This window comes from Ischnura elegans, chromosome 3 (assembly GCF_921293095.1).
Source record: "Ischnura elegans chromosome 3, ioIscEleg1.1, whole genome shotgun sequence".
Lineage (NCBI taxonomy): Eukaryota > Metazoa > Arthropoda > Insecta > Odonata > Coenagrionidae > Ischnura > Ischnura elegans.
In genome coordinates, this window is record NC_060248.1 from 24,336,864 (window position 1) to 24,481,042 (window position 144,179).

The 144,179-nt window shown below is 40.6% G+C and overlaps 1 protein-coding gene across 3 annotated transcripts; it reads right to left on the bottom strand.

The window, feature by feature from the left end:
• Positions 1-19,851: 19,851 nt before the first annotated feature.
• LOC124155558 (DE-cadherin) lies at positions 19,852-71,709 on the bottom strand. Of its 3 annotated transcripts, none has more exons than XM_046529487.1 (27): positions 71,651-71,709; positions 47,226-47,422; positions 46,041-46,178; positions 45,695-45,820; positions 45,440-45,589; positions 42,929-42,952; positions 41,213-41,401; positions 40,894-41,096; positions 40,330-40,507; positions 40,046-40,222; positions 39,464-39,782; positions 38,838-38,953; positions 38,591-38,749; positions 38,376-38,501; positions 38,090-38,239; positions 37,591-37,741; positions 36,325-36,527; positions 36,034-36,219; positions 35,140-35,289; positions 34,409-34,645; positions 29,462-29,700; positions 28,248-28,596; positions 27,737-27,838; positions 27,389-27,644; positions 26,665-26,931; positions 26,172-26,324; positions 19,852-22,188 (listed from the first exon to the last, which is right to left on the bottom strand). In XM_046529487.1, the coding sequence occupies exons 1-27, from the start codon at positions 71,685-71,687 to the stop codon at positions 22,052-22,054; spliced, it is 4,719 nt and encodes a 1,572-aa protein (XP_046385443.1). In that variant the 5' UTR covers positions 71,688-71,709; the 3' UTR covers positions 19,852-22,051. The 3 variants fall into 3 exon arrangements, with proteins under 3 accessions (XP_046385443.1, XP_046385442.1, XP_046385444.1); XM_046529486.1 differs by having other exon boundaries at positions 19,852-22,194; XM_046529488.1 differs by lacking the exon at positions 42,929-42,952 and having other exon boundaries at positions 19,852-22,194.
• Positions 71,710-144,179: the final 72,470 nt, after the last annotated feature.

The following is a 144,179-nucleotide window of genomic DNA, read 5'->3' on the forward strand; positions in this document are numbered from 1 at the left end:
ATACATAGTAGCGAGCCGATATTCTCGCGCACCCCCGAGTCACGCTGGCGAGGTCGTTAATTTCTCCCAGCCCGCCGCATCCCAAGAGTGGCTGACGGGAGCAGACAAAATGCCGATCGACCAAACATTAGCACGCTTAATTATCCACATCAAATTAGGCAGTTTGAGCGGTTTTTCTCCTTCGCAGACGAATTCACTAGGGTGAATTTAATCGTCCCCCAAACGAGTATCTACATGGATCGAAGCGGGCTCTCCCCGTTAACGTAAATTTCCGAGTCCAACGTCAAGAGTCCCGGATGACTGGAGGGGGTAGACCAACAGTGAAGGGGCATGGGGATTTTCAAGAATAGCGCAACGCTGATTTCCTGGCGTCCTATTACATTTGGGGCCTTTTCATTCCTTACAATGCGCAATGGTACGGAACACTAACAATTGATGTCCATTACCCTGAATTATAAGCTCATTAATTTCAATTCTAGACGAACTACCATCTTCTATCTATTCTCCTGAATCAAACAGAGGCCATTTAGTCGACCAGAGAAGAATGCAAGGAAGAAGCCGAATAGAAACCGCAATCTATTACAATTATCATCATAAGCTTGGGTGGCCTACAGTGTTAGTTTTATATCGGGTGATTACTGAAGTTTTACCGCAACCTAGAAATACCTACTATTACCGTAGAGTAATGTACCATATTCCATCCTACAGCAAAGCACAGGTAATACTGTCAACGCTTTTACGATCACTAATTCAATTAACCTCTCCAATACATTGGAACTTGCACATCTTCCCTGATAATTGGCTCACTTTAATCTTTCGCTTCGTACTCAACAAAAAATTCTTAACTCGAAGCAATTACCCCGCGCAAACAGAATTTCCGTCACATGGCGAACGCAGTAGTCACTCAATATTCAAAGTAATAATAGCGGACTAATCAACGGCATCTCTTTACGGAGCACACGCTAAGGCACATAACGTTCGCAAATTCCACCTAGGAAAAATTTAACCTAAATGTAACTACTACTTTACTGCCATACTTTCTTTGCCTCGCTTCCGAGCCCGTGCGCTAACTTTCAGATATCTCGCTAAAAAAATAACGAAACAAATTTTAGGTAAAAACAATGGAGTAATCTGAAGGTAGGAACTTCACTGGAAATAAGGATGCTGAAGGAGATGGAGACAGTACTGGGGGCGATCCATTATAGGTTATGGAGGAGGAGAGAGAAGGCTTGAAGAATAGAGAGGAAAAGGAACGAGGAAGTTATAGGCATGGTGGGCGAGTACTGGAAACTTATAGAGGAGACAAGAGGATTTAGATGAACCGAGTAGGTACTGAGAAATCAGTGAGGGAATGTCGACAATGGTGGAAAAAGGAAGGAACTTTGTCCAGCAGAGAAGAAAAGAAGAAAAAAGGGTTTGTTGCTCTAACTAGATTGTAGACAATATATATGACATTTCTGTTGTGTTTCCTTGAAACACACTGTTGGATGTGGGTATGGAGAAGAATGGAGAAGGTGAAGTGGACGGAGAGGAAAAGGAACGACGAAGTGCTGGATATGGTTGGCGAGGAGAGGCAGCTTTTAGATGAGGTAAGGAGGAGACAGAAGGTATGGATGGAGGGAGTACTTAGCGGGTAGGGGATGTTGAAAATGGTGTTAGAGGGTAGAATGTTAGGGAAACGAGGGAGGGGTAGGAAAATAATAGGATTTTTAAATAGATTGAATGGGAGTATATATGACATTTCTGTTGTGTTTCCTTGAAACACACTGTTGGATGTGGGTATGGAGAAGAATGGAGAAGGTGAAGTGGACGGAGAGGAAAAGGAACGACGAAGTGCTGGATATGGTTGGCGAGGAGAGGCAGCTTTTAGATGAGGTAAGGAGGAGACAGAAGGTATGGATGGAGGGAGTACTTAGCGGGTAGGGGATGTTGAAAATGGTGTTAGAGGGTAGAATGTTAGGGAAACGAGGGAGGGGTAGGAAAATAATAGGATTTTTAAATAGATTGAATGGGAGTAGGCCTTACAGTGAATTGAAGAAGGCAGCGCTGGAAGGAAAGGGAGGCTCCCAGATCACTTCTTTCGTACTCCGTGTGAACCTACCTTAATCGGTAGAATACTGTAATAAATAAATCTTTTCTTATATTATCCGCAAATGAATTAACATTCGGCATAGGGCGGCGCAACAATCCCTAATGAAGGAATAAATTTCAAAATAAATTTCAAGATAGTAAAATAACGCATTATGACGAAATAAAGAAAGCAGCTAACTGGAAATGAGATTGGAATGATAAGAATAATGGGTTTCCTCCTCCTTTCAAACCAAGTTGAAACAATGGATAGCCTAGAATATTAATTATGATGCTTGGTGAGCATCCCAGAGGAAATTCCCTGCAGCTGCTAGTGTTCCGAGTTATAGTCACTATAATTCATGCATGGCAAAGGCCACCTCAATTACTTTCGCTTATAGAATCGACTCCTCCGCCGATTAGAAGATGATATCATACCAAAGGTTAGTTAACCAAAGCAATGCTGTTAGAATAGGAGATCAGAGGTAACAGATAACCATATTTCTAAAGGAGGGAATAGATACATAATTGGGACTTTCACCAAATCCTAGAGAAAATACAAACTCGGAACACCAGCAGCTGCAGGAGTTTTCCTTTCATTCCTTTCGTGCTTAAATTATGCTCCACTATTCAAAGGTCCGAATTAGCACGCCTCCAGCCCGGAGACCATCCAACGAGCTCCCACGCCAGCATCTGGCTTTTCCCCGAGGAAGAATTTAAGGTTGAGTACTTGACAAGCCCAAACGGTAATTAAGTAATTCGTTCCGGTTAAAGGCACTAATAAATAGCCAAATTAACTGCGAAAGCAGCAAGTTATCGCCAACTAAAACTTCCATTCGGCACGCATTAACAAGGCCAAATTGCCGTACAGGAAAACGTTTGCAATAGACCAATAGCCCTTCAGCCAAGAGAGATGATCTTCAATTCCGGCAGGGCTTCATCAAGAGGAAACGATGCAGCTAATATACTAATAGTTATTGTATCACATGAGATTTGACATCAAAATTGACAAACAAAAAAACATTCTATACTTTCATATTCTCATTAGCTATGTTATCAATTTAGCATTAACAAAAACTAAAAACTCATGTAATCATTATCAAAAGATGATAAATACAGAGAAAATATTACGATCACTAAGCCATGAAAATTTCGACAACTTTAAAGTCATTAGAAGAATAAATGGCCATGAATCACGAACCGGTTATGTAAAGCATTAGCTTCACCACTTGAAGTCCTATTGACGGCCCGACATCTTTTCTTATTTTAAATTAAGAAAATTTGGAGGAGTTTCCAGTGGACTTCCGGGTGCTATTTAAGTCAGATACTTTTATATCCCATCCCATTAAGAGTAACCACTTACAGCCAATAAATTATGCAAGACCAGAGCAAAAAATAACAATGTTTGAGTATGAAAAAGTTATGACCGCAAATGGAGAATTCATGCACCAATTTCTAATTCCTAACAGAGAGAGACATTAAGACATAAATACAGAAAGGCTGTTTACAGGTTGATGCACCAATTTTCAGTGCTGTGTTGAACTCTAAAAATGGGCATTATTATCCCAGAACATTCTACTCAACAGAGAAACCGATACAATTATGAAGAAAAAATTGGCCCTCCCTTAAGGTGCATATTCATTACGTAACATGTAACATAAACAAATTACATATAATATTTTTTACGAAAAAGTTACAAATCCGAGTAACAAGTTACATGTAACATTGTGTTACAAAACCAAAATTCGTATGGTATAACAAGTTTTTGCTTTCCCGCACGAAATGGGAAAATGTGTAGCATGTTACAGAAAATGTGAGGTGTATCGTGGGGATGGCCAGTTGACGGATGGGCTAGAACTGAATCTGGAATATGTTACTTGTTTACTTGTGCATATTTGGCTCCGCAGGACTCTTGTTATAAAACAAATGCTACAAGTAAATTGTTACATGTAACATGTTTACATAGCATTTTACATATTGTAAACGCACCTTTAGGGAGACACACTACCGAGGCATAGCATGGTCAACACGTACAAAGAAAGATCTATCGAGGCACTTGGTGGAGAAAAGTATTTTAAGGATTTACTCCTGCGTGCACACATAGGTAAAGCCAATTGGTTCGGAGGCAATTCAAGGGGACCAGAAGTGCATTGCGCTCATACGAGGCGAGAGTGCAAAAGAAAAACACCATTCGACGCGAAACAATTAGTTGCTTCGGCGTGGGCACCGTTTTATATAATCCCCTTCATCCTCCCAACACTCCATCGGGAGGGTGGGTTGAAACTGTCGCCTATCAAATAAAAAAATAGCTAGCGATACGTTAGCTGACTTGGGTGAAAAGGTCACGAGTGGTTGACACTGCTCTTCGATGTGCTCGAGCAATAAAAATGCCTTCCCGCACACTTGAACGGTGACGATCCGGCCAACTGCCACCGAAAATTAAATTTTTACGTTTTCACAGAATGCTTTCAGTGCACAACGCAGCAGAAAACGTTACATCCCGCCCAAATGTTTTCTCCAAAGACCGGTTACAATAATGAGTATATTATTTAAGTGCAAATGAGGCACAGCTGTTGCAAATTACCTAAAATTAAACCAAGCAAGAGAGTACGTAAATGAGGCATTTGTTGGAAAGCAAAAAGGTCATAATGACAATGATGAGTGGAGAAAGAGAAGCCATAAAGCAGTCGCAGAGAAGTAACCATTTTTATGGACAACTGCAAAACGACTTCAAAAAAACGATTATTCCGACGACAGAGCCTACCACCAGAATTTTACGTGATTAAAGTTTCAGGAGGCATTCCAATACAAGCAGAAAGGATAACGAAATGGAGTTAGGATACATGAGGATCATAAGCAGAAGTATTTGCTACAAAATGATAAGATTAAAATGTTAGTCAGTGGCGTAGCCAGGGGGCGGACCCACCTCCCCGAAATATATAAACACTTTTATTTTCCTTCATAAAAGAAAGAAAAATAACGAAAAATCGTGAACTTACAAAATATTTCTTTAAAAAATTTAAGTTTTCTCGACAGTTAAATTAGTTTAAAACCCATTACCCTGTTTTTAAAAAAATTCTCCCCTCCCCGAACGAAATTTGTGGCTACGCCACTGATTGTAATATTACTGAATTAATTAGAAATCAAGACTGGGAAAGTCTAACCGATCGAAGAGAAAATTTAGACTAATATTCTCGCGGATATAACAGGCAGAATACTTTTTTGCCTGATGTTCAAGATATTTCCTTCCTTCGTATATCATCAAGAAGCCCTAATTCCTCAACCACCATGTCCACCACTTCGTTGTCCCTCCTCCTCTCCTTACAATATACCCTCTGCACTCGTCTCCTGGCCAACTTCACGAACCCCTCCAGTCTTTTCTCGTCATCCTTCCTATGAGTCTATGTTTCCGCACCATATAGCTCTACTCTTTAGTTCGTCACTAGCATTTTCCTTATATTCTTAAATTGTGACTCAGCTCTTTCCGATTGATGATCGCCTCCTTTGCTGACACATTTCTCTTCTTGATATCTCGACAACTGTACACGATCCCCTCTAATGCGCTGCCCTAATAGGTGGATTATTCTACCAGCTCAAGCTTTTTCCCACCTAATTTTATCATACGTGTCACAATCCTATAAATACAGTACTCCCTCCACTTCCGGCACTTCACTTCTCCAGCCTTGCCGGTAATCCGGCGTTTTTATACAGATATCTAACAAGCGGGTGAAACAGCTTATGTCGTTCAATTGCGTCAGAATTAGTAATTTCCAGTATGCAGCGTTTTCGATAATCCGGCAGTGTTCTGGTCCAATATCTGCCGGATTTTCGAGATATATTTGCACTAGAATAGTAAAATTCACATTGGACAGGATTAGAGCATATCTAATGAGAGGGTATTGAAAAATAAACCGCAACAATAATGTATAAATGGTACGGGAAATGAAAGAGCAGGAGTCGGAATACCTAAATATAAAGCTTCTCATGATCAACAGTATTTTCGAGGGGGTGGGTGGGAGGGGCTCCGTGAGTGTTTACCCTCTTTTTTTCCATGAATCCCTCTACCCTCCGCGTTTACCAACCGATGGGGCTACGTTACTTGCACTTGCAAAACGCATTTTACCTCTCTAAAAAGATAGTATTCACACTGAAGTAACACCTGTAACCTTATATAACCTATAGGATACCCGTTTCTCACGTAAATGTCTTACCTTAAATAATCGCCCAGATGAGATCACGAGCTGGTCCATCTTTTGGCGCCGCACACAGTCTCAAGAAATCCTCCAAATTGTCTCCATTAATGTCAGTCACTCCCTTAAGATCGAAAATTTTGCAGATCATGTTACGAATACCATGTAATAACCACACGTGCAACTGCTTCACTCGAGCACAAGCGGCAAACGAATACTACGAATAAACACTATCTGAAAAGACTTAATACAGTATCCAATCACATGAGCTGACCCTGAACTTTTGTCACCGGGGACAAGTATATTTCAGAACACAAACGAAATATGCACACTTAGAATACAAATGTAAACCAACAAATATCCGAATGTGACAAATGGGCAGATGGAAATGCTGCATTCCCGAACAGAACTGATGGAATCCACACTAACTTGCAGCGAATATAACATTTATCACGCAATACAGACTGCAACCCTGACGATAACCTCTCATGCAAACGATACAAGCTCACACTTTGACGTCTGTACTCCAACAGCATATAGGCACAATTAACGACTTCATTCATCTCGTTCGTCCACCACACGTAGAATCTGGCGCCCTCTTCACTGGTGACTTCGGGACAGACTACTCGCTCTGAGCCGTGTGTTGCCTCAACGTGACAGGCGAAACTCGTTCCACACAAGGTCCTCCGGCGACGAGTAAGGTTAAATGCCATAGCATACATGCGAGCAGACGTGGTGTCTTATTGTTAGCATTAGTGCTGGTTCCAAGCCCCATTAGAATTGGCCTCTGGAACACTGCTGCACGCCCTTTTTTAGGGAAGACCTCAACACACCCAAAAGGATTGGGGTAGATAAGAGACCTCGAGAAGCCCGAGGTGTTGAAAAATGGGCCGAAATCGAAAAAAAAAACAAAATTTTTTGTGCTAGGAAGTTGAAACTTCGCAAACATATTATTAAATTAACTGTGCATAATTTTTATTTATCATTACCAATTTTTTCTTTCCTGTGCTCCCACGTTAAATATAAATATGTGTTGATAAAGTCTTCACGGGAAATCAGCCGGGTAAGGATGGACATTGCTGCCAACGTTTCAATGGCCTTCTCTGCCATCGTCTTCAGGGCGAATGATGGACCTGGTTATTGCCGGGCTTATATACACCGTTGGGGAGGTCAAGTCGTCTGTGATCGGTTAGTTTTTTAGGTTTCTTTCCTCCTCTCAGCTTACTCATTCTTTTTATCATGGGGTTCCACGATTTGCTGAGGTTGAAACCTGCGTCCCAATTCATTTTATTATTTGCGATTCATACTTCGCTGGCCTCTTTTGTTTATGGTCCCAATATCCCTTTGCCATATAGAGGATTTTTGATTTCCCGTGAAGAATTTATCAACAGCATTCGCCGGGAAAGCACCAAATCCTTCTTCAACGACGTGGTCAAAGTTTTAAAAAATTAGCGAAAAATGACGCTCGATTTTTTTCTGAAAATTGCAAATTTATCCTCTTTTGCCATTATCTTCCACACATCCTCGTCTCTACGAGCTGCCGAAGATTCGCAAATAAGTGGTACCCTTCCTCCTCACCGGCAGCTTTATCGCATATCCAACCTACACAATAGCACGCCATCTCACTAACCACATCCAACCATTAGTGACAGTCATTACAGAATGTATGGGCGTTCTCAACAGGGAGCAGCATAAGTACAACATGTAAACAAAATAAAAATATGTTTTTCGATAAAATAATTTCAACAAATAATAAAGCGCTGTTATAATTTTCTTCTCTTTGCATTTTTGGTTTCCACTGCTTTTTAACGTACACGCTGAGGAGATGGGAAGAGAAGCGTGGGACGAGTTGGAAGCTGGAGTGAAAGTGGGAGGAATGATGTTCAAATCAGTGAGATTCGCTCATATAAATGCTTTTTAGAATATGCCACCCAGTAAATCAAATAGGAAGAATGAAGCGCCAAATGTTAGCATCAAAAGGTAAGAGATTAAGGCAGTTCGTGAGCGTGAGATGTTCGTTAAATCTGTCTCTCAATGGCCAACCGGTGAAAATGACGATGATGAGTGAAAGTCAATATGTGCAGTCTTGATTTTCTTTAGTGGTTCATCTTCATTACGAAGGTATATCTCCCAAGGCAATGCTTAAATAAAATGTTTTGGGATATCTTGAAATCAATAACATTCTAGGAAATGTCAGTTTAAATATGTAAAGGATAGTAGGTATGTGGTGACTCGACAAGGAAGAAGGAAGATTTGGAGTAGTGGGATTATTGGTATCTCAAGAAAAGTTCTTCCAGGCATTATGAGATGCTTGCGAAAAGAAGTTTGCGGCAACCTTCGCTCTGGAAGTGTTGAGGCTCTGCGTATTGAGCTTTAAGAAGTCCATTCAAAGAAGTTTCTTTCTGTGGGCATTCCACTCGGAACGAATCGAGCGAACTTCTGAAACAAAAGGAGAAAATCTTAAGGAAAAGGAATGGAATGGATTCTGTGGAAAACTTTACAATGGGAAATAATTGAACAAAAGATCTTTGGATTTCGAAAACACTGGGGATGAATATGAATATAATTCATATTTTAATTACGAGCGTCCATTGTGACGTTCGAAGAAAAATGGGGTGCGAAGAGGTTTGAATCGTACGGTAGCAACTTGGTCGGATATTTTCAGAATCTCAAGCAGTATTGCTTTTCTTTCACTCTTCTACACAGAATTTTTCCCTGTTCCTCGCTGCTACAAAGATCGCAAGGTAAATTTAAAAGATGATGTAGTTAACCTCTCCATTTTCCTTTAGAAATAATTTCCGTTATGTCGACTGAGGGCGTCGCTAAGCCACCGCAGTACCTTATGAGGTTAAAGTGCTACAAGTAGGCGTTTTGAAGGCGTTGAGCCAAGTGAGCAATTGAGCAAATGAGCAATACGGAGGTGAATCGAAATTTTCTGCAAATCAAGTCTGGAAAGAGAAAACTAATGACCATGTCAACTGTTTACATTTTAACACTCCTTAAGTGCTCTCAATCGATTTTTTTATTACGCTATCTTTTAAAAATTAAGATATACTTATGAAATTGATAGTGATTTTGGAGCAATGAAGCGCAGAAGATCGCAAAATTATTCTTAAACATGTTTGTTGCTGTTAAGTTCCACTAAATTACGCAAAACTCCAATTTTACAATCAATCTAATTATATGAATATATTTGCCGGCCTCGGTGGCGGCGGGGTAAAGTCCTCGCCTGCCAAACCGAAGGTCGCGGGTTCGAGTCCCGCCTGGGTAAGTTACCCTTATTCAGGGCATGGATGTTTGTTATTGTTAAATGCTATCAACCCCGATGTAACGGCCGAACAGTGCTGTTTTCGGTGATGTGTGAAAAAAATTGTCAGAGGTGGTAAGTAACGCAAAATTTTTCAAACGACGGAAATCTTTTCGGCCTTGCAGCGAAGCAAAGACTAAATTCGTCAGACTTAATTACTTCAAGCGTTAGAAACCCTTCGTCATTTATTTTCGATGATTGTAATGAAGAGTTTGAATAATTAATAGAATTTTTTTTTAATTACCAGGCATATTTTCATTTTCATTATTAAGTTAAGCATTTCTGATCTATTTTCCAACATTTTCGAGGATATATTGTAAAAGGTAAGAGTATAGTGTATTGTGTCAAAATATTTCCTCTTAACGGTATCTCTTTCTTCACCGAACTCCTCTCCACACTGCCTGGTGACTTGCTATCGAAAAGTTGCATTGATGCTTGCAGCTGTAGCTTAATGGGTTTGCCTAAATGCATTTGGGCGCACCGGTGTCGAGCGAAGTTTGATTATTTGAGTGCAGTGCCAAATGCTTTCCAAAGTGGGGCTCATCGGCGTGCGATGAAGTAATTAATGGAAAAAGCGCCGAGTCAAGCGTAAGCGAAGAAATCAGTAGTGACAGCTCCGAATGAGCGATCTGAATCTATTAGGAAAACAAGCCTGAGTTGTCGGTTAGCGGAGCTATGTGATATAGGAACATTCCAAATGTATCCGACTACAAAGCTGGATGCTCATCTACCATTCTTGGTACTCGGTAGCTGGGTACTCGGGTACCAAGACGGGTACACGAAAACCCATTTTTTTCGCTACGCCATGGTTTGATGGACAATGAGATGCATTATAAAGAGGACAATACGCTACCATTACACAATTTCGATGGCGTCAAGACCAGGTACTTCAAAAATATTGAGATTATTGCAAGGTTATTTTATTTCGCTTACACGGTGCACTGTACCGAAATTTTCTACGAAGTTACGGGCGATGAAAGTGCTGTCACAATAGACCGGGAGAGAACGAGGCATAACGCAAGGAGAAAGGAAGCGGTCAACGGCAGGTAGGGCAGGCGAGTGGAATGGACCGTGAGAACGTGAAGATCACGAATAATACAAGAGAGAGGATCCTCAAGACGGCCTCTAAATGTTTTGTCAACCGCCGCGCATTTAAATGTGTTTACAAAATTCGCCACTCGCGTCGCCGACATACAAAGCGATCCAAGTATCACGGGGAAATATTAGGGGGTGTTAATCTAAATTTGTGTAAATTATGATTTTTTCTATCAAATTCATAACTTTTCAATGCAATGCATCGCAATTACAAATATTTTACTGCAAAATCTTTTGAAAACAGATTTAAATGCGACCGAAGTGGCAACAGAAATCAGCCGTGTATGGAATGGAATTTGGCGTCCTGCACGCAGTCTCCTTGGTGGAGACTATAGCAGAGGGCTCCATGTGACGGGCATGCAGCAATGAGGCTGCGAAAGGGAAGGCGACGCAAAGTCATTTCACACCATTGTCGGGAAATCGGCAGACGAGCACGTACCAATATACCGCGCTTCTGAGCAACCCAATCCGCGGGGATGGGCTCGTGACGTCGATGAAAGATCCATTGAAGAAAGTCTGTACTCAAAATCTGAGGCATTGACCAACCGAATAGACGTTTCAAAGAATTTGTGAAGCTGGTGTTTTGTCCACCCGCATTATCGAATTGAACGGGGAAGCCATATTGATTACACAATAGCTGCGGAGGAACATTTACGATGACTTTGGTCTCAGAAAGGTACCTGAGGGAATGAGATTTGAGGGAAAGATTTGTGTATAGTAATTGACAGGCTGGGGAGGTAGGATGACGTGCGAGTTAACAAAAAGGATACGATTGGAGAGAGAGTAAATGACGGACGACTTTTAGAGGAAGGCGAGCCTTTGTTAGAAGCGCAAAATCATAGAAGAAATTGCGGCGTAAAATACGATTTCTTTCACCGGGCGCGGAAGCGAGGGAGAAGATACACGAATTCAGCAAACCATTTGGTGAATTAGTGTACTGCATATTTTATAATTAGAAGAAAAATTAATAGAAATATATTGATGTGACTGCATAGAAAGAAAAAATCCAGAGCCACGCACATTTTCGCGGTCAAAAATGTGGGGAGGGTGGCGATGGTGAAACCATTCCCTATTTCGTGTCAATAGTGATTTTAATGCTTTCCAGCCTTGAGCACACTTCAATGAATAATTTAAGTTATTTTAACATTTTATTTCATTTGCAATAAACTCAGATAATCCCTTGACTAGAGGACTAGAAACAAATACTAAAGACTTAGGCTATAAGAAGATGAATATAAAAAATCTTGCAAACAACTACATGAAAACATTAGAGTTGAGTATTATACGTAGCAACGAATGATGCTAGTAGAGGCGCATAGTTTAAATGCGATTAAGATAAAATTTATTTCATAAAAAGGAAACTGGAGGTTGAAATTGAAAGAAAACTATATTTAGATAATAAAAGAAATATTCCAATAATAAGCTCAAAAATGAGTTTAGAGAGGGAGAAATCATTAATACTATGAAAGCGTATCGGACACTTACTGAACAGAGACTGCAATTTAGGAGTACCAATACCCATTATCCCCATCTGTGGCGAACCTTTACATTGAGGATTTCAAAGAAAAGGCCTACGCCACAGCCCCTCTTCGTACCAAGCATTTTTGCAGATATGTAGACGACAATTTATTCGTTTGCCCTCAAGGAGGGAGGCGTTCCACTTCTTCCTGCTCCATTTAAGCAAGACAACCACCGACTCCCTTTTTGGGCATCAAAGAGCATTGAAGACTGCACGGCGGACATGGCGAACATTAATTAATTTGTGTGGGATAAAAGGGATGGCCACAATTGAAATGAAAATCTCACGGCTCAATAGCAGCTTCATTCACTGATCGAGCTAGCGAATGCCAATCTTTCTGCGTGGAAGCGAAAATCCTACCTCGTATGCAGATACATACTTACGCCAAGCGAGACGGTAAACTTTTTCGAGGAACATGACGGCTTCAGAAGCTATGCATAACGTTGCTAATTCTAACCCTGAACGCACAGAAAGTTAAAGAAAAATGCGAACATTGAATTGTATTTTCCCACAACGATGAAGTGGGTTAATTTCCTAATCTACTAGGCTGTTTTGCAACATCATAGCTGTATATTAGGACTATCCAACTCTACCACTGTAGCTCACAACCAAACCACCGATATTTTTTTATTTGAATACATTTTTAACTCCATTTCACAGCTAATACCGGTGAGATGGATCAAAGTATTCTATTTAAAAATAGCATTGGGTAATTACACATTACTCAATCTACAATTTATCCAAAGGGTTTCCTATTTTTGTCAATTATTTTGAATAAATGTATAGCTACCTCAAACTATGTGCCGCAAGAACGTTTTGTGATGAAATTGTCCCTGAACAGTCATGAATCACGGTGACCATGATAGGAAAGACTGGAAGTTCCAATTTTCATGGTCCACACGACAGAGGTTTGGATGAAAGAAAGTTCTACGAATCTTTTTCTTAGAGGATAGGAAACTATTAACCAGGATCCCAGGAAAAACAAATTTTGACCTCACTATAACGGCATGTACCAAAAATAGCTCAACATAATAGGCATTGATAGAATGTTATTGTTGTAAGAGGGAGTGGAAAAAAGAAGTACATGGACATTTCCATGGAAATGTTAACTTTTTCTCTCAAATTAAAATTTTGGCTGTAAATATTTTATCTTGATAAATCAACAGCTAAATCATTAAATTCATGAAATCAGTATTTGAAACATTATTCAGAGCCTTATTTATGTTTTTCAAATCATACTTCGATTCACACAGTTCTGAAGAAGTTTGAAATCATTACACTTAGGAGGTTGACGAGGCAGTAATTCCGTCAAATGGTAATTTGGGGCATAATTAGAAGGTATTTCAATAATTAATTTTGTCTCTGTACATGGATATATCCTTTATAAATGTTATTTCATCATTCACAGTTGGAAGTTTTGCATTTTTTTCGTAATTTACAATTTTATCGAAAAATCCTATCGCATAGTTTTCTCTAAAGGTAATTCCGCCACAAACGGAATAGCCCACATATGATTGCAATTCAATAAGCCGAACGCCTGTATTCACGTCTGATTCAGGAATAGAACGTGTGATCACTCAAAAATTTAAAGTTCATTATGGATTGTGTTCAGTAGTTACCAAAGTGTAACGTTTATGCCGGCGTCGGTGGCAGCGGGCAAAAATCCTCGCATGCCAATCAAGAGGTCGCGGGTTCCAGTCCCGCCGGAATAGGTTGCCTCTATCCTAGGAATGGTTATTCGTGCACGTGTAATTGTTGAATTCCCTCCGTTGTAAAAGGCCAATATTAGCTGTTTTCGGTGATGTGGGAATAAATTAAATTAAATAAAATTAAGGCAGTTTCTTAGGTCTCTTAAGTATATGGGCGTATAGTAGTCGAAGATCAGTAAACTTTGCTAGCGTTGTCTATTTCACGCTCTGCTCGGTCTACTATGGAGTTGTTGATGCCAAAAGACTACTCCTTGGTCAAGACGATGCTCAAGACACAGAACAGGAAGATGAGTCGATTCAGTGCGGAAATGCATAGAGAATCACAGGGCCACCGACCATAGATGTGCAGCTGACTTGCCTGCGTTCGCACGTGATAGAGAGGGTTTGGAGGTTGTCAAGACCCCTCAATGGAACCAATCCCCAGACCTATTAGAGGCACCCATTGGACGCATCATTTAATGAAGCCTGCATCGCGTGAGGTTCATAAGTTACCACGCCACATCCAGACGCATCCCCTCAAACAAATCAACGTGAATTACAGCTAGGTTCGCCCGTCACACCCAAACACATATACGCCAAACGCTGCCTCCTAATTCTTCACATGAGCAATTAGTGGGTCAACATGGAATATCTATGTCGCCAGTCAGGCTTCAAGGTGAGCGAGGGCAACAATTATACATCAAAGTTCGAGCGTTGAATATTGCTTATGCTACCTAGTAAGATTCGGCCGTTACTGCAGAATTTAAAATTAACTCTTTTTCCATGCTTTGCAAAGTTTCATTTAATGCAATGATTTCCGTAGATAAAAAAAATGCAGAAGTTGGGTTTGCAGAGTGAAAACAGTTAAACGAAAATATTTGTTAACTGATATTTTTCCCTCTGATAGAGCCGACTGTAGCACCATTTTCATTTTTATAACGGACTTCAGTTACGGTATTCATATGCTAAAATCTCCCAAAAAATCAAACTGATTCGCGTCCACGTTTGCTTTTGGGTGCTATGCGCTATTTTTCATCACACTGACAGGCCCAAAATAATGCCACCATCACGTCAATGATGATTTATGGATATTAAGGAGGAATTTCAAAGGTAAAAAAGGGAATGATTCACTACTCACAGTCACGTAGTGGAGATTCCGATGCCAAGAGGTTGGTAAATTTTCGAAAGCCAGTTCTGCCGTCTGCAATTATAATCACACTGAGACAATCCTCGGATGTGCTTACTGGCACTGTATCTTTTCTTCATATTCCTTCTGTCGAATGGATTCAAGGGATATAGATACTGAAAAGCAGCCAAAGTGATACGATTCACTATTTCCAGCCAGTCTTAAATGTGATCTACAGGAGACCAGATTAAATATTTTTACTCCATTTAACTCCATCACCTAAACCCTTTCATTGGTCCCTCAGATACACGAATTATAAAATTCGCATTTACAAACCGATATTCTGGTATCTGTTTTGAACTTGAATTATTTTAGGGTATTTCGGAAGAAGCACACTTAGTCACTTCCTCACAGTATCACCAAACGGCTCTGGACGGTTGCTCCCAGTGCAGGACTGGCGATCTTCCACGCGTCGTCCTCGTCCGTTACTTCGGTCAGGGAACAATCAGATCCTTCAGTTGAACGGAGTAGTTGAATGGCTTCAAGAACCACGCGGCCATTAACCCCAAGTGCATGGGTGACGTCCTTACGTGGATTTTAAGTGCACAAGTAAGTTGAGATGGTGATGCTGTGGTTACACCCGCACGACCTCTCATTTGAGACTGTGAAGCAGGAATGGGAGTGAATGACGTGCATACTGCTATGCTCACTCACCAGGAAATATTGTCTCACCCAGTCTTCGCATTCGTTCAACGAGCTTTCGGTTCACTACCAGCCAGATGACTGATGACCAAAACCGAAAACAAACGAGCCGACCACATGACGGTGGATTTTCTCTAAGAACCACGACGTCTCCATTCTGCTTTGAACCTCTTCGGTTTAACCGTACCAATACCCAACTCTCACTTCAAAATCACGAGCATCATACCTGCGGTTTAAATGGTATCTATGCACAAACTATCGTGGGATATTTATACAGCACAGTCAAGTGACCAGGTCCAAAAAGGACGGGTAGTGCTTGCAAATTTAACAGTGCCTATCTCAGTGAAAGGTGAAAACACAAAGGAGTTCGGTGAAGTAATTGATAAATTAACTGGTTGTATGTAGATCACATTTATGACTGTCAACAGTGATACGTATAGGCCACTTTTCATCATCTCTTTCACTCTACGTCTTCCATGAGAAGAAATGTAATAGAAGATAAATGCTTTTACCCTTTACTTCAAGGTATTCAGAACGAAAAACCAGCCAAGTATCGATTGCATTCAATCACCTAGAAATGGAATCCATGTCAAAGCAGTTTCATTGACCGACAATTTAAGTAATGCCGAGATGAAAAATGAATATGTGAATGACGGCTCATTATAAAAGCGCAGTCTCGTTGAAGCTAAAAGATCAGGGGCGAGATTTTTAGAAATCACGTTATTACGTGCAGTTGAAAATCCATCGTCAACAAATAAGCGGGTTTTCAGGGGTTGATTAACCATTAGGCAAGTTAGCCATTATCATAGGGGATGAATCAATCTCAGCACGCAAAAAAAACTGAACAGGTGTCATCGGGAACGCTGTGCTCTCATGAAGTGCCGAGTCCAAAGTAATCAATCATTGCTCATTTAATCGGCTAGGTAGAGGTGGGCGCCATAGCACTCCCGACACCGAAAACGAGTCCAAGCCGCAGAGTTCGAATGGTTCGAAATCGAAAAATGCAGGCCAAAATTCATTTGTGCAATGAAGTGTTGACTGGTACAGTCGGAGTACTCAGGGTGAAGCCTATATTTCCTGATAGATTCATCTGCTTAATGTGTTAACCTGTGTAACCCGTCAAACATGGGCATGTTGAGGAATAAACGCCCTACGTGTAGAAATAGTCGATTTTAGGGAATTCAAATTAATGTACGATTATTTTTCATGGGATTCATTTATAAATTTTTACACTACAATTCTACACCGTTTTTGCACAAATATCGGTAACTTTGGACCGTTACAGTAATTTTTATAACGATGTTTCATCATCATCATCACTGGTCAACAATCCTAGGATTGGTTTGACGCAGCTCTCCACTCAGTTCTCCTATCAGCTAATCTTTTCACACCTACGTATTTCTTCTCTTTCACATCTCTCTTTACTTGTTCCATATATTTTGTTCGAGGTCTTCCTTTTCCATTCTTGCCTTCCACTTGTTCTTCGACGAATGTCTTCGAAGGACAGGTGGAAGGCACGAATTTCTTCCTCAACATGCCCATGTTTGACGGGTTACACAGGTTAACACATTAATCAGATGAATCTATCAGGAAATATACGCTACACCCTGAGCACTCCGACTGTACCAGTCAACACTTCATTGCTACAGAAGAATGATGAAAATCAAATGGATCGACCGAGTTAGTAACGAGGAAGTCCTAAGAAGGGTAGGAGAGAAGAGAAGCCTCATGAAAACCTTAATAACGATGTTTAATTATTTAAAATGTTAATTATTTTCGGACTTTTTCTGTAAAATGTATCGATATGGTTTTGTGCTCGTCAAAGATTCCTATGTAGAATGCTATTGACGAGTGTATTCAACAAAATAGAGAAAAAAATCTTCGCTATACTTGCCTATCCGGCGTCAAGAAAGTTTTAAGTACAGCGGTACGTCACCGCACCGACGACTCAATTGAAAGGATATCTCCCAGATCATACCAGCTCGGCATTAGAATAAATACCGAATATTTGATCTTAGTATGTCCCCTTTTTGGTAACAGTACACTTACAATTGTTGACCAGATTGCGCCGTAGAGACATTCGACGCGGACACCGGAGCCCAGCGCAAAAATGCGACCGAAAGCTGCTGCCATTCCATTTCTAATGTCAGTCCCAAGGCCTAGTCCAGGCCAACAAAGAGGCTACAACCCTTCACAATAATTTCATGTGTATATTGATCCTCTATACTTCCATCTCTGAGCAATTTGGGAGCAGTAAAGATGAGTCTGGTTTCGCGATCAACAACCACTCTTTCGAAGTGAACCCAGAAGAACTTCGTAGCTTCGTTGGTAGCCAAGTATACCTAGGAAAACCAAAGGAAGCATAGTTCTTGCAGTTGAGGATATTGGCGCCGCTATTACTCTTCATAAAAGGACCAAAAATAATTCGAAATACATTAAAATGGGTCAGAAAAAATGAATTTACACCAACCTCTGGGGAACATATACAGGGTTCCCACTCAATCTAAATTATAAAAAATTCACCGTTTTTTCCAGGTTTTCACGGTCTAAATGTCTTCAAATTCACGGTTTGTAGATAAACCACTTTAGGCAGAAATATTGATCACGTAACAATCATTGGCTCACGTTAACTAAAAATTTAACGAACGCAACAGACACCGTGAATGCAAACGTAGCAATCAAATTGCTATCTCTTCTGATGTCACATGTCAGCTCCGGCGAAAGGTTGTGAGTGGGAAAACAGAGGGACCAGGGTGCCAGGGAAGTTAAGAAGAGTCTGAATTTTTGCAAAGGTCAATGAACACTTTGGTTACCAGTCTTCCTGGATTTGGTACAGGCTTAAGGTCAATGTGTCATTACGGCACACGGACAAATAATTGTGCTTCGAATATGCGTGTGCAGATAAATCCGTGGCCATGTCTGCACGTGAATGGCCTTGAAATATGGTCGAAATATCCATTTTTCTTTTAATCCGTCAATCGTAGTTCTACGATCATAAAATCGAGATTGAGAGATTTTTAAGTTTTTATGACAAAATTCACGGCTTTTTCCAGGTTTTTCACGGTATACAAAATTCACGGCTTATTCATAATGATACTGGAGCAATAGTAAGGAAGCAAGAGGTCCTCACGTTCGACAATTCAGGGCCTATGGACATACGTCTCTACTCTACTTCTGTCTCTGGTTAATGTGGGAGCCGTAAAGATGAGTTTGGTTTTGTGATCAACAAGTGGCGCAGCGAGGGTGGGTTTTGGAGTTAAAACCCCCTCCAGAGCTCAGATATATATTTAAGTTTAATCCATTTTACTTAATTGGATTGATACTACTAGTAAATAGTGTAAGGATTAATAAAATATCCCTCAGAAACCAGTAAAACTCACTATTTTGAACCGTTTATCTTGAAATTCCGCAATTAAATAATCTCTAACCTACTGCTTATCCTGGTGGGTATTCCATACCCCCTAGCTCCCCAGTATTAGTTGTGCCTAAACCCCCCCTAGCCTCAATTCCTAGCTCCGCCCCTGCTGTGAACAACAACCATTCTTTCGAAGTGTACCCATAAGAACTTCGTAGCTTCGTCGGAAGCTAATTATGTATACCTATGAAAACCAAACGAAGCATAGTTTGATCCTCACTATCTCCCACCTATGTCCCTATGAATGGAGGCGCTGGGAGCACATCAGAGCTCTCCGTATTTTTCAAGTTCCCAGATTACTCTGAAAACAGCGGCGTATCGAGGGGGGGTCCGCGGGGTCCGGATCCCCCCATCCCCACAAAACATAAAAACACAATTTCTTTTCTTCAAAAAAGAAAACAAAATATTGAAAAAATATGAATTTACACAAGATTCCTATGAGAATTCACTCCCCCCCCCTCCCCCCTCCCTAACGAAATTCCTGGCAACCCCACCGTCTCAAATGCTGGGTGACTTACCTAGGGATGTGCAATAATCCAATAGAAATACCTGAAGTCACGAAATATTTGCATTTTAATGTAAAGTAGGATGCTTGAAAAAAGTAAAATTAATTTTTTCCATTGTTTATATTTATATATATTTATATACAAATTAAAAGTAGCACTTCAGTAGAAATGGCATTTCCTCTAAATCTATTTCACATTCTTTAGAAAAATTACTTTCACATAATAAAAGACAACCATGAAATACCAGCATTTATTCGTTTATGGATGAGAAATGAAATGGCAACACAAAACTCATCTTCCAAAATAATCATTATAAAAGGCATTACCATTTCAAAATTAACTTTCACATTAACATATTTCATTCATTCGCAATTATATTTAGCTAACTCCTTTCCGTTTTGTCCTTTGTGCATTATTTACTCTAATCACCAGAAATGAGATCTTCCTTTGACTTCAACAAACTCTTTCTTTGAGTCTTTTTTTCATTCATTTTGTTATTACATATTTTTTTATTTCATTGGACCCTATTCATTATTTTCTTGAAGAATTTGATTTTGCATACACACATCACATCTCATTACGCTTTGAAAATGAATATGTTAAAACAAAAAAGCTATGCACAAAGCTCTGATAGCATCTTTCAATCGTACACTGATCCAAATCCATAAATATGAACCGAAAACAAGATAACTCAATGCATAACATCATTTAAGTATAATCTTTTAAATAATAGTGGCAGTGACAATGATATGTAATGCCATATTTAAACTTAAAATACAACAATTCTCATGACATACAACAGATTATTCATTGCAAAGTTATTCCAAATTATTTTATCATTTACCCACAAAGTGAGTTTACACATACATGCATACAAAAACACACGTGAATCACAAATCCACAAAACCACCTAAGTTCACATTAGAGCAGTATGATTGAAAACAAAAGGCTATGAATAGTATCCTTTTTCAGTCAATCATTTCTTTTAGTGTACAACCATCAAATGAATTCCCAGACGGAAACAGTCGTGGGTTAAAAATCAAAATAAATATCAGAGGTACATTTTTGTGTACATGATTTTCAAACTACATCATTCATATTACTTTAGCAAGTTACTTTTGAAGACCGTTTTGCTGAAATTATCAAACAAATACCGAAATTTTCAAATTAGTAGACCTCTAATGCAGTCTAAGATTTTCCAAGTATTCAAACATTTTCTTAGAAAAATGAAAGATATGGCAGTACTTAACTGAGTCTTGCAGACTCTTGACATAGCAAAATTTTTCACAAATCAGTCGTGTATAATACTGGCATATCAGGAATGTCAAAAACTTTATCAAACAATATTGATTTCATCCTGTCATTGAAAAGCATTAAAAAAAAAACATGACCTAGGAGTCACTGTTATGGTAGTCATTAAAAAAACCTATAAGACAAGAACTAAATTTTCATCACTCGCATCAATGTTTCTTGGAAACTAAGCAAATAATCCAGAATATCTGATTCCTCTAAAAAAATAAGCTATACTTCAAAAAATTCCATATCAAAGCATGAAAAATGCCTTGTAAGATACACAATGCATAGCAACAACTTTTGCTAGACAAATAAAATTGGTTCATCAGCAGTAACAAGCCTTTTTTTAAATTAAACAGTCTCCGATTCCTACCTCAACCAACCACTAAGTCCACTTAAGTTTTACAGCAACATTGAAAAGATAGCACATTGAGAAAATATTCAACTCCAATGTATTCATTTTATAAAAGTGCCCCAACTTTCTTTGGCGTAAAAACCTAGCTGCTGTGAACGAGGAACAGGCTTGGAGAGGAGGTCAGAAAAAGAGGCCGTCTTGAACGAGTGGAAACAATAGAGCAGTTGAGAGTCCCAGCACAAAATACAACTCAAAACTTCACACTTCCAAATTAAGTACAACCTTTTCAAAACTCAGCCCAGCTCTCCACTTCCACTCTTACTCTGTCACAGTCTTGAGAAGAAAGAAGTCTTTTAAGTCATTTTTTTCATAAGTTCGTGTCGTAGCTCCTCACCTTTTCCAATATATATCACAGTATCCATGCCACAGGAGTCAATAATGCTTGGAGGATGGGTACAAACAGAGAATCTGCCCATTCTACTAGAACAGTTAAATCCGTCTCAGTCGGTGTACCCATTTTACTCACGACTCCAAGCAAGAAAACCCTGTTACCTCAAGGTTTGCCTCAAAAACGAGACAATGAGGCTATTCCTTTGGAAGTTAAGCAGCGACAAGTGACTGGAGATGAGACAGGAACATTAAACGCTCCATTGTGCGACATCACTCCAGTGAGCCAATCAACAGCAAACTGCACACATTTACACTTGGCATTTTTTTCTAAAACAGAAGTATTGTCTTTTGATTGCTTCGAATTATTAACCTCAGCTCATGAAGATGGAATGAATACTTTAACACCATGACTCAGAACCCATTTGGTTGTACTGATCCTCTTCCTCGTCACTGGAATGTTCACCATACATGTCTGCTAACTTTCGGAACCGAGGTCCAAAGCTGGATAGGTAGTCAAAGTTCAAGTCTCCCTCATCTGTACCTAGGTAAAGGTTAAATTTAGTTTGTCAGTTTATCTTTGCATGTTAATAGTTTGAAAATCACATTATGCAAGAGCAATGGGTGCAAACTATTATAACTAGATCTATTTTCAAGTTTTCATAAGAAACAGAGACAAAAGAATGTTTACCCACGAATTTAACAAAATTAAAATCCAGACCATCATCACAGGGAAAAATAGCAACAGGTGATTATCATGCAAGTAAAACTAGGAAGAATTTTCTCCTTCCAAATTTTGGAAATACATAAACTTGTCAATACGCAAATTTCATGGCAGGGAGCAACAGCGCATACTTTGTTTTAATTATCTGTCATGGCTCTTAAAGGTTCCCTCAGGATTCTGACTACTTGTTCTTATTTCCTCATTTAGAACTACCTTCGATTTTAATATTTTTCCCAGTGTAAATAACTATCACGTTGAATTCATTAAAGCTTTATTTTGATTTTTGTTGGTTTATTTAGGAATTAACACATTTTTGGAGATCAGAATCATAATCTTTTCATTGGTTTGCAGGTGTGACAACATTTTTAGTGCTGAAAATTATTTTTTTCTTGAGTGTTTGTAAAGGCATTATCGACAAATATGTCAGGTGGATTGTGGTTCCACAGCATATAATGAGTAGATTTGTACACATTCATGCTCATGAGCGCAATAATAAACCAAAGGTGGAAGTCACCATTAAAAAAGTCATTTGGCTCAGCTAAACGGCTGTAAGAAGTCGGGTATAAATAAATCAGGAGAAATATAAGATTAAAGACATCACATTACACAATAATGCTCGAGTATGATGATCATACTTCAATTGTATGACTAAAAGGTCAAGGTACTCACGTCATAATTTAAAATAATGTGATTGCGCCCTAATATACTGAATCCTGCTAGGAATGTCCACTACATTGTAACAAAATCACTACTATTCAATTACCAGTTTGTATTAATGAATTTAACATTTGATTTACAATTTTTCAGTTTGAAAAATAGAGTGAAAATTTAATTCCCAAAATTTTCACCATAATTTTCAATGAAATTTGCGAAAAATGGATAAAGGAGCGACTTTTTAAGAACGTTTTGGAATTAAGAACGTTCAGGAAGTAAGATCGTAATGCGCAAACCAGAAATAACATTGATAGTGTTTAACTTCAATTTCATTACTATTGAAGTACAAAGGCTTAAAAATAAAATTAAATAAAAAAAACGTATATTTCGAGTGAAAATGTAAATTATTATATTTTCCGTACGTAATTTTCTCAAAATTTTATACTAATAGTAGAAGTGAATATATTTTCATAAATGTTCGTTAATCAGACGTAAAAAGGAAAGACGCAACGTTGGAGTGCCGTAAAAAGTCGAAACTATTAACAAGATACATTAGTCTCACCCTCCAACCGAACTCCTTTAGATCATTATACATTTGTTGTTATACAAGGTATTCCAAGCCCTTTCCTCCACGTAATGAGGTAATTATTTGGCGTTTAAACACTCCAACTTGCTGCTTGAAGTTGTCGTAATATATACCCATCTATTAGAAAATACCACCCCATTTATTTTTCAATTTCACGTATATTTAAAATAAATATTTTCAATGTACGCCCTCATTTAAAACAAACCAGCCTAGCATTGATTTTGACCCCCAAACAAAGTTAATCAACATATCCTACTGGTAGTTTCATAGTCTCTTGTGCCAATAGAAGATGTAGAATGTACAAAGCCTTCGTACGAATGTTACTTGTAGAGTGAAGTGGCGTGACACTATTAGAAACTGCTTCCCACAGCAAAATAAGGGAAATTCACATGCCTAATGATTAATCTACGGTGAGCTATAACTAAAGCAACCTCGGGTTGTATCACTCACTGAGTGCGTAAACTTCTGATTGTTGTCGAATAGTTTATACAGGCAACTTTCCTGGACGAAATATTTTCGTGATGCGCCGTTAGCTTAATGCACCAGAATTCAATATCGGCCTAATAACTTCAAGCTGAATAATTTTAAGATACAATAACACATCTAGCCCAAGTTCCATAAATAAGTTTTTAAGGCAACGTCAGTTAAAAGTAGTTCCATAGAAATTGATAGTAAACAATGGGGACTCTCATACAAGCACTGCATATTTCTAAGTAAATTAGTTGCGCTCCCCATTTTTCACTTATCATCATTGAGGGAATTGTTTTTCAGTGAGGCCAACATTCCACAATTAAATGCAATAATTGCATTTGTCGAAAGAGCAACGGTTACTTCTCTAACGACGCCTACTAAATAACGCCCCTCGGTCCTAGTCACCGAGTCACTATTCATCTAACAGTGTTTTGGACTCTCTCGACGATTCCGCCACCCTCGTTTCCATCATCACGTTCCCCCGGCGTCAATCGCCGTCGTCCTCCGCGAACCCACCCGACGCACCCCTCAACCCTGCCGTCGCACGCGGACCTCCAGCGCTATAAGACCACCTAGCAAGAAAACTCTCCCAATTCTTTTTGCGACGAAAAGTTTTTTTCATAAGCAACCTCGCACACTTCATCGATCCCATTACTAGACTATTTAACCCTGCTTTACACGTAGAAATTGACTGCTCAAGCCGGCGACTATTACGCTCAACTCGTGGGTGTTTACAGTACTGCGAAGCACTATCACGGCACAATTCTGTTCTCAGTACTTTGCACTCGCTGTCCACACGCACACGAGGAGCATAATAGTGGACTACTGCAGCAGTCAACTCAGGCTAATATCTATTATACAGCTGTCGCACACTCCAATTAAATGGTAGCTCATCCATTTCGCGCGTTTTATTCCGCGATCTCTCCGAGAGACGTCCGTCCGCCAGCGAGCAACGATCTCAACTGCCTCACCTCCATTTCCCCTCTCCCCGTCGGATGCCCCCCTCTTCTCCCCACCAGCCCCCTCCCTCCCACACTTTCGTCGCCGTTCCTTCCCCGTCCCCCCACACCCTTTCAACTCCCCCTCCTCACGACGGCTCCTCAAGTTGGCTGCCCTGCGCGACTCATAACCCCGTCGCCGATGATCTCCGTATGCTTACGTGTGGTTCAAGGCTTCACAAAGGCAATCATCACATTTGTCGTAATAGCAATTGTTACTTCGCCAAAGACGCTTGCCATAACAACGCCCTTCAGTCCATTTAACCACTTGAGTCGCTCTTTATTGCTGTCATTATTTATTGGGCGCAGTTCCTTAATATGCCTTTTTTTCATAAATATTTTTGACGCTGGAAAACACTATGCAGTTAGCTATTACGGTTAACAATCACAACGGCAAACCGGATATTTCCCAGAGCCCACAATTTATAGAGCATAAAATGTTCCGTAAACTGCCAATAAAAGTACCTATTCCTCAATAAATAAATGCTATATGTACATTTAATTATTCAAAAACCATTTAGGCTATCTATGGATCACTTTCGCAGCACATAATATAATACTACGATAGCAATTCAAGAAACAATTTCAGTGAATTGTTTTGAAAGGTATTAAAAAAAAATATATTCATTGCATCTACTAAAATTATTACACACCGGAACTATGAGAAACCATGCCCTAGTTGGAGAAAACTACTCCTATAGACCATCACACTAATCATGTGAGATAAAGCGAAAAGAACAACACAAAGACGACAGGAATGGAACTTAAATTTAATTAATTTTGATCCGACGCACAAGCACCTCATTCCAACCACAATATATTAAAAATGACTAAAATTTAAACAAATTATTTAAAGATATGAGATCACAACAATAACTAACCAAACAAAAGATAATGAATAACATAAACCATTTTAAGAATATATCTTTTAATGCCACTAAAATATTTCCCACGCATAACGGGGGGATTAAAAATCTAATACAAGGAAATAAATACTAATTACTTCCTCAACTACTTAAGACACATGGAAGGATGAAGTAAGCTAAGTAGCAAAATTTAGGGATAACATTCAGGTGAAAAAGACTTACCAGAAGCCAAAGACGAGAGTGAGCCCGTGGAATTGCCATCCCCTTCGTAGGCATAATGGCGAACATCGTCGAAAGGATTGGTTTCAGGGTCTTTGTCCACTGCTGCCTTTTTGTCCACCAAGAAACCACATATATCAGGAACCTCATCCGGAGCTAAAAAAATGGAAATTTATGTTGAGTTATTACATTTTAAATTTGCATTTGTACAGTCCAAATTTATAAATCGAACGAGAGGTCTTCATCAAGGCTGAAAGCCGGGAAAACTATTACTATATTTCAGATAAAGCACTTCTTTATGAAAAACTCTCTGATCAGACGAGAAGCTCCAAATATTCCAGAACTTCCTTTGTACATTAACGAATATAATCATCAGTATTTTTTTTCTAAGCCATTGGAAAAAAATAACGAAGTGAGAGTTAAGAAATAGGGCCAGAAAAGACAATAAGTCTTCGCAGGAGTAAACTGGATAAGTATAATAAAAGAGAATGCTCACCTCTTCCGAGGGGTCTAGTCTCTTTTCGCGGGTCGTCGTCATCTTCATCGTAGCCTTCGTCGTCATCTCCCAGAGGGCCTCGCTTCCCCTTCATCAGTCCATTCATGCCCTGGTTCGGCAGCCTCAACACGTTCAGGTCGTACCCGGTCATATCGCCTTCGCCGCCGCCCTCATCCTCGTAATTGATGATCGTTTCCCGAATGTCATCGCTGTCCTTCAGCAAATCGTCTCTCTTCTTTCGATTGACAACCACAGCCAAAACCAGGACTGAGAAGAGAGAAAAAAGTTACCAGTTAAACAATTGCCAAAAGCTGTAACGGTAAAATAATTACGCATGAATGAAAAATATTTTAGACGTGTATGATGAGATTCAAAGCAAAATTGTTTGCACCACTCTTAATTAACATAAAAGCTCTTTCTGCACTGTCTTGCACATTGTATTGCTTGTTTTTAGGGCTCTTCCACAAACTGCGGGGTCAAACCCCGCCGAAATGTTGGACTATCATACCTCTATTACATCGTAACTATTCTCCCTCTCCTTCTCAACACAAGTTTCATTCAATGACCTCCGGAGACACAGAGAATTGACTCGAATGCATATTTTTCAAACGATGTTTTAAAGATATGATCTTCAGTGCACCCCCTCTAAAGTAACCTCCCTAAAATATTTTATCATGTTAACTCTCGAGTAGTGTAACGAGTGAAGCTTGGCGATGATACTTACTTAACAATATTGCGATGCACACCAGAATGGCAACCAGGAAGTTGGAATTGATTCCGAAGGAGACTGCTTTCGCTATTCCTCGGCTACAGCCTGGGATAGCATTTTTCGACAAGGAGGGGAATCCTAAATCATACACTCTTCCGTTCATTGTCAGATTTCTCACGCAGCCACTGTAGCTCCTCTTTGCTATTCCCGGGATGTGATTCCAGCCAAGAGTCCTACCCAACGTCACGATGTCAAATGTGACACCTCCAATCTGAAGGAGAGAAAAATGGAAAAAGGTGATTCATATTATCGAATCAAGGTAATTACCAAAAGTAAGATATATTTTTAAGAAACAATAATTACCTGAAGAGGTCCATTAACATTTAGGAACTCATTTGGCCCATTAGGGGTGGTAAGGCTAAGACAGGAACTCATTTGACAGCTATCAACCTTCAGCTCAATGCTCTGAAAAAGCAGAAATTGGATTAGTGAAAAATACTGGTTAACATTTAGCAAATATACCGTATTACATTTATAATTATTATTATACATATTGCTGCAAGTAGGCTACTGCCTGGTGACAGCGTCAAACTATTAATTTCGTAGCCCGATAGGGGCATTGAATATGTTGTATCCCGTTTAACTATTCATGTAAATTTATCCAGCGAGAAATAACATAAAACAGTTTAGTGAGACTAGCACAACGAATGCGTAGAGAGCACACTTTCTCGTGCTAAACCGCCCGCCCGCACCGTGCACCCGCACCTCCCGCTTACCCTGGCGGGTATTAAATAAACCCCAGACCCCCTGGTATTAGTTGCGCCTAAACCCCCCCCCCCTAGCCTTAATTCCTAGCTGCGCGCATGGCACTCACCATATTCGTCCATAGAATGTCGATCCGATGTGGCTTTCCATCCGCCAGCTTAATCTGCCTCTGCTCTACTTTGACAGTTCCCGACCCATAATCCATGAGAACGCGAGGGTAGCCATCGAACAGTTCCAGGGCCATGAAATCTTTCACTCCGAGGGAAGTGGCCGCGCCGGTGGTCGAGACGGGTCCCACGTAGAAGACCAGCCCACTCTCCTGAAGGGTGGACAGCTCGAGGGAGAGATGGGAGTCGGCACACGCCTCCAGGGTCGGGTACAGCGCCCAGCCATCGCCATTGAATCCGACATCAAGGGATTCACAGAAAGGACCCTCGAACCCTTCAGGGCACTCACAGCTGAAACAAACAAGGCCAAAGTGAAATAGGATGCAGGAGTGGGTCAGAGCCGAGAGAGAATTTTCCTCACTCAACAGTTTCGAAAATTCGGACGTAAACCTACCGCTCGACTTGTCTTTAATACGACGGATTGCACATTAAAACTTAAGCAATCACCTCGAGGTTTTCAGGGTACTTACAATTAGAGTATATACAAGGTGGAGAAAAATTGTCTCACAAAATTGAAACCCTGGATAGCTGATTCCAGTAGGAACTAAAATTACTGATGATGTTCAGGTCGAAAACGCACATTTTTTTAAAGCTACACAATCTTTCAGGCAAGGCAACTCATGACTTTGATTGCTTTGCCTGCCGGAGAACGCGTTGTATCCACGGCTTCAGGCAACAGGGCAAACTCGCGGCCAATCGGAGCGCTACGCTCAAAGTTTCTGTAGCTTACTAATGATGCGTTTTCGACCTAAACATCATCGTTCATTTTGGTTGCTACTGACATCAACTGTAACAGGGTTAAAATTCCGAGCCATAGTTTATCTTTACCCTGTATAATATAATCCAACCGAAAATTCAATGAGTTCTCTTGTACAAACTGTTTGAAGAGGAGTCCACCCATACCCCTTCAACCCAAAAACCCATCCCTCTTTCCACTGACCAGCCCATCAAAATCCAATGGACAAGGAAGAACAAGAGATAATCATCTTCTTCAAAAAAGCTTAACCTGAGATTTGAACCTGGGACCCTTCGATAGGCAAATTAGCGCACAACAAACTAGACTTCCGCGCTCTATCAACCTTGATAAAGACACTAATTTGTTGCTATACCGAGGGGTCAGCACTTGTGAGATGGAGAGTTAAGCAAAAGGTCTTACCCATGGCCAACAGGAGTTCCTCCGTTTAAGCATATCACTTCGGGATGAGAAGGCAAGCAGGTACACAACGGATCCACAACAGCATTCACACCAACAAAAGACGTCAAGTTGGTGTACACCGCCCAAGGCTCCGAGCTCTTATTCAGAAAGTTGACGCAACTCGCCTCGCAAGATGCCTTCTCAACAATACACTCGTCAATGTTCACCATTTGAATCTCTACCCCCAAGGCTTTCTCCAGCTGAAAAGAATTTTTTTTCTTATTAGTCCTCACGCAAAGTCACATAACGTTAATGCCTAGCAGCATAAACTAAAGGATAGAAACCTGAGATCAGATTCCATACCTGTTCAAATACATCAACACATCATATCTATATACTAAATAATTTGAGCTTTCAACTAAACTGAAGAGAAAATGTAAACGCAATGTATTAGCTAGTGTACTCTATCACGGGTTTAAAAAAAAATGTAAGCATACATTTAGGTGTCATTCAGAAATAAATCTCAATAATACTTGCAATCAAAATTTTATAAAGATTCGTGAAATTCAATGAATATTGACAATAAATAATGTGCAGTAGCAATTTAAACTAGGGGCATAGGTAGTGGCTAGCTTCCCTTTAATACGTTAGTAGGGCAACATTATTTATTATAGTATTCTACCGATTAAGGTAGGTTTCCATGGAGTATTCGAGAAGCAATCTGGGAGCCTCCCTTTCCTTCCAGCACTGCCTTCTTTAATTCACTGTAAGGCCTACTCTCTTTCAATCTATCTAAAAAACCTATTCTTTTCCTTCCCCTCCCTCGTTTACCCAACATTCTACCCTCCAACACCATTTTCAGCATCCCCTCACCACTAAGCACTAACTCCATCCATACCTTCTGTCTCCTGCGCATCTCATCTAAAAGCTGCCTCTCCTCGCCAACCATATCCAGCACTTCGTCGTTCCTTTTCCTCTCCGTCCATTTCACCCTCTCCATTCTTCTCCATACCCACATCTCAAATGCCTCCAATCTTCTCTCGTCTTCTTTCCTCAGTGTCCACGTTTCCGCACCGTAGAGAGCTACACTCCAAATCAAACTCTTCACCAGCCTTTTCTTTAAACTCTTACACAACGATCCTCTCAGAAGCTCCTTCCTGTTCATGAACGCCTCCTTCGCTAATGCTATTCTCTTCCTGATGTCCTTACTACTGTATCCGTTTTCCTCTAACGTACTGCCTAAATAGTTGAATTGCTCCACCTGCTCAAGTTTTTCACCACCCACCTTTATCTTGAGTCTCACATTCCTTGCTCGTGATGCTTTACAAAACAGCATAACCTTAGTTTTCTTGTGATTAATCCTCATCCCATACTCCTCGCAACGTTCGTATAACGCATCCACTAGAGCCTGAAGCCCCCTCGCTGACTGACTGATCAACGCTTGGTCATCCGCGAATCTCACTGATTTGAACATCATTCCTCCCACTTTTATCCCAGCTTCTAACTCATCCCACGCTTCCCTTACCATCTCTTCAGCGTACACGTTAAAGAGCAGCGGCGATAGAGGACAGCCTTGCCTCACACCTCGGCCAATGCTTGCCCACCCAGATTCTCCGTCCGCTATCCTCACTTGCGCAGTCTGGGCCATATACAGATTACGAATCAGTCGTCTATCCCTCCAATCTACACCCATTCTCTAGAGAATATCCATTAGCTTCACCCAGTTCACCCTATCAAACGCTTTCTCAAAATCCACGAAACACGCATATACGTCCTGGTCATATTCTAGCCTCCTCTCCACGAGGGACCTCATTATTGCTATTGCATCACGAGTTGACTTCCCTTTTCTGAAACCAAACTGATCTTCGCCCAAATATTTGTTTGCCCTCGCCTCCATTCGTCTGTTCAATATCCTCAGTACTACTTTCGCCGCATGCGATATTAGGCTGATAGTCCTATAATCTCCGCATTCCACAGCTTTCTTCTTCTTCGGAAGCGGAATTAAAACCGTCTTCACGAAATCTTCCGGCCAATATCCCTCCTCGTAAATCCTGCGCACTAGTTCGAAAAACCTATTCTTACCTTCCTTCCCTAGATTCTTCAGAAGCTCACACGGGATATTGTCCACGCCTACTGCTTTCCTAGCCTTCATATCACGAAGTGCTCTCTCTATTTCTGAATCTAATATCCCCGGCCCAAGATTGTCCTCCTCCACTGCACTTTCCTCCTCTAGAGTCAATCTCTCTGGTCTGTTCATTCCGTCATACAGGTCCTCCACGTATTCCTTCCACCTACCCTGTACCTCTGCTCGCTCGGTTAGCATCCTCCCATCCTTAGCCTTAATTTTAGACATGGTTTGTCCTCTTTTGCCGCCCGATAGCGACTTAACTTTGGCGTACAACGCGCCTACTTCTCCATCCTTCTGGAACTTTTCCATTTCCTCACATTGTGTTTTCCACCAAGCCTCCCTTGCCCTCTTAGTTTCACGTCGTAATCGATTATTCAATTCCCTATACATTCTTTTGCCCTGTTCTGTGTCCACGTTCTTCCACTTCCTTCTCTCCTCCATTTCTTTTACCATTGCCTCCGTTATCCACGGCTTCTTTATCCTTCTACTGTCCACGTAGCCAATTGACTTCTCCGCCGCTTTGACTATTCCCGTTTTAATATTATCCCATCTTTCCTCGACAGTCTTGGTGCTGTCAATGTCCCGCATACTAATGTCCACTAGTTCCTGATATTCTCTCCTCATGCTCCCTTTCAGGGCTTCTACGTTCCATTTCTTCGTCTTCCTACTCTTATAAGTCTTTTGAATCTTACGTTGCATTTCATGAGCACTAGATTGTGGTCCGAATCCGCATCCGCTGCAGGGAAGCTGCGCGAGTTTTTCACACTGTTCCTAAACCTCTGTCTTACCATAATGTAGTCTATTTGATATCTCCCCGCATCCCCTGGACTTTTCCACGTGTACCTTCGCCCTTTATGATGATTGAACCACGTGTTTGTGATGAATAATTTGTTTCTCCTACAAAATTCTGCTGCTTTCTCTCCCCTGTCGTTCCGTTTTCCTAGACCAAAATCTCCTATTTCGTTTCCATCCCTGCCTTCCCCGACTGAGGCGTTCCAGTCCCCCATTACTACCAGATTTTTCGTACCCGGTGTGTCTCTAATTATTTCCTCGAGCTGTTCATACACCTCATCTACTTCTTCCTCCCTATGATTGCTAGTGGGCATGTAAACTTGGACCACCACAAGGTTGGTGGGCCGCGCCTCAATTTCTACCACCAGAATCCTATCGCTTACCTGGTCTATACCTACCACACGCTTACCCATCTTCCCGTTTAGTACTAAAGCTACCCCCCGCTGGCCTTCTTCTTAGGGCAACATAGAACTTCAATACTAACATTTAATTTATAATTTAAAAAATGTATACCGACCCATTCCTCGCAACTTCACACACTTCATGCACAATACAAGCCACAATTTATAAAAAAAACATAAAAAATGCAATATGCAGACTCAGACAATAACACGCCGCTATCGTCCACAGAGAAAAAATATGGGCTAGTTTTAGACTGTGCCGAAACCAAAATTTACTATCTCAGTACCTTTTCACTCAATTATTATCCTTATTCATCACATCATAATGGCATGAAAAACAACATAGTGCTCCAGCAGGGATCCCGCGAGAATAAAACCCTTAACAAAAGTGATGAGAAGTAACGAAGTAAAAGTAATGAAGTCACTGTTAACGATTACATCTTTGGTAATTTTGACTTGTAATAGATACGTTTTTTAATATTTACTTGTTAACTACCCGAAGGTCGTAAGAGTAATCCTTTTAATAATTTTAGACATCAAAAGTGAAATTTTGAATTCCACGCGCGCTGATCGAAACTTGATCCAGCTACATCATCAAAGGGGTAAATTTTGATAGAACTCATTAATTTATGGCTAAAGTGCATAAATCATACACTTTAATTATTATTTTATGTAGTGGGATAAAATAAATATTTACATTCTGGCTTGCATGTCAGTATTCCCCGTTTGAGAAAATATTGATAACGATTGCATCATGTAAAGTAGCAATATTTCAAGTTATTGCAATCGTAATCCTCCCCACTCCTTTTTCACAGAGTACTTTGAAAGCGCAACTGAGCCCAAATAAATTTTTTCAGCACTTTTGCTACTACCACCTGAAGGCTAGGCGTATTAGACTGGACTACCCTGAGAAGGGAAGGAGGAAAAGAGGCAGGAGTTGCCAACGCGATAATGAGCTCGACGGCGCCTCTAAGGATGGGATAAGAGGGGCAGGATGGAAGAATTTATCGCGCTGTCACTAAGGCGACATGAACTACCACTAGCGACAGCAGAATTGATGTTTCTAACGAAAGGGAACACCAACCTTTGAGAAGTATAATTCAGAGATTTTTCTCTCGATATCCATTTCTCGGTATTATCGGTAGCATAGAGGTCATTATTTCTACCCTACACACATTGAAAACTATTATAATTAAGAGAATTCTAATGGTTGAGGTACGTTTATATGGAGAATTTTGTAAGCTCAGTCTGCCAAAATTGGACCCATCTCGCAATGAATCCCAGTTATTTACACGTATATGTATTATTAAATGCATTTAATATGCACATTTAATTGTTATCATAGTATTCTACCGATTAAGGTAGGCTTCCATGGAGTACTAAAGAAGCGATCTGGGAGCCTCCCTTTCCTTCCAGCACTGCCTTCTTCAATTCACTGTAAGGCCTACTCCCTTTCAATTTAATATGTATCTATAAATTCCATTATCTTCCTTCCCCTTCCTAGCTTACCAAAAATTCTGCCCTTCAACGCGGACTTAAACATCCCCTTCCCGCTCAGTACTCCCTCCATCCAAATCTTCTGTCTCCTCTAATACGATATGTCATTTTTTCCAGAGAAACGCATAAGGAAAGGGACGAATTTCCTACCTCTGGCAAATGGTTGGATGTCATGCTGTTGACCTTCTCGGCATGATAATAAGGCGATCCGTGGGCCGAGAATCGGACGTCGAGGAGCACGGGTGGGTCGCTCGGCGAGTGGAAGTAGTGCGAGGGCGGCAGCGGATGATGCAGCGAGTGCAAAACCGTGAACACGTCCACGTTATTGCGGCTCACGTTGAAAATGGTCGCCAGCTTGCTTTGAAGAATGTCTTTCTTGCTGACACCCTGAAAATGAGACAAAAGGACATATTTACTCCGCACTACGTTCAGGGATGGTATCACAAAATATTGCGTCAGGATCCAATGGGGGTTTTTAACACTTTTGGCCAAAGTGTCCATTAAAATAGACATGGGTTTTAGAGGATTTCAACCTCTCCAAGTGCATACTTGTCCATAATTTTGGACATATAATTTGGACCATAAAATTTACTTCGCAAAAAATAGCCAATCTTTTTGGCGAAGGTGTGCACGACAAAATAATTTAGGTTAAGTAGCAAAATGAATAATTTTGATAAAAAAAATCTGACTGGAAAGGTTAATTGACCTTAACTACATACATATCAATTAAACAACTGTGATGAAATTCTTAATGAAGTGATAAGGTGACATTTGAAATTTAACGCAAATCTTCGCAAAATTTCATGCTTCCTGCAATTATTTGTCTTATGATCGGTAGTGATCAACAATTTTGTACAGAATTTCTCACCCATTATGCTTACATTAATAGGAGCCACGAACTCTTCCTGTGTGATTCCCGATAACCGAATAGATCCTGATCGATCAACGGCTATTTCGGGTATCTCCTTTACCGTAACATTAACATAGGCATTCACAGAATGCGTAGGAAAGTGTGAAGATCGTTCAGTTACCTGTAGAGAAATTACAGAATTATAAATATATGTCATGAGAAAAAAATACAAAGAATTATGATACCAATGGGTAAAAGAAGATTTAAAGACTTCGATCTTCAAAACGAAATACAAAAAAAAGCAAACATTTCTTAGATTCATTTGATATTGCAACAAAGGCTGTTGTTACAAATGTATTCTACCAATTAAGGCATGTTTACGTAAATTAGTTTGAAAAATCTCTGTCTCGATTAACGCTGACTTCTATGTTTGATAGAACCAACGCTCTAAGTGATGAAAAAATCATTTTTTGACTTTCCACATATCGATGGCTAAGTCCTAACAACACGTATCTCAAAAACTGCAACTTGTCAGGAGAGCAAAAAGACGATTTTTTTACTTGTACACTGAAATTAAAACCAAAAGTTCATAGAACTGAAAAAGATGCATTCATTTTCAAACAAAGTTGTTTTTTCGCTTGTATTTTATTTTCTTAATGCTATTACAATATGATTAAGATACCTGTCCCAAACCGGCCGAATTTGAGATACGTGTTGTTAGAACTTAGCCATCGATATATGACCTTGAATTAAAAAGGCCTATGCAATACTTCACCCATTTTCTTGCCATTAAAGACACGGACAAATTTAAGCGCGAGAGATACAAGCTGTTTGGGCCTTCCAAATACATTAGGATTTGGCACTTTACAGAGATTGAATAAAAAATCGAAAGGCGCGGGTCTAATAAACTTATAGTCAAGATTACCAGAAACTCGAGGTAATAGGTGCCATTTGGTGTTCCAGCAAGCATGGTGATAGTGCCGGTGTTGTGATCCAGATTGAAGTTGGGATGGTTGCCCATGCCAGACCACACAAAGGTTTTGTCCGGCAAGTCCCAGTCATCAGGATCTTCCACATAAACACGACCAACATTTGTGTCGGGCGCCTCACCCTGGAAGCGAAGGCAGGAATTGGATTAAAAACGAAGAAAAATACGAAAGAGATTAACATTTTTGCGAAATCTATCTCGCATTAAGCACATGCAATTTAAACCTACCTTATAGTTGTAAACAAACACAGATGAGGATCCTGATTGCATCGCGTTATCATTCTCATCTCCGATGACTAAAGTCAGCGTGCTAGTTCCCGTCATAGGGGGAAGGCCACTGTCCCTTATGGTGATTGGTATGAGGTAATACTTGGTCTCCTCTCGATCAAAACTCACTCTTGATGAAAAAGAAGTAGATCCATTGGCTGATTCTACAGAGAAAAAAGGAAGGTAACATTTGTGATAAAAAAAATTGAAAAGTTGTGCAGTGATCTTATGTAAAGACGGGTGAAAATATTGGTTCTAAATATAAATGATAAGACAGCACTAAAACACAATCAACATACGAGTTTTGGAAAGATGAAGAACGCATTCTACGGGCCGACGAGGGGCGTTTTGAAAGAGAAAGGCCGAAGACCTCTTGACCCAATGTTTTGTTATACCATCCCTGAACGTAGAGTGAAATAAAGATTTAGGCATACCGGGACAAGCCACAGTGATAACTTTAAGGATTTACCCGCAACGCATAAATTATGCAAAAGTTCCTCATAACAAAACCATTCGCCATTACCATGGGGGATCCGGGTTCGAATCCCAATCAAGGCGAATGATTTTTTTTTCCCTCTGGAATTTTCTCACAGTTTGGAATAAATATGTTATTTTGTCTCATATGATTACCAGGCAACATGAAATATTCCCCATGATACCTTCAACTTCGATCCGCGAAGATCCGCGATTTGATGGAGGAAACCCACCGGATGACCGAGGATAATCTGCTCACGCTTAAATTAACAGTAGTTTATATCTCGGTTACCTTACCTTGCTTAATCCAAGCCTTCATCGCAAAATAAATTAAAGTAACAGTTGTTTCCGAGCTACTTTGATTTTTTCCAACCGAACTAGATATTTATTTTCCTTCAAATTATTGCACTCAATGTAAATATTATAACTGATATGAAGATGTAATTAAGGAGACTATCAAGTTAAAAAAATGTTTGTTATTGTGTCACTTTTTGTATGCAATAGGTATCCGTTCTAGTTATACACCACATACACCGACTTCATATCACTACCTCTTCACACAGCCACAGTTTTTTTCTTTATATTCTGTATTCCTATGGTAATTTTTGAGTCGGTGATCTCAAACGGGAGTTTCTTCCCGCACGGCTATCTAATTCCAGGGCATAAATTGCTTATATTCCGAGCGAACCTCATTGAATGAATCTGGGATAAATATTTATTACATAATAACATTATTAGAAAGTAAATTGATACCTATGATGGAGAACTTATTCCGAATGTCCTCATTGGCAGCATCCAGCGAGAAAGTAAATGGGGCACCGTTCTCCTCCGAGTCGTTGTCACGGGCAATCAACTCCGTTATTTTGCCTGGCTCCACATTCTCATTCCACACAACCGGCATGTCCTGCAAGACGAAAACAGATCCAGTCACAGAATTATCCACGGACAAATAAGGATATTATGTGGATGGTGTTTTTGACTCGGCTATAAGTAATAAGCAATTTTTAAATATCATTTATATATCAACTTAATTCGTTAAAAATCAAGGAAATAACCAATACTTTCAAAGAAATTACAGCATGTCAAAAATTAAGGTGTAGAATATCCACTAAAATTCTCTTGACTTTTAACCATGATATTAAAGACACTCACTCTCCCAGCACAAAAATCTAAATTTCATTGGCTTAGCGGAAGATTTTTATTTTTGAAATCGTTAACCGATTCATGTGGAGCTGCAGGTCGGTGGCCTTACCATGCTGAGAAACGGAGCGTTGTCATTGATATCAATCAGGGTGATGACGACTTCTGTACTTTCACCTTGACTCGTAGGTCCACCATCCTCATCCTTGGCAGAGATTAAAACTTGCCAAATCGGATATCCGGGGGGATCTCGATCCAAAGGCTGAAAAGAAACAATGTAATTTTCAATATACGCAAATATCACGAGAAATGCCATTTTAACGCGATTGTAGATAAATTTACTTGACCCGCAGAGAAAGAAATGGGGGACTGACTAAGTTATAATGTAATAACCTTACCTTAATGAGTGACAGGCATCCTTCATTATTAATGGTTAAAAGTTTCTGCTGATCTTCTTTGACAACAAAGTACACTATATGTTGAGGAGCACTTCTGTCCTGAATATCTGGATCATATGCCTTGAGCTGCAGAAAGAAGTAAAAGGATAATTTTGAGAAAAATATCGGTTAGTTAAATAAGAAAACATATAAGAAATTCATAAAATATCACTTACATTCGCTATACAACCATTCACTAATTTCTCTTCCTCAATGGTTACATTTTTCTCGTATGGGAGGAACACTGGTCGGTTGTCATTTACGTTCTCGATACGAATTTCTACTTTTGCTTCATCAGAGAAAAGTCCATCAAATGCCCTCACGGTCAAAATATACTAAAAAAGGAAAGAATTTAATAGTGAGAATCACATCGAGAAAATAAGCTCTAAAAGCGTACGTAATTGCTTTATATAGAATTCTTACACTGGTTGTATTTTCATAATCCAGAGGCTTATTCACTCGGATTTTTCCCGTCATCTTTTCAATTGCAAAGGCATCAAAGGTATTGCCATCAATAATACTGTACATAACAGCAGACGCTGGAAATAAAAATATTTGATATCAGTGGATAGTTTACAATGAATCACAATTCCATAGTTGAAAATACTAACATATAAGGAGAAATAAAATAACAAAGGAGAGAAGTCTTTCACTAATAACAATGAGCTTATAAACTTAAGTAAGTTTAAATTTGTTGCTGGGGCTATAGATTGTGAGATTTTATGAAAAAAGTTAGAGGCAACGACTGATTGACATGACGAAAAAACATGCAAATGCAAAGTAAAATTTAATTAATCAAAAGAATAGAAGTTTGAGCAGTGAGAAATCACCTCTAATTGCTAGAAACAATCATAATAATACAATCGATCATTCTCGGTATCTGACTTAAAACGTTTACCAGCCATTCTCATTACTGCAGCAAAGAAAATGAGAAGTTTAAGAAATCATTGGTGGGAATAACATTTAACAATTAACGGGTTTAGCCATTCAAAGGAAAAGAGTGAAACGAGAACTAAATGTTGAATGAATGTGAAAAATAACTAACTCACCTGTGTCATTGTCATTTGCCTTCACCTCGGTGACAACGGAATTTACATTCGAATCTTCGGGAATGGCTTCAGCAATATAATTTTTATTGGTGAATCGAGGAGGATTGTCGTTCTTATCGGCGATGTCAATTTTAAAAGTTTGCTGTCCTTTATTGGGCTTGCCATTGGCGATCAGTGAGGTTGGAGAATTGTCCAAAGCTATCACTTTCACGTTATAAAAGTCAGTCTTTTCTCTGTCAAACTCGACCAAAGTGGTGATGTTTCCGGTAATGGGATCAATCTCGAACAAATTTTCATGATCACCAAGCTCATATCTAACCTAAATTACAAAGATACACAGGTAATTAGTATCATGAAATGGAAAAGCATCAACCGGAAATCAACCAGCAAAGCTTATTAGGGACTACCAACTAAAATTACATGGAAACTTGAAATTAAGATTTACGGCATTAAAGACTCTTGCAGTCCCCAAAAATTAATTAATAACAAAGGAAGAAAATATATTACACCGAAATAATTATTTACACCACAAATATTTACAACCTATGGAATTCCTTAATGCACATTATAAAAATGTCCTACCTGATTATTGGCCGATGTGCCATCTGCATCAAACGCACGAACTTGCATTACCGGTGTACCTGGTGGCTCATGCTCGAAGACACTGCCAGATATCACTTCAGTGAATGCGGGAATATTGTCATTCACATCTTCTACCTTTATTCTAATTACCTCCTCCGCCGCCAAACTGTACTTATTCTGCAAGACAGTATATACGTTTAGTGAATATGCACAAAACTCCAGATATTGATCAAATAACCAAGAAACTTAACATGCAAAAATGAATAAAACACTCTGAAAATTACCTGAACACGTATGGTGAGTGTATAGTCATTGATGGACTCATAATCAAGGCGACGACCCAGCTTGATGTGTGCCTTCTGAGCCTCAGTTTCCAAAACAAAGGTATTTAGTTTATTCGTCTGTTCTGTCCTCCCAGTGACAAGCTCAAAAATCAATTCAGGGTACTCGGGTATATTTGACCTTAACGAGAAAAATAACATAAAGTAACCCCTGATATAAGGAACATATTCCATCAAGATCAGACAATTCTATATCTACAAAAGAAACTAAAACTACATGATAAAAATAAAATAAACCACTTCGTCGTTATCTAGTGAAATGAAATAATAATATGGTAGAAAAAAAGCACAGACGAAGTACTGTTCCACATATTTTTTTAATGCTGTCGATAAGTCTCTAAGGCTCTACCGAGACAAGCATCTTTTTTATCGATATTGACGCTATAGCCAAAGTTTTTGGACCAGGACTTAGCGTTTGCTCTCGTTCTTCCAAGAGTATATGATACAGTTTTTAGTCAAGACAGAGACATACTCTGAAACATAGATTGAGATATATATAATACGTACTCGGCGTCGAGGGTAACAATTGGAATGGAGAAATCGCTGTAGTTTTCTTTCAAGAAAATGGGGCCGTAAGGTACAGCGGTGAAGGTGGGTGCTTTCTTGTGCGACTCCACCACAATGATTTCCAAATCTATGGAAACCTCGTTGGGCTCCTCGCCTTTGTCCGTGGCCGTTGCTCTCATTCGGAATTTGTAAGACGGCTCTTTCTGTAATTGTAATAAACACATTTAAGTAGGAATTCATCCTCAATGAATCGAAATCTCAAAGCAATATCACTTTGAGATTTTGAGAACAAAGTCACACGGATCAGAACTTCACTTACGTCAATCGTTCTGTTCAATATAATGACTCCGGTATTTGTGTCAATTTTAAAGTACTCCCGGTCTTCAAATGCTTTGGGCTCCAACCCATACACAACCACGCCGTTGTCTCCATCATCAATATCAGTGGCTGATATCCTCATCACTTCTCTTCCAGGAACTAGATCTTGAGGCACCGACTCCAAATAGTTCTACAAGCAGGCAAAAAAATAATATGATAAGATCAAATTCAATTCATAAATACAATTTAAAACATTTATTTAACTCTCAATCTATATCCACTAAAAACTGATCCCTTATATACAAGGGTGACGTCGTTCCAATGAATTATGTTCGCAGAAATAGAATACGCTGTCAGCAAATGAGAAATTAACTAGCCCGGACTAAAATCTTAACAATGACTAATAGACACAGATAATATTATTGGCAACGGAGAAAATATTTCCCTCGTCCAAGGAGTAATTAAAACGCCCTTCCCACTGAGATTCAAACCCGGTTATTAAGGGTCAGGGACGCATCCAGTCATCGGAAATTCATAATGCGGACTCAAATACCGGTCAAATGAAATTGTTATTTACGAAGAGAATTTCATCAATAGAGCTTTATACACTTAGCGATAACATGAATGCATGACTTTACATAAAATCATTTTTTTAAATTCAATTGCTGGGTTGTAACCGCCCAGCCTTCACCTTCACCAACCTTTAAGCTACGAAGTAAAAACCAATATTTTCGTGGGTGATTGCATAGCAAAGTACTATAGTGTAACCCAAATCTAACGACTTCATAAAAATATTATTACTCCGCTCAGCCTTCTATGCCATAATTAGAAAAAAAACGCTTATAATGGGGATATGGCTGAATTCTACACTAATTCTGATCTATTTATGGTGCGCATTGATCTAGTGCACAAACTAAAGTCGCTATCATTTGTGCCAAAAATAGAGTGGTGTATAATGGCATAAATAAACTAATTTATCAATAGGCTGACTCTAGGAAAAAGCTCTTGTAAACTAATGCAGATCAAATGCATTAAAAATAGTACCAACTTATGTAATAAAACCTCAGTAAACAGTATTATGATCAACAACATTGGAACAAAATTTAATTAATAGTAAGTTCATGCCAAAAATAAGACATTTGCTACTTCAAAACAATGTAAATCAAACGTACAGGACAACATTGTCGTAACAAGCACACAAACACAACAAAACACGATTGGCTTAGGCTATAAAAGATAAAAATTCGACATTTAGTCGGAGAACGTAGAGGGAAGAAAAGGCTTAGTGAAGCTTACTATAAGTACTTAGTTGAATATAAGATCACTGTGCCAGCTGTGAGAAATAAAAAGTAATTGAACTGTTTTAGTAAAATAAAAAGTCTGATGCTTCGATCCACACCTTACTGGCCACTCCACTAGATTGAAAGGGATATTGACATCATTTTGGCTGATTTCACAAGAAAAACAAAAAAAAATGAAACCAGTGGTCACAATCAGAGCTACATAACATCCATTCACACACACTAAACTCTTAGCAGAAACAAACTTGAGCTAATGATAAAAATAAAGAAATAGATTATAAAAATTCTCTACTTATAACTGAACTATTTTATAGATTTACGAAAAAAAGCATATTAGGAAAATAAAACAAAATTAGAATGCTGGTGAACAACTAAAACTTTCATGCACCAGTAATTGCTTAAGATGCTTGACAAACCTTCCAGACGTATCCACGGAAGACCTAATCCAGTGAGAGGTGGTGCAGAAAATATTCAATCATTAATAAATTAGAAATTAAAAACCGTTAATAATTCTTATTTTAATAAATAATTCATGGATATATATTTCAAATTATGTATTGCTTAACACATTCAGTGCGGATGACATATATATATGTCATGAGGGCTTTTCCACTCAGGCGGATGACATAAATGTATGTCTTCGGGAGTACGTTTTTCCGCCGGTCACTAGGGTGCTCCGAGCGCGCCTAGCGTTACTTTTTCACCCTCCCGCAGTTCGGGATTGACCTTACACCATTGCGGAAGTGTCCGTTTCTAGTTCTACGTGTTCCTTCATTTTTAGTGTTTTTTTGTTTACTTTACTGCTGTTTTTGGAACAATTTGGCAGGTTGAGATTTTTCTTTTCATTCCCTTCGTCTCTTTTTCATCATTCTTATCGTAAATATCATAATCATGTCTTACATATGGATTATTCTTTTAAATTTGTTTTTTTTACCTTTATTTTTAATTTATTCATATTTTATGTGCTATCACAAAAATTATGATTAGACTAACTTTTTTATTGAAGATATTTATCCCCGTTTCATACTCACTACATTATAAAAAATTATCTTAGTGCGGTGCTTCAGTTAATGATGTTATATTTGAATTTCTTTTGCTAGGAACATTTTTTTATTAATGCAAATTACGTTTATCCTGGGTGATTTGTTTTGGGTCTTTTTCCTACTTTTACTGCATATTTTCTCATTCGTTTCCCTAGGTCAATTACCAATCCTCTATTCATTTCTATTTTATTTCATTTTCTGAGTTATTCATACGTGTTGGGTTAGTTGCAGATTTTCTTCCTTTTCATAAAAAAATAACATATTAATGGCGTATGCAACACTGCATTACATTATCTACAGTATTGGTCTGTATTTTTTTACTTGTTTATTTGTTTCCTTAGCTTTGTAAACGAAATTGCGGAAAAAAATAGACTCAGAGGTATTTTAAGCATTACGGCATTTAACCATTATTTATTCCCTTGAAATAGTATTTTTATCTTATTTTTTAATTTATTCATATCTTATGTACAACCACAAAAATTATTATCAGACTTAGTTTTTGTTAATAACGTGTATTCCCGTCTCAAAACTTACTATTTTATTCAAAAATGTTTCCATGCGGTCCAAAAGGTCGTATTTTATACTTTATTAATAATTTTAAAATAATTATTGCAAATTACGTTTTTTTACATAATTTGGGTTTTTTTCCTAATTTTACGGCATATTTTCTCAGTCATTGCTCTGCATCAATTACTTGTCCTCTGATCATTATGGTGTTTTCATTTTGTAGGTCATTAATACATTCTAGTGTTAGGTACAGATACAGTCTTAATTTTCATAAAAACTAAGGTATTAATCACATATGCAACACTCCATTACACAAATTGTACTATTTTGCTTGATAATTTTTAAGGCTCAAGGTTGGAGTCCCTCCCTACCAGCGGCACTCCCAGAGATTATTTCAACTTGCAAATGATATTTCTTTGAAATAATCCTCTCATAGACGGAGAAAAATGCTGTAAGCATTTTCCTCCAAATTCCTTCAACAAAGGGCCTTCACTAAGGGCATAATGGATTGGAAGCTGTTAGACAGGGAGAACTGGAAACTTGGCTGGGCCTTCTTCTCCACATGGGCGCAATTAGGGTTAACACGATTTTTAACGATTGGAGGTCAGAATTAGTGTAAGTACCGATATTCGGGAGAAAATGTGCCGTGATAGGTTTTTAGGAATGATGCAGGCTCTTCATTTCTCCGCTAACCGTGAAGGCACCCGAAGGACAGTGACTGCAATTTGCCCAGAATGTGAAGGTCAACCAGGGCTATAAGGCCTTGCTTTCAAATATATCATTAACATTTGTGAGAATTTTTATTGAAATGTTTCAATTTTGCAATAACTCTGGGGTAATATAGATTAAAAAAAATGTTTATCCCATAAATTTATATTTTTCTTGCCGTTCATTGTGTGTTCTACGTCTGTGACTTGAAAAAATTAAATCTACGGCCGTTGAAACAAAAAAAGTACACGTAAAGACTAATTCCAAGATATTTCCGCCATTAACCTAAGGAATCAATGGTAGAAGAAGTATTATAAACGGAAATATGAAAAGTTCACTCCTTCATACAAGGAAAATTGCATGTGTGTAATGCGGGTTGCGTGAATTGTCAATTACTGGTGACGGGTGGCATACATGTATGTCATTAGGGTTTTTTACTAATTGCTTGAAATAGAAACGAAAAAAATTGCAAATTCTGTTGTATTACTTCCAAGACCACCGTTATGAAGCAAAATCACCCATCCGTCACTGGAGGTTGAATCATCCGCATTGAATGTGTTAAAGCATTAATTCTAGCAATTTTTTAAATTTTCCTAAAGTAAATATTGTACATACAAGAAAAAATTTACTATCTCAAATTGTTTATTTTAAAATTAATTCGAGACTGACCACTTTGTCAAACACAGGAGAGTTGTCGTTGGTGTCTTGGATTGTTACTTTAATAGTGCACACATCATCTAGTTGTGGACGACCATTATCAGATGCACGCACAGTGACATAAACTACTTTCTCTCGGCTAGGCTCATCCCGATCAAATATCTGGAAAATAAAAAAATAAACGTGAATACAACACAGAAAATATGAGAGAGTCAGGGACATATTCCCCTCGAAAAGAGCAGCTTCCGGGATAGGAGGCATACTCACGTGTTTCGTCGTTATTAGGCCATCCCTTGGGTTGATGCTGAACTTCAGACGCTCCCCAATCGCAGACACGAATGAATAAGTGATGTTTCCTCCAGATTCAAATGGATCGGTATCGATGGCATGCACCTGTAAAAATAAAATTAATAGAGAATAAAAATACAAGGAAAATAACTTAGCGTTGGTTGGCTTTATCGACAGATTTTTCAAGGCTGTCACAGAAAACATTTACATCAATTTAACATTAATTAACTGATTACAGAATACAATAACTTAATCATTGCAGAATGCATCAAATAGAGCATAATATTTGGTTTACATTTTTAGCGAGGTAATTTGAAATCCCTACCTTCATCACTTCCGTTCCAACAGGCTGTTCCTCAAGTACAACTGGAGCATATCGTGAACAATTTGTAAACACAGGTTTGTGATTGTCTTGCACAGTCAGCTTAGGTGATGTGCTATCCATAAGAGACGACGAAACAACCTATAGAGGAGAGAACAAGGAGTAATAAAAATATTCTTAATATATGCAAGTCACAGAAATATACTTAATATGTACAGGCTGCATGGGTACCAGTTGCTACTTTGCGATAACTTTACTGTGAATTAAATGGAAACCGAGTAGAGGCGACGTTAATACGAGCCAATTTTGCGGAGAAAATAACTCAAAATAATAAAAAAATTAGGTCTGTATATGGTTTAGTTTTCGATTTTGCGAGTGACGGAGAACCAAAAAAGGAAACCAAACCAGAGAACGTTCGATAAGTTTTCAAATTTAAAGTAAGAGGTTCTATCATAGCCGCAATATAACATGTCCTCCAGCTACATGATTTTAATCAGTACTTAGGACTGTTCTTACTCCCAATTCCATCTCAGCAACAAATTAAATCAGCGAATGACGGTACAAGGAGGATTCGTTACATCACAGTGGTGGATCCATAGAAGGGCTGAGAGAGGGGCTTAAGGAGGGGGGTAAAGTTAAGTAGCCTCCCCATTGGGTATCCAACTTACATTAGATAAAATGGTAATTTATTTCGGACCCCCTACACTCAGCGGCGGATTCAGGGGTGGGGAAGTCACAAGGGGCATGAGCCCTCCCCAAATATAATAAAATTTAAAATTTTTATTAGTTTAATAGTTTTTGTATCCTTGCGAAGGGGGTTAACAGGGGATTTATTTGCAAATTCATGGCTAAAACTCCCAAACGTGAGAGAAATTTGAGTTGCATTTATCGTAGAGCGTAGCACTCCCTTCAAAATAATTTACACGCGAGATCGATCCTCTCTCCCGGGGAGTATACCATGCTCTTCTAACCCAGGTCATGCCCCCCCCCCCCCCAAATTTGATACTGAATGCACCCCTGCCTCTAGTGCTGGGATGCTACACCCCAATTAGCCTCCCATTGTCCCTATCCTGGATCCGTCACAGCTAAATCACATGCCAGCGATAGTTCATAATCAATGACTCCAATAAACAGTGAACCGGGGCCATCTCAAACAGTGACTGGCAATGAGCGAATGGATGATCTCACCGAATTGTATAATCTGTCAGGCCTGAGGTCTTCCGCCTGCAGCGCTTCGTAGGCGGGAAGGGAGCGGCCGACCGGCATTGTCCCTGGCCTTCCCCCCAGGTGACGCGAGTGACGCATTCTTCCCTGCTTGAAGTGGTGCACTCCCGACTGGACGGCTTTGTAGTTGCCCCTGTGGGCTCCATGGTGGACTCCATGCTCTGGAACAAAAAACAAGGAGAGAACAAGGTTAAAAAAATTTCGCACGAAATCAGTTTCTGCATTGCACAAAGGGAGAGCGTGTGTTTTGACTTCAAAAGCTGCTTTATAAGACTACAATGCCTAAAATGTCTTAAGTTAAAACATAAAAATTAGAAATTTCATTGGAAACATCCAGTGAAAATGTGCCCCAGTCCGCCTTTGTAGACTGAATAATGAAAATGTCTCTTTGACCAGCCATTGTAATACTTATTTACGTAGTTTAATAGTTTTTATCCTCATTTTATCCTAATCCGTTAAAAATTAGAATCGGTACCGCCGCTCTTGATATATTAACGGTGTAACTACAGTGTTCATTGGTTAACATATTTGCCATGAGAAACATTCCCCTGGACCGGGAATTGATACACGGACCTTAGGGAGCGGACCAGAGTATATCTCGTTGGGTAGTGGATCTGACGGTCTCCGTATCAAATCAACACCTTCTCGGAATCATGGTGACGTCAACACCATTAGGCCAATTAGCAATACCTCCGACCCCCTAGGCGTTGTTGATTTTGTTGCGACCCATGGCGACGTTGTGATTAGTGGTAATGCATAGATCCCCAAATAAAATCGAACTTTTGTCGAATAAAATCAAATAAATTTAAGTGAACCAGGTTAACTATGAGAATATTGGAGATTATTAAAGTATTTCACCTTTATTATCGATTTATATTAATCATTAAAGAGTGAAATAGTATTCAATCCACCTAATCAAAATTATTTCACTAAGTGGACGTCATTTGTGAATCTACTTCTACGCGCCAACCCGCTAGGCACCGCAATTAGAGGGTTGAGGGAAGTATTAGGGAACCACCCATAAACCTATGAGAGAACGCTAAAGAATTTTTGGCTCAGATTTGACTTCCAATGTTCGATCTAGCATTTATCAAGTCCTTTGTTATCCGAGGGAAAAACCAAATTCCTATTGCTGTCTTTACGGTAAAATATCTCTCTTATTTTATCCCTTCTTTCGGGGATGGATATTTTGGGTTGTTCTAATATATTGTAATCGGTATGACTCTAAGATTTGTCCGTCTATGATTTCTCCAGCAGTCTAAGGCAGGTCTCCGTAAATGCTAACCAAGGTAAAATCATATAAGCGGTTTTCGCATAGAAAAAGGAAGCATGTAAATGCAAGGCGTCCTATCGAAACCCTGCAGTGACTTAAATCTTCCAGGGTAATACCACGTAATATTTCCATAACCATTACTTACCACTCAAATAATGCATCTCTTTGCGGTGCCATGCAACTAAAACGAAAACTTTCTTTCACCCCTTTCGGATCACACCGAATATTTTCAGCTTCATCGTTCTCGCATTTCTTAAATGCCTTCCGACATATTGTAACAAATCATTTGACTAAGTATTTACGCGGAGGACAAAAAGCACGGAAAAGAGAATAAATATCCCTTTCCGAAGGGATGGATGCAATTTGACAGAATTGAATGGGATTCAGACGAAAAGTCTCGCTTCGAAGTCGTCTCCAGCGAAAAATACCCCGAGTGGCTCAAATGCGCGCAGAGAAAAAAATAAAGGAGTAGGAACAATCGTAGAGCAAAAAGACGAAGTAAAGAGGAGATGGGCGGCGCAGCTGTTGGGCGTTGAGAGACAGGACGACTGAGAAAGGAAAAGGGTTGAAAAGGAAGCTGGGCGGGAGTGGAACCCCCAGATTTGGATATGGTGAAGGCATTTCACTACGACAGTGCAACACATTTCAAAATTTCTTTCTTAAGTCAACTTAATGCAATTATATCAAACACAATACCATTATTATAGTATTCTATTGATTAAGGAAGGTTCCCATGGAGTAATAAAGAAGTAATCTGGGAGCCTCCCTTTCCTTCCAGCACTGCCTTCTTCAATTCACAGTAAGGCCTACTCCCTTTCAATCCATCTAAAAACCCTATTCTCTTCCTTCCCCTCTTTCGTTTCCCTAACATTCTACCCTCTAACACCGTTTTCAACATCCCCTTCCCGCTAAGTACTCCCTCCTTCCAAACTTTGTCTTCTCCTTATCTGATCTAAGAGTTGCCTCACCTTGAACTTCAAACGTCTCGTTAGAGTAAAGCGCTCGATTCCTCGCATTTCTTCATCGAACTTCAATAGAGATCACAATGGTTGCTCATTTGGCAATAGGTTCTTTCACTTTGACGCCCAAAAGATGATCATTTGTTAATCACGCTGGAATCACTCTCAAGGTAGAAAACACTGATAACGTTATCGGTTAAAAACGTCACGGCACCACGTCACGAACTTCGGGTTGCAAAATTTATGCCACGGCACAGTATTTGGTTGTGGGTATTTTAAATCCCTGACTGAGATCCGGGGGACGAATGGGAAAGAATGGAAAGTGGGTGTATGTAAAATTCATTGCGGTGGAAGAGCCAAATCCCTCGTCAATAATACGAGAGAAGGGTGCGTTTCCAAAAAGCAGCACTTTCACTCTTTCCGCCCCTGTTGTTCTATTTCGACTCCCATGATTCCCCGCGCGCCCGTTCCCGCCACTCGCCGCCTCCGTCTTCCCGTCACTCCCCGCACCCGCGCCCTCGCAGGGACCAACAAATCACCCCGCCTCGATTTCCCCCCCGATTCATCTCGACGAAAGGCACACTGTCACTCACTCAGCAGTCCCCGAGACAGACGCCAGCGGAGTGCAACGCGGTCGGAGAAGCGGAAAATACATATAATGTTTCCAAAAAACACTTGTATATACATAGGCAACCGTATTCGTGCGCGCGTATATGCAATCTTATTAAATCCTTAGTCAAAAGAAGGATTTTACATCCAAATTCAAGTGAAAGCCTCTAAATATTCGCAGCGTCTAAAAAATCCTCGCTGGATACTTGGGCGTACCCAGCGAGGGGCAGCTGCCCCCCCCCCCTCTAGAAACAATAATCGCAAAAGTCTTTAAGCAAAATCAGTACTGAATTGAAATGAAAGTATTCAACAAATTTTCTTTAAACCCACGAAAAATGATATGTATTAGTATATGTAACTAAAATAAAACTATTTTTTCAAATGCCATAACTTGGCTTGCCCCTCCCCTCCCCTAGACTATGGCTTCCCCCCCCCCCCCCCAGTTATGATCTTGGGTACGCCCTTGGCTGGATAACTTACAGACCAATAGTTATATGCATAACTATGTGAAATTGCTAATTTTGAAATGACTTCGAGTTACAGAGCAAGATTTTGGTGTTTTGACAATCATCATCATCATTGATTAGCAATCCTAAAGGCACTTCACCCGGTACTTTCTTTTTTGTAGAAACTATTATGCGAACCCTAGAATACGGAAAATTGCACCGTGTAAAGCGTCATAATGTATGAGTGGCTAAGGGCAAATATAGCATGCTATATCATCGTTCAGACGAGTATACAATATCATTTTTCATCGTTTGCACACAATCTTTTAACGTGTTAAACGGTCTTCCGAGTAATTCGACCCAGCTATACACGCGTCACTACTCCCAATGACCTTCTTCTTAATTATGGTTCTCCATTTGCTCCCTCTTTGAAGCACATAATCGATAGCTTGGCCCACGTAGCGATTTCGAGGCCTTCCCTTTCTCTTTTACCGGTATCCTTGTACTTCAATGGTGGTATATCAGATATCATGCCTCATAAATTGCTAAATGTAATTCTTATGGTGTGTTCTGAAAATAACATCCAATCAAATACAAATCATATAAATTTAAATTCGTCATAAGACAACACAGAATTACCTTTAGTATAAATCTACCGGATGAATACAGGTCAGACTGAACGATATACATGTAGAGTTATTGACGAGGGTTGTCTGGAGGTAAACAATCCTTCAAAACTTAGTCCTTACTCCGCATACAGTTCTAACGATCGCTATTCTTCGCAGCAGCATTGCCTAACTCTACGCCAATCTTTCCACAAGATTAATGCAATTCCAAGCAAACGGAGAGGAAATTCTTACTGAGCGACGATTCTTGAAAGTCAATTTAACGCTGCCAAAGATCCTATGCAGCGGTAGGTACAACCGCAAAAAAAAGCGTTCGCTCAGCAGTTCTCCCACGACCCACAGACTGAGAATAAGAAGAGTCTAATCCCACTGTCCTCGCATTCCAGCACAAAGACGGGACGAGGAAATAAAAAGATACGGAATATTTGATTGCGAGCAGACCGAGCGTGATTCAGTCAAACCGTGCGTTCACCAAAATGATAAGCAAGCGCGCAGACGCAACTCACAAAACGATGCCTCAAAATATATGCTCGGCTGTATCCAGTGGGGCCGACCGGTAACGTGAAGCCTTCAAAAGACCATCGAGTACACCATTTTCCCGCAAAAGAAGGAAACAATACCTAAGCTCTCAAAATACCACCATTATATAGCTCTTTGTCGATGCATGGTATGGCATGAAGATGAACTAGAGTTAAATTAAGGGCACGAGGTTCTGTAGAATTGTATTTTGTAGGAATAGCTATGCGCATCTTGAAGATGTACCGCGATTGAAAAAAAGAAATGACAATCACAAGACGAAAAATAGAACACGCGGTGCTTTCATATCGTGTACGTACGCGAAAATATTAAGACGTTTGGAATATATTTGAGGCGTTTGAAGCTGCACTTAGTCTTAAAATGTAAATAGACAAGATAATTCTAATAATTAAATGAAGAAATGATCAAAAACCCAAGAAAATGATCATTTCACAATGTAGGCAAAGGATGCGTACATTTCAAGGAAAAGAAGAAAATTCACATTAATACCACTATTTTACTACCCACCATGGTATCGACACTTATGCCATTATTAAGCTACCAATTTTTTCTCGTCCATTTTTCTTCCACACGATTAAAATTTTACTTATGGTTAAGTGATTGTAAACCCATTAAAATTCTTCCCCAAAGGAAGCGAAAAAATAATTTTCACGATGGAGTTACGTTCAATTACTATGATGCTCACCGAAAGGGGAAAATCAAAAACTATACAGTCTAAAAAACTAAAACTAAACTAAATAAAAATATAGGGAGCACCAAAAGACTCAAAGAGGTCGCTAGCACACGAGCGAGCACGAACCGCAGAATCATTCAGCCTCCTGGTTTTCCAGAAAAAAAACCACCGAAGTTGCAATTGAACCTCGAAATCGCCCCTCATTGCGGTCGGCAGTTGTTTCGGGATTTTTGTGCAGCGGCTCTGGAAGAGGAGAGCGGGATGAAACGGGAGATTCCCACGCGAGCAGCGCACAATTCAGCGATCGGCGCTGTTAGATCGGCGGTAAGGACAAAAGGGATTCGGGCGGACAATGGGGGGCGCGATGAGTCGACAGCCAGGTCGCACGTGTTGCCGGGGGAACGAGTAGGGAGGGCGAGAGCCGATGGCCAACTAATGCGAGCTATTCGATTCCGACGAGGAAACCACGGCAACTGCACCGCATTTGACCAGGGGACAGCGATGAGCCATTTTAAGTACGGACGCCCGCTGTCCAGGAACACTGCGATTGAAAAAAGAAACAACAATGACGCAACGAAAAAGAGAATACTCGGCTTGAGTGAAAGAAAAATACCCGCGGGACGAACAGTGAAAAGGAAAAAAACAAGAGTGAGAAAAAATAAGAAAAATAAAATAAAAACTGAAACGGAATAAAATGAAAAACTCTGAGAAAAAGAAATAAAAAAGGCAGCGAAAGGAACGTACTGAATGCAAGCCAACAATAAACCTTAACTCAACGGGGAGAGGAGTGAGGTACAAGATGAATGTGTGAGTTTTACCGATTTCATTCTTTCAACCTTCACGAAAAAACCGCGGAAAATCTAAGGACAAATGATTTACTTCCCTTCCATCGATGCGTTGGCCAAAAAGGTTTAAATCGTCGCAAAGAAAACGGTTCGTATGAAGGCCTCAAACGCTAGTTGAAAGACTAGGGCCATTTCAAATCACAACCGACAATCTAGCTCGTCATCACACACTATCAAATTTTAATAACCACCAAAAAATCACACAGCAAAGGACTATTACGCAGTCATGCTAGGCGAAAAATTCGAGTGATAGTTCTTGGGGATAGGTCATAAAAAAGGACTCGGACGGTGTATCTGTAAGATTTTATTTCCAAACACGATCATCCAATATAATATTTAATTCCGAAAAAGAAATGCTGCCCCCATCTCCCTTCATTCGACTAAGAAATAAAACTCTCATACTTTCCTCACTTTAACTGAAACAGTTACTGAAAAGAGCAGTAATATTCGAGTTCACAAGAAAAAATAGAAATTTTAGTGATATGCGTGGAGTTGTTCAACTCAAAATTTGAATCTGCAATGAATTTTGGAGTCAATGCGCCGAGGGCAAACTATATACTACTTATGCATTCAAACGAAAGTGAACCGTCTTATTGATGCAGCCACTACTGTCTCTCTCAGATGAATTAAAGAGATGAGTCAATTTGCTGCGCAGCCCGGAAAACCTGCGCCAACCGGGTTCTCCGTTTCTTTCGGCGCAGGTTGAGACTTGAGGGCGACGAAGAGTCCGTCCGTGGTCCGCACGCCGGAAAGTCCGGAAAGGGAAATGGAGGGGCCAGCGTATTAAACGCAACAAGTGCATAAGGAAAAGGGGGCTTAGGGGAAATAGGGAGGGGTGCCCCACCCCATTTTCCCAGCTACAGAATCTCGCCACCCCAGAGACGGTGGGCAAGCATCACATGGGCAAGTACAAGGAGCGGTCACAAGTATCTACTGCCTGCGTGTTCGAATTGAGAGGGGCACAAATCCCAAACGAGTTGCGGACAGAAGGGCTAAGGACAGGGAAGAAGTGAATGGGGAAGGGTAGGCCAACAAATCGCTCGGAATGCCTCGAGAAATGTCATTCCCTTAACTGGGTACTAGTGAGAGATCAGTCAGATATTTTTATTATACTGCTGCAAGAAGACCACTTCACTCTCGAACTACAGAATACGATTAATAGTGTACGGACTTTAAAAAGTCTGTAAACTAGTAATACACTAGTCTGTACCAAATAACAAAAAATATATTTTCTCCGATCAGTTAATTTGGGCCTAATAGGAAGCATTCATGAATAGGAAAGATGTTATGAGAATGGTTATGTTGAAAGCTTAAAGAGAAGGCTAGTGAAGAGTTTGATATGGAGTGTAGCGCTTTACGGTGTGGAGACATGGGAACTAGCTTTGATATATCTTACGTAGTTATGAATTTTGCGTCAGCTAAAGTTCGGGAACAATAATTGCTGTTGCTTGGTTCTTGCATATACCTCTATCACAGTTGGCAGACGCATTTTCCCCGAAGAAGTTCCAATTTGAGTTTATAGTCCTTAATGTCTATTTTATGAGGAAAGTAGAGATACAAATCGGCTAATTTATCGCCAGTTTAATTTCCTTCGAATGAATTGATGAAGAAAAATTTTTGATACTATTTTCCCGTACAAGAATTGACGATGTTCACTCATCGATCTCCGATGATTCCCTTTTTTCCTCAGTTGTCGAGTTTCTTTAGGATTCAATCCAGCAGCCATCATATTTCTTTTCGTCAGCTTGTCTCTCAGACTACTTCTTCATTGGGGGAAACTTATGCTCCTCCTTGCACTTACACGCAAAAATATCGCATAATTTAAAATGTACCTTTAAAATTGTTTGAGTTTTATACTTCAATAAAACCCTACTATTGGCCTATTCTAATTTTCCGTAAGTTATAGTACTTCATGTGGTACCGCTAAAACCATTTAGTCACATTCATAATGGAAGAGAAGCGCGTCACCATAGTTCGTGGCCTTCACCCAAAATCCATTTAGTCACAACTGTCGGACAATACCGGAATAGAAGTGCATATCCTAAGTTCCCACACCTTCATAGCCACTCGAGAGGCGTCTTCATAGACCGCAGGCTCCTTTCCTGCGTTCGCAGATCTAAAAATATTTCATCACTTCTGTAAAAGTTGGTAACATCGATTTGTTTAACGCCTACGAGGCGCCAAATAAGGGACAAGTCGTCTCACTACGCATCGTTTTTTACCTTCTACCATCTTCCGATTCATATTATCAAAGATTAGCCCTCCTAGCAGCACACGCGGGATGAATTTTGCTGCATTCGAGGCGTGGGAGGGGAGAAGCGAACGGGGAGGGGACGGGATCGGCTTGCTGCTCTTGTATCCGCGACGCTGCGTGGGCGTTGGAATATTTTCTTCGCGGGCGCGGACTCAAATTAGGCATTTTATGGCTAAACGGTGGCAGATACGTCAAAATGCACGACATTTTTCTGCCTGATAGGTCAGTAACTCGGTAAAATCTATAGGGAATGACCATAAAATATTATGTTTTTCGAATTTTGACTCTCCCCCCCTAAATTGCATTTGAGCGAGGGTCAGGGGTTCACGTACAGGTCTCAAATTTTTCAGGCCTTATTTTTGATCGATCCCACAACTTTTTTTCACTGGGCCAAATGGATTTGAAAAAAATCGATTTTTGCGATCCGCCCTAGTGTACACCTCCCATTACCGGTAGATTATAGTAACAATAATGCAGTCAGCACAATTAAAGCCATGGCTAAGCTGAAAAGAAATATTTATGGGGGAATTTCAGAACAAACATTGGCCCGCTTAGCAGGATCATCATGCATCAATGACGGATGACTGACCATATACTTTCAATGCAAGTACTTCCCAGCAAGACACTGAATATGATTGAACCGCTAAAGGGAATTCATTGAGGTGAACGTTTGTGATGATATATAAGATGCTACAAATAATCTAGCGATGGGGTTAATTAAATTCTCGGCGCAGTCGATTTCATTTGAGCGCCACATCAATGCTCCGAGAACGATTCAATTTCTCAGGTGACTTGGCACTACTTCACTACCATAAGTACATATTAAAACAAGCAAGGGAAGTTCTAGATGGTAATTGCAGGGAGGCAAAACCTTAGCGCTAGGGAGGCCATCCCATTACTGCCGCCAAAATTAATGCTCCAAATCATTAGGTCCCTCCAAGATGTAGTCTATTGAACTGGTCTTCGTTGTCTCCGTTACAACGGAGTCCATTTTTTATTCCTCTTTTACCGTGTTGAATATTGACCTCCCTCCCTGCGGAGCTATTTCTTGTCCCGACCACTTCTCGCCATTCAGCGACTTAATTTCTTCGAGCGGAACAACGCGCTGGAAGACGAGGACCGTGTCCCTTGTAATTAAGCAAAGGACGCCCTCGGCGAGGAAAATGGGAAGGTTTTAGACATGAACGATGCAAAAGACGCCAAAGGAAAACTTTGTCCCCACGTCGTCTCAATTTTTCGGAGGAGTTCACGCTAAGCAAGGACGAAGATAAGCTGTGTAATGCTTTACATGCGGCAGAGCACCACACAGGCTCCTCATTTTAAAAATATCGCAGGAAAACCTACCTACACGGTGGAGAATGACGCATCAAAAAGGGAAACGGACGACCCATAAAGTATGGAAAACAGTATTTCAATAAATAAAAATGGAGCGAAGGGATTATTTAAATAAGCCAGAAAATATACAATCAATACAATTAATAAATAACTAAGAGGAAGGGTGATAAAATAGAGAAACGAAAGCTGATAGCGAACAAGGAAGACAACTACGTACAAACAGAAATGTATGAAAAAGCAGTACTTAAGAGACAAAAATAACATGAGGGGGAAATAAAAAGTTCTACATCATAGAGAAGATGAAATTTAAAAACTAATAAATAAACATCTTCTATTAAAAAAAACTTAATTACATGAAAATACGCAAAAACCTTTCCCATCGAAAAGGTTTAATCCTATTATTTACTATAGAAACATGTTGCTTCATGGAGGAGAAAATTACCAATTCTCTCGTAATTAACAGTCGAAATTCATACCGGTATATTATTCTGACCGAGTTTTACTTGAAACGGCTTTGGCTGCCGTGAGAACAGATTTCATTATGTTAAACAATAACTTGATTGGAAGATAATATCTAACGGTAAGGTACAAAGAGCCTTGACTGTTAAAAATTCGATAAACGATTTATTTTGAAATGTTTAGAGATATAAGCAAAAAGAAACAACAGCAGCATACAAATCTTTCTTATTTCTTTACTCCCCTGCGACCTCATGATTTTCAAGCACGACTTCCTTACTAGGAAGCAATTGACTTGGCACAGAACATCAGTTCGCTTAGCTTGCGAAGAATTCCTTCTCGAAGTACAGTAGTTTCAGAGCGAAATAGGTCAAACCTTCTACGCACACCAATGAAATTCGTTCCGTTAACCGCGTAGCTACTTTTTTTGAAGATCAATCACTAGTGTGCACAAACGTGTTAAATTCTTTGGGTGAAACGACTCCCACTCTTTAGTGGCCAAGGAAATGGTATGGTTACACAAATGGGTTGAGTATGAAAAGGCAAAGAAGTTATTGGAATATTAAGAACAAATGGTTATGAGGTGCCAAGTTTTCCATCTCGACTTCTTCAATTCATTCCGATGAATAATTTTAAAGCATATACATTAGGAAAAGTGAAAAGAGAAACATGAATGCTTAGCAATAAAACAACGGTAGATGAACTCGTTCCGGTGAATCTTGTGGTAGGATAATCAACATGAAGAAATTAACAATGAGACCCGAGATTAAAATAAATATAATGATTTCACTGCTTACGTTGTGATACTTCAGCGTCAGGATAGCGGCGACAGCATTGGTCAAGCATAACAGGAAGATCAACAGGAAGATCATTATTGGAGCAGAATTTCAATTTTTAGTATCTCCGCTTTAAAAACCAACCACTATACCAGAACGTAGATGATCAGGGAGGAGATTTCGATTATACAGATATTTACCTTATTTAATCCATTTTGAAAATATATAATCGTTTAATAATCGACGATAAGCAGCACTTAAGGTAACTAACATTAGAGCTCTCAACTGGCACTAAGTTAAATTGAAATGCACTTCAGGGATCTTGGAGCACAAAATTGGTAATTCGGCTTAATCTGGAAAATGAGATCGCAATAATGATGGCCCTTGAATAATTCCCTTCAAGTACTCTCCGTGAGAAAAGCTGCACGTAAATAGCTATTCTCTCCACACCGCATATTCTATATAACCGTTGGAGGGATGCGGACATAGAAAGAAGAGAATGATAAACCATGGGGGAAAAACGGGAACATGGGTACATTCTCGCCATCAATCGATTAACTTCCAATTCCGCACAGGGCGGGAAAATTTATTCCTGGCACGGAAAAAACAGAGGAGCGGTATTGGTCGCATGGAAAATTCGTCTGCGCTGCCGCCGTTACTATTTTTTTCGGGTTTCCTCGCGGCATCCCTCACGAGGGGATGAAAAGAGGATGGGAAAGGGGAAACGAAATAGGGCGGTAAGACGAAGGGTTGTTGATCACGGGGGAGGGGAAAAAAACCCCTTGATTTGCTGATCGTGGGTGAGAGTGGCTATTGGACGATGAACGAGTCACGTACGGCGATGGGACGGATGCAGTCCTGTCGGTCGGTGGAAGAGAAGGAATACAGAACACTTGGATAGGGATTGGAATAGTGAAAGAAGGAAAAATTCAACCAAGTTACAGAGTGGAGGGAGGAATTAGGGTGTAAAGAAAAGCAGGAGGAAATCATGGGACGCGAACTGCCTCGAAATATCCGCTACCGACCGAAATCCGCTGGGACAAATCGAATCTGTGACGCAATATTTTTTCCACAAAGGCATTCCATAATATATATTCTCTCAGGGTGTTTCATACTGAAGTTTCACTTCTACATTCCAGGGTAGGAATCCACCGATATTGAACAGCTAGTAGATTATCAAGTGATTTTGAGACAAATAAACAGAATCTGTGCGCTGGAACCAAGAAAAAGGTGATTCATAGAAAATTAAAATAAACAATGCATACCAAAAAACATGGAATATTGAATATGTAATCATGGAGTTAGTCGTATGTTCGCCGTCAGTATGAAATTCGCCGCCAACGACGTAAAGGTGATAAGCCGATCATAAATATACAAGAGGGTTTTGACAAATTTCATTTATTAGCTAACCTCTCCAGGTGCATCCACAACTCCTTCCCATTTCGATCTACCCGCTGTGCTAGCTCAATCAACTCGTGCACGCTTAAGCAAACATGTACTTAAACTTCACATAAAAGAGACATTACAAAAAGTAAAATTCAAGTATAAAAAGGCTATTTTCAATAATACAAAATAATTGCAATGTTGATAGAGCGGAAATGTTAATTGAAAACGGAAGAGCTGGAAATGGCAGGCAACAAACTGGTTACGATTTTGAAATTTAGAGTGGCCATATGCGAGATAGGCTTCTACAATCTAGTAAAAAAAACTTCGACATTCCAATGAGCTACTGACTAAAAGGTACACGCAAGCTTGACGGTTGTTACGAACACGCGTGGAATGATAACCGCAATTACGCACAAAAACACATGCACGCCACTTGGCTCGGTGCTGCGCGGTGCAGGCACAGACATCGGACGCGAGCCATAAAATGGATAACTCGGTCACAAGAGCGCGATGTACACAGGAGGGGAATTAATATGAACTTTTTATTTCGCGGCGTAAAGAGAACTTCATCCATTGCGAAAACAAAAACATACGTGCGCGACTTTCATTTCACGCTTCAGTGCCGAAAAAAAGTAGACAGTGCAGCGGCGATCCTCAGAGCATAAAACTTCTCTCACTGCGTTCTTCCGCCGCATGTGTTATCCTCGACACTTCAATTCGGAATTAACCAAATTCGTGACATAGACTTTCCGCAATCACGGAAAACATTGCGCTATTGCGAGGAGATGAGATAAGCAGGCTCAACGCAGTACGGGAACAAATTATAGAACTTGTGTGAACTGGAAAAAAGAATGAAGATTCTATCTGAGATACGGAGAAAAAGTGTTAGGGAGGAGCGAGAAATGAGCGTGGAGGGGATTTTATAAACAGAGCTATAGGGAAAAATAATACGGAGTCGGCCTTATAATGAACCTAAACGGAAGTCTATGAAGGCAGGGGAGACTGCCAGCATACTACCTTATCAGTAGAATACTTACATAGTAATAATAGTTATCTTAGACTATTCATCAGTCGCGAGCTACCTAATAACATAGGTTTTTATGCAAGCAAACTCCAAGATGAGAGAGGCGTGGGTTTTCGGCATATTGTTCCACGTAAACTTACATGAACAAGTACAATACTTCAATAACAAGAGAGACTTGCCTATATTGTACCGGCTCCTAATTCGTCCCACCTCGGTAAAACGGAAGGGCGTAGAATATTGAGACATTTGTCGTGTGCAGCTTCAACTAGGTCTTACTAGACGCCAAAATACCAGTAGCCAGCTTAGTGCGTTCGAGAACGGTCTGCGTGTGAGAGAGTAAAATATTTTGCAGTTTTAAAGCGATTTTATTCTCCACGTGGCTAAGGGAATAACAATAATAAGCTAAGTGGAAGCAAACTGTATTACTTATTAGCTAGCGGAAAATGCATATATAAACCTCAGTTTTCACGAATATATGATTCTTTAAATCTTATGGTTAGTTTGGAAGGAAGTAACGATGAATAAATGGCGGAGTTGCCCATAATGTACCACTATGAGTTTCCTATATTGTACCTATAGGAAATACTGTACAATATAGGAAACTCATGGTTCTTTTCAATGACGATTTAGCTTTTTTTTAGATACAAAGATATTTTTAGCTTATGTGCTATTGTTAATGTTAACCAGTTTCCCAATTTGTCCCACTTGCAGATATTTATAACATCAGAAAAATTTTGCTTTTCATGATGTGATTTTGATCATTTTACTATCTAGTTCTATGCATTAGATAACACTGAACAAGATAAAATAGAAACAATCACTGCGTAACTTATTATTTAAGCTACATAAAATAAATACAAAAAGTGCTACAATGTAGGCAACTCTCCCCTATATTAGTCAAAAACGACATACGTCTCCCCTCTCGTGGGTGTCTTTCACATCCTCTCCCGTTACCCTATCCACCCATACCCATCATCCTTTTCTGTGATACTAGGCTCTTCCAGACCTTATTTTGCAATTGACGTCACGCACTCCTTATTCACTTGGCCCAACGCTTTCTTTCATCCTTCCGTCTTCGCCCCTTCCCTCCAAGAGCCTCTCACGCGAGCGGATGGAGGGTGTCGCACCGATTCGCAAAATGCCACCCTCTTTCCTCTTCCCTTTCATCCACGCCCGATTCCATCCCCTAGTCGACCCCGTCCTCCACCTCCCTTTGCGCTCTCCACCCTCCATTCTATTATCTTTTCGCTTGCATAAAGGATCCCTCCACGACACGCATCCTAATCCATTAGCCGTGCATTGGGTCACCTAATAATTGGAAAATTTTCACCCATCGGGTAATATTTAACTATTAGTATTAGTAAACGATTTTCATTCATCCTGGTGAATACTATTATTGAATTCTTCTCGGGTTCTCAGCCAGGCTAATTCTTTCGTATAAGCCGATTACGAAAGAAAATACGTACACGAAAGAATTAACCTGACTGATAACCCGAGAAAAATTCATTAATTAGGATTAGTAATTAGTCTTTCGCTGTAATAAGGGATGGCAAGTGAAACAAAACGAATATGTTGCGCTTCGACCCGGAAGGAAACGAAAATACGAGGCCTAGATTAATTTCGACCCAGGACGAAACTTTACTTACAGCAAAGTAACGAAATTAACGAAACTCCGCTGATCATAGTTAAGCTTCGATCCCAGAAGTTGAGTGGAGGGGGATAAGAGGGAATAGTTTCGACCCATTACGTTTGACATACGTGTAGAGAGGTTAAAACATCGAGCTTAAAACCGACTGGCTAGTTTGTGTCATCGTTCTCCTGTTAGTGGTAAAAATGAGTGCCCCATGCGGTAGGGCGAACCTCTACTTCATTCAACCATACTTCGTACTCAGTGTGTGGTTCGAAAGTAAATCGTTCGAAGGTGAAGCACGAGGTACATCCGGCGCAAAACATTATCTACGTTTTGTTACGTCCCAGAGTTTTAGTTCAGTTTCAACCCGAAGGAGTTTTGACTCCGATTTCGTTTTGACCCTTTGAATTTAGCTCCTTGGGTTTAAATCCATTTCGTTTCGTTTCCGAAATTTGCTCCTGAGAAAGTAACTATTAAAATTTTACTGGTTTTGAATTTAGTTTCTATTCCCATCCCTGGCTGCAACCTTTCACCTGGGTCACATACTTGCTTCGCTGAAAATGCCAAAAATCATGTCCCTACAAGAACCTTGGCGAGCCGTGTTCGAATACTAATCATTACAATAGATCACCAAAAGAAAGATATGACAGTGATCATTCGGAGGGAGAAAACCCCGAATTTCTAAACCAAGTATTTAAGGGAATAACTGTGCATTAGCCTGCTAACGGAATCACCAGCAAGTGCACGTAAAACGCCCGAATTCCACAGAGGATAAATCATTTCACTTGGCCGGGATTCGAACCCAAATATCCCGAAATCGCTTCAGGTATTCAATCACTTGAACACTAGGCATTTTTTTCTTCTGAGTTTTTTTGGTCCGATTTTCGATCAACAAAAGGACTTCAATTCACATTCGGGTGACATTGGCTATACGCTGTTATTTTCTAAATTATTTCAATAGTGAAAATCAAATTAACAAACATACAATGTACGACATCCAGCCATAAATGTTCTTCACTGTAGATATGAAATTATGACGTGCTTAGGTGCTATGGGATACATATACTTTTGGCACAGTCATTTCACGGTTTTACACACTTGAATGAACACCTTGTTATTTGTTTCATTTCAACATGAAGGAAACTCAGTTCCACAAGAAAAATGAATTTTTATTTTCCATTAGTGGCGAAAAAATGCACAGGATATATATACATGTGCGTGGCCATTTTGCAAGTGGCAACCGAGTTTTATTTACATAGCAGATGCAGTTGAATCCTAATCCGGCTTTAACTAGGTCTTTAAAAAAAAAATCCGCAGAAGCGGTAAAAATTATAACAGAATTGTTGTGTGTATTAATACACTGATGCATGAATAAATGAAAGCTCTGGTCCGTGGATTAATTAATACAGCAGTCAGGCACGTCGGTACCGTAATAAAAACACGATAATTTATTCAAATTCGATTCAATCACTCATTTTAATTTTTAACCACATGCTGTCAAAAATAATAAAAATTCGGTGTCCAACAGACCGGCCAGATTTTTCTACCACCCCGGGCCCCTATTTTTAATTTCGGGTCAAAGTTATAATGAAACTCCCGATTTGCGACGCCATAGGTAATAAATGTAAAAATTACACTTTCTGCTCCACGAAGCAGAGTAACCAATATACGTATATAAACGCATATAGGTACACGCATGCATTAAAAAATATGAGCACCATAACAGGGCATAGGGTCATACGCTGCACCAAAAGTAATTCTCACGATTAATTAATTTCATGCCTACGCGCGAACATCGATTAAAATGCCAAATGCATTCACAATTTCATTTCATATTCCAATTACTAACGGATTCGCCGGAAGGTAACGGCGTTTGGGAATGTGAAGAACGACATGGAGAGGGCACCCAACATTCCGTCAACTCCGCAAATTGGCAACGGAGCGATGCATTTCTGCAGGCGTTACAACGTAATGAACTATATTCAGTGAGTAGAATGGATTGGTTATGAATTCTCATAGGTTGGAATTCGCGGTAAGCATGGACGGACGGTTCGTAGTAACACGTAACTTAACTTAAGGGTATATTCTACTATGACAGTGACTAGTGTGTCTGGATCACAAGCGTGATTCTAAGATAAGACGAAAATGGATCTATTTTAGATGAAAAAATTAAATTTTGTAATTCCAAATAATATTTTTTTATCAAAAACTTTCAATAAATTACATAAAGCATCGGCAGAAACCACCAACTAAAATAGGTCTATAATTTGAAATATCCCAGGAGACGCTACTTGCTATAGATCCAAACGAGCATGACCCCAATTATTTACAGCAATTTTCGCACTCCCATTTCACTTCACCAGGATAAGAATTTATTAAGTATCACCCAAGTTCAAAAAAGTAAAACGAAGTATTGGACCCCTAAACTCGTAGACTTGAAAAACAATGAATATTAATCCAGGGATGCCGACTCACAAAAAATATTGGGGGGGCCCATACCGTGGATCTTGCCCCAGGAAATTTTATAAGTAGTGAGTTTTAAGTTTTTTAAGCATTTTTAGAAGAGTCATATGATCAACATTAAAACCCTGATAACTCGAATCTCGATATCTGGACACTCCGGGGAAAATTTACAAGCCTGAAACATTTTTTTCTCACACCCATAACGAATTTTTGAGGGGGCTTGGGCCCCCTCAGGCCCCATGAAGTCGGCGCCACAGTATTGAGCCCAACACAAATAAAATGCCGGATACCATGCATAAAAAGTAGGAAATTATTGAAAAATTATACATGTTTCAATATGAACCCAATAGTCTAAAGTTGTTAGGCATAAAATTCTTAGTGAACGATGGTTAGGATATGAAAGCTTTCACTAAACCTTCGTAATCCAGGGACGCGGGGATGGACATAGGGCATCGCAAACGGAGGCAGTTGAACAGGATAGCCCGGGAGTGGAGGAATTCGGCCCGGGATTCCCGGGGAAATCCACAAATTGCGTGATGATCCCTCCAACCCTAACAGCCCCGCCATCCCAAGGGTCCTTCTTTGAGAATAAATTCCCACCCACGCAATGGATCACACTCGAAGCGCCAGGGTCATTTGGGCGGGGAAGAAAGGGATAAAAGGGAAGGCCGACATCCCCTGCTGCAGGGGATCGTTACAACTAAAACGCCTTTCTCTCTCGACAGGCAAAAATTGAGACATATTTTATTGACGATCGAGCATAAATAAATACTATTTCTGGAATTCGAGATATCTTTCTCTCCGACCGAACTGCGAATATTCGCGATCGTTCCGTGTGTGTACAATGCCCTCTGGGAGACAATTTATTTTCGGTTCCAAGTTGTCAAACCGTTACGCCCAACGCTTTAACGAATAGGTATTTGACGAATGCCTCTCTCGAAAATCATTCCGTAAGAGGTTCCACGAATTGAAGGGAGACGTTATACATATAGCCAAGGGCTCGCATTTTCCAGACGATAAATTTGTATTTTTAAGTATTCAACCGATTGAGGTAAACCAGCATGGAATATTTTCGATGTATCCTGGCAGACTCCTCTCCTTTCATATAATCCCCTCTTAAATACACAATAGGGCCTACTACCTTTAATTCTATCTATAAATCCTGTCCTCTTCCTTCCTCTCCCTCGTTTACCTAACATTCTACACTCTAACACTATTTTCAATACCTCCTCCCCAATAACTACTCGCACCATCAAAAACTTCTCCCTCCTTAGTATCTCATCAAGAAGCCCTCTCTCCTCTCCCACTACTTATGTCCGGCTCTCAAACCCCTTCATTCTTCTCCATACCTACATTTCGAACGCCTCCAGTGTTTTCTCGTTTCATAATTGAACACTTCAACCACTCCACTTGAAACCTACCTTAATCGATAGAATACCATAATAATAATAATAATGGTGGTACACGCTCTATCAAACTTTGCGCTGACCTTTGTACACATACAAATTAGTTAACAGCGAATAAACAGCTCCATTTCACAAAATAGTGTGCGGCAGTTTTCTGTTATATTTTGGCAAAAGAATGATACATGGCGATTAGTCTACGCTAATATTAACCATTAACCGTCCAAGCTATGAAGCTAACCATTTAGTAAATCCTTATTTACACTTACTGGTAATTTATTTTTTTAAAGATGGGAGATAACACAGTTTTAAACATGTGAATTCATGTGCGAAAAATCATCCACTGAGAAAAAACCATTCACCTTGACCGGGATTCAAACCCGATTATCCGTCGATTGCTTTGGCCAGTTAAGCTACCGAGGCGACATTCTACCCCCCCAGATATTTGTGGACACTACCGGACAAGGTGGTATGCTGAGCACATGGAGCCACAAGCAGTATAAAAAATCGTGCGCACAGCGGCACAGCCGGAGAGCAAAGCCCGAACTTTGATCACATAGAGGCGGTCGCTCTAGACTAATTTAAGTATACCGGCACTAGCCACGGTGATAACTTTACGCAGTCACCCGCATTGCGAGTGATTCCGTAGAGTTATCACCGTGGCTAGCCCCGGTATATTTTAAATTTTTTTAATGAATTCACGTACTTTTTTTAGAGTCAAGAGTGAAACTGGAAAAAAAACTCTTTTCTTAGCAGAGTGGCGAGACGAAAACGTATGTAAATATTCCCGCACCACCAAGGTCATGTCATAGAGACTAAATGTGACTCCGTGGAGGCGAAATGCACATGCATTATAACTCGGCGGAATGACTCCCAACTCCGTTTTCAAGACCTACCGGCGTCGAGTTGGGCTCTGAAAGAAAATAAAATTGGCGAATGACCTTGCCCACGCGCGCGAACTTCATTCAAGAGCCTTATGCAATCCACTTCAACCTCGTAGTCCCATTTTTAAAATTAAAGATGTCCAAGGGATATCCTGTCACTTCGCGTTGAGTACATTCACGTTTTAACACTCAACGTACATATTGCGACGCGAAGGTTGAGCTCCAAAGATCAAATGACCACCACATCTAATTACGCGAGGGCAACATTAATTACGAACGAATGTGCATCTATATGCGAGAATAAAATAAGTAGCGGGAGCGCATTTACTTGCGTGGTCCTGGAGTGATCAAGTTTGCACGCAGAGTTCATCAAGCGGATTTGATTTCATTTCATTTATTTCTTTTACCTGGCCCAGATGAGGCCATAATCCGGCCCCCTCTTCCTCTGGTCTCTCTTTACAAGGTTATAGATACGGAATTGAAGGAATACAATCATTAGTAAAAAATTAATATGGTGATAGATAATTTATATTATTATGCAGGTAGGCCACATTGTATTTTTTTCCAGCTGTCGGATCACCTTCGTCCTTGACCAGTCGCGTCTCTGGTCATTCGAAATGGCATTAAATAAGCGGGCAAATATGGATGATCCCGCCATACGCGAGGACCTATGGATTGGGGCCAGTCATTTGTTTCCTCTATGTCGCGTGTTCCACGTGTGGATATCGCTGAGCAGAGCCATGCTGTTGAGTTGGGGAGTGCATTTTAAATTTATTTGCGGCGATCTTGCGGACGGTGGGTTCTGCTGAAAACAGAATTTGTGAACCAAACACTAATTATGCATAAATTTAAGCGATTAAATCATTCTTCAATGAATACGCTCTACTCCACTTAATTCCGATAGTGTTTCTCAAATCCTTTTGTAATCTTATCTTCCTCATCCATAAGCTTCCCACTAAAGCTGATTTTATTAGGTAACTTGGCTCTCAACACCACCACAGTCTACTAATCATACTTCCTCATTCCTTCCACTAGCTTCCTCTCCTCACCTGCCAAAGCTAGCACGTTCTCCTTTTTCTCACTGCCTCCATCATATCGTTTGTACTTTTCCATACACAGACTTTGAAACCACAGCCAAAGATAAAATAAGTCCATATATTTTTTTCTGGTTTTGATTGACCCCATCACCCACCGCAGCGACCATGTTCAAGTCCAAATAACGCGATATTCAATACCCACAGGATACATTTACATCAACAACATATGGTGCCGTATGCTGTTGAAGGGTAGAATATTTGGTAAACGAGGGAGAGGAAGAGAAAAGTATTTTTTGATAAAATGAAAGGGAGTAACCTTAATGTGAATTAAAGATGGAAGTACACGAAGGGAGGGGAGGATGCCCGATAACTTCAAAAATACTCCATGGAAACCTAAATTAATCGGTAGAATACTATAATAATAACGTCGACACACAAAATGCCACCCTCCGCAGACAATACGAAAACAAGGACATCAGGAGGCATTATCTCCCCTCCTTTCACTCTCAGGTTATCGATGGTATGCACAACCCATACATATTACCATAACATATCACTAGTTAATAATTTACGTTATTATTTTAAAACTTGAAGGGTGTGTAGAATCGACCTTTGTCAACATTTTCTAAGTGTCTGAACCGCATACATTTTACAAAGGAGTAAATTATCGAGATAAAATGTTCAATTTGGAGACAATGTAAAATGATCACAATGCCAACTAATTTAATTAAGAATTTCATGGTATTGGCCCAAGTTTCAATAATCATCGAAAAAAGACCGGAACCGGGGGAAAAGAATGCGTCCACTCATAGAGAAAGATAGTCGCGGAAAACGTGGCTCAACCTCGTCATACGAGAAGAAAATGAACGGTAAGCGAACTTGCAAATCCACACGCGTCGCCGGCAACACAATATAATCAAAGCGAGGGACCGAGACCCGGCCAAAACGTCTCCGATTATGATGAGCAAGGCATTTACGGCGGTGAGCATCGAATGACCCCTGGGCACGAAGGGAACCGCAGCAAAAGGCATCTGAAAGCACAAAAAGTAGTCCGCTCCACTTTCGGAGAGGAAAGCGGCGGAGCGCTGAAAGGGTCGAATCGGTAACTCTGGACCCGGGAGAAGAAAGTAAAGATGGATGCGAGAAGAGAACTGGAGGGGAGAGGTCGGATTGAATGCAAAGGGGATGGACGAGGAGGCAGATGAGCTCTCATTGTTAAGGGGGGGGGGGGAAAGAATAGCACTGAGGATTGCGAGATAAGGATAGGAGCAACGTCAACGCCCCCTCCCTCCACATGCCCGTTTCCTGGGAAACAACAACAAACCAGACGGGATGGGACGCCGAATGAAAGAGCAGATCGGAAGAAGGGAACGGTTATGCAGGGGAAGGGGAGGGAGGAATAACCCTTTTTCGTACCCTCTCTTCAACCCTTATGCCCTTCCACACTTGTCCTTTGAATTGTATTCTCTCCACGTCCCTCACATCCCGAAATCTTCTTGTGGCGGTGAATGGAGGAAAATTTGGGATTCAAAGAGACATCGAAGGGTTTTGAGGGAAACGACGGGAAAAAGAAACGTCCAGGGTTTCCATCGAGCTTTAGAATGGGGGAGTATAATAGAAGAGTAATCGAGTCGTGTTAAGTTTCCTATCCAATAAGGGACAATACGCACAACATCCAGCAAGTATTTTAACGTGTCACCTTCTTCACATGAGCAAGACGACGCGATTGGGGCCCGTCGAAGGAATATATTTCACGATGCGGAAAACAACTCAAAAAAGACAAAAAAAAACATTATCAGATTGAAGTAAATGCAATTATAATAAGTTTCAGCATGAGCTACAGCGTGAGAGTGAGTAGGGACAGAATGAAAGTTGCAGAACGTATTCTTAGACGACGATTGAAATTGTGTGAAGAGAAACCCACTCCTGAAAGAGAAATTATACTTCGAACAAAATCAACTTTGAACGGTAGAAGAAACATATAATTATTTCTGGCTTATCAGGAGGCAGTCGCTGTAGTATATGAAATGTATATAATCACGCAGCGTTAGTTCAAAAAACATAAAAATTTCTCTCAAACGCGCGCCAGATTAATAAATATATCATTAATTACACTTAAAAAGGATGCTTTGAACGGCTATTAGCATCATTTGGGATTAAGAGCGTGAATAATACAACTGCCTCCATGAATGTTCACTGAGTGGAAAAGCGCAAACAGGAAGAAGTATGCAGTACTTTCATTTGATTTATATTAGTTGGCGATCAAAGGCATTACTAATATTTAAACCTTGTACTCGAATAAGAATAACTCAGCGCTCTATCCAGAATGTCCTCAATCAAGAAAATTATTTCTCCACAGTCATGCCATGTTCATAATCCAGTTTGGAAAGAATCAATCCGCGAATTTAACAAACGGAAGGAAAGCTGTGCACGATTCGTCAAATACTGCCATGGTCGTAAAGAAAGCGTTACACCGATGTTCAACAAATTAGGCCAGGAGCCGTTAGAAAGTCGGAGGCTATGTGCTCGGCTTAGATTTCATGAACAATTAATAATAGGTATTTTTAAGAGCGACACGGAGAACATCATATCAGACATCGTAATTCCACGTCCGACGGAAACAATAAATTAAGAGAAATATTTTGCGGAACGGATAGGTATGGGAATTCGTTATTCTGCCGAACACCAAAGGACTTTACGAAATTCTAGGTGGAAGTTCGCTAGAGCATCTCCTTTTTATTTGCGAACGGCTGGTTTCCAAACACACAGGGAGCCTGTGGGGTAGTCTGTAGATGTAGTTAATGGTCGGATTCGCGAATAATTGGGAGGTTTTAACAACAAAAATTCACATTTGATGTATAGTAATAGGGGAGTAGAGAAGATCAAACTTCTCTCAAAGAATTCGCCCCTTTTCCTTTGATCATAACCCATCCCATTCTTCGGAGGCCATACCCGGAAACAATGGCGAGCCCTACCCTCGTTGGGTCAAGGAAGTGCTCCCCATTCTGCTCAGGGCCTTCGATTCATTTGAACATTGGAGAAGGTGAGGTCATGGGCGTCTGGTGGGGATGAAGGCGCAAGGCTTATTGCTCTCATTAAAACCGCTCTTCGAAAAAGTCAAATTGAATACGGGAGGAAAGGAGTCGGACGGAGACGGGCAGGAGAGGAAATTGGCGAAGGCAAGGGATGTGAACGGCGACGCATTTCTCGTAATGAGCTCGATCCATCGCGAGGAGAGAGATACGACACATCGCGGTGCACTACAATACGACGTTCAATGAACTGAGACGCCACACGATTCAATGCAATGTAAGAAGCAACGCAAATGTGACCATAAACGTTGCTTCCAGGCTATTTGGCATGGTGGGGACGTTCCCTTAGACCTTGAATCGTAATTAATCAAACGAATTATATGGATGGAAAAGATAAGTTACGACAAAAAAATTATCTTCCCCACCAAGCCATTCTCATGAGACTTTAAAATAATGAAACGCGAAACCCCCCCCCACTTTTATGAATTGGTGACGTTATTAGAATTCTGGTTTATTGTAACTAAAAAAAATCGCCAAGCCAGGAAGAGACATCATTTGTAGCCATTTCCAAAAAACATCAGCAAGAGATACCCAAGATGGAGACACAAGCATGAAGACACTTTAAATAAGCAACAGTGGATCAATTAGGTCGGCGAGAGGTAACAATTTTAAGATTCTTCAGAAAATTGTAAGCATAAAACATGTCATAGTGTCTCATATTTCACAGCAGCGTTAGCATACCGTTGACGCCAATGAGGGGGCTGATAGTTGGTTGCATAGCCTCCGATGCGGGACCAGACATACCTACAAAAAGAGAAAAAAATAATAAGAGATTAGTAGGTAGGTACGTTAAATGAAGAATAAATATTTCATATGCATCAAATTAGTGTCGATATCATAATTCAAGAAGGTTTACCTCACAGGCAGAAGTGAGAGTAGAGGCATAATAGTTTAAAGGAATACAAAATGAACAGATACTGAGGAAACGAATCATAATAGGACAAAAGGTTTAGGGGAGGACCATAATGAATTCGTTAAGGCATAATTAAAAAACACAGTCCACGGAAATCGCACGTAATTATTTCACTACTTTCAACACTCCGCACACTTTCACCCAACTCAACGCTCTATCAAAGAAATCTGGATATATTCCAAGCAAAAAATCTACTTCCTCTATTGAAGGGGAGAAAAATTACGAGCAGGCCTATAGGCCATATTTGCATAGATGCAAACGAATAGCTCCTGCCGCCATATCGCACGTGCTTTCACACGCATATTAATCGTTTGATCACTGGTGGAGCAGCTCTCTGCATAATGTTCCCTATTGCTCTCGTTCATCATGGCAAGGGGATCAGAAAATAAAATTGATACTAGAAAGTAAGTGAAAACAGGCAGATGAGTAGTTATGTCGATTTTAATCGGTCAAATGCGCGTTTTCGTCGCACCCTTCCCTCTGAAGACAGATCTGAATAAAACGCGCCGAGGAAACATTGCGATGAAACCATCTGACCTACCCCGCCTTTTCCCCCCTACACCGCCTTTATTTATATGCTCACCATTTTTTTTGCCCGAACATTTAAGCTATGCGCTAAGCTTATTTTAATTTCCATTCGGCGTTTGACCAGATCGCCATTACGAACTCGCAATGGACTGTACTTGGACGAAAAATGCCTTCTCTATCCATTTATTTATTATTCTTTTAGCGATTGTTTTACTTCTGGGCTTATTTTTAAAGCTAAAGATTTAAGTCCCTGAATAAGCTTTTTGGAGCCATAAATTTCAATTAAGTTCACTTTCTTTGCTGTTCGAGCTTTTGACCACGCTACTACACGTGGCCTTGGAATATACCATGAATAAACTCTTTAATACATAGTCCAACACCCTCCCCTACTGGTAAGAACACCTTGGAATGCTCTCCCTGCACGGTGACGTATAAATGGAAAAAGCATTGCAAAGCAAGTACCAAAAAAGTACATAGTGAAATTATTACGAAAATCAAACCTATTCTTTTCACGCACGTCACCACCACGTTCGGGTTGGAAAAAAAGAGAGAAATGTACGCGACAATCAAATTTTTAATGAAATGACAAATAAAATACTACAACGAAAAAAAAATGTGAGAGGTGTCTGTCACGGAGAACTTGTCCCCACCACCATTGCATCTACACCAATTCTACCGGGAGAGGGGGAAAAAACAATATAAAAAAGTTGACATGATTCTCGTTCGCAGCCAATACGGGTGTAAGTCGATTAATTTATACTATCAAAATGGAATACAACTTACAAGTACTTATAAGTAGAAGCAATCGTAACTATGAAGACAAGTTTAAATGGAAGGTACCAGACTAACATTAATACTCACAACTGTACAGTAGGGCGGATCGGAAAAATCGATATTTTTCAAATCCATCCAGCCCAGTAAATAAAAGTAGCGGGACTGATGAAAAAGAAGGTCTAAAACATTTGAGACCTCTAAAAGAACCCCAAACCCTCTCTCAACGGCCATTTATGAGGGGAGGATCACAAATCGAAAAAATTAATACTTTATGGTCATTCTCGATAAATTTTGCCAAGTTGCTTCCCTTCAGACCAAAACTTTCATGCATGTTGACGTATATGCCGCCGTGAAGGTACCCAAGTCCAAATTTGAGTGCGCGTCTGCGAAGAAAATATTCCAACACCCACGCAGCGCGTCGGAGGCTAGGAAAGCGGCAGGCCGCTCGCGTCCCCTCCCCGCTCCTCCCTCCCCATTCCATGCTACGGATACAGCAAAATCATCCTGCATGTGCTCCTTGGAGGGCGCTCATCTTTCATATTATAAAATCGGCAAATGGTAGAAGGTACAGTGCACACCTCTGTATGAAGATTCTATTTCTACCTTCATATACTTGGCAAGAGACCGAATACTCATGGGGATCGGGTTGATGTGGTGGCTAGAGTGTTGGCTTCCCACCCCGTGGGCTGCACTTCAAATCTCGATGGTGGCAGACATTTTTCAGAGACTTCCCAACCCATTCTTGAATGCTGTGTGGAGGACATTTCAAGCGCAACACTCCGTCCGTTGGATGGGACGTAAAGCCCCTACGGGTCCAGGTTTCGTTACTCTAATGCCGACGTCGGGTTTCTCTTCGCCCTTCCTTCCATACCCTTCCTTCATGACGCATATGACCCAGCTGTCGGTCGCCTCCTCCAATTACCACCGAATACTAATCAATTTATCCGTCCGTCCTTCCCATCCCACACCTACACAATATCCTTCACTCAATCATGGTGTTTCGCATTCTATCGCCACTTGAGTAAGCAATCTACCCACACACCATGCGCTTTTATCATTCTAAGTACCCTCTACCCACACATCACGGCCAGAATTTCCTCGTTCGTTTACGTCACCGTCCATCGCAAGTTCTCGTTTCTCCATTTTTTTCACCATCTCAAGCATCATGAGCAGATTCCGATCCCCGTCCACAGAGTTGGCATTTTTGTTCCCTACAAAGCACACTTCAAATACTATCTGTACGCAAATTCCCGACGATATTATACTGCGATCCTCTCATCAACTCTCTCCTTTTAACAAACATTCTTTTCGCCAAAAATAGATTTAAAAAACCGAAGATTTCACATTCAATCAATAGGACAATGGTTGTTAGTTACTTAATATAAATGCACGTATCGTAAAGTTTGATTACTTATAATATGTTTAAAAATAGCTTTTTACCGCGTTTGAACCGAATACAGTTCGCCCATATTGGGACATGTATTCAATCTCAACATCTCTCTAACCAAGGTAGGTACTTACGTCGTCCCTCTACATTTAATTACCCCGGAGCGCAACGTGTTCATACCCCGGAATGGCCTACGCAGAACATTATACTAACAATAAGATTGTTCCTCAATAAGAGGTTTATATGATACAAGATTTGCCATGAGAAAAAATTCCCCTGGACCGGGAATCGAACCACGGACCTTTGGCTTTCCGGGCCACTGCGCAAACCACTACGCTATCGAGGTTCTTTAATTCTCATGGCAATTATACCGAGGCTCATGGTACTAGGTGTTAGCGGTTTATATGAATTACAGGGAAAGGTTCTCACAGAGAATGCTCGATTGATTGTATTATGTAAGAAGTGTCAATTGATGCATATATTTCGCAAATAGATATAAGTGAAAACTTCGTGTTAATCGACGTATGTGTACCATTTGGCTCAATTACATCCAAGACCGCAACGATGACTGCCTCTTGAGCTAGGGTTCTCGCCCCTGCCTGCTCAAATAAGCATTCGTGAGGCCTACATGAAATATTTTTTTAGTCTTGACCGAAGTTATTGTTAACAGTTTAGCACCTCTAAAGAGCCCTTCGGAGTTTTAATAGAGGTTTTAATAAAGACTCATCTACATCTACATACTACCCCGCAAGCCAACTTATAGGCGTGCGGTAGGGGGTGTTAGGACACCAGCCGTTCACACATAAAAAGGAAATGCGAAATTACCTACGATTAGCATTTATTAAAGTCCTTTATGTTCTGGGGGAAAAAAGAGTTCCCATATACGTATATCCATTTGGTTAAATTATTATTATTATAGTATTCTACTGATTAAGGTAGGTTTCCATGGGGTACGCAAGAAGTGATCTGGGAGCCTCCCTTTCCTTCCAGCACTGCCTTCTTCAACTCACAGTAAGACCTACTCTCTATCAATCTATCTTAAAGTCCTATTCTTTTCCTTCCCCTCCCTCGTTTCCCTAACATTCTACCCTCTAACACCATTTTCAACATCCCCTCACCGCTAAGCACTAACTCCATCCATACATTCTGTCTCCTCCGTATCTCATCTAAAAGCTGCCTCTCCTCGCCAGCCATATCCAGCACTTCGTCGTTCCTATCTCTCGTAATTCATCGCTTCTGTTGGACCTGGAAATATAGTGGGGCTCGAATATTATGTTCTCCGTGTCGCTCTTAAAGATATCTATTCTCTTATCTGTCGCTAGATAAAGGTTCGCACGCTTTCTCCGAGAATTATCTCCAGGAAAGCTTCTCGGGATTCCAAACGAGTCGACCGCTCCAACTACACGATTGCCGACCCTTCGGACAGCGAAAAGGCCTCGCGAAACGTGGAGCCTGTCACCAGGATGGAACCCACAGTTTAAATACGTGCTGTCAGGACTCAGTCATCGACGAGCGTCTCGCACACACCACCACAAAACACCAGCACCCCCGCACCATTCCCCATTCAAAACGTGTAGCGCTCATTTTCCGAAGCGTCACCCCTAAAGTAATTACCTACCCCGCAGAACCTCCCCCCCCCCTTCCCGCCGTCCTTTCGCCCCACCACCTCTTGGTGTTATACTGGCGCGTTTTATTCTCGGCGCGCCCAAATTTCGTGGTCGGGCGCCTGCGGGTCGTGGGCCGCTGTCACCCATGGAAATGACCTCCCTCTTCCCTCTCCCTCCCACCTGAAACAGGTCGCCCCATCAGGAGGGCCTCCATTCTGCCCCGTGGGACGTGAAAGGTGTCCGCGGTCGGGATTGGAAACATTGACGAGCGCGCGGCCATTTACAATTAATAAGGTCATTTCCACGAGTGTCAAAATTTGATGAACCCAAGCGTGAGAAGACAGTTTAATTAATATATCACGAAGCGAAAGGGGGGGCGGACAAAGGGCTTCGCGGTGCACTGTAAAATTGGTCACAAAAGTGGGTAGCGTCAAACACGCAGTAGGCCCAGATAACTGGTGACCAGCGCGTGTCCATCAAAGATATTTCATCAACCTCATTCGATAGAGGTTGGAGCCTGGTCGCAGATTTGAGAAAATGTAAAAATACGAAAATGTAAAGGAGAAAATAACATCTCTCATATACATAGCTAAGTCCTAAACTAAAGCAAAATACCCTACAGAGCTTCTTTTTGAGGTGAAAACTAAGCATTTCAGCTTTTAATGCTATCACGAAGTCAATCTGCTTCAGAGGTACTGGTAAGCGGCGCATAATTCCATAGTTACAAATCGCTATAGTTTAAGCAATTGCTGATGCTGCAGAAAATAGTTACGGGGCGATAACTAAATTTATACTAACAAAAATACTATTTAAAGGGGACTCACAGTAGGACCACGTAATGATATTTAATAAGTGGATTAAAGAGGAAATTGTGAAGGTTTTCAGCAAGCAAGAGAAACTTAGAGCACGAGGATAATCGAGAGGCATAGTCATCATCCACGGAAATGAGGAGATTTTCATTTCCCTATTATAGACACCTAGCCATAGGCTAGAATATGAAGGTTACTAATCAACTCAAAATGCACTCTACATTCAAATTAATTCACCAGGATTTCAATTACGCTTTGATCTTCCGACGTAAGGCTAAAATCGAATGCAATTGGCCGAGTGAGACGCAACGGAGGTACTCGAAAGGAAAGGAAAAATTTATTTCATTGGATACGAGGAATATTACATTAATACGAGCGACAGGATTTAAAGGCATTTGTATTTATGTATTTGATTTTGCCATGAACAAATGCCGTATAAAATCTTTCTTCAAGTAACATCTTCGTCAAAAAAATGCTTTCATGGAGCATCAGTTGACTATATACGATAAATTTATTCTACATGAGAGAAAAAACGTGCACAGATACATGAGGAGGTCTAGCATACTTGTGCTACAAAACAACGCGTTAAAGTGCAACTTCTTCTCATTTAACCGAGAACCAAATTGTGTCCAAATGTAGGAAATTTGGCCTTTACACAAACGTAGTAACATAGAAAAAGGAATACAACATATGAACAATACTTAAAATAAAAGGAGAAAATTATATTATCCACCAAAGGCCAACGCTATAAAAAAACATTGATTGCTTTTTCTCAGCTACCAACAAAGTATTTCAGCATTGAATACTATCAAGAATTAAAACATAAGACAGCTCAAATTATGCATCATTCGACCAGAAAATTAAGCATTTTGCAAATATATTGGTGTAAAAACGTTAGTTGGAGAAAGCTTTTGACATATGAGTGGTCTTATTCTGGCTGTCGGTATGAATGATAAATTTTAAAATTTCACATTAATCCTACTAAGGACACGTAATTTAAAAAAATCTCCTTTACAGCTGGAATAGACCGGATAAAACACCTAGTTGTAATGGTGTTCTGATTGAACAAGATCACGGATGAGTCGTGAATCATTCCAAACTCTTTTCACGTGGATATTTTACGAGTAAGTAGATAGATACTCATGACACACGCGCTAAACATACATGCCGGTCTAAAAACCTAATCTTCGGTTGTAAATCCTTATCTTATCGCGGGGAATGAAGCAGTATCACTTCCAAGAAATGGTTGTTTCTCTGAACTACGGATCAAATTAGTTCGGTCAATAACACTACGGAAGAAAATATTAATCACGAATGCATGCATAGATTAATGCTATTCATTTCATATTATCTTCTGTTTCTGTTTGATTGAAATTTCTCCAAGACAAAACTATTCTATACATACAAAACGGAGCAACATTGATGATACGGAATATTGTATATTCAGAAAAATATCTCGAGGAATATAATAGGTGCTCCCTCATGCTACATAAATGATAATTCCACCACTGTTCCCCCTTGATTCCAACCAAATTAATGCATAGCAATTTGATGCTAGGCATTCCAAATAAAGTGTGTCCAACGCAGCGTGCCTTTTCCTACCTGAAAAAGCAATACATTTTCCCATAAAGGTCTCCACTGACGATTACGAGACAAACTATATTTATTCGCGAACGATAAAAAAATCTCCCTTTTCGACGAAACTAAACCGAAAATTATCCCAAACGACGGCACTGGAAACAAAAATGCCGGCCATAATACGAGAATTCACGCCGTGATTTCAGAAAGCAATCGTAAGGCAGGACAGAGAACGCTTAACCTGCATTCGAGAGCAATTTACCCACTAAGCCATCTAAATGCGCGGCTGAATTGCCGGTTCTGGTCAAGAATCCGCGACGGATTCCTGGAAATATGTCGGAATTAATAGGATCAACACAGAGGCATTGGCAATGCGTTCTAGAGGCACAGTCAAACTTAACCCAAGTGGAACATGCAGGAACAAAAAAATAGATGTTTCATCGCAAAGACCAGAAAATATAAAACCAAACCAGTAATGAAGAAACGTGAGTAAGTGGACGCAAATAGCCAACATTTTCTTTTTCGCAGGTGAAGATATACATAGCAACAACGTACTCTTGGAATATTAGCTGCCACCTTAAGGTAATACTTCCTAAGCGCTAAAGGAAGGCGAGGATAAGTCAACTTAAGTCACACTTTTCCAACGATATTTTCCCTTAACTTGGGTTCGCCTTTTTTCGCAGCGATACAAAGAGCCTAACATCAAATAATATAAAGAATAAGAATTATGAAGAAAAGCCAAATCAGAACTATGCCTAAGTTAAGGAGTATGCTACTGAAAGGATAGCAGAAACAGAAGGGTATAGTACTGGAAGGATGGAAAATTTTAAAATCCTAATCAGGACAACGGTAAATATGATTAAATGGCTGAAAAAAGGAGTTCATTAATTACATACGAATTATTCTAGAAAATTTGTCTCTCTCAAAAATATATTCTGAAATTCAAATTGCCAAGCACATAATCATTTTAGTTCTGAAGGAAAAAATTATTTTCACATCAACAATCTGAAGTCGGTAACCTTCGGAGATGGCAATTCACGAAAAATTAATTATTGAAATGTTTACAAACTACGCAAATAATAATACAAGTACATGCAACAATTGAAGGTTTCCAAGCCGAAAACAAGAAAACAAAACTTAGGTGGTTGAATAAAAATGTAAAAAAATGAAAAGGATCACAGAGCGTATGACGTGGTAAATTAATAAGTGCGTAACGGGAAAAATCTACAAAATTTCATCAAATATAATTGAAATGCAAAGCTTTTTGATTTCTTTCCATATTTCCATCCTGAATTAGCCAATACACACTTCCTCCCTGACTTAGGAAGAAATAAGTAGGCAGGAAATCCCAGAGTACGTCCAATTTGTTGCAAAAATATCTACAGTTCCTTCTGGGCATATCTCTCTGATGAAAGAACTTGAGGAAAACGGGAGAAAGACCGATATAATTAAAAAAATCGAAGAGAAGCGAACGGCTTGAGCAGGGCTTAATCCTTTGCAACAGGTCGAATACTCTAAACGCACCACAGTCGCAGCATAACAGACCGCGATTGTGTTTCGCAGAATAATGGACGAGTGAGGATCAACAGGCAGTGGCATAATTGCCCCAGCATTCCATCGCCCCGTCATCCCATATGCGGATCCCGGTACCTACGTCACCTCATAGTGATGCATCGCTCCAATACAATAACAAGTTCTCGTATTACACCGGTTAACCAAGGTTTCTTTCGCCATTACGGCATGGAGGATCGCCAAAGTAGGACGCCGACATTCGCCACGCACTTCCAGGAGGGGCAGTAGACTGGAGTACCCAACGCCATGGAACTCCACACACGCAATTAACGTCACGTTCATTTGCCGATATCGCTGGTAAACAGAACGTGGGAGTGTTGAGGGGGTAAGTGACGGTCATTTGGAAAGATGCGTCTCCTACCTCTACATCTCATTGAGCAAAGGTTTAGAGAAGAGGCATAAATGGATACAGTAGACAGTATAGAAACACTATATATTTCAACAACGCTGACACAGAGAAATAGACACGGATAAGAGCGCTTATTATTTTTTTTAATTCCCGAAAACAGTGGAGGGAAGAATACTACATTTGCAAGGAAAAGGAAGGAAGATAATAGGGTTCATGGAAAGAAAAATGAAAACTAGGTCATTAGCCGACCTAAATGCCTAATTGCTGTGCTACGTTTCTCTTTCGGATAAGGGGAAAGCATACATAAAATGTGTACTACAATCTATCTACACCTGTCTTTTACTTTTTATTTAAACCCCAAAAATAGCCTCAATGTATTCTTCTGTCAGGGGCGACAACAATTAGCAGTAGATCGTTATTAACCACCACGCTATGGATGAGAAAAAATACAAAGAAGGGACTCGAACTTGCAACCTTCGGCCACCACCAACGCTTTAAACATTAGATTACAAGAATTAATATAACATGATATAATATGTAATATTAAACCTATATGAAGTACTGAATAGTAAAGGGACATTAGAGTCGCGGAAGGAAGGAAAATTGTAAGTTAACTGCGGAAGAGCAAAAGACGAACAGGCTTTCTGCTGAGAAATTTTACCATAAAATTAATGGTCCATTAAAGGATATTCCGAAAGTATTTTTTTTTTTTCAGGAAATCATGGGAACATTGCCATTACTAGTTATTACCATGACTCTTTTTAATGAGCAAGTTTCTTAAAAGAAGTGGGCATTTTAAAAATATTGCAACGAGTTACCCCCTAAAACATATCGCTGTCATTGTAGTTCATATTTACGGCCGCCACAGGTTGAAACAGCTTTTGCATTGCCACTCTCTCGTTAAGGTTCTCAATAAACTTAGAGAACAAAAATGAATTTACTCTAGTAGTTCCACTTCAAAATAACCGTCGTCGTCATGGTTACCTTACCGTGACAAAAATGGTACAGACGCCCGGGTAACTTTAGATAATATGAAATTCTCGTCTTTTTGGACAAGCGAACCTACCGAGTGAACTCAAACTACCACTGGACATAAACAACGGACTTTAGTATCCCAATTCCAGTACGTATGCAAATAACTTCGTGCAGGCAGTCGTGAAACGTATCGGAAAATTGTAGATAGTCCACAGCAATAATTGGGAGAAGGACGAAATGGGCATTAGGTTTAAACTGCATATATGGAACAACGGTTATTGTTCGCTCCAATCTATATAGCTGCACACAAAATGAAACAGTGATTTTAAAAACGCAATTATGTCACAAAAAGTTTTCAACATGCTCTAAAATCTACGGTTGTTCTTAAATTGACAGACTAGTAGTTACATCTTGGCATCCACCAATAGGAATGAATTATTTACGATGATTATAAAGATAAACAGTCCCAGAAGTAAAGAGAACTAGAGATGTGAATGAAGTTTGCTTTTCCTAAACCAAATAGAGAGGGACAAATTCGCTCAATAAAGCCAAAATTACTCCCATGAGTTGTCTATTCATGTACACATGCACCCATTCTTCACACGGCAAATAAAAAACAATCACATACATATAAGAATAATTCCATTAAGGGAATTTTTTAGTCCTTAGGTCCCGTAGTAGTTACAGTTATCGAAATAGAGTTATGAAAAAATTACATTTAGGAAAGGATCGGTATTTCCTAAAAATAGGAGGGATGAATAATAACTAGTCGCTGAATTTAGTCACGATGTGAAATGAATATTTCCATTTTTAAGGGGACTGTAAACATGATTTCACCTTCTCGACCGATTTGAGAGGAAGGAGTTAACCCAATTCATATCATGTTAGATCAAAATAAAAAATATCCAGATACGAAAATTCAAGATGCGCAATTCAGATTTCCCAAAACTTTTTCCGAGTGAGAGGGTGAAGGATGAGAAAGCAATACGAGCGTAGACGTAGAATTATACCGGAAGGTAGGTTCTTTTAGTCTTCAAATTTCACTCTCCCACTCTCATGAGAGTCTCCTTTAATTCCGTGAACTACGATCCCAACTCTACTCGGCGAATCAATAAAGTTTCGGAACGATGACTCCTCAAACGGGAGGACGTTAAATTGCATCAGCGTGACAACATTTACGACGACGCTTTCGCAATCTGGCGTGCCTAGGATGAGGAAGAAGGAGCATGGTATGAGTCCACGATACTCGAGCGGGGAATGTTTTAATAAACGAGATTTACATACGAGAGAAACTTCTGACGTTCTAGAGAAGCTGCGACTCTGATGAAATATTTCGCCAGATGGGAGGTCCTCAAGCTTCGGCGCGTCTACATTGGGTGCCGCTTCACCAACACGCGATCTTCTAGGGGCGCAAATGTAGCCCAGAAAGCGCAAACAATCTAGTATAAAATTTAATTCTAAAACCCCAAGATAAGAAATAAGCAAAGGCTATAGCTTTTAAATCGCAGATATTAACCCCTAAATCCCTCAAGAAACTCAATTCATTTCAGAGACTAAATATTTAGAGTTCTGAAAGTCTTGAAACACACGCGATAAAATCTCAAACACAACTATGTTCACAAGATGATTAGTTATAAATGTACCAGGGATGAATTAACCAGCTAATATATGTTAATAAGCTTTAATCATATTCATATATTATAAACTAATTAATTACATATTATTAGCAAGAAAACAGGTTACAAGCATTTCATAAAATTGTGACCACTGACAGGAATGATAAATGTAGTGCAGCTTGACTTTATCTACCTCTTTTGTTCCTATCCAAGAAAAAGGTCAGTTCTTTTTACCAGTTCCTATTGCGAACGATTAATCTTCGATAAATTTCCGTTTCCAAACAGCAGATACACATATGGACAATTTAGCGATTATGAGATTTAGAAATTAATACAAAATATAGTATTAACGCAGATATGTTTAATAAGCATCCCGGAGATTCATTAAAAGGCGAAAACTGGGAATTAATTTTAGTAAAATCAATGATCCACAAAAGCAGATCCACCCACCTATAAGGTGAGAAAATTCCGCTGATATATTATGAAAGAATGAATATGAGCACTTTTCATAAGTACGTTTTTGTCTCCACCATCAACTCAAACCTTTACCTCCCACCACTGATATGCCACGCACAATTTTGTCACCCTTTCTTCCCCTCAAGTACCGTTGATCGGAATACCACCAAATGACAGCCATCGACGCTGTTTATCGCCCGCTGGAGCGGAAAGGCACCACGCGGCACCCCCGGACGTCACTCATAAGCGTGTATGCATATCGTTGCATTCCGACGGGGTGGTGATCACCCGCTATTCGCTTGGCACAGCTCCCGGCTGGCTATCGCCTCTCTACGCGGCGCGCTATCGCCCAAGGGGCGGCGAATGGCATTTACACAGCGACAGCCTCTACGGGAGAAGCGTTTGACGGCGGACACAATGGGCGCAGTCCCCAAGGCATCGCCACCGGCCGCCGACGCTCTAGCCGATCTGCGGACCGCTGGGTTACGAGGCACCATCCCATCTAACCCTCACCCATTCCGAGGAATATGACAAGAGCACGCACAGGCAGCGGCGAAGGCAGAATGACGCCGCGAATACCGCGGGCAACGCGAGGCGACAACGAGGTGTCAAGACTATACGTATAATGCTGTCAAGAAAAGAGTATCCACTTTGATTGTGTTTTTCTTATGAAAACAATGCAATTAAAGAGTTCACGAAACTGGAGAAACGCGTACACGCGCAAGGGTGGATCCAGGATTTTTTCTGGGGGGGGGGGGGGGGGGGGGCGCGGCACAAGGGTCTCAGAGATCTATTCATATTTGAGATAAAAAACAAAATAAAGCAATTACTTTAGAAAATATTCTCTTTATTTTGATAAGAAAGTAATCTATATTAAATTTAATGAGTGAGGTTCCGTAATACACAAAATAAGACGAACGTAATGATATCCGTATTAAAAATCTTGTCTATTTTTTAAGCGTCCTGGGGGGTCATGTGCCTTAGTGCCCTCCCCCCTAAATCCGCTTATGACCACGCCTGGACTCCACAAATAATCTCAAGATGCAATTTCAGTACCCAGATCAAGCATACTCTTGTTAATTCCATTTGTGGAATGTAGGTACCTTCACGGTAAACACATTGCAAAATAAAGAATAAAGGGTATGGGAGTTTTTAATTACAACAAAAATTGCTAACTTTACAGATTAAATGATCAGTGTGTTTTAATTTCTAAATAAATACTTAAAAAGTACGAAACGAGTACCGTATAAATTATATTGGACATAACAACTTTCTATAATTCCATTTCAACCAGTAAAAATGCTATACATCCCAGCGATAAAATTGCAGGAAATGTATACGAGAAATGGAGATATAATCAACATTAATGCCACGAAAAACCATCCTCGCCTTTGCGAAATTACTGGATACATTTAATCCCTCGAAAAATTAAACATCTTATGCGATCTTGATAATTTTCTCATTTTCTTCGAATGTTTGGATCATTATGGATGCTAGTTAGAGACGAATTTCGCGATAACTGGAAACCGCGCAGCGCTAACTACTTTTCCAGGTGACTCCTGAAATCCCTTTAGCGGAGAATGGATTCAAACTGGGAATGTCCTTCGATGAACTCCAGCTGAAATCCGCTCGGAGCGGAAATTAAGGAGCCTGGAGTCGGAGCATCCTCAACATCTCCTCGACAACCCCGTGCAAAGAAAGTACGGCGAGCAGGTCCCCGAATCGAGCTCTCAATATCCTGAACACCAAAACCACGCTATCTTGGAACCCTATATCCCAAGAGCTCCAATGCCTAGTATTGAGGGGCTCTAACGCGAGAGGTAACGCAATTCAGATAATAAACACGCAGTCTACTCAGGATCCTGGCAGAGGCTTCAATAGCCCTAAACTTGCGATAGCATATCATGTGGTTAAAGGTAAAAATATGTCACGATATTTATCATGATTTGTTCGAAATAGAGAAAATAGTAATGAAACTGTTAATGTTTCACTGGAAATGGCTTGGGCCCGGAAACTTTAAGAAGACTTGAATGAAACTGAAAACTATGAACGGAATTGAAAGAATCGTTTTGAAATGGAGCTTGAAAAATACGGTCGCGGATATTACTCTTTATAGTTAAGGGATAGAGGGATTCTATAGCCTCAATATACAAATTGACCATTATGGTGTATAAAATTTTCAACCGAAACCATGAAATTATGCTACGGGATACGTAAACAAATTATTTCATCTCCGACATTATTCTCGCATAATCGAAGAGAATAGATATTTTATCACGGAAATTAATAACTAATGTAAATCCAACGGAAAGAAATGGTTTTTGCTTCAGCTTGTAGAAGGTCACATTGAAAATTTCACTCCGTAAATATCCATTAATTATTCAAAGGAAAACGTTTATATAACCTTTGTTTTTTGAATAAAGAGTCTCGCGTAGGAATTTCGTTTTTCAGCACAACACAGCAAAGTGAAAATGAGTGGAAAGGGGAATTTTAAGTGAAGCCAGAGAAAACCTAATTAAATTGTTCACGCATGACGCAAAGTATCAAAGCTGGTCAGAAATTATAAACTATGGCATAGAAAAGAGAATTCGTTGGTAGAGTATTCGCGGGATTTCCTCCCCAAAATAATTAAAATATAATACTAATATTTGAATTGTTTTAGATATTATACATTTTTGGCAAAGAGAATAGGTTGATTTACTTCTGTAACTACACTCAGTATTTTACTCTAGAAGTTGACGGGATTCGTTGAAATAGGTATCATGTTAGTCAAAAGTAAATTGAAAATATGAGCTAGAAATAAAACTTTCTACTAATACAGGAGTAGAAAGAACTCACACCGAAGAACTCACACGAGATTAGAACACAGAGTCCTTCCGTCAGCAGCCAAGCACTCCAATAACTGTGTTACCACGGTCTCCCTAAATTCATACTTTAATAAATAAATATCCATTACTTATAATTTATTCTGAACTGCAGACCAAAATAAAGTGCCAAATGGCGAATTTAGCCGCGAAATGCATTTGGAAATGAACAATTTATAAATTTCAACAGGTCTATTTTTCTGCCCACTGCTAATGCACTAACTCTTTTTCACATAAGTAAAATCTTGGTAAATATTTTGACAAATTTAAGTAAATAGAATATATTTTTGACAATAGTAAGTATAACTGTGACAGTGCATAAATTTGCAGTGCATACGCAAAGACAGATAAAAACCCATTCTGGTACTTAAAAGTTCAGTGACCATAATACATTGGAACAATGTATGAGAAGTGACTGCATCCGTTTTCTAACAACACTTGAAAATATTCTTTAACATTTTTATACAATCCGGTATAGCCACGGTAAGTTCGCTTTGAAGAAGCAGAAATGAAAAAGAAATAAATTTAAATGACATAATCGGGAAATAAATTCATCAAAATGAATGTGGCAGTGATTCTATTTCAATTCAAACCTCCTTTATTAATAATATTGCCTATAGTAGCAATAATGCACAGCAACGCGGAAAAATGCTATACGTATTCAACCTGAGCTATTAAATACTAAGAAATATCCTCCCGTTTCAAATCTTACACTCTTTTGCATCTACATCCCATTAACAATACATGAATTTCCGCCAGTCATCATTTTTCCATCATCATTTTTATCATCCATCTGTAATATTAAACCATGACTAAGACATTAGCTTGCATTCCCAATATCCCTCACCATAAATCTTTTAGTTAAAGTAACAAAATAAAAGCAATATCTATCTTTCCAATTATGATAGAGTTTCATCCTAACCGAAAGTAAGAGATCAGGGATCGATTAACGGTCTAGTCGGCATACTTTCTCAAAAATAATCGAGTGTAGCATCTACGGAACAATGTAAAATTTCATACTTAATTTACATGATACCTCATTTTTATGGTCACTCACGCTTGTCTCTATTATAAAAACCATCATTACTAATACGAAGGAGAATATAAAATGTAAATTAGGTTTAAGGCAAAATGCTGCCACTACGGAGAACTGGATGGAGTCTGAAGAGACTTCCATGCTCCCAAGCATATTATTTCGCAATTATCGACCTAAGTATTTCACTGTCCCATTTTCATCTAAAGAGTACATGCACAATAGATACCTTCTTCCTCATCGATTCTACCAGAACATTAACTTGTGCTCAAAGTCCTGCAAGGAAAGGAGCATCAAAACGCTAATGTGTTCCTCCTCTTGCTCCCTAACAACAAGGATTTCTCAGAATTCAATTTGAGCCTTCCAGATTGCGGGTGGCAAGGGGTGGTTCAAAGATAAAGAGAAGGAAGAATCTTGCTACTTTCATTAAATTGGCTGAGGGGGAGGAGGATGGAAACTTAGGTTTAATGCGTTCGGATGGATGGAGAGGAGGATTATGGGATACGTGCGAGGCTAGATAGACGCGAGGGATGATGGGTAGGTAAAAGAAAAATGAATAGCGGCGGAATGATGAGAAACGGCTTTAGGTACATTGAATAATTTTAGGGGGCACCACGTGCAGCTGGACTCTTATAAATATCCCAAGGCTGGTCCTGTGCTGCAAAGATGCATAGAATTAACACATCCTAGTTTAACGGGTGATTTCCGAAACATCTTTTCTTTGAGAAGACGGTAAAATATTGACCCTGGAATACAGTAGTACTATTTATGCTTTTCAAACCCAAGCTTCAACTTAAAAAAAGGTGATGGATACCTTTACCAAAATCTACCGGGTTATCTGGTGTCTGTTGTTATCCGTTCCCATCCCCACTGTCTTTCTTAAGTTCAACATAAGGAAAACAGCCTTAACGTCGTGGGCTCATGTCCTGCCTTTGTAGGTATTTCTTATCCAGGGCATGAGCGCGTGTTATCGACCATTTATAAAATATCGACCGTGCTATAAAATTGATGCAAGAGTCCCTCGTTAGGATGTTTTAGTGGTGTGAGCAGAGAGATGTAAAAAAATAATTGAGATAATAATGGTGAGCTTAAACATATTAACTAAGTCTCTGGGTCCTATTACATTATTAGGCTTCATAAGTATGACATTGATTCATACCATTTTTCTTGTGTGAATCATATTTTGCAAGGCTAGGCAATAGGCTACATCATACATTCCACAGCGCAAATGTAACCCTTGAGTGGAGGCTACTTGGTACCGGCCGAGCCAAAGAGGGTACTAGCCGCAGCACCTCAGGCAAGCCCGCGTCGGTGGTCGCGGAAGATCAGCGCGAGGGACCACAATCTACGTGAGAGGGGGAGAAGAAGCGAGAACCACGCTTCCCTTCCGCGCGGAAATAAAACGCAAAACCTGAAAAAAACTAACTTCCCGCCCATCAGTCTGTATCATGAGCGAAACCATGCCAATACACGGCCTCGTAGAGAATAAGAGAAAGCGAAAGGTATCACGCCACGGGACCAATTTCGAGGATGGATCCACCAGGTGGAAAGCTACACGAGAGAGCTTTGGTAGAGAGGAGATCCTCGGATAGTTACGAAAGCCACACAAAGGGGACTTAGCAGCAGAATCCGAAACAATCCGCCAATAGGCACAACATCAAAAAAAATTCCGCACGAAAAACGGCTTGATCTTAAGAGAGTCATCAATGGATGCTTAAATGCCTCCCCCACACCGCCCTGCACATTCCTCCAAAGGAAAGTTTGAAAAGAGCATAATAATCATTGAAACAGCAACATGATCGAATGTTAGATCCATTACATATATTACAAATTTTGGTAAAAGAGAAAAAATAACTACGCCAAAAATTAGGCAAAATTTTCGCTCAATATGGCCCACATTTAGGACAGCTTGCATGAATCATTGCTCAAAAAGAACAGGATTTATAATGGAATTAGAAAGAGTTCCGTCGGTATTGATCTGTTTGGTGATCGCACCTTTTGTGTAACACTTCATGATCGTAGAAACTTTCGCTAACAAAGCTTGGCAACTTGAGAGACAATCCAAGCGTCATGAAGCGGAAGAATGACTCGAATGACCTCAACGAGGCACGGGTTCTTCCAATAGACAGAGGGTAAGATGACGGTCGGTCGAATAAAATTACAGTTCAATGAGTATGAAGAGAAACGCTTAACCATACCTTTAAGCTTCATGCACGATAGTACTCCGCATATATTAGTGGCGGAATCGATTAGATCAACAACGAATGCGTATCTGACTTTCCCAATGCAGTCTCCCAATCAATAGCCTTCGATCGCACAGTAAAGTGCATACCCCTTCCCTTTCTTCGGCGTATTTCAAGTATCTGCGTAGGGAGGGAAACTACTACGGGTACCAATCATTACTCAATGGACAGCCTCATTATTTGCAGGGAACGGGGTTGAAAGGACACAAAGGCTGCAGGCCCAAAGCATAAAAGAGTCGATCACTTGGGCCATCGATTCTTCCCAGCACAGTTCGCCGTATACTTAACCGAATATTCGCAGGCGGCGGCCGGTAGGGGCTTTGTTCAGAGCGGGCATTGACCATCGTAACAGCGGTAGTTGAGCTGAAGTATGCCTTGTGAAATGTTCCTGAGAGGGGAACTATAAAAGGCCAGTGTTTACTGAAGAGAGAGAGAGAGATAGAGCGCGCGCGAATATTCTGAGTCCGCTGATTGGTCACCGGAGGTCATTCCTCTGACAGTGGGGGCGCGGAATGGGGATCGGTAAGGGGCGGTCTCAGAGACGGAATTTTTATCCGCAGACACGGAGAAGTTCCGCGAGAAATTAATGCCGATTGCACTTACTTCGTCAAAGAGACGTGGGATGCGAGGGTGCGGAAGGGAGCAGTCCGTACGAGCGCGGGATGCAGATGCGGAGAAGGTGCTGTGAGAAAGAGGTAGATGACGTGAACTGGAAGGATATAAATAGGAAAGACGAAGTGCTGGACATGGTGGGTGAGGAGAGGCAGCTTCTACATGAGATATGGACGAGACGGAAGCCATGGATGGAGCGAGTTCTCATGGGAGGGGATTTCGAAAACATTGTTAAAGGGAAGAATGTTGGGTAAACGAGGGAGAGGACGGAAAAAAATTGGATTTTTAGATGGAATGAAAGAGAGTAGGTCTAGCGAGGGGATCGGACTAGCAGTTACGTAGTATCGAAAAGTCTAATCATTAAAAAAATTTATTTACTTATATTTGTATTCATTATTGATTTCTTAGTTGTCGGTCTTTATAGCGGCGGGGTAAAGTCCTTGCTTGCCACACAAGAGGTGGCGGGTTATAGTCCCGCCTGAGTAGGTTTCCCCTACCCAAGGAATAGACGTTCTTGAACTGTTTTTGTTAAATTAAAATACCCCGAGTAAGAGGCCAATGGTGCTATTTTTGGTGGTACACGAATAAATAAATAGAATAAAAGTAATATAAATATATATGAAGCATCTATGCACTGTGGCGAAAAATGGAGAAGGTGAAGTGGATGGAGAGGAGGAACGACGAAGTCCTACACATGTTGGGTGAGGAGAGGCTGCTTCTGGATTAGGTACAGAGGATACTGAAGGTATGCATGGAGCGAGTACTTGGCGGGGAGTAGATGTTGAAAACTGTGTAAGATGGTAGAATGTTGAGTAAACGAGGACGAAGGAGAAAGAGAATAAGATTTATAGATGGAATAAAAGGGAGTTGGCGTTATTGTGAATTGAAGCGGGAAGTACATGAAGAAAGGCGAGGCTGACAGAGTACTTTTGAAGTACTCCATGGAGACCCACCTTAGTCGGTAGAATACTTTAGTAAAGAATATCCTAGGGTAGATATCGATATTCCGCTGCATAAGAGATTTTCAAAAATCTTGAAAGCAATGTTTCCTGAAGGCAGTATGGCCATCAATTATCGGCAGAATCGGAGGAAAGTTGGTAGCACAGTTCGGTCGGATGATTACGTTCCCTCGCAATCCGAGGACAAAAAACGAGAGGTTCGCAATCAGGAACGGACCACGCGTTCCTAACCGCCGTAAAAATTCAAAACGGCTTAGCCCAATCAGATTCCTGGGACGCAGGAGCGATTTCGGCGGCTGATGATTGGCCGCGGGATGAGCGCCAGAAGAAGAGAGAGAAACGGAGGACATCAACTCCGAAACTACTGCAGATTGGTGGAGTCTCCCGGAGAATTCGTCGACCGGGCATTGCAATTTAGAGGCGAGATTGCGATGAGTGTGCCAGTGGAAAGAGGACTGTGAATCCAAATAGGCCCACCTGCTATCTCCGCAGGGGAATCGGAACATAACTCTGACCATTCACACACGCTCTAGCACCGGAGGCGATCGGGGTCGTATTTTTCGTCAGAAATCCTTCTTCTATCTCTTTTTATAAGTATTTACTATCCATATCCCTTCCCTTCCATCCTTCATTCCTTTTCATCTGTGATCAAACACTTTCAAACCCCTTTCCAAGCCGATTTTGCCAGCTATAATACCTTTGTTATATAGTGCATAAGTTTCCTCACCCACAGGCCCAGCAATTCCTCTTTTTCTAGCAACTTCGAGCATTATACTTCTATACTCACATTCCAAACCTCCTGAACTATCTGCAGCTAGCAATTGCATTCCCAAAGTGAACGAGCCCCATTCTGAAGAAGAATTTTCGATAGAATTCGTTTCATTTCTATAGGTAAATTCAAATTCATCAATTCCTCTCCAAATATTTTTCCCTTCGATCAGCCTATTAAGTATGCAAATTGTTATAGTAATAGTTCCACCAGACAATCAACTTCCCATAGCTTCAATTAGGATTCTATTCTTAACTAGTAACAATAAAAATTAGTTATTATTTATCCATCACTATATGCAATATTTTTAACAGTTATCTCTAAAGTATAATAGCCATTGATTTCACAGTCTCCATTGTAAACCTAAATCGACTGCTGGATCACTTATTACATATACCTATAAAATATTTCCGTCTATTTCAAATTCCATTATCAAAGTTTTTTTTAGGAATGATTTGAATATGTAAAATAAAATAATGGACGTCAAAAGCCAGTCTGCAAAGAAGTGGAGGGGATTACCGAACCGGACCGAAATAAATTGGGCATTTTAGGTTTACGATAGTCCGCTAATAAATACCAATTTTACGCTTACGATTGGGATATTATTCAGATGACAAAGGACGATTCCATCAGGTTGGGACCAAATATAGCCAGCTTCGAGGCGGAGTATAAAAATAGAATGCGTTTTTGGATTCTCGAGGAATAAAACACGATGAAAAGAAATTGCATTTTTCTCTCCGGTTGCAACTCTGACAAGCAATCGAAACGAGGCATAAAAAAGGAACTTATTTCCTTCACGCGGCAAGATACTCAGATTTACAGAGAAATAAAAAAGTCACAAAATACACGTCAACCTTCCCTATAAGGCCACATACACAGTTTTCCAGCGCAGCTAGTTTATTTGATGGTATCAGCTAAAAGCCATTAAGCCGAAACATGATGAACGTGGAACAAAAAATTACAATAATAGCAAAAGAATTATGAAACCCTCATCCAAAGAAATCTTCTATCACGAAGGTCAACCACCTAGTACTACAACGTTGAATTTTGCCTCCGTACAATCAATAATATCTCATCAGGTATCGATTTCAACCAGAATTTTAAAATGGCGAAGTTTGCACTATTTGGCACCGTTAACAAATACCGAAATACTCTTTCGCAGGCTATACATAGAAAATGATAACACTAAGAGATAGACAATTATAATGTAAAGCAAGAATAAAATCGGGTGAAGAATAGAACAAGAGTCTTGAACAAAAAAGAAGATGCTGACAACAAATCTACCAAATGGCATCCTCTGCTTCGCACACTTAACGTATCTGCAGTGTTCCTCTTACGATGCAAGTCCCTCGACTTTCCAAACTTGCATATTTCGTAAAACTATCAATTTTTAATTTTAAGAAATATATAAATAGCCATAAGGATTAGTTTTTTCCAAACATTGTAAACTATTTAACTACTTCCAATCTAAGGAAAAGGTTAAAAAAAGTCTGGCATTGAAACCGTGAATTTTCGAACTAAAATTTTGTTTAAAACGCTGGGTTACATTCATCATCAAAATGAGGAAATTATTCATTTCAGTACTTCATAAAGATATTTCTCATCTATTTAAGTACAACTGATCAGCTGCCTTGGGAAAATGTGACCTAAAAGCCAATAACTGAGAAAATGTTGCCACTTAGATTATTTAGGAACTAAGGAAAATATTTACCGCAAGAAAGCAGCTTGTTTACTACCAACCACTCTTTTACCACTAAGGAGGCATCGAGGGGCACCAAGGACTTCCAAGGGCTTACCTGCAAAGGGAAAAAAATCAGAATTAATTCTTGAAAATAAATCGGCAAAAATGCCTACATTTTCATCATTAATCACCATTTACAAATAAATGACGCTTATAAAACGGAGGAAGCGCTTTTGATGAGGCATGAAACGGAGAGGGAATGAAATGAAGACCTCCTCGTTGAAAAAAAAAAGAAATACAAAGATGAAATAAAGAGGGTGAGCTGAACACACTGAGGGTCTAAGAGGATTTTGAAGTCAGCATAGGAAGGCAAATGTATGGTTAGGCAGGTAAGAAGAAAACGAATGTATGTGTACTTATCGTAACAGGTCAAATACAGAAATCGCTTCTGCAGCCATCATGAAGAGAAAAGTACAATATGAAGTTGATGCGTAGTTTTTCGCGGCGTTGTCTCGATGATGCCTCCATCCTTCTGGGTTTCACCGCGTGGATTCTCTTTGCGACGACAGTTTCTCCGGTCTTCAACCGGCGAAACTGTCGTCGCAAAGAAAATCCACGCGGTGAAACCCAGGAGCATGGAGACATCAAGTACAATATGGCTTGCATGAAATTCGAAGTTAAGCTTGTATAATAGGCACCAATAGATAGATGTAGATCGACGTATATCTCTAAGCCGAAGTTCATTGTATGTTTGTGAGATACCATTGCCAAATCACCAGGGCGGATTTAGCATCAAACTTGGGGGGGGGTCATGACCACGGTATGTGGAGTATGAAATACCCCCCAGGAAGAGAGGAGGGTTTATACAGAAGGGAGCGCTACTCCTTACGATAACAACTCGAACCTCTCTCACATTTGGGACTTGTATACATGAATTTGCATATACATCCCCGGTACTCCTTTAGAAGGATACGAAAACAATTAAAAAGATTAAAAAAAAATATTTTATAATTTTTGTAAGGGGACATGACCCGTGTGACCCTCCACCCCCTCTAAATCCGCCCCTGCCCACCACCAATAAAATATCCGCTAACTCTGGTGAAAAATATCAAAGAAATAAACCATGTGTTTGTATGCCAGCTCAACATTAAAACGCGCATCTTAAGGATGCTAAATCGGCGACAACCCTTCCTACCAATCCATCTACTGATTGGAGAGCAATTTTATTGGGCGGCAACTCCGCTACCGACCATTCTCAATCGTCCATCCAAAGAGATGTTAGTCCAACTGGGATCCGCTGCTGCTTCGAATAAAAAAAGGCCGTAAATTGAAGCACGTCCCCTTGGGACGTAACCGCTTGGCAGTGAAAACGCTCGTCTCCTAAGGGACGCGGCGGGAAATGAGCGGGACCATCCCATGCCTAGTTTGCGTACGAGCGGCGACATCGGACGAAAAGAATAACAAACAACTGAATGGAAAATAAACGCTTTCCGCTCTCAAATACTCACGAAGGAAGATAAAATTATCAATCCGAAAGATGGTTTCCCATAGCGACGGCGAACTAGAAAAAATAATCGGGAAAACATTAGAGTTTCCGCATTTTGATAATACCTGTATAGCCTGCAAGCGTATAAGACCAAATAACAGGTCCATAAAAGAAACACCCCCATACCATCCTCAAAATATCTCATTTGTTTTTCTGAAGTACTGAAATTAGCTCCCTCAATGAATTAATGATTTGAGTATTTTGATGCTCGTGTTCATCACTCACTACACCAAACATTTAAAAAAAATTTCAACGCCTTTTTAACTTTCCGATCTTATAACATGACGCAGTAAAACTCCCATTACTAAATTTTTCAGTCAAAAACTAATACTCATGAGAATGAGTAAATCAAGAAGCACAAGATTGTCTTGCAATGCCCATGAATGAGACAAACTAAAATATGTTTGTAAGAAATGTTTAAAGGGTTATTTTTTGACTGCCTATCGTTTATTTCTATTTAATATTTTATACACAATGCAGTACGACTAGAAATGCAGTAAATTAGTAGACGGTCTCTTCCACAATGGTTTTAATAAACTGAAGCTTCTTTTACGAAGCTTCATATTTTTGACAATTCCACTTCTTAAACGGTGAAGTACATCATTTATAAAATCCATTTAAGGAAAAATAGCTTACCAATCCACGGAAAAACTGCTCATCATCCATTTGTTGAGATAAGGCGTGACCCAGAAGCTAAAAAAGTTAAACATTTAAAAATGATAAAAAAGGTAACGATGTAGCCTAGATCATCATAAACTGCACGCAAGGGATCGTGATGGGTGTGTGAGTGGATGAACGAGCGGGTGAATGCATGAGAATTCAATTTCCGCAGATGAATGACGACGCCGAGAGACGAATCCAACCTACGCGAGAATAGCTGGCCTCCGATAAAACAGGAACACCGTAAAAATAAGGCGGAAAAGACTCCGCAACCCCACTACGTCCATGGATAAACCTTTCCACTAGAGGTGCAGCAGAGGCACAGAGCAGCCGACAAACTCGTTCAAACCACTTCGCGGGATTGAATTAAGCAAGAAAAGACAAGGAAAACAGGAAAGAGAAAGGAGGTGGTAATAGAGGGTGAGGAAAAAGCTAATGACAAGTTAGATTGGCTAGTGACGTTTAATGACGAGAACGGCATTTGAAGACTAATCACACAAAAAAAATTATTTTTCGATTTCAAACAATGCCTTTCTAAAATTACTGAATACACAACACACAAAATCTCGTCAAAAAAAAACAAAAAACAAAAAAAAATGAGAGGAGCGGTATGAATTTTCAAAAACCTTTAGCATAAATACAAGCGGATTAAATATCAAAGCACAAACTTCTACATAATCTACTTCTTGGTAATAAGCAACGGAAGCATGAAATACCCCGACGCCTCAAACGATCCCATAAACTGGATCGTAAGAACTTATACACTGAGGATTTAAGACTTAAAACTCATTAGGTCGGAGTTCCCTTGAGGGAATTTCAGCGCCATAAATTGTAATTAATTTTATACATTTTAACTTAATACATGCCTCCACTTTCCAGCGAAAGGTCACAGAAAGCGCGTAAGAATATAAAATAAGGAGAGAAAATAATGTGAAATGACTCGTAAAAGGGACCATAATGAAAGTTTACGTCAAAGGCAGCTTGAGAAATGAAAACAATGAAGAGGGATGAAGAAAAGAGGAGAGACACAGAAGCAGCGAGAGAAGAGAAACGACGAACACAGGAGAGAATATACGAGGTTTCAGGAGAATTAGTGAAAAAAGAGAAGGGGGAAAGAGGAGGAAACGGTAAAATTTAACGTGAGATCTGTGAAGTGGAGTGCGAGAGACGGAATGGATGAGAGGGCAAAGGAGATGCCTAAACTGCTTACAGATCAAGAGAGGAGGTTGCGTTTGAGGCGAACACTTGTAAGGGAAAGAAAGAGTGAATAACAGGGTAAGGAAATGCATGAGGGAAACGGAAAGACAACATAGGAGTTACATTAAAGAAAATGCGTATGGAAGGAGAGGGATCAAGAGGCGACGCAAGCGCTGCGGCGCATGAGAGAACTGGGAAGACCACAGAGGACGGGGAGATTAGAGTGGATGAAAAGGATGAGAGAAGTTTAAGATAAGATAAGAACACAAAGGAAGTCCATAGGGAGGCTGAAAAAGACGTACGGACAAGTGAATAAAGGCTAGAAACCGACGAGGAAACGTTTAAAGAAATTACAAGTACATGTTCTCTGTATTGAGAACTCTAGAGTGTTCAATGTTAAGGGGTTTGAAGTAGGCACGTTCAAATGTTACAAATGTTTGGTATTTGATGATGTGATGTCTTCATACATCATACACTGCCTTTTTATCGATTGCCAAGGGAAACAGATTGTCGAAGGATATAGAACGGTAACCATTCTTCCATTATCGTCAGCATTCGATTGTGGATTTTTTTGATACGATTCAATGGACTGCCACAATCACCTAGGATCACGAATTCGATGTAAATGAAACCACTCGACGATAATTGACAACCAAAGTCCTTTGAAAATCTATGGGGACTAACCTATAAATGGAACACTATTGCTTTGGCATCCTATTCTAAGTGTCCAGGCATTGAAATTAATTTTTCAACAGTAGCCATCGAGGGTAGTACACGGAAAATATCTCCCAAGAACAAAGTCACGAGAAAATATAACAAATTAATGCAATATTTCAAGTGCCCAAACCAGAAGCGGAAAACAGTAATAGAGAAAATGGCTACGCTGAAAAAAGTATAGCGTATATAGGTAAAATAATGTAAATGGGGGAAAAGGCAAAGCACCGAGAATTTTTGGCGGCCTTGAGGCCGGATTATTTAACATAAAGATAAGCATTTTTCTATTTCCACGCTTATGTATTTTAATCGACTCAGGTTTCGGCGTATAATGCCATTTTCCATGTGACATAATGCGCCGACACCAGAGTCGGTTGAAATATATGCTTGGAAATAGACTAATACTTTTCATTGTGTTAAATGTCAAAGATTCCCACCGAATTAGGCCGGAAACTGTACATTTTATCTGAGGCCAGATTACTGTAGGGTGCAATCGAGAGTGGGGTTGGGCCGTGAGACGGGGCGGGGGTAAGAAGGAAGGGATGTATAAAAAAAGAGGGCAACAAGATTGCTAGATGGCAAAGGGCTTCCGATTGATGGGAGAGCAGCGAAAGGAAAAAGGGAAGCGAGAGCACAAATCGAATCCAGTTTCCTGACGAAAAAGCAAGGTTACGCGCAACCGAGGATTTGTTTGACGGAAACGACTCGTACTCACTCCTTCCTACCCTTCCACTTAAACGTACGAGTGCGACCGTCAACCAGGGTCCATGGGATGGCAGGGAGCGCGCTCCCAAGCAGAATGGAACTTCGCATCGAACGGGAGAGAAGGATAGCGAGAGGAGGCTAGAATACCCTTTTCAGTGGATGAACGGGGAGGGGGGAGGACGGTATAAAAGAGTTATTGGGATAGGTCGAAGGGATGTGCCATCACATCACAAACTGCCCTTGCAAACGCCTAAAGAATGAGTGGCAGGAGGTGTCAGGGTGAAGTAATTTGAAAAAGGCTACAAAAACGGAATATAAGAAACTTAGAAAGGGTTCTGAATCTTAGGCAGTGGTGTTTCTCCGGGAGACTTCCGCAGCAATGTAGCAAGAATTTGGCCTAGCTCCCCGTGACGTCAACAACTACAGGATGGATTTTGAAGGGAAGAAAATCAACGGGCTAAATGGTTGGAGGTTGAGGGGATTTGAGGCCTGGAGAGCTAACGAAAGATAGTTGCTGGTTGCAAGTGATGGGTTGCAGGCTTAAGAGGATTGAGTGGAGTGTGCGCTCGACTTTAAAAACACTTTCCTCAAACGGTTGATTACTTTGAAGGTATGGATTCTGTTCCTATATGCATACAATGAGTATCTTATTCAAAAGGAATGGCATATATTCTTCATTTTGACATATTGACTACAACTCTACATTTATTTCATGACCTTAAAACCACCCTTAACATTCTAAAGAGAAGTTCAAAAGATGAAAGGCGAAACCAAAGTGGATTATATCCTTATGGTTTGAAACTTATATGTAGAATATTACTAATGCAACCCAGTCCTATTTCCCATTGCCTAGAGCTGTTTCCATATCTATCTTCAGTACACTTTAAAGTGAACTTTGGTAAGGGGGCACCAGATGGAGTGGCACGAACAGAACGACGACGATGAAAGACTGGGAAGGCAATGAAACATTAATCGCACCTTTAAAACAATCCCCACACGGTGAGTTTCACATGCGAAGGGAGAAGCGGGGGTTGCAACGGAAGAATTGAACTGTTTGGAGAGCAAGTGGGGCCAGAAGAGAGGGGGAGAAGAGAAGCAAATAAAAGAACAGCTGACGAAAACAATGCGCCGCGCCGTATTCCACAGCACGAGCAAGAACGAAAACACGACGCCCGGAAAATAAATAAATAAGCACATAAGAAAAACGAAGGGAGGAAATGAAACCAAATCGTAACTACGGGGGACAGGGAATAAAGCATGTATGATGGAAAAGGGAAACTTGGTCCAGGAAAATTTCATAGGAAGAGGAGAATTCCATTTCATTCAAGGGGGAGGACGTTTCATTTTTCAGGAATTCAAAGTAGAACGTTGAGAGAGTGCAGCTAAGGGGTGGCAATGGGGGCAGGCGTGCTTGGGTGTACACTGTTCAACAATGGAAGAGCAGAGTATGTATAAAGCGTAAGACGATACTTCCACTGCACAAACGCTCAACAATCGCTCACCGAAACAAATCCGGTCTAGTAACCCTAGTATTACTAGATGAGCGGATTTGATTCGGTGAGCGATTGTTGAGCGTTTGTTGCTGTGGAGATATCGAAAAGCGCAGGACGCGAGGATGAATAGGCATCACAGTCAGACGCTTGTTATCCCTCACTCCCATGGTGACGGGAATTATGTTTTAATACGTGAGATTAACGGATGATCAGGCGTTTCTTAGCAAGTCAGCAAAGGGGTAGCAGGCTCTAGTGTATGCGTTAGACAAACGTTCGAGGACAATGGCATGAGGACTAATCACAAGAAAACCAAGGTTTTGCGGTTTTATAAAGCATCGCGTGCGAGGAATGTGAGACAAAAGGTAAAATTAGGTGGGGAAAAACTTGAGCAGGTAGAGAAATTCAACTATTTAGGCAGAAAATTAGAGGAAAACAGATACAAAGACGTGTCCGAGCAGGTAGGACCTAATGAGGGAATCATTTGGTAAAAATTTAAAGAAAAGGTTAGTGGAGAGTCTGATCTGAAATGTAGAGCTTCACGGCGCGGAAACGTGGACACTTAGGAAGGAGGACGAGAGAAGACAGGAGGCATTCAAGATGTGGGTGTGGCGAGGAATGGAGATGAAGAGGACGGAGAGGAGGAGGAACGACGAAGTGCTGGACATGGTGGGTGAGGGAGGCAGCTCCAACTTGAGGTACGGAGGTGACAGAAGGTATCGATAAAGCGAGTACTTGGCAGGGAGAGGATGTTGTGAACAGTTTTAGAGAGTAGAATGCTGGGTAAACGAAGGAGGGGAAGGAAGAGCTTAGGATTTTTAGATGGTATGAATGGAAGTAGGCCGTACTGCGAATCGAAGAGGTAAGTATATGTTGGGAGGGAATACTATCAAAATACTTCTTAAGCACTCCAAGTAAACCAACCTAACTCGGTAGAATACTCAAATAATTTCAGCAGGGACTTCGCATGAATGCCTTTGCTGATGGGGGAAACACCTGAACACATAGGTCCACGTCCAGCGCGGGGATTCGTTATCATCACTGAATCGCCAATGCATTCGACGACTGGACCATTTACGTGGCGGTTAGAGTATCGAGTGTCGTAAATATTTCATGTCCATTAATGCCTAAACACGCAAATCCACGCCATTTCGACACGTATGATTGTTTCGAGCCGTCGTGCTACGCGGCAGTTTCCGATTATGACGAGGCACTTCGCTGCATAAGGATGTCCAATGCTTTAGTGAATATTTCGTGCGGAAACAGCAATCGATGCATCCAGGAAGTTGTCCTCATTCCGGTCCAAGCAATCAACAGAGATCGACAAGTAAAGCGGAAGGTCTCAAATAATATATATGCGCAAGGGCATGACGGATCTTACATAGATGAATATAATGGCAAGGAAATGACAAGTGGTCAGGAAAATTGACATGAGAGCTGCCTCCCAAGACGAAGACCTGCTGCAGATAATGATGAAAAATATCACTGTGACCGTTTATAAGGTCATAAATTCCCGCACTTTAACGTAGAACATTAAGATTTACGGCTAATTTTGATTTACACAGGAAAATGGAATCATTAAAAACATTAAAAATTAATAGTTTCCCGACCGCACGTTCTTATACTTTTATTACTTGTTCAAACATCATAAAGATATTATCATTGAAAGCTAATAAATCCATGTCCACTAAATCTAGTCAACATCCACATTTTTAGCAATGGAAAAGGTTTCCCAATTTTTTGGTATTGTTGACTGAACGCTAACGATTCTGCATGCACTAAAATACATAAGGGAAAAAATAACTCTGCGGTAAATTGAACTTCGAGCACATGGATTAATGTGTAGAAATATATGATATACACCTGACTCAATACACTTAACTGTGATAACTATACATAGACAAAAAAGACAAAATGACGATCACATTTTTATTTTTAGACTCATTCATAGGAGACATAGGAGACTTTGGAGACTAATTCATAGATACGGATGTTGGCGAACGTGCGGCTGTTAAAGGAAAGTGTAGTGAAAACCACTACTGAAGCAGAAGAAAAAGTATCCACAGAATATAAATCACAAAGACCACCTGAAGCATATAGCAATCGACCATCATCTTACTCCGAACTAATATAAGTTTCCGAGCAAAAGAATAGCAGCAATACAAATTAGACCCATAGCTTTACTTAGCTTTCCTCTCTCATAACATGTTACTATTGCATGTACTATACCGGTGGAATTAGTCTCACATGAAACATATCACACCAGTTTCACTAATCACCCTTACCTATCCCAATGTCCACACTGAATTTCGATATTTCTTACGACCGAAGATCTTAAATTCAATCTACGAACCTTCACCTCTTACACGCCCAACCGTTACCCACAAAATAACTGCGATTTTGTGCGAAATCAAGCGAAAAGAATACACAGCAAAGACGGAGTGAATGAGAAAATCTCTACAAGTGCCCTTCGCAGAAATCCCCGACAGATTGGACGGGATCGTTTATCGAATGCTCTGGAAGAACGCGCGTCACTCCAGATACGACCTCCGAAAGAGGCGCTGTTCGGTGGGAACGGAAAAAAGAGAGAATTGTACCCTCAATCTCGAGGACGTGAAATGAGAGAAGAAAGGAAATAAAATGGAAAAAATATAAAAAAAACAAACGAGAGAGAGAGAGAGAAGGATACAGTAAAACCCCAAGCTTATGACCCGTCTCTTCCTCCTCCTCACTCATCATCAGAAGCCTCGGCACAACACAAAACACCCGACCACCGCCTCCCTCACGCAATCAGTCTTGACACTTGGATGGCTGGGGGGGGGGGGGATTGGGGTGGGAAGCCATAACCTCTCTCTTGTCTCCCTCCCACCCACCCATCTCCCGCAAAGGACGATGGGATCGGAAGTGGAGGATGAAAAACAAGAGAGGTATAAAATGCGGGACTCCTTTAATGGATTAGTCGAGTCGGGCGGGCGGTGCGTAATGGGAAGGGGGTGAGATGGTTAAGACGGTCAACGGAAGGAGGTGGACGGTTAACATGGGAAAAGAAGGGAGGAAGGGGTTGTATCCTTCGTTATTTCGGCGGAGGAAAACTGAGGTCATTAGGAAATTGACGACTCCCAAACAAAAGTTTACTGCGTAAAGGTTATTTCCAATAGTTTCCCGAAGGATGCGTTCGAATTTTTTATTGCCATACCACCGAAAATCATTGCTATTTGTATCAGCATTTAACAATGAAACGTAAACGAACTTCCATGCCTGGGATAGGGGCAACCTACCCACGCGAGACTCGAACCCTCGATATTCGCGGTTAGGCCGGCGAGGAATTTACTCCGCCGCCACCGCGGCCACAAAGCAGTTTTGCAGAAACTCAGTGGAAGACCTATGTACCTTAAAAATTAGGGTATATTTAAAAAAAAAGTATTATTATTATAGTATTCTACCGATTAAGGTAGGTTTCCGTGGAGTACTAAAGGAGCCTCCCTTTCCTTCCAGCGCTGCCTTCTTCAATTCACTGTAAGGCCTACTCCTTTTCAATCTATCGAAAACATCCTATTCTTTTCCTTCCCCTCCCTCGTTTCCCTAACATTCTACCCTCTAACACCATTTTCAACACCCCCTCCCCTCTAAGTATTCGCTCCATCCGTAAATAGAATGTTGAAAACTAAAGGGACGGTTTGCAGGTTTGCTGGGAAGGCTTGGAAGAGGATTTTACTTACTTATTGATAGAAAGAAGAGTAATTGACTGTTAGGCCATACGCGAAAATATCGATCAATTAGGCTTAAACTTAATGAGCTGCATTTAAATTATTTAAAATTATTTCTAATTTTCCCTTGGTGTAGCGCTTATGAATTGGGGCGTTGTTCCTCGAAAGCCGGTAACCACACGTAGTTTTCTAATGTCACACCACTTCCTCCTGTGAATGAGTTACGGGGGCAGCATTGATGTTTGTGATGGTCCCCATGTCCCCGCTATGTATTCGCTCCATCCATACATTGTCTCCTCCATACCTCATCTAAAAGCTGCCTCTCCTCGCCAACCATATCCCACCATACCTTAGTAGCTACTATTTTTTTATTCCATCAAGCAGTGGCGGCTACCTTGCCTCTGTTATTAAAAATTCCCATGAAACAGGATTATTATTCTTATCATTAAAGTAATCTACTGATTAAAGTAGGTTCGCATGGAGTGAGTTTACGCGGCAAAAAAGTTCTCTAAAAATGGCGAGATGCAAACCCGGGACTTAAACTTCTAAGCCAAGAGGAGCTGGCAACTCCTTCAATTGGGAAAAGGCACGGGTCTATTGATCAAGAGGGTGGTGGTTGAGGAGGGCGGAGGCAAAGGGAACGGATGGGGAAAAAGCGATAAAAGGGAGAAGAATGAGGGAAGGGCAGGAGAGGAGAGGAAGGAGGAGATGGCTGGGCGACAAACGTGACGAGAAAGAACAGGGAAGACAGGTCAAGCGAGAAGAAGTGGTGAGGGAGAGAGAGAGAGAGGACAATGAAGAGGAAAACGTCTGCGAGAGGAGAACCGGAGAGAAAGAAAAAAGAAAGAGCGAAAGAAGTGGAGAAGAATGTAAGACAGGCAGTGTGAAACGGAGCAGGAAGAAGACGAGGAAAAGGGGTTGGGCTGGAGAGAAAGAGAGAAGGAGACGCTAGGAGGAAAGGGCAGGCAGGCAGGCGGCGAAGAAGGACTCGCAGAGAAAGGGGTTCGTTAAGGGACATTCAGAACATGCACGGGGGCGACAGGATATCTCAAGTAAAAGTTCTCAAATTTTCCTTAGGGCAATATTTTCCACAATTCTTCCGGGACTTACATGACAAAATTAAAACTTTATCACCGAAGTTTCGAAACGAATTACTGCTCGCAGCACATATGATGATAAAAAATCTGCTTGTTCATATGGCTATAACCAAACAGCTAACCATGTCTTAATGGATTATACTTTAACTATAAATACCGCTGAGTGAAGCTTTGCTCCTATTCCATTTTGTCCTCCGCTTCACGCATCCATGTTCGGCCACTGTGGCATTAGCTCATATCTTTTTTCCTCCGAAGTCACAAAAATATTTCATATGATTTCATTCTCCTTATTTCTTTCCCGGGAGGTTGAGGAAATCAGTAAAAAGAATAACAAAAATTAAATCAAATATATAAGTCACTTACGAGGTAAAGCATATAAGATAATGGCGGGCTAGCCAAACAAGGATGCGCGACTCGTAGCACAAGATGAAATACCAGCGAAGATTCACTCAAATATATTCTGCGTTTTAGTCTAGTTATTGCGAACAATAGTTAATTTACCTTTATCTCTCTACGCATTCTGAAAGCAGAGACAATCATTAATTTATAATTTGCCATCGATTTTCACAAATCATTATCATTATTATACTCTTAAATACGGAAACATAGGATTTGAAGTTACAGGTTCGAACTAAGTTACCATTTCTTTGGGGTTTTTGTGTTTCCACGGAGATCTATGCTACCACATCCGTGGCGCTATCATTAGGGAAATGAAAAGAAATAATAGAAAAGAAATGGAAGAAAAAGATATAAAGGAAGACTTTTTTGGGAGGTGACACAAAAAGATCTGCAAAAACAAAGTTCGAGAAAAATGACCATGCAGGAAATGGAGAAAGTAGAAAATAAATCGAGGGAAAAAAAAGAGCGCGTGGGTGGAGTGGCGACGGAAAATAGGGAAAGAGTGAGAAGGGCTAGGGTACGGATTGTGATGGCCGTGATGTGAGATAACGCATCTCCGAAGTTACGCGGTGGGGGTTCACGAGAGGAAGGGAATCAGAGAAAGGAATAAAAAGAAGCTAACGTGAGGATCGGAAGAGACAAAATACGAAGAGAGAGAGAGACAGACAATGGAGGGGTGTGAGTGACGGTACAGCTAGGAAGTGAATAACGGGGGTTAGGGCATCCGGGAGAAGTTTCTTCTTTTATGGACGGAATAAAACGAGCTAAGAAAAAGGAGAGGATGGGGAGGGGGGACGAGCGGGTGACGTGGAGAAGAGGAGGAAACGGGGGAAGTGATACGGCGGGTAGACTTCCAATGTCGCATTGTTTAGGGGCACATCAACAGTTAAGAGACAGCGTCTGCGAATTGAGGAGTAGACACTGGGAAGGCGGAGCGGCTGGGGATAGGGAGTTGGGGGACGAACAAACACCGGGGGAAAAAGGAAGAAGGGAGGAGTTCCATTTCGAAGGGTTGGTGAGCGGATGGCCCCAAAGGAAGCCGGAGAGCGGTAAAAATAAACGCGAATTTTAATTTCGATTTTCGCTGCGTGATAATTGCTGTCAAAAAATCAAAATGAAATACTGAATAGCTTAAATTTCAAAGAGAAAGTGCTCAATGCATCGCTGAAATGGGATAGAGAAAATAATACTTTTTTCTGAGTTGATTTTCAGGTTTCCATACCATAGATATGGGAAAACAGAAAGCAAAAATTTTTATAGAAATTTTTTTTATTGAATTTGGATAAAATGTGAGTCAACTTTAAGTCACCTTCAGACTTATTTGGTCCTTCTTGAATACAGTTATATAGTGTATTTTGAGAGATAGAAAGTATTTTTTCCGTATATAACAGCGAGAGAAAAGAAGTTATCGGCTCATGAAGAAATTGTATTACATCGGTTGTATAACATCGCGTCTCCCTTCCCACCTTCAACGATTGTCACTGTCTGTGAGCTTATCCCTTCAAGTGACGAGACTAAGGGAGGATCTGATCACTCCTCCCTTTGAGATAGCCACCAATGATTGCTCACACATCCTCAATCCTTCCTTCGGGTAAACAAACAGATTTTTCTTTACTTCCAGAATTTAGATCCTTACAAAAAGCGGCGATTAATTATGCAGCAGCGATAATTCACCCAAGGGCCATTTGAAACTTGGCAGGAAAATTAAATCGCTGGGACTAAGCCCTCATGCAGCAACAGAAACTAATAATTAATGGGAAATCATAAAATGAACAAGTGAAAAAAATTGGAGCTAGAACTAGAGAAAACAAGGGCTTTTTATGAGAAAATACCACAAATCATGCATAATTTCAGTTGAGAAAAGTGATACTACCAGTGCGTTCAATCACAGCGTTTTTATACTTATAAAAGTATTACATAATTTATTTCTTAATATATTCATTACATTTTCCCTTAAAAGGAGTTATGAATAGCACTCAAATTAAATATTTATTTCCAACTTCTGAATAAATTCTGGAAACATACATTGTCACAAGCGCCAGAATTTCCAAGCAAGTATTTTCAGCAGAACATACACATTGTACTCGAACCGATGATTCTTTTGCAAGCATTAGTAATTCCATTTAAATAAATAAAATTATTATGAAATTCGCTTTAAGAATTATGCATTTGTGGTATGCCGGAACAATGATTGGGAGGCCCAGACTTACATTCTGTCCAAGATAAATCATTTTTTTAATACATAATTCATTGCATTGTCGTACATACGTATAATTTGTAAAATTTTCGACAATCGAAGGCATTATTCATTCGATAACTTTCAAATTGTCGGGAACATATCACGCAGGTAGCCCGTGACCTTTCGCGTGCAAAAGGTCACGGTTAGTTAAATTTCAAGGGCACGCTGTTATTACAACAGGATTGAACAGCCAAATTTCCATTTGCCATTAGTATATTTTCTGAAAAGGACACAGTTGACAGGTTGTACTAATGTCACAGGGAAGTATACTCTAGACATTTGAAATCTACGCATACTAAAATAATGGAAAACACCACTTCGAAAGAAAATTCGTTAAATATTCATTCAAAAAAAAAGCAAAATGAGACAACATACATACAAAGAACAATAAACAGAAAAGAACGAAGTGAAAGGAAACGAATATCCGCCGCTTTAAAAGGAAATTAACGAGTTGGAATAGAGCTCAACAAGAAAGGGGATACTTTCCTTCTCGGTATTTTGCGTCATAATGATGCACGCTGAGAAATAGATAGTTCACGCATCGCACAAAACAAAAGGCGGTCGTATAAAACACCGTGGTAAAAGATGCGACTTTTTCCACCGACACGTTAGGAAAAAGGAAGAGGGAACATGGGCCACGAAGTGTAGAGGGTTGGGACGCTTCTAAGATATTTGATTTGATCTAGTAAAGTTTGATCAATGAGGCAGATATCATATCACCCGTAAATCGCAGTTGAAAGTTACATATACCAGGCAATTGAAAGCGAGAGATTCCTGAAAACTTTTCTCGCCTACTGATAGCTACGTGCTAATAATAACGCGACGAAATGCATCAACTCCGAAGTTCCTTTCACGTTTTCCACCACCGAAGGGTGGATTTCATTGAATAGAGCGCCTCGCGCGATTGCCCTGCGGCATTCCACAAGGGCACCACTTCCGATTCGTCGATTGACCGAGCGGGAAAACTGACTGATTCGACCATTGCTCCTTCCGTCCCAGAGTGACCATAGATCAAACCCCACGAGGGGTTGGAGGAGAGGGGATCGAAGCGGGTGCGCGGCGATGCGTCTCATCATGGACTCCCTTCGAGAGGGGGTCTTCCTATGGGATAAGAAGGTGAAAATTTGAAAGGGGAAATGAATGGAGTTCAGATACTTTTAGGAAGGGCGAAGAAGGCAGACGTCATTATTATCGTTATCAGTTACAATTTGGCAACTGGCCAAGTGGTAGCATGTACATCCAAAAAAGAAAACACAAAATATCCAAAAAGTCACGAATAGAATAGACAGTGTGCCAATTTTAAAAATTCAATTAAAATTTCTAAAAAAAATAAGTCAATTTTTCAGCCTTTTCTTAAATATTTTTACATTACCAGTAAAGGGCTCAAATAACTCTGCAGACATTTGTTCCAATCTACAATAGGGTGGTTTCCTATTATTTTTTTATTGCCTAAATCGAAAGATTATTACTCCTGGAGTACGTATTTCACGCTTTTAGATTTTTAATTGACGATATCTATTTTTCGCGATTAAATGAAAAGTGAAAATTTTCAAGCGCGCGAAAACGCGACGCTTAAGTATGAATGTCGGGAAGTCTCTCCGCGTGACGTATTTCTGGTTCCCCCTCCCGCCCTGCGAGGTGACCTTGAGGCGAGGCTTAGCTCTGATACGACGCAGGCTGCTAGCGGCTAGCCTAGTACCCTGCTGGCTGGTAGCGCTTGGCTTAAATAAGGATTATTAATAACTTATCAAACGAGGAAAACTTTCCGACCTTAGCCAGTTTTAATAAGTGATTGTTAAGACATGTTTCCCTGAGCTCTGTGCATCATGCATGCAATGGTAACCTCAGACGATGTATAACTCCTATCTTCTCGTATAGAAACTAGGTCCCAGTGACGTCACGTGGAGTGGCATCGCATGGGCGCCAATCTGGCCCTTTACAAATGAGGATAAAAATGGACCATTGCCATTCGTCTAACCCGGTATTTCTAAAACAAAATAATTTGTATATTATGAATACACTAATGGTGGGTAACGAATCGCAATCAATGCCTTTCGTTTTCTTTGATGAAGGAAACCACCCTATTGTTTTATTTATCATTACAGTATTCTACCGATTAAGGTAGGTTTACATGGAGTACTAAAGAAGTGATTCGGGAGCCTCCCTTTCCTTCCAGCACTGCCTTCTTTCATTCACTGTTTTATTGAGGTAGAAATTTTTTTTACATTAGTCCTCTGCGCCCGGCATTTAGTTTTGAACTGATGATCGTTTCTACCAATGAAATTAGGTTTTTCCACTTTATTGCTTAGTTCTCTCCATGCTTTATCCCTTTTGTATATTTTATACATGCCGGTCATCCGTGAGAAGATATTGAATTCGCTTCTAAATGTGGCATAATGAGTTATAATGTTTGGGGTTAAGTACATTAATAATAAAATAATAATATCTGCTACGGGGTTTCATCACTATTTAGCCCTGGATATCTCATACCCTGAAGGGAATGAGCTTTCCGTAGAAGGTTAACGTAGCCTAAGCCACTATTAACCACCTCACCCAGCTGACAGACAAATAATTCTTCATACAGTTAATTTGCGGAGAAACTGTAATATGTTTGTAACTGATAACTTTAGGTTTTACTTTGTGAAACCTCTCCCTATTGGAAATAAAGAAATAAAACTTTGTAAGGTTCACTATTATTTTAATATGGGCACGATCCGGGTTTCGTAACGTGGTTACATCGTCAGGTCACCTGACGTACCATACAAAGTTTTATTTCTTTAATTACAATTTAATATGTTTCTAGAAGAGTACAAATTAATGTTCATTGAATTACATTTTGTTATTCCGTGGATAAACTATTTCACTCTTATATATAAATAAAAATGGGAAAAAGGGTTCGGTAAACAAAATATCTGTATGTTTTAATAATTCTGTCGACGAGCGTGACTCATGGGAGGATACACATTCGAAAAATGGATTTGAAAGATAAAACGAACTTGTATCATTGCAGGGTGACTGTAACTCTTCCAGCTCTGGACACCAATGATACACTAGGGGACCATTTCCCTCGTGGAATGGGAAGCCGGAGAGTGGAGGGCGAGGAGCGGCAAGCGATTGGAGGAGGCGTGAGGAGGAACAATTGATTGATTGGGGACCTTATTGGAGAGAGGGAGAGGGCATTCACTCTCATCCCAATGACACCGCGGCGGCGTGAAAGGGCACTCTGGGAGGAAGGAAGAGGGGCGCCAAATTAAATCCGAATCCAGGAATCACGATAAAGGAGAAAAGCAGAGATGTGACGGACGGATCAAAGGAAGCAAGGGGAAAACTGATCTTCGAACTTCCCCAAGCGTAAGTGTCGGGGGAGAGCAGTTCCTCTCGATCGACACCCTAACGGTCCAAACATATAGCACGGAATAAATAGTGAGATGGAGGTTTGGACATTGAAGTTATTGAAGAATTATTATTATAGTATTCTACCGATTAAGGTAGGTTTCCATGGAGTATGACTACGAGTATATAGGGCATGCAAACGAAAAATAAATCACATGAATCGTCACAAGGAAAAATTAATTTACCACGGGTCGCACCAGGTGCTTAAGAAACACTGCGTCACCAGGGTTATAGGTCGCCATGAAACTTTTCCGGCAGTGAAACCAACTTGTGATATTTCGATTTTCACAGCCCATTCATCTATTCCTATTAAGGATATGAGTATAACCGCAAAGCGCTCAACGAAAAGGTTTCAAGGTATAAAGGACAACAGAGAAGGTTATATGGACGGAACATAAAATGAAGATAAGTAGCGGGTATGGGGAGAACAGAAAACTAATAGAGATATTAAGCAAGTCAGTGCATGCGCATTGCACACTGGGTAAGAATGGCAAAAGCATTTAGAACGGCAACTTGCCCACGCAAATCACCCCAAAAATATGGAATGTAACGAGAATAAACTCTCCGTAGAGGGCCCAAACTCCTTGGAAGATAATCCAGACCCTATCCTTCCGTAATGAATCCGTCAATCTCTAGCGAGCACGAAGCTCTCCACGCGATGATCCCTCCCCACGGAGACATTTCGGAGGCGGAGAGGAAAAGGAAGAATAAAAAGGATTGTGACGGGCGAAAGGTTGGTTAGCTGTTGCTCTCAGGAGGAGAGCTCTGACGGAGGAGAACCTCACGAACGAGGGAGGAGGTATATATTGGGAGGAAAATGTCAAGCGAATAAAAATAAATAAAAAGGCAAAAATCAAGGCGGAGGGTGGGAGGGGCAGGAGGATAAAAAGGCACGCGATGGGAAAAGGAAATTTGAGTCAGCGCAACACACACGCTCTAGTAATGGCACGAGGCGATGCATATTTTATGGGAATACATATCCGTGGAGGTGGCCACAGGGGGATCGAGCCCAGGACATCACGCACGCGAAACATCCTCCCCTGGGACTAAGACATCCCTCTTAACCTATGGGAACGACAAGAAAGAGGAAAGGAAAAGACAGAGTAGGAGCGGTAGTGATAGCGGGAGGGTAGGCACGAAGGAAATGAATTCCCAAAGTAGGCCAAACAGGCACTATGTGAATTAAACACTGAAATCAGCCATTCCGTCCTAAATGCTTGAAAAATACCGCTTTCGATGTCGACAAACCTCAGTTATTGTTGGGCTGATTCAGATCTAACACATGCAGATTGGATGGATAGGTATATACTTCCAAGTAGACTTCCGCGGAAATTATGACGGTGGGCATGCCTAACGGATAGATATATTATCCGAGCGTGCATTGGGGGAAGAAAATAGGAAGGATGAACAAGAGAAAGAGAGGTTGAAAAACAAATGAGGATAGGAGCTGCGAAAAAAGCCAGGGAAAGAAACAATGGTTGAAGGAAGACGGAGAGAGAAAGCCAGGGAAGCGTAAAAAAAGAAGATGAATGAATAAAAGGTGAAATAATATGAAGTGAGAGAGAGAAAAGGAAAAAAAATACGAGGACGAGGATGGCAGGGAATGGAATAGGAGGGGTGTGGGCGAGAGGGTGGAATGGGGTGGTGAAAGGGGGAGGAAAATGAGGGTAGAGGGGTTTGAGACGCTGGGAAGAGGGTGGGCGGGGATGGGGAGAAGTGAAGACGTCTTTATTGGATGAGAGTGAGGCATTATCGATTCTCAAATCAAAACAAGACAGAGGGCGCGGAGGGAAAAATGGAGAGACAATGTAAGCCCAACCCCCGAAGGAGAGAAAAGAAATCCACTGAGTCAACAATGCGGCCTCACTTCCCTTCTCCCAGATTTGCTCTCTTCGTATTTTCAAGAAAAAAAGTCAACGCGCCAACTATTCCTGTATGAACACACGCGAGCGCGAGTAATCAAACAAACAAGTGCTCGTCATTTAGATTGTTACAAAATTGGACTTCTTGCGCGTGAATATTTAAATGTTCTGCGAATATCACAAAAAGCAATCCCCATGGACGAAAGTATACAAGTGAATGTAGTTAGCATTTCCAGAAATTCAAAAACCGCGATTAAGATTCTCAGGATTTTATGCTGATATGGAGGTCAGCTCTACTCCCGCAGGAGAACAATAAAACATTTTCTTACTTAGAACATAGCCTTGTTGCTTTGTACAAGATTATCTACATAATTCCTCAATAGCAATATGCCCGCATTAATTTCAATCATGCGTTCATAAATACAATGTAAACTCTATGCATGCGTTAAATAAAAAATAAATGACTCTCGAATAAAGGGTAGAGTTCTTTTAAAAATTATTATTTCACAGAAAAATGAACCGAAAGAGTTGGTGCACAGGACAACCCCGTACACACAGGACAGCGAGGGGAAATAACAACATTTAATATCCAAACTACTTTATTTCAGTGCAACCAATAAGTCCACTGTGGAGTCATTCCGATTTGAGCGAAATATACAGCAAATAAAATTTTGTTTCTTACTTACATACTCATTGTAATAGTGTTTTCACGACAATTTTGAATTACTATGCAGTTGCGTGCATTTATAAAGAAAATAAGCCAATTCATTAATTGTTTAGAAGATAAGTTCATGCAATAATTAATACGTAAGGAGCGTTAAAATAAATTCAGTTTTACCTTGCCACATGAAAATAACAATATTTTACGATTACAGCAACTCAAACAATATATTTAGTAAAAAAATGCTGTTCATAGCAATAAAAACTAAACAGTCAAAATACAAATTACTTCATGTATTATTACAATTACTATACTTATTACATTTTTTTAATTTAAAAACCACCTAAACCGAATATGACGTAATCGATCCAAGATAAAATGTAAACCAAAGAGTATTTCCGCGAGATGACGAAGAAGATAAGTTATACAATACGTGAATACTCATCTGAGTTAAAATCTACACTTCCAAACTACCCCGTAAGCGCGTTTGTTGGGGGGGTGAGAAATAGTTTTCTCGGCGGTATCCACTGGTCATAATTCAATATTTATAAGTGCTCTCAGCATACTCTACTGGCCACGAAAGGATTCCGATGACAAAGCTTCCATTATCACAGTATATCTCCTGATCGAGAAGAGAGAGGGAAGTGTATGGAACTTTGCCAAGTATTGAATAGCTATCAATAGATGGCTCAGCAGTTCACTCAGTCATACTGGGGAGAATCAATTATATCAAACCCACTTGCGTCATCGGTCAGAGAAATATGATTGCGTTCTATAGGAGACTTCGAGGTAATGTATTAGCCCAATCAGAGCACAAAGTATTAAAGAGTAAGTATCGGCTTAAACTAAACGTTACTTCCTGCCGCTGCAATCATTTCAGACTAGGACAATTGCATGATTTCCGTAATTGTTTGACATTCTCTTCATCCACTTTTTACTAATTTGGTTTAGCTAGGCGACCATGCAACGGCTTGCTAGAATTTGCCCCTGATGTATTGTGGATACGAGGAATGCAGTAACTTTTTGGTTCCTTTTTCTGTGAATTACGAATAAAAAAACTATATCCTTCACTAAAGAGCCATTTATTTTTAATTTAAGGTTAGATTGAAATTGAAAAATATTTTGAATTTAACGCATTGCTAGTTGATATTTTACTCGGATGAATAGCGTAGCGAATCTTGACTGAAGTAACAAGGAAATTTTTTAAATTAGTAAAAGTTTTATTGACCTCCAGCGAGATTAGAGCAGACCTCCATTGTAGCACACAATGGGAATGATATCGACATTCACTTGTGCACTCCCACTTGTAGTTATTCATTTCCGCACCGCATCCGAGATTCGAGCGTTGAATAAATGGGCAAAGCAAAGAACCTACGTACGTAAGGAGAGGTAGGAACCAGTAGGGAATGAAGAAGGATGTACGGGACGTGAGAGGGAATTAAAAAAAGGGGAGGACGGAGTGGGCGGGTGGCCAGGGGGAGCGGTTAAGGCGACGGATTGCAAATATGCATATGAGTGCGGGAGAGGGTGTCCTCTTCCTCTCACACGACCAAGAATGCAAATCCAAATGGCCCAAGGGGGAAATCACACTCGCGGACACAACGAAAGAGACAAGGGCCCATCTACATCTGAATACCACATGCAGTGTTGCGAGGGCGTCGAGCGGAGGGCGTTGGGACACGGGCCGTGTCAAGAGGACGTGTATTATAATCTGATGTGATGCACTGCGGTCAAGGTGGACTACAATGGAACCAGGGACATCTGCATTAAGGTTTCATGGCCGCTGGGTTCTCCAATGGCCCACGATTTCTTTCTTCTCTTCGGGATGAGTCCTCGCACAACTTCTATCCGTCACTTGTCTGTGCTAATCTGACTTCCGCCCCATGTTCCTAATACCAGCATCCACAATATATTTCCAGTAAGCATTTAATTTGCCTCTTCATTCAGTCCTCCATACATTTCCTCTCCCAAACTACCACACAGAAAAGCTCCTGGTTCATGCATCCTTTCATCTACATTCCCATGTCCACTTAAATCTCTAATTCCTGATACCTTATAGTATCTTAAATCTACGTATCATACGCTCATTAATACCACGCTGCATTATTTATTTACCGCGCCGATAATTTTCCTAACCTTTCTCACTGATATTAATTTGCATTTCCTTAAAACTTCTACTTTCTATTGCAAAGCACATAATTACATGAATTATTTTCGGGAATATCTCAAACGAATGTACAACAATGGCAGCCACGAAGGAAAGAGGGTTGCACGTTGAGCTAGATAGAAATAATCATATTGGCGATTAAATTACAATTATCGCTTTCAATACCCGGTTCGTCGTCGTAAAACAGTAAATGTTTACTTTTTACACTAAGGAGAAGAAAAAGTAACAACTAATATTCAGGGCACGAGGACAGTTGCAAGAAAGTTGTTCGTTAAAAAAAGTAAAACACAAATTAAGAGTCAAGCCTTGATTCATTCCAAACCTCCTTCAAAATCAGATGAAAATGAAAGACAATGTTTGTTCCTGCACTGACATATATTCAAGTACACCAAAAACAGCAAGGTGCCAGACTTAGCGAACGCGCTCACCACATGTAACCGTGATAAATATACAAGCATGTAATCGCTTTAAAGAGGGCGAACTGAGCGCGTAGCTGCCAGAGAGGGGGTAGAGCATATTCTGGTGCTCTCATGCAGCCGGAAGGATGCGAAAGAGGGCCTCGGGAGAAATAAGTCGAGGCCGATTTCCATAATCTCCTAATTCAAGGAGGGATGCTGAAATATAAGGCGGCCAGGGGGCTCAACCCGAGTCTTCTCGTTTGCGCTCGAGAGATTTCAGAAGTAGGGCACGAGCAACACGTAGCTCTCCCCTTGGGATTAAGAAGACATTTGACAAGGACCCAGGATCAAAAATCATGCATAAGTCATGATGAGTAATTCTAATTATAGGTATTTTGTGACACATCGTCACATGACCCACTTCATGCTTTTCTATCGTGTGAGGCTCTTTTTTAATATAAAGTATATTAGAAAGAGTACAATAAAGGTGACAGTGATGATTAGGTGATTTGATGCCTAGGAGAACACTATGTATAAAAAAGGGAATAGATACTTCGGGGTTGTCATAGCAGAACAGCTTTATGCCCGTCATCTGAAAATTACATTGACCTTGGTAAATTAATTGACAAGTCAACTATAACCCATAATTCGGTGTTTTCTCCCACCTATTTGATTTAAAATGCAGGAAATATTAATATGCTAACCTAAAGTGACTATGGAACCATGGAAGTGTATTCAAAATGCCCAAAGCTTAATTCGTTTACCTAGAGGACGATATGCACATTGAACACCCTCTGCCTCACATTATCATATCTTGCAATATTATCCCTTCACCTACCCTATCTAGAAATTCCTTGTCCATTTCTCTATTCTACCTCACGCGTTGCACCTTCTTCATAGCTATTCACCCTCACATCGCTAATTTATGTCAATTCTTCTTCCATTCATCTGAGGACTACGTCATCGCGCCGTGCAGCTCTACATTTCATATCCGAACCCAGACCACATAATTCCTCAACCTCCCCAACGATGTCACCAACTCTTTTTTACTGACAACAGATTACTTTGCCAAAGCTATAAGCTCTTATTACGGTCCAGTAACCTAAGAGTAGTTAAGAACTTAGGAAAAATTCATTAGACGCGAACAGCGCCCAGTGGGAAAAAATCGAATCCTCCCCCTTCCACTTATTGCCCTCATCAGACATCTTTATCTCGTCACAGCCCCGGGGCCAAGAGGTTGGGGACTTATTTCGTCCCAGATGAATCTTTCCGGGGAAGAGCAATATCCTCTCCTCAAGTTTCTCACCGCACAAGTTCTCCAGATAAAAAAAATCGAGCGAAACAAAAAATGAAGCTTCCCCCCCCTAACCCTCCCCAAAGTGAATCCGAAGCAACATCTGGGTCAAGACTCCAGATATCCGAAATGGGGAGAGGGGAAACTTCTGTCTTATTGAATGCCTTATTCCGTACCCCCAACCCTTCTTTCTCTCTTCTCCCTTCCTTCCTCCATTGCAAGAACTGAATACCTTATTGTGCCCATTTTTTCTCTACGTTGCACAAAAATCTTTTTCCCATCGATGCCATTACGATGCTCGCAAAAGGAGCAAAAAAATACCCTCACCCTTCGTCACAGTTTCGAAAAAAAGGGGGCTTCAAAGAATAAAAAAATGACCAACTTTGCGTCGACAACAGGACATTAGATAAAAATGAAATCCAAAGTTTACCAGGCCAATTCAACTTGGAACGCAGTCGGATCAAATCGACAGATGCATACAGATGTCTTACTGCCGACGAGCACATTTATGGCCCAAGGAGATATAAGAGTCATCCGTCACGTCAAAAACACATTTGAACACGAAAAGGTGACGTTCGAAGCATTCCGTGTTCGAGGAATACATTTTTCTTTGGATTTATAACTCCTTCAAACAATAAAAATGGTTATAAAATAAACAAAGTTTAGCCCATGCCACATTCTTTGCTATTGAAGAGCATATTTGTTTCAAAATGAGAGCCTTCATATCTATATATCTTTCCAGAGATCAAATACTAATAAGGTTAAATATTAGAATTTGACGTATTTAAAGTCAAAGCTAATCGTCACAGATTGAAAATATTAGTTAATGAACGTTTTATAGTTTACGTACAAGCACTTTCATTGAAAATAATTAATAGGTACCTACTTATCCAATGCATTAAACGTTTTGGAAGTAATCATTTACGGCAAATTTGTAAATGAAATTCAAAATTTGCCCTCGATTCATCTTTGAAACGAAACGAATGTCATCAGTTAGTAGGATTTGGTTTACGAAAAGCGATCTGCTCTTGTAGGTTCATTCTCATTCTAAGCGTATATTGCATAACGCCTGAGTTTCTTCAAATGGGGTGGCAAATGAAAATAGCCAATCCCAGTGCATAACAATACCACGAAGGCGATTTTGGGCTAGAGGGATACCCCCAAAGGTATTGAACCAGCTGCTTGTCCTCGGTGGAGACGACGCGATAGACCTGTGAAAGGTGAAAGAATACAAAAGATGGTTAAGGGGGAGAGAGAGAAACTCAATGATAGTGACGGAGGTAGATGGTGGTGCACTTTATCCCGAAAGCTTAACTGATTGCCACCGATTTGTATTTTTTATTCTATGAGTTATGAGCGACCAGCTTAATGGCCGCGTTCATTAATGCCTACATTATTAGGCTCCCGGAATCATCGAGATAAGGGTCTTCAAGCCACAGATAAAATAAAAATGTATATGGGTGTCTATTAATAGGGTATCTACTATATCTCTTTAATTGCCATCACCTTTCGCTGAATACCCACGAGGATCTAGAGGCCAAGATTGCAATCGCCAATCCCTCTTTTATTTCTTTATTACAATAAAGTGGACTCCCTCCGGGTTATGGCCATTCCCTCACTTAGAAGAGCAAGATTTGGCGACCGCCCGATGACTGGGAAGTGTATACGATATTTACGACCTTCCAAATAAACGGGTGGGTCCCCGACTGGGCGGCGACACCCTTGCTTTAGAAGCACAGACGGTTGACATCTAGAGTCGAGAGCGGTTGTGGTACATACAAAAAACAAGAACAGCATTACCAAATAGGGTTCAGCGACGCAAAAAATACCGAACATGCCACTTCTGAGAAACTCCGGTAACATTGCAGATTGATCCCATGAGATTGTCTCTCGTTTAGATTTTTCCTACAGATCATTGGAATTCTAAAAATATTTTACCTACCACGTTTCTGAGGCCAAGTCCACCCCAAAGTCATGCAGTGAATTAACAGAGAAGAAGCTATAAAAGGCGAAGTAAAATCAAGTGCTATAGGATAGAAGAACAAGAGTGTAACACAATATAATAAAAAGTAGCTACTTCAATAAAGGATTTTATATTTTTTGCGTCGATGCTTGTCGTAAAATATTGGGAGTTTCCAACAAAGGTTCAGACGAAGAATTGAGCAATGAAAATAAAAAGTTTTGAAATCTTTTACTCTATCACATAGATCTTCGGTTCTCACAGTATTTCCGAAATACGCACTGTTTACAGACCAAAACAGAGGCTTTACGCTCAAAAAAGAAAATATTTCCCAAAAAACATTCATTTCAAGCTTTCAAAGTAAGTATTGATTTTATCCCCCCACCCCAAAGAATACAAAATTACGAGAAGATGGGTGCGTATGCAAGCTCCGAGGTCTTAAAACTCTGTACGGGTGATCGCAAACACACAGGCACGAACCAATAACATTTTTAGGAGCAGAGAGTAGTCGGTAGGCGGCGCAGGTAGACTCTAAACAAAGAAATTACATCCGCTAGCACACGAATTACGGCCGGGATGGTAATTCGCTTCCCGGAAACAATTTTATTTCCCAGGTGTCAACATTGTAACAACGACAGTGACAGGTTTCTGGAAGCAGACCATTATAAATGAATTAATCATTTCATTGTACTGACAATGAGCTCCCGCCTCCTATTTATGAAGTCGTTCGCCATCTAGACCGGTCAACTCCTTAAAATATGCAATGAAAGTTGGCCGAGTTCGATGATACCCCACAACTAAACCAGCAGCATCGATCATAAAGATGAGTTACAACTACACTTCCACTTCCCTTTGAACGCCCCATCAAGAAACTTCCAGAGGCCTAGGGTAAATTAAACTACGTAACAAAAGTAACGCGCGCTCTCAATAATGCCCCAATTCTCTTCCGAACCATCTAGTTTTCTCGCCATGAACAATTCCCTCGCACGCCATTTCGCGATGTAGAGCCTCGCAATGAGCGGCCGCAGCGTTAAACATGATATAACGTCGAATAAGGACGTATAAACATAAACGGGAGGCGCCATTAAGTGTTATGGGTACCATTTGATGAAGGGGCAATGAAAGAAGAAGATCCACACGAATATAACTGATAATTTAAACGACGGAGCATGGATACTAGAATAAAAGACAACATTGACCAGTTGTACTTTGACTCGCGGGCAGGGAAAAATCCGCGCCTGAGGTGCACTCATTAATGCTGTTTCTTCTTCTTATTACTAGTATGTGGGAGATTATTATCATCATTTGGTATTATGTGGAAGAACGCATAAAAATACACGAATCGTTGTACACAACTGGTGACAAATGACAGGGAGTAAAATAAACCTAAATTAGGAGAGAAATTAAATGGATAGAAATAATCCCTCCATGACCATGGATCGTACATGCGACAACTAAAAATTAAACAACAAAGCCGAGTTTTTTTCCTTTCTCTGACATCAAATCTCAAAGCACTCACCCTTACATTCCGAATAGATGATCAAGCCTCGTAGAATAACGAGATAAAAGACGGGTGAGGTATTAGGAGGAGGTAAGGAGCAGAGGCATCAAAAGAACATGCGAAACTGGGCCTACCTTTGGCCCGACTCAAATAAGCCCTTCCCATCTGCCGGGGATCCTCCCAGCCGAGAGCATCAACTGCGAGGGAGAGGGATCACTTCCTCCGCTGCCTTGCACGAGATTTCAGTCCGAGCAGCGACGGAGGCGCGGAGTCCGTGGGAAAGAGACTCTGGAGCATCCCTTTCGGCTCACCTCACTCGGAGCCCTTGTCACCTCCAACTTTTGTCACCGCCGGAGGAGCAAAGATCCTCCAACACACACCTGCTTGCTAATGAGATCAAACTCGGCGGCGACAGTCTCCCGGGCGGCAGCTAAGAGGCTCATGGGAAGGCTGCTTGAGAAGGTGGGTGGTTGCGACTGGGTGCCTTCAACGGGAGCCGGAACGGATTCTCTGCGCCTCTCCTCGTTTGCATCTACATAAAGCCTTCGCCAGACGCCTACTGGAGCGTGCGCCGAGAGAGGTGGGATCTGAATGTATGCATGTACCACCGGCGAAAGAAGTGAATCCTAATCATTCATCCGTAGGTCTTTCTATGTACGCCTTAAAAAAAGGCGCTTGATTTAAAATGTCTCGCTCACATTCATGGGTCGAATTTACATCCGTGTGCATTATATAATAAAGTTTGACACTCGCCCACCTTAATGTAGCGTGCACATAGTGGGTTTTTTCCACGCGAAAGCAAATAATAGTATTTCTTCCTTAAATATTTCACTTATTTATAACTCACATTTTAATAATAAAGCAAAGGGGAGACAAACGTGGATGGAGTTGTTACAGGCGGGAGAAAACCGAAAAAACTGCTGAAAACCGGAATAGAGGGAAGAATTTTTTGCATAAGTGGCAAGGAAGGTAGAGAAAAGAGTTCATGGACAGAATGAAGAGAGATAAGTTTAAAATCGAAATATATCAGAAAACTCAATATAAGAATGAAGGAAAGCGGAGAATATTAGTAACTTTGATGTTCCTAATTTATTGTAATCATGGATTAGCCAGGGGATTAATAGAAATACTTTACCTAGAAAACTATAAACCATTACATATTCACACTTGTCTGAGGAAGATTTCGGAAAATAAAAGAAGAGTTTATATGGTTTCAGGACGTGCAGAAGGACCGCAATAAGATGGGTGTCGGGTTATCTGGATATGGGAAACGGAAGATGATTTTAATACAGCTTCGATGGACAGCGGACTAGAGGAAAGAAATGGAACCACAGCAAACGAGTATTTTGTAGCATTCAATAGCAGCAGAAATGATAAAACAAATTATATGAACGATTATTGCGGCCATTTGATTGTACTTCGATACGCACAAATCGATACTTTACAAACGATCTGAGCAGCTCAGTTATTTCAATTGCATGCTTACGTAATCTATAGAAAATACACTTTGCTCTCAAAATAGTAAGGCACATATTTATCCAAAAATTTAATCAAGTCCAAGTTCAAGGTTTCGGGAACGGAACCAAAGTCGTGTATCACTAAAATATCTTACATTCGCCTGTGGAACCATGAAATCACATAGGACCGTGAGGGTTTCTGGGGCTGAAAACGCGAATGTCACACCCCGATGGCCTCAATGGGAGTTAAGCCGCTGCGACGGACGACACACTCGGGCGGAGACGCTCCAGAGCGGCGGAGAAAATGTCACCCACAAACGCATTCAATCCACCCGAGAACTTATGGCCAGCTCCACACTCGCGGTGGGCAGGTAAAGCATAATGAGCCACCTCGTTTATCTATTAACCGTCACAAACCTCAATACTGCCCCCGTAACTCATTCACAGGAGGAAGTGGAGTGACATTTGAAAACTACGTGTGGTTACCAGCTTTCGAAGAACAACGCCCCAATTCATAAGCGCTGCACTGAGGGAAAATTAGAAATAATTTTAAATAATTTAAACGCAGCTCGTTAAGTTTAAGCCTAAATGATCGATATTTTCGCGTTTGGCCTAACAGTCAATTACTCTTCTTTCTATCAATAAGTAAGTAAAATTCTCTTCAAAGCCTTTCCAGCAAACCTGCAAACCGTCCCTTTAGTTTTCAACATCTTATTTACGGATAGAGCGAATACTTAGAGGGGAGGGGATGTTGAAAATGGTGTTAGAGGGTAGAATGTTAGGGAAACGAGGGAGGGGAAGGAAAAGAATGGTTTTTTTTTAGGTAGATTGAAAGGGAGTAGGCCTTACAGTGAATTGAAGAAGGCAGCGCTGGAAGGAAAGGGAGACTCCCAAATCACTTCTTTAGTACTCCATGGAAACCTACCTTAATCGGTAGAATACTATAATTAATAAATTTCCCCTAAAAACACCCTAAATCCACATGATCTGCACTTATTAAAGTTTAATTCATTCTCACCCACGCCACATAATTCCTTGTCTGCCGCTATCAATTATGTCATACTTAAAAAAAATGTAGAGTCAACATTAAGTAAACTGGGATGAGGTCACCCAAACAAATCTTCGCACGGCCTCCACTGCGGTCGCCAACTCCTAATCGCCTCAGCGTATGGAGGTGAGTAGAATGGGAGTTAGATTGGTTCAAATTCTCTCGCCAGCGTAAGGCTATGGATGTATCGCACGCGGAAAATGTCAATTTTGCAACGCAGGAAAAGGTTATGATTAAATAATGCTTTTTTTCAGTTCTCTTGCTGTTAGGGACCAATGATAAGCCGAAATTCAATTTTATTTTCTCTCAAAAAAAAAAAGATGAAATAATTTCTCCTTCGCAACCGCCACTTCTCAAACTTTTCAAACTGCCATCATGGAGTGCATTGTCAATCTTGGGACACTTCAGTATTGCTATAACGATAGCGAGATGTCGCTTCAGATCTACTGCTATGGCCACATACTATGGCGTATGAACCAGGCTTACGATATCTTGAATCTGCCGCGAGAGAAATCCACTCGGGTCATCCACCTCCTCCCGCAAACGACGCACTCCGCTGTCCACTTCCATCCGGGACTTCATTACTCTTCGATTCCCCGCGCTAAAGAGGATGCATCACGGCGGACGCGACCATTTATTTCTCGGGCCCTCGCCGTCGTGCCTCCCGCGGAGGTGGTTCACCGATGGCCGTGAAGCCTGTCCGATGACCCCTGGCGTGACGGTTGGCTCCTTTTGTCCTCTTTCACTTAGGCAGATCAGCGAAGTACATTTGAGCCAAATCCCTAGTTTCGCAGGATCAATTCCAACTATTTTCGTTTTTGTAGGTTTTCAAAGATATTTGATTAGTCTAGGCATAGACTGCCATGCCGAAATTTAACGGGAAACGACAGAGTGAAACACTGGGACCCTAAAACAACTGGCCGAATCGAAAGGTAAGGCCTGAAATAATAGCACATTATTGAGATATGATTCATTTTGAGGTTTCAAATCCAATACAGCGAGACAGAGCTTCTATTTTTTAATTCAATTTTTTGACGAAAAAATACAGGAAGTGATTATCTTGGTTGAATTTAAGAGTTATGGTTAGTTACAATAATGTGGCGCCATCTGACAGAATCGCATTATGATGAAGAAGAACAATACACGGTAGAGTATGACTTACATCCAATTAAAAGGAAATCAAATGATCTGCAAATTATGCTTGAATAAACGTGAATAGAAAATTTATTTCTCGAGACACTTTTGTGTTGCGAACTTAACGCAACGAATCAATCCACTAAATGGGGTTCACAAAAAAAATTTTAAAAATCCCATTGGATGTGAAATTTTGGAAAACTTATTTCTCTCAGACCGTACATACGCACGATTTGAACATAATATTTAATAAATTATAAATAATATGGTAAATTTTATGATCTTAGTCCACGGAAGGTAACCATGGTTTAGCAGCCCAACTTGGGCCCTTGAGTGGCGTTCTTCAGCCTGACGCGATGCAGAGAGAAAAGGCGGGGAAAATTCGCGCCAGCAGTTCGCCCAGGGGGACATGGAGTGGGTTGGAGACAAGGGATCGAAAATGCCTCCGCGCTCTGCTCGCGGATGACAGGTGACGAAAAATAGGGCGTCGAAAAGAAGGCGGCTCTGACACTGTCGCACACCCACCCTCCAATTTAAATGCCGAGGATTACCCGATCATGTCCAGCGGCCAGGTCGAATGACATGGAAGCAACAGGGAGGGCAAGGAAGTAACGCATCCACGAAAATAAAAATCCCAAAGAGAAAAAACTCAGCACGGCGCAAAAAAGAATCGCCCGTGTAGAATAGTTAAGCCCAACATTACGATGCGTACGATGCCGTTCAGTGACCCACCACTAATTATCGTAAATTGGAAGCAAGCTACTCCTACGAGGCTGTTTGTTATTTTTCTCTGGAATATGTAATTAATTCCTGGGAGCTACAGATCAAAAAAATTAAATCTACACCAGAGAGCCAAATCGAGGAACTCTAATCTCAAAGCATTCGAGTGCCACTCGGAGAAGTAGGAGAAATCCATCTAACGCTGTGCAAGAAATCTTTATTTTTTTATTGCTAGTACCTAAATGGAAGGGAAAATGTAGTTTCGTGATAAATAAAGAGCAGTAGAACTTATGCGGAACGGAAGAAGAAGTTAAATACAAGAATCTCAGGTAAGAGAGGTTAGTAAAACTAGCATGTCATGTTTCACGTAAACATTGACAGACTGATAACCTATTATAATAAATAATGATGAATAATTCATTTTAAAATACACCAACACCTGTCCATTAATCCGATTATATTAAATACCCTTTTCAGCAAACGGATATCAGTTAAAACACGAAAGATGTAAATCATATTTTTGGCACTACGTCAATCGCACTGTCAATCAACAGCTTTTCCCGCATGCAACAGATTTTACGCTTTTACTCCATTTTCGTCGATTTATGCCGGGTGCATTTCACACCACGAGTCACTTCACGGCAGCTGCATAGCACAAGTGCTACCACATTCAACCTCGTGTTAGTCGCCATCACAAAAGGCCCTAGTTCACGATATTCTGCTCGAGCACCACTATGGTTAGACGGACAAGCACTAACTAAGGAACCTTTCACAGGGAGCAGCGCGGCGCGGCTGATTGTTTACGCTCCCTCGACAACTGACTCGAGGTCATTTGTACCTTTTGGATGGATTAGGCAGCCTGCTGATGTTGTGGCCTGTGACCCATACAGGATGATGGAGAGCCTAAATGGCAGAGCGGCAGAATAGCGCGCCTTCCACGCCGTGACCACTCTTTCCTAATCACTGCCGACATTCAGCTGGAGGCAGGTGACCCTCAATGTACAGCCAAATAACCACGGGCACTCGTAATATGATGTAGCTATCGCTACGAAATAAAACCCCGGTTATAATTTACATTTTAAATAGGAAAGCTGCCAATAATGTTCAATCTACCGTGTGCTCAGTCAAGTTGCAAGATAAAAGAAGACAATTTTTACGACTCATTTATGCTAGCACAATGCATAAAATTTTCCTGTTCCGCATGGGCCATAACACCCTTAATCCCATGGCTGCTACACGCGTTCTCCGCCCCTCTATTACCCATTTCCCAAACATATTCCTCTCTTTCAATGTTTTGGATTGATGCAAGGAAGTTAGGCATCGGGGAAGAGTGAAAAAAATAAAAAAGTTAACACGGTACCTTCTAAATAATTAAATTGCTCTACCCCATGCAATTTCATAAATAACATACGGCTGAAGTAATAGGAAGAAAAGCATGATTCCTCAGCACGACTTAAAGACGTGGCTATTCTCAGCCTGACAGTACATTATGCTCCACTCACGAGTCCGATGTGGATAGGCATTCAGCGTAAGCGGAGAGGTACCTGACATGAGACAAGGCCGCAGCAGTACAACTCAAGACGCCAGAAACTGGTGCACTCAGGACCAAAGCCCGCGAGAGACGGCATTCCAATTGCAGCCACTAAGTGCCTCTCGCGGGAGACAGGCAACGCACGTCACGCCGTAAACGATTCGAGGGAACACAAAGAGAGAATGGAAGCGATGTGGGAGGATTCAGATCTTCCGGTAGCGAGAGAGGAATCGGAGAAAACACTTGGCATTATTCGCAAACACTGAGAAGCTCTGTGGAAAAGATGGAGAGGAGAAGAGAAAGAGGTAGATGTATCTGGCAGCGGCGAAAATTGACGTGTGGCTGGATTGATGGCTCCCGCGAGGGAGGAGGGGGTAAAAGATTCAGGAGATCTCCTTGGAAGCATCACTTGGTAATCCACAAAATGCAAAGGAATGAGAAAAGGGCGGGAGGAAGGGAGGATGAAGGGGGATGTGACCTCGCAAGGATACAAGCGCACTCTAATCCAAACCCACGCCTGTTTTAAGGACGCAGGTCAGAAACTAATGATAAAAATTTTCAACATTCGAAATTTTAAATTAAATATCCACACAACACAAATATACGGTGGTAATTATGAGGGTATAATTGAACGCGAAAATTATTATTACAGGGCGAAATTATTGACGATAACATTGGTGCCGCGAAAGTTAAATAAAAGATTTGAGGAGCACAAAAATCAATAAATACTGACTGAAATTTTAGTGTATTCATTGTAAAAACATTTGCTAATATTTTTACCGTGTATTTTGGAACGATGATTGTAGGGTCGACGTATGCATCACAGCATAAAAGACTCATTTCCCCAGTAAGTTAGTCAACGCACAAAGATGCATAACGCAAATAAGGCTTATTTAAAACCGAAATCCTCAACAAAAGATATATAAAATTTACGGAAAACACGGTAAAGAATAATGATGATAGATGGGGTGAAGATGAAAATATAGTACGCACTGTAGAAATGAAATTGGCGTAAGGACATTCTGAATACATGGTACCAAGGAGTGCTTTTTTACCACTAAGAGGACCACTTTCTTGCTAATATCGGTTTCAATTGAAAATGTCGCATCAATCTGCAAAATAACTACTACAGAATTGCAATAATCTTATAATTGCCAGCACCTCAAGCCATACTAACGCCGCTTGCCTGTGGAATTATAATTGTGCCTTCTAAAAAAAATCCTTAAAAAATCTCAATCGATTACGGGCAGCGCAAGAAGGATAAAACTGAGAGTAGGACTGTGAACTGTATCAGCAAAACATGGACCTCTGTCCAGAAAAAATACGCCACTCGGTTTTCAGATAAGACGATTGATCCCTTTAATTCCACACGACGGCGTTTCTCTCGCTTCCCACAGCGAAAAATCATCGCGTCTCTTACTCACACATCACTAGGCACGTACGACGCCACCTGCAGTGACGACACTAAGGTGTAGCAGAAAAATAGACCCTTAAGCACTAGACATCCAACCTTCCCTTCCAGCGGGAGCACGTAAAAAATATCCCTAGCATCCGGATTGAGAGGAGGCGGAGAGGAAAATGGGATATTACGCCTCGAAAGGACTTCCACCTTCAAAATATATTTTCCCCAACTCATCCTCTTTCTCACTCGTTCTTTCGAACCGAGTGAAGTCCATGGAGGAAAAATCACTTCGACGCCGAGGTGGTGAACGGCATCTGGGGGCGTATGGCAGGGGGTGTGAAGGCAATAGAGAGCAAGATGAAGAGAGTGCCTTGTACGCATTACCTGAGGGGGAGGAGGAAGGCCTCCCAAGGGCGTTGTGGGATGTATAAGGGGAGATGTGGTAAGGTGTGCAAGATGGAGAGAGAAATCGAATAGCAACGGGTGAGAGCGAATATATACATGCGCCAGCCTCCCATCGAGTGTGCTGGCGCGAAAGCTCACTCCTTTCACTCCCCCTGAGCGCTACACGAGAGTCCTTCGGGGGGAGAGAGGCGTGCCAAGGAGAGGGGTTTTTTGGCGAAACAGCCTCAGCCGCTAAGAGACTGCTTCATAATTAACACCGCGGCAGAGCGGGAAAACCGCGGAGGCGAGAGGGAGGAGGAGGGTAGGAATAACAAAATGCACTCTATGGAAACTGATGGTTACCAATACGCCAACGCAAATTTCTCACACCTCTGACAAGATACCAAGATCCCAATAACTACGCGTGAGGTGAGGGAGTGTGATAACTTCAGAGTAGATCATGAGATTGGATTACCGAGATTCTGAACTCATCGACTGGGACCGGGTTCAAATCTGGGTGGAGTCTTTAAATAGTCCATCTAAAATCCTACTAGGGAGTCTTTCTCTACATGGACTCTAACCTCACCTAACCTTTCGAAATCTAGGGGAGACGTGCCGAGAGAAATTGATAGATTGAGAGAAATGACTAATGGAATAAAGTAATATACTGGTTGAGGGATGGATTTCATAAAATTCCACACATTAAGTACCTGTAACTTATCGAGGCTACAAACAACTATTCTCCCAAGCAATTTCCCAACCCATTCTCACCTTCCTTCATCCTAACCAATATTTTCATTATTCTTTTCCCCTTTTCAAACATGTCCATTACCCTCCTTTCCATAAGTCTTCATCCTTCCCTTACAATCTCTTTTTATTTCTTTCCACATCATTTTCCAATGGACTCCGCATCCACCGCACGTAAAGTCTTCCTCCGGCTCTCAAAAGCGTGATATTTAACTGTAACATGTAATTCAAGACAATTTCGAGGGGAAATAATATGTTCGCTTGATGCTCGTTGAGTTTCAACCACTTCTCCGAGAAGAGTAACAAATCAGTAATATTATATATGAGGTAATCAAGAGGCATTGCTTCTTACTAATCCTTACATCAGTTACAACATGAGACTGACTGACAAGAGCAACAGGGGAAACAGATCAGAAAAGAATGTTCCGAAACCTCCGCCGCTCTCATGCATGTAACATTTCAATGATTTTAAACAAATTTTATCTTTCCCAAAGGTGAAGTATGAATATGCCAAGGCCCTTCCTGGTCATGGCATGGTAATACTTCACAACAAAAACAGTCTACTCGGGTCTGGTGAAAATCACAATTGGAACCGTCGTGTTTGAGGAAGGAGTGCGAATAAACTGGGGACAAAAGACGAGAATCGGCTCCGCGGTGATTATATTGCTGGGTCGTCGTGCCCCCCGACGCAGAAGGAAGCCACCGAGTCGCGATAGGCCAAATAGGGTACGCGAATGGATTCGTGGAGAAAGGACTCGGCGGGCGATAATCGGAAAAGGTGTCTGCTTCAAGGGGAGTTTTCCCATTGCGTCAACGATAAAGCTCAAAAGGGATTCAAAAAGCTCAAGCTGGCCCGTCGATAATAGTTATCTCCACCAAAACACCAACGGACAACCTACACTATCTGCACACAAAATGAGTTTATTCCGCGAACAAAGACGGATGATGGCATTGTGTGGCTCTAGCAGAGGATATACGAATATAGCATGGCGTTCATATGGTAACGAAAAATTGTAATATGATTTCTGTAACGCTTTAAATAGTTAGTTGGACACAGTATTTAGGCAATAACGAAATGACGGCATGAAAAGCACTACAACGTAAGTATTTCAAGGTGATCTTAGTGATGTGTTAACGTATCATAGAATGGATAGCAGTCAACTCCTTTTGACACCATATTGGAGGAAATCAAACGCAACAGTTTATAGATTTTAAAGGGTTAGGCAAGAAAAAAGCAAATGCTTGAGCAAGAGGTGGAAACTAAATCCGCCAAACAAGCATGTCTGATTAGAAGGGGAAAGAATTAAAGGACAGCCAAGCATTAGAAGTCGTATCATGAGTGTCGAACGAATTTTGAGGCATATATTATGTCTCCACCAGAAATAAATATTGGAGAAAAAATTGAATGAATACACAAGAATTAAATGAAAAAGTAAGCCACCTGTTCACACGCACGTACTATTTAGACGTGGCGTCTGATCTACACATACCTATATCGCTCGAAACTCACCGTTTCCTCTAACAGCCAAAACTTTATCCCAAATTTGGTTGCCTGGTTTCTCCATGTTCCCATAATGATATTTCAGCCTCACTGAGATTCGAGGAATGAGCTCATGACTCGATCTGGAAATATGTTTAACTCGCTGACGAGCCACCTCGATACCATCGCACCGCGAAACGAAAATGTTAGTACAAGGGTACCAGAGGGAGGTTAATTTCTCTGCGATACAAGGAAAAGTCAATGACAATTACGACGGCCCACCTCGCACGCTAATTTCGCCGGACGAGGAGCGAGAGACGTGCGGTAAAGCGCGAGGGTTCGTCACAGTGTAATGCGGGGGAGGCGGCCTCGGCTGAGGTTGCCGGGACTAAAAGAGGGTCCCAGGGTAATCGGCGCCCCGGAGCGGAAGGGCTTGGTTCGCTATTGAAAGGAGAGGCGAGGGTAAGCGACAAACGGGGCAAGGGAGCACGCTGAAAAAGAAACTGCGCGTGTAGTGCACGGGTGAATTGCGCGTTGACCAGAGGTTGTGCACGGGTCAGAGGGCGTCTTCCGCCACTTTCGTGCCGTTCACGCGAGATCCATGGACCGAGGAATTTGAAGCGCGACAGCGAAGGCCGCCGCCAAAAGTCCGTTCAACGTGAGCAACGGTGCCGAAGCGATCCACTTAGCCGGGCGGCAGGTGAGGCTCGGATGCTGCCGGCACGCGATCGTGGGGAGATAAAAGGAGAAACTTTCGGTTCAGGATTATGAGTGAAGATGAGACCAATGCATCTATGGATCACGCTCTTTTTTCAAAATATCGCATCCATCCCATGCATGCCAAAAATCTTTGATTCCAGAGAAGTAATGTCCTTAGCAATGTGTCTAACTATCAAGGGCAAATGCAGAAAGAAATTGCGTACGTATTGCTAGCCGACTTATCTTTATCAAAACGCTACAAAGGTGGAGAGTTAGGAGAAATGTATGCTCAGCTGTTTCTATGAATCATTCAAATCTTAAGCCCGTATTTTTCCGGCTAAGATAGGTTCATATTAAGCGTTTCGCGAAGTATAGCAGCCTGTAACCTACTCTTATTCATTCAATCGATAAATCCTATTACCTTCCTTCCTTTCCCGCTGCGTACTCTTTCTATTAAAATATTTTATCTCTCCGTATCTCATCGGAAAGCTTCTTCTCCTCACCCACCAAGTCCACCACTCCGTCGTCTCTTTTCTTCTCCGTCTACTTCATCACGACGCAAGTAATTGAAAAATCAAATGTAAGTAAAACGTGCATTTCAAAGTTCATCGTGTAAAGCCGAGAAATGGGGATATGTATGAACGCAAGGTGAAAAAATAGCCCCTGCTTTAATTTTAAAAATTAAGACGCCCGATTGACAATAAAATACTGCAGCAAAGGCAGTTTTTGCAGAATGGGGCTTCGCTAAATCGAAATGTTATAAAGTTGATAATTCCGCACAAACGAATAAATTGCACGAACAAGGAGGGAGGTTGGAAATGGAGAGAGGAGATCTAACACAATGAACATAATGAAAAGTCCTTGTCCATTTCCACACTTATTTACTCCAACCGACTCACGTTTCGGCACATAATGCCATTTTCGTGGAATTATATGCCGAAGTATGGGACGATTGTAATAATCAAGTTTAGAAATGCGTAGAAGTACTTTTCATTATGTTAAAAATCAAAGATTTCCAACGAATTACACCGGAAACTATATTTTTTATCCAGAGTGAGTAGGTATTTTCGGCGGAACTTAGGGGGCGTGACGTGTCAAGAGGAGGCGGGGGAGGACGAGTAGAGCTCGGCCAGGCATAGCTCTGCAAAATGGGCAAGGAGAGGGGTTTGAAATTTCCAGCATCATGGCCATGGGAAAGCCTCGCACACGTTAGGCCAAAAGCCGACGATGTTCTATTATTATTATAGTGTTCCACAGATTAAGGTAGGTTTCAATAGAGTAATAAAGAAGTAATCTGGGAGCCTCCATTTCCTTCCAGCACTGCCTTCTTTAATTCACTGTGAGGCCTACTCCCTTTCAAAAGAGGGAGGGGAATGAAAAGAATAGGATTTTTGGATAGATCTATATAAAAATCCTATTCTTTTCCTTCCCCTCCCTCGTTTCCCTAACATTCTACCCTCTAACACCATTTTCAACATCCCCTTACCGCTAAGTACTCGCTTCATCCATACATTCTGTCTCCTCCGTATCTCATCTAAAAGCTGCCTCTCCTCGCCAACCATATCCAGCACTTCGTCGTTCATTTTCCCCTCCGTCCATATTCGCATCAATTTCAGACGAAGCTACTAAAAATATCCGTATTTCAGCAGAAATGACGAGGAAACAAATAGATTTTCTAAAGCTCAAAATCTAATGCGATTGGAGGTGACATCAGCGCAGAAAAATAAAAGGACCACAATTTTAATCCCGAAAAAAATATAATGAGGAAAGAGCAAAAAGAAAGCGGTCGATAAAAAATAGACCTGTTGTCACGGAGATAATAAGTACCTGAACGAAACGGTTGAAGTATTTGCGGCACCAGATAAAGAACCTGGAATTAAATTAAGTACGATTGTGAAAAAAATTACAGCTATATGTATCGAACGGTGGAATTCAGTGATGACGGTTGTGTTGATGAAAGGGTCCAAAAGATGAAGGAGAATAGTCACCTCATGAGCGATCGGGAAGAATCCATTCCCTGATTGACCAAGCGGTTGTGTCAACACGGTGACTTACCTGCGAAGAAACGAAAAAAAAATACGCATTAGATTATACGTAAAAATAAAATAGATCGATAACAAACAGACAAAGATATATGGTCCTTTACGACAGCATAAAAGAACACAAAAATGAACGGATGGGCCGACAGCGCCAATATGACAAATCACACCAGCGTGAAAAAAACGTAGGTGCAAAGGGAAGTACATACGATTACAAAGGAAAGTCAAAACAATGCTTATGGAAACGTATTTCCCACACACAGGGGATAAAGGAGGGAGGAACTAAATGGAGGCCATTGACTGGAGATACAATCAAACTCAAGAGAATCTCTCCTAGCTTGAATTATCTAGAGAATAATTCACTAAGGTATATGGTTGCGCTGTGCTTTAAGGCAAATCAACAACTGCACTATACTATGGTATGATGCCATTCACCTCAGAGGTGGGAGATTTCTTTTGTCGTACACGGTATTACAGGTCAAATATTTCATAAATAGTGATGCGTGCGAACGCCATTGAAAGAATTCAAACTCTTTGAAATATAAACACATTATAGCATAGCACCACGGTAATAGAGATAAAAAGCTACTTATCATTCTACCCCTGAATTACGGAGTCATGAAATTATATATTTTTCAACAGGATGACACGTAAAAACGGTACATATTTCTCACTTCCCCAAAGCAGGAAACTCATCAAGATAAGTTTTACAACATCAGAGAAGACATGGAGGCGGTTAACGATGCAGACTTATGCATTAGGACGATTTTAGCGATCAACACGTCCATTTAAATACACCGACCCATTGTAAAAAATCAACTAAACTACTCTGTTTTCTTTATTTCTCCAAAGCAATACTTTTGAGTGACAACTCATCATACAAATGATTGTTACTACTGTATATTTTCAAAGTAACTTCGGGTAATATCATGATATTGGGAGATGTCAACTATAACAAAGCTCACAGTTGAGAGACATACATGACGAGCGACTGAAAATACATCAAACGATTAAAAATCAATCACAATAGACTTGGACTGCCTCGTAATTTTGATGGAAATTTAGCTTGTTTGTTGCACGCCAAATAAGCACAAAAATAAAGGAAAAACAAATAAAAGTAATGATTGATTAATAAGTAAAGCTAAAGCATTTACGCAACATCGATGAGATAAAACTGAAGTGAGGTCACATGAGGTGATTTTAACTTGCATTATGGTGCTATTTTCTCCGTCACAGAGTGGACATTTCAACATTTTTAGCCAGGCTTTCGCGGGAAAAAGGAAGCATAATATAGGACATAGAAGGAGGGAGGACATAGGAAGATGAAGGACATGATTTGCAACGTCATTTATGGTGTGGTATCAAACATCAATATAAGAAAATCCAAAGAATACGTAAAGAATATCATATCTCTTTGATATACGATGACGGTGATAACATCAACCATTCAATGTCTTATGATCCAAAAATTATTAAAAGAATATATACTATAACTTATGAAATTGCACCTGTTCACCGCCGAGAAAGAATATTTCTTCAAGGATTCAATTGGTAGCAACCAGGAGGAGGATGAAACTCCACTTGACAAAGAAATGAGCATTAATATAGTCACGAGTTTCGTCGCTGAGCTAATAACCAGGGCTCAAAAAGGTACAGTCATCGCATGCTAAGCGTATGTCTTGTAAGTGGAAAAAATAATTCTCCAGCAACTCAATCTTGGATAGGACCGAATGGTTACCGAAGATAAGCGCGTATCCTTTTAGTGACGGCATTTAAAGAGTCCCTACAAAATCGCTTTTTCCATTTTTAAGAGTAAACGTCACTCGCCGCTAATTTACTACACAATTTAAGCGATATAGATCACGGGACCCGCAGGATATAAATTTATTTTTTCATCCCAACGCTACGAGGTAATGAGTTTTCCAAAAAAAAAAGATGCCGTATTGATTGACACGACAGCAGTATGTATACACAGCAGCCACAGTGATCGGAGGTCGGCACCCATTTCAGCCTCGAAAGGGGACAAAATGGAAATTATTAATATGTACAAAACAGTGGAATATTCAAAACCTTTCGACGCGTGAACGCTCGCTTACTTACGAGAAAAAAAGCTCGGATACAGGCATCCAAAATTTCGTTTTCCGAACAAAACGAGCGAACATTTATCTGACACGATGCTTCGTTATATCCGAAGTTAGGGGAGGTAGGGAGAAGCAAGTGTCCGACTTCAATACACTCGGCTAAAATAAAACGTGGTAAAAATAAAAGAGTGCAGATCCACGCGAATATTTTCCCCGGGCACTTCCTGATATCCACTCACCGAGCACGATATTTTGACATTCCCGCGCGATGAAATTTCATTTCGAACAGTTAGTTACGTCCGCTGCCAAGGCCGGGCTCTAATTTTTACGTTTTCGTCTGACCGCGGAGGTTAATTGAATTTGGCCACGTTGACAACGTTACCCGTCAAACTTTTTCAGTCAAAAATACACAGCAGAATTACATAATCCCGCACGCTGATCTCCCAAATGGTCGGTCTCCAATAGAGAGCATTGAATACATTCACACACGAACCATCCCACTGGCGTATGCTGACGCTGGAGGTTTTTGTCTTACAGAATTCACGACCATAATAGGCGTCAGAATGCAAAACGACGAAGCAGTTGGCTAATTAAAACTGGTACTATCAAAATTTGGCTAATCAAGTGAATACATAAAAAGCATTTAAAGCATGCATGAGATACGGAGGAAACAGAAGTTATGGATGGAGTTAGTACTTAGCGGGGAGGGGATGTTGAAAATGGTGTTAATTAGAGGGTAGAATGTTAAGGAAACGAGGGAGGGGAAGGAAAATAATAGTTTTTTTTAGATAGATTGAAAAGAATTAGGCCTTACAGTGAATTAAAGAAGGCAGTGCTGGAAGGAAAGGGAGACATCCAGATCATTTCTTGAGCACTCCATGGAAACCTACCTTAACCGGTAGAATACTATAATAATAACAGCATGCCGAACAGGGATACAGACTTGAAAAAATATTGGGGGCCTATACCGGGGGTCTTGTCCCGGGAAATTTTATAAATAGTGAGTTCTTAAGGATTTTTTAAGCAAAAAGACTCGACTCTCGATAACTGGACACTACGAGGAAAATCGACAAGCCTGATACATTTTTTCCTCACTCCCCATCACGAATTTTTGAGGGGGCTCGGCCCCCATCAGGTCCCTAGGAGTCGGCGCCACTGATGCCGAATTGCAACGATACGTTTATATTAAATGCTAATAGGAAAGAGCAGCACCAATAGAAAGTGAGCGAGAAGCCATTGGACGGCAGAGGAAGCAGCATTCCTCAGGGTGGTGGAGACTATGGGGAGCAGCGAAGGTGCGGCAGCCGTAGTTACTCGAAGTCAAAAGCGGGCGACACCTGTCGACGACTCGGTCGGCACGGCATTGCGGAGGGCCGAGCCCGAGAGGACAGGGGCCATGAAGATAAATCACGCGTTTAGCAGCCACCACGTCGTGAAACAAGCACGACTTAGCGCACGTGGAACCCGCGGCTTCTGTCACGGTCCATTCAAACACTATGGGTCATATGAGAAGACATTAATCAACATTGATTGAGGGTATAATGCAGTAAATTATTACGGGCTCGTTTCAGCGAAAATAAAACATTGATAGGTACCGATTTTCGAGAAAAATCTATTTTTGTTAACACGATGAGTTTCTAAGATTGTACAAGATCGATACGTTTATTTTACCACACATTCACCTTTAAAAATTATTATCATTATCTATTTATTTTCGGTGAAGCATTAACAATGGGTAAGTACTTTCTTCAAAAACATTGTAGCAAGTTGACAAAAACTCTTAATGCACAGATCACAACTCGCCCACGACTAATTCCTTTCGCTCTGGTTTCTAACATTTCTTACGCTTGTGAAGAGGGCACTTGGAAAACTTAAAGCAATGACAAGGATTGTAAATATATAAAACATTCCTAGAAATCGTTTAGAAACGGATAGATACCAACGGTTTAAACTGAACAACCCCCTTCCTAGCTTGTTTGTATAACTCTAACAAAAGTTTCATATGATCATCATCATTGAGTACATTTTACCGGTAAAAAAACAACACAGGAAACTATGTAAGTACTTGTGTGGGTTTCTGTAATAAAGGCTGTGAAAAAAGATGTTTGGCAGAATTATGACAAGTGAAGGCAACATAATGGATACCACATCTTTACTGTTGCAAAGAGTCAACAATCAATCGGTCAATCTTTTCCACTGGCCCAGTGCCACCTCCATTACTCTGTCACACTATTCCCCCCCTTCATAGCACGAACACTGGGACTATATGTTATGCCCTAAAACGTCCACTCAAAGCGAAGAAACCTCTCGAAACAATTGCAGCCATGAACAATCAATTACATCGGCGAGCCGTGCGAATAAAAAAAGGTGCGATTCAAGTGACGTATTTATTAGCGCCCTGAATGCAGCAATGGAATACCTCGCTTAAAAACTACACACCAAGAGAAAAAATATGAGAGCAAAAACCAAAGAGGGAAAATTCAAAGTGAAAAGAAAATATATGAATTTTTTCATTTATCACAAGAGTAAAAAAGGGATTCAGACGGAGTCATGAAAGGAATTGCGCAATAAATTCATTACAAAATCAAACGCTTTGTTGAACGGGCACAGGGCTTGGATGCACCGACCGAAATGTACGGAATAACTGTCACATATATTCACGATCTGATAACATCGAATTCAATTTCCCTCAATAACATTTATCATCAAGATAGGTTTCATGGCAGATGGATTGCCCTAACTACTAAAAAGAGGTTGTGGTTATATTCTAAAATGAACTCTTGCATAGGAGTGGCGATTGTATATGAATAAGGACGTATTGTAGGTTATTAACAGGAAATAATTTTCTTAGGGTTAGAAAAAGCCTGCATTACGTCTGACGAAACCAAAAGATAATTAAACAACTTATGGAACCAGGATTTCCTAATTTCTTTCACCCCTAACGTTATGCATAATTTCCCTCGACTACACTAGTGCTTAAATAATTCGCTAAAACACCAAGTTTTTCCAAATATCGACACCATAATTATTATTATGGGCACATGGACACCACTTTTGCACCCAATAAAATTTACTCACGATTCGAATGCGAATAAATCGATATCGGCGGGAGGGTATAAGAACAGCCAGCTGGAAACCCATGGAGTGAAGAAATGGAGTTTATGTGACCTACATAAACTCAATTTCTTTCGCCAATTAGCTTAACGCCTTGGTTTCAATGAAATACGTATTCATGGCAGTAGACGGATCCCGGATAGGAAATCAAGGATACGTCAAAACGACTGCGCGAAGTTGGAACCCACACTGTGCGGCATCACGCCACGTAGCCGCGAAACAGAGGCAACTGCTGCGGGACGCGGATCCTTGATCAAGGAGCGCGATCTCGCACAGCAATGCTTGGATATCAGTAACACAGAGCTCCCGTAATGGCAAACGGCGCGCGATCACGCCGTCGCGCACCTAGATTATAGAAACCAGGGGTCAATTCGAGGTAGATATTTAACCCAAACACCCTCACATGTTTCACGTCGAAGTGTTTCATACACACCAGCGCGCCTTTGCCGTCTGCACTGAAGATGATGCTCTCGCCTTATGAGAAAATTCGCGACCCACCTCTTCACTTCTTCCATCTGGGTTCTACTCTTTTACGGCCCAACGCCTGAAGATCCCTCGGTACATTTTACAGGGATGAGCAGACCTCCCGTGAAAAGTAATTTAGAATGGTTACAGGGACTATTTTACGTTACGAATTTTTTACCACCACGAAATTTTTTTCAAAAAGATGCTAATATATGTATAGAGAAAGTTCTAGGTATTAATTTTTTGGAATTCCTCCATATTAGTAAACGATGGCTAACGGAAATTTTTCTCAAATGCTTTGGCTTTGTTTCACGACCGGATTGAATACATTTTCCAAAGAAGATAACACGGAATGTATTGAGACCGATTGTAAAGTGGAATTAAAATAATTGTGGAAACGTTCCAGAAAACTTTCCATTTGCTGATGTATAAGTAGGTACAGAATAATAAATTACGTGTAAGTTATAATTAAATATTTGGAAAATAACATAAGAAGTAGAAGGTATGTATGAATGTATGTTATAGCAGACGTAATATATACGTGTTATAGTACATAAATCATCGAATTTTACCTTTGATCACCATCTCAAGCACTGATATAACTTCATCATTGATAAAAATCGGAAGAACTGACTACGCAGAAGAAAACCTGCCGCAAATGAAAGTGACTAAAATCATGAGGTTAGTTCATAGAGATAATTACGCAATAATTTTAAGAAAAAATCATGAAAAATGAATGTATTCGAGTAATTCAGTGGCATTAACTCCGTTACCATCGTCTATGTTTTAGGTCCCTCCCACCCTCCCCCGCCTCCGACAATCCTTCCTTGCACCAAGCAATTACTCCCGCTTCAAACGGACCAGTCTCCCGGGCCATGTCACTATTTATCATCCGCGCCTTGCAATAACTCGCCCCGAGAAGTTTCTCCGGGACGCGCCCGGAATAAGCATGGAAAGGAGCACGTACAGACGTTCAACTACCGCGGAATTAATAAAGGAAATGCATCTCTCATAATGGAGGAGTGCTGAGAGCCGTGTTTGCCGGCAACACACACACACACAAAATCCCGTAACTCTTGGAAACTCCCGAAGGATCCCGTGTTTTTCTATGGGGTTCCGAAGTTCTACGACTGCTAACCAGCGATTCTGGGGCACCCACCGCACGTGGGGGGGATCAAGATGAAGGACAGAAACTGGGATGCCTCATTAAAAAGGTCTTTGATATATTGCCAACAACTTTCAGCTAAAGCAAGCAATATCAACACAGCTTTAAGTTCATTTAAAATATCTCATTCCAACCTAAAAAAAAGCCTTCAGTTAAATAAATTTGAGCTCATCTCGGGACCATTAAGGTTCTCATCTCCTTGGCAAACTTTCGTCACTTACAGAGTTTATAAATATGTACTTATGTCTCGAAGAGATAATTTAGAATCAACCTCAGTGACGTCAGAGCAGGTTTATCTCCAACGAATGATGTTACCCACTACATTTTTCTAATTGGTATCCGACAATGCATTTGTATTTTTGACACAATGGCATCATGTGGGCCACATCTTTCACGCTCAGTATCCTACCTTGAAGACATACACGCCTTCACTAAGTGCAAATCATTCATGGCAAGAAATGAAGCCCAACTTAATATTGGATCGTTTAAACAAACCTCTTTCACGGGTTTTAGTTTTTTGTAGTGACTGCAGCTAATCCCCGAAAATAGTCGGCCTCTTTTGAACAGAATTTCAATCGATTTTAAAGAGTTAAAACGGAAAATTCCATTAAATCAATACCTAAATCTTGCATGATGTCAGGAACGATGTGGTGGAAATTCTGTTGATAACATCATCATGATTCAACTATTGATAATGTTGTTTGTAACAACGAAACGCGTAGTGTAAAAATAAAAATCAGTGGAAATATTGAAATTCCCATTTTTACTAACATTCTTAAATCGACCAAACTTCATATAATACCGAGGAGAATGACTCCCTGTGCATAAAATACAATTTTGCCGCTGAAAACTCTGCGATAAAAACCAATTCCCTTTATTTACGTGCACGAACAAAGGAAAGTTAGGTACAATATCTAACAAGAAAAACATGAAATATGGAACACGAAATTATTGGCAAAAGAATCCAAAGTACTCGTGTGTGTTCCTCCTTGGCTTATCTCCGCCAGAGCTCAAATACTAGTTCTTCATTTAATCGCGACGCGCGATTTGATACCTATTTTGCAGCAAAAACGAATAAATATCCGAGATACAAGGGAATGAGAACGGAAATGCGCTATTGGACCTTCTATTATAAAATGGGACACATTAATATGGAACTATTAGGGAATATGAGATAATTAGGGGATGACGGTAGTAAGTAGTGTGGTTGGACCTTGATTACGGCTGAAAAAGAAAAATGATTTAATCAAGCAGGACTCTCCGAGGATGTCCCATTTATTTGGATCAGTTCCTCTTGTAACTCTGTTGGACTAGATTCAAATTAGGGTAATGAATGGGATCGGAGGTAAGAGTACTTCCTCTCAATGAGTTATTCCCTCACAATATTTTCAAATGATAATGAGTAATGGTGAGCTAAAACAATTCTTTAAATTTGGAGCTCTCAAAGAAATTCATGTCATTATAAGGACTGCTACAAGTATCGGATACCCTATTTCATTTTTACCCACAGGATGTAAATTATCATTTACTCGGTTCTGACTAATTTTCTCACGAAATAGGAATGTTAATTGACAGCTCAAAAATAAGAAGAATGTGTTTGCCAATGGGAATATTCTTCACTGGAGAATACCACAAATTGATACATGGCAATGGAGTGAAAGCAAAACCATCACATAACGAAATAGACACCATGAAAAATATAAGATCAGAAATGAGTGCCCGACATTACTACAATAAGAAGTTCGTGAAGTTGGCGATTGTGAGAAAGACGAAATGGAGGAATTAAGGATTCCAAGCCACAAAAAGCAAAAATGTCGTGCGGAGAAATAATGCATAGAGATACTACTCCTTGCTGTAAAAGAGAATTCGTAACCGATGCCCTAATCCTCACCAATTCACCTATTATTCACCGCTCCACAGCACCTCCCGAAAACAAAAATGTTTTAAAAGACAATTTTAAAGGTTGCAGATGGAAATCAACGTTTTAATACATCACCAGCGAGTAAAATGAGGTACTCCAACAAATATTTATACGACAAAAGACAAATTAGTTGTGAGAAATCATGAATAGATACCAATCTCCACTGGTGAAAGTATAGAACATTGAAAATAAAACAAAAATTAAGGCTTCTAAATTTAAACGTCGTTTATTTCAAGATATCTTCCCAAAGACAGCAACACAGTGGGATGGGTCATCGCCGGGATGGACAGACGGCATCCCTTTCAACCGGCAGGTGGGTTCGATCACGGAAATGGAAAAATAAACGAGCGAGCGAGCAATAAAAATACGAGAACGAAGGAGGAAAAGGGATTTGAAGAGGATCGCAGGAAGGAAGCATCCGCTGGATGAAGACAGCTTCACAAAGACCAGCGGGAATGCTTGCTTCTGCTGCTGGTGCTGCTGCCGCTACGAGTGAGGACGGAGGGAAAAATAAAAAAAGGCAAAGTATTGGAACTTGTCTTGCGAGCGGAAAGAAAAGACGACTCGGAGACAAATATAGAATAGAAAAATCGTTAAATGTTAAAGGCGCGCGATGGATAGCGAGACGACTTGAGTCCTTAAAACAGGTCATGCTTGAAATAGTAATGAAGAGTCCTCCATGCAGCGGCAGTCGACTGTGAAAGACGACGATTCGATAAACAATCACATCGGCAGGAGAAAAAGAAAATAAAAACGTTCTCCTGGGAATCTCGGCGAGAGAAGACTTGGAGGGAGGAGGAGAGGCGCTGAGTGTTTGATGGAAGCAGTGGATCTTGCAAAGCTTCCATGGGGTTGGGAGGTAAAGACTGTATGGGGAAAGGGGGCAGCGTATGGAGGAGGCGTTAAACATGCATAGGTCACGCTTAGAAGAACGCATTTTGAGACCAGCGGATTAGGCAAGGGCGAATATCATGCTTCACATGCGTGAATTTTGATCATTCGACAATATTTTCAATTATATTAAATTTATGGGTTAACCTACGTGACGTGAAATAAAATTCAACGTTTCTTCCCATGTGCCAGAGACCTCTTCAGGACTAATCTACATCTACATAGAACCCCGCTAGCCGCCTAAAAGGCGTGTGGCAGGGGTGTTAGGACACCAGCCGTGTCGTGACTTATGTGTCAATGAGACGTTGACTTTTAAGCCAAAAGACGCGGGCTGACCCAAAAGTTTTAAACATTGAAAAGATATGAACCGTGACAGTTGTAACAGCCTCATTGATCCGAGACTGTGGGTACAGGTCGATTTCATCGAGTAGGACTCATACTGAGACGAAAATGAAATCATTTTTCAAAATATTTTCCAGTGATTGCAAATATAATATGCAGGTTTCTACTCCAAGTTGTCGCCACAGAAACATGAACACACTTTTGATACCTCCACATATCTCACAAATCGCTGATTCAAGAAAACAAAGCTAATCAACTCCGAACCCAGTAAATAATCCGTATTGTAAATACTAATATTAAACGCCTACTGCGTTGATACTTAGATGATTTAACTAACGCAGGTCGAATAGCGTGATAAGAAGTTTTGAAAATGAAAAAAATTACAAATACATGGATAAACGACGCCAGTAAATGGCAGTGAAAATAAGTCCAACGATAAACATTCCACCTTCTTTACAATGTTTTTTCATGTCTAAAAGTTGGTTTCAACAAACAGTTCCTATGAAGCGAATTATTTCCTCATTATAAATCAAATAGGCATGACCAAGAGCCTCTAATAACGTCCGTAAGGCTTATTCTTAGCGAGTTATAATGGATATGATTGCAGTAAGCGAGAAAAAATGCACGCTACTTCGAATGCATCTGTAGCGTATCTAAGGCGAATGGTAAACCTGGAATCCAGGGTCGGGAATGCTAGCTCAAATATTGTCCGTCTTGTTTGTACCTCGGACGCCACTTCGTTTACACTTTAATGCGAAAAACAAGCGACGAGCAAGGCATCGGTTTCAGGGCCGAGAGAAATCCATCCGCATCAGAACGAGGCCAGTAAGGGGTTACATCGAGACTTTCGAGAAAAGGATTCGAAGAAGGGTATT

Excerpts from the sequence above, each read along its gene's own strand:
- LOC124155558 (XM_046529486.1), bottom strand. The coding sequence starts at position 71,687 with ATGCAACCAACTATCAGCCCCCTCATTGGCGTCAACG. Across the intron at positions 27,645-27,736 it reads ATGTTAATGGACCTCTTCAG|ATTGGAGGTGTCACATTTGA; the intron begins GTAATTATTGTT and ends TCTCTCCTTCAG. Across the intron at positions 26,325-26,664 it reads GACTAGACCCCTCGGAAGAG|CTCCGGATGAGGTTCCTGAT; the intron begins GTGAGCATTCTC and ends CCATTTTTTTAG.